This window comes from Numenius arquata, chromosome 2 (assembly GCF_964106895.1).
Source record: "Numenius arquata chromosome 2, bNumArq3.hap1.1, whole genome shotgun sequence".
NCBI lineage: Eukaryota > Metazoa > Chordata > Aves > Charadriiformes > Scolopacidae > Numenius > Numenius arquata.
Genome location: NC_133577.1, coordinates 15,833,468 through 15,956,317, shown reverse-complemented (window position 1 = coordinate 15,956,317; position 122,850 = coordinate 15,833,468). Strand labels below are relative to the sequence as shown.

General features: G+C 43.5%; 3 protein-coding genes across 3 annotated transcripts; 1 reads left to right on the top strand and 2 right to left on the bottom strand.

Annotated features, from left to right (window-relative positions):
• The first annotated feature begins 18,855 nt into the window (after positions 1 to 18,855).
• Positions 18,856 to 33,314, top strand: LOC141475887 (solute carrier family 22 member 2-like). The gene is made up of 11 exons (XM_074164441.1): positions 18,856 to 19,266; positions 20,792 to 20,895; positions 24,803 to 24,957; positions 25,776 to 25,944; positions 26,804 to 26,918; positions 27,455 to 27,561; positions 27,728 to 27,942; positions 29,877 to 29,985; positions 30,675 to 30,787; positions 31,750 to 31,849; positions 33,248 to 33,314. Exons 1-11 carry the CDS (start codon positions 18,856 to 18,858, stop codon positions 33,312 to 33,314), a joined length of 1,665 nt encoding a protein of 554 aa, XP_074020542.1.
• Positions 33,315 to 38,417: 5,103 nt separating this feature from the next.
• Positions 38,418 to 50,280, bottom strand: LOC141475317 (solute carrier family 22 member 2-like). The gene is made up of 11 exons (XM_074163631.1): positions 49,870 to 50,280; positions 47,660 to 47,763; positions 46,387 to 46,541; positions 44,036 to 44,204; positions 42,946 to 43,060; positions 42,734 to 42,840; positions 42,417 to 42,631; positions 41,881 to 41,989; positions 40,691 to 40,803; positions 38,992 to 39,091; positions 38,418 to 38,484 (listed from the first exon to the last, which is right to left on the bottom strand). Exons 1-11 carry the CDS (start codon positions 50,278 to 50,280, stop codon positions 38,418 to 38,420), a joined length of 1,665 nt encoding a protein of 554 aa, XP_074019732.1.
• Positions 50,281 to 52,842: 2,562 nt separating this feature from the next.
• IGF2R (insulin like growth factor 2 receptor) lies at positions 52,843 to 114,144 on the bottom strand. Its single transcript, XM_074167024.1, has 48 exons — positions 114,011 to 114,144; positions 105,886 to 106,019; positions 100,276 to 100,400; positions 98,504 to 98,602; positions 97,969 to 98,098; positions 96,770 to 96,890; positions 95,210 to 95,324; positions 93,516 to 93,678; positions 93,187 to 93,367; positions 91,821 to 91,924; positions 91,260 to 91,424; positions 90,816 to 90,956; positions 90,282 to 90,428; positions 89,255 to 89,386; positions 88,695 to 88,842; positions 87,331 to 87,508; positions 86,632 to 86,747; positions 86,048 to 86,210; positions 84,316 to 84,495; positions 83,190 to 83,291; positions 82,391 to 82,492; positions 81,564 to 81,738; positions 80,046 to 80,213; positions 78,855 to 78,998; positions 75,634 to 75,812; positions 75,186 to 75,273; positions 73,709 to 73,915; positions 73,194 to 73,324; positions 72,395 to 72,492; positions 71,409 to 71,545; positions 70,589 to 70,779; positions 69,824 to 69,950; positions 69,350 to 69,472; positions 68,654 to 68,916; positions 66,717 to 66,929; positions 65,648 to 65,797; positions 64,424 to 64,585; positions 63,705 to 63,912; positions 63,167 to 63,313; positions 62,580 to 62,814; positions 61,462 to 61,598; positions 60,335 to 60,449; positions 59,236 to 59,382; positions 57,569 to 57,753; positions 56,891 to 57,077; positions 55,630 to 55,794; positions 54,966 to 55,035; positions 52,843 to 54,531 (listed from the first exon to the last, which is right to left on the bottom strand). The coding sequence occupies exons 1-48, from the start codon at positions 114,142 to 114,144 to the stop codon at positions 54,130 to 54,132; spliced, it is 7,434 nt and encodes a 2,477-aa protein (XP_074023125.1). The 3' UTR covers positions 52,843 to 54,129.
• Positions 114,145 to 122,850: the final 8,706 nt, after the last annotated feature.

Genomic DNA, 122,850 nt, shown 5'->3' with positions numbered 1-122,850 from the left:
AGTCTTAGAAATATTTAAAAGATAAATGACCAGTTTTTCTTCCTCAGAAATGAATAGAAAACAAGTTATTTCACTTTTCTGTTCAGCTGTTTGTTTGAGTGGGGGGAGAAGTGAAGGGGGAGCCAGTATTGGGGTGCATTTTGTGTGCACATCTTGTGCAGAACTCCCTGAATCAGATCAGACATGCAATAGCAGGCGTTTTGCTCTTTATTCAGGCTCACAAGGTCCATGGCCACCTCCTCTTGCAAGGAGCACAGGGGCCACACCTATCTAAGATGTCTCCTGCAGCCCCTTGTCTCTAGTTACTTTCAGCTTTGACCATGGGTGTCTAATGGTTTCGAAGCAAAGTGCAATTACTAAAACACTTAGATACAGAACAATGAAGGCTTTGATTACTACACAGACTATCTGACATGGACTTTGTAACAAACATGAAGACTGGTGCTGTGGTGTGAGCTCAGCAAAGATGTACGTTGCTAAGTAGTTGTGCTGCTGTGCTTGCATCAGCAGATGCTTTTGAGGGAATTTTGTTTGACTCCTGGTTATGCTGTTTTGCAGTAATCAAGCTTAGAGGACATGAACACATCGCCTTTGGGTCCAGGTCTGTGCCTGAGAAGATGGGGCACTGTCTGATCGCTGGTTTAAAACAACAGGAGCTCTTTTATCCCAATAGACCTAACTGGGAGGGTCAATCATGCTAAGTTGTCAAAGGTGAGATGGTTTATCCTGACAGTTTCCAGTGACTGGGGAGGAGATTGTCTCTGTAGGGAGCACCACAAAGACAAATGAATGGGGACAGAGCCTGATATTCAGCCTGTGCGTTGTTCTCGCAGCTCTGCTAGAGGTTCTATTGAACCTCCACAGCTCCTCAAGCCTTACCCAATAAAAAATATTATTTTTATCCCTGTTGGATACTCGCTGTTTCAGAAACCCATTGGTGCAACTACCATGGCCACCTCTTAGCTAATCAGCGGAGCTAGACCAGATTAGGTTGAGTGGGAATTCAGTCCACTATTGCAACATTGCTTCTGGAGCTACTTTCATTCCCAAAAGAAAGCATGGTCTAGTAGCTGGTTGTCAAAATTTCACACATCTCATCCATTGTGCTCTTGTCATGCACAGCATGTGCATTGCAGTCTGCCAGACCTGAAGCCGGAAAACCGAGCAGCTGAGAGAGATCAGCGCTAATGTCTGGGAGTCTTCCTAACATTCCTTGCAGTTACGCTGCTGGTCATACAGAAGAAGATTCATTCAGTAAAATCAGTTAAACTGTCTGGCATAGATGATGTCAAAATGACCTTGGCTCCTCAGTGTTCACTCACATTTCTCTGTCCAAAAATGGCTTATCAGTATTTGCCACCATATCAGTATGCTGCAAGACTCCAGTTTGTCAAAGAAATCTAAAATATCCCAGAGATAGATGCATGAGAGTATGCATTTTTATGCATACTTTTATCCTGCAGCAAGCAATTCTCAGCTTCCCTGAGGTTTTCCTGGAATTTCAGCTCAACGTGCTGTGAGAGCTGAACACATCTAAGGATGGGAAGATGAACGGTTTGTATACAAAGCCTGCAACTGTAAGCTCTTTAAAGAATGCCTTTAAATCTTTGAGGACAGATCTCAGGGTCAAACAAACATTTTAAACATTTTTATCGTATACATACAGTAAAAAATTACGCTCTTTGATATTGGGAAAGAAGCAAGGGAAGAAAGACGCAGGGAAGATGTTGACTGATGAAGAAGACAGAAGCAGTAAAAATAGATGCAGAGAACGGAACAGAAAGAGCAGGGGGGAAGAGTGAGAAGGCAGCAAGCCAGGGAAAGAGCAGAGGCAGACGTGGTGATGAAAGGGGAGCAGAGAGAAAGGGATAGAAGTACAACTAATTTACAATCCTGAGCATCTTCAGCTGGAGCTCTGTTTAGAAGCCCAAATGTCACAGCTATTTCAGAAACAGAATGAAAACTATGTAGTCTAGAGGGGAATAGACTCCCTGTACGCTCATGGCACTAGACTACCATTTTATATGTCTGGGTGACAGCATGAGACATTTGGATCAATAGCTACAGTGGTTGAACCCTGCAAGTTACAACTTTACTGTAACACCCTGGATAACCTTTGCCAGTGCTTCAGACAAACACTTACAAACCTCCAAGTCCTTCTTTGGGACACTATAAGCAGTGGGGCAGTGACATGAGCCAGTTTGCAGACATCTGAGGGCACCACCCTGTGTAACAGCACCCTTTCCTTGATAAAGTTATGCAGAAAAGCATGACCTAGGTTTTGATCTCCTAAGACACATGCCTCTTGTTAAATAAAAGAGGGCCCGGGAACAAGCTTGGGCAGCGATCATCTACTCTGCCTGTTATCTCACTGCTTGATACAGATTCATATTGCACCAAATATTCATCCCCTAGACAAATCTGCTATAGACTAGACAGCCCTAAGCAGAAAGGGTGCAGATCAGTCAGCATCACATCATTCTAGGGCCAGGAGACTGCCTACACCAGTCTTTTCTTCAGCTCTCCGTGCCAGAAGAAGGAGCATGGACCTCCACAGCCCTGCATTTGGGGATTATCTGTACCCCTGCTAAGCAGTGACCCCATGGCAGAGACTGCCACAAAGAACCGGATAGGAGTAGCTCAAAGTACGTTGTGCAGACCTTAATGACAAAGCTCGGTTTGCAGCAGAAGATGGCAAGGTTCTAAGCCATTCCTCACCACTCAGTTCATCTTTCATGCACCTTCAGTGCTGCATCCCACGGGTTTGGCTCTCCCATGCAAAAATCATTTGCGTTCCACACTGGAGTGCAGAAGCCTGACTCCAGCCCCAGAAACACCGCGTGTTCATAGGGCTCACAGTGTTACAACATATCTCGTTAAGAAGCCAGGCTGGAAAGGATATATGGAAAGCTTGGTTTTGGAGATTAAATAAGTAGTGGATGTTTTGAGATCAGAGCAAGACCTCTTCATGGGGCAATTGGTGATGTTTACACTCCCCTCTCCCACATATGGTACAATCACATTCCAAGTCAGGACACTAAATTACATGCAGCTTTTTCTCTGACAGATCTTGTGTTTTGGTTTTTGTTCCTGTTGTTTTTTTCCCTTCACTTTATTAATCTTTCTTCCTCTCACCGCCCACTTCCATCTTATCTCCCCATTCTTTTCTTCCAGATTTCCTTTTTTTTCTTCCAAAAGGTGGCAACTCTACTCCATGGAGTATGTCCTTTCCCAGGCCTCCAGATCAACTTAGTGAGCTGTAGGCTAACTTTGAGACATGGGAAAAGTCAATTCCAATCAACAGGGTTTCCACCTTTTGGCAGTCCATGAAAGCAATGCACAATGCATTATACTCCCCTCCCTCACTATTTCCATGGCCTTTAGGCTATTTTTACTATCTTGGTTCCAAGAACAAATATAAACAAATGTAGTTCTAGGAACTGTAGAGTACAACAAGCAGGGGGATCTGTATTCATTGCTAGGACAATGTTCCCCCTGAAACAGCAGGGGAAAATGGGGACACAGGGAGAGAAGGGAAAATCCAAACGAGGGGAAAAAAAAAAAAGTTGAGAGTGAAAGGAAAAGCAAAACAGGATCAAAGAGGCTCCTGTCTTTCTCCTCTCTCTGAGAAGAAAAAGAAAAAACCCGAACCAGACCAGTAGCGACCACACCAGAGACAGCCCATATCTCTGTCATTTTGAGCATGTGTAGGTGAAAAACTTACGGCAGGGGAAGAAGCCATCCTCCACCCACAGCCTGTGCTCATTCTCACACACTCAGCCTTTCCTCCTGCTGCACTGGTGCAGAGGGTGGGAGGCACATGGGGTTTAGTCGCTGTCAGACCCTGGGGCTCCCACAGACTCATCTCCACCACAGCCAGCAACAAGGGCTCCGTCCTTGCTGCACTTGCACATTGTTCCTCTTTGCCTGTTGAAGAAGATCAGGTGCCACACATTTGGGTGCTCGCAGATAGCCTGTTCCTCACTGACTTTAATCCTACTCAGGGAAAACAGCAGAAGCCTGTGGCTCTTCAAGCACATCTGGGAACGCCTGCTCATCTGGTTTTCAGCTCAGTATCTGAGGCACACGGAGGAACCAAAAGGACTCATCAGCTGAAGCCTTCTCCAAGGTCAGCTGAAGGAAAGACAGCCAGAGGAAAAGAGGTTCCTGCACACACATTTTTATAGTCCGTATGGGACTTCCCTCATCCTTTTCCTCTTTACCCGGTCGCTCTGGAGGCATCAGAGAGTCTGCACCGGACTCTGCCTTCCTGTTCTGATAGATACGCCATAATCCCACGGCAAGTTTGTCAGGACCCTTGCTAATGACTTTGAATAACCGAGTAATTCAGCCATGAGATAAGACAAACTGAGTTCACCAAAGGCTATTTTACACAATGGAACAAACAGGAATATTTCCAGAGATGGGTGTAAAGGCCCCCCATGTTATCAGACAGCTGTGAATCACAAGCTTGCTTTCTCTCTCAGACGCACCTGCCTCAAATCCTGCCTGGAAAGATTAGGGAAATCACATTGGGTTTGTTTGTGATTTTTCATGGTTGCACATCCCTCCCCAGTGACCCTGTTTCCACCAAGTTTGGAAGCAAACATTTCTAAATACTAAGAAAAGGGCTTTGTGTGAAAGTTTCCAGCCCAGTTTCGTGAGAGTAAGTGTGAAACTTTTAAACCATATCAAGAAGCGTGTCAGTGCAATGAAGATTTCTGGGAGTGCCACTCACTAGCTGCCTGCTTCCCTCACTGTTTCCGAAGTGGGACTTTCATTAAAAAAAAAGAAATTTGAAAAACTGCAAAAACCCTTGCAGAGTTTTTAGTGCTAGCATTCATACACACGAGAAGAAGGTAATAGAGCAATTATTCTAGATCATCACTGTCCATCTTGTGGACATCTTTGGATAGAAGCAGCATGACTCCATATAGAAAACAATTCAGGTTCAAAATACCCCATGAGCCTGAATAATTAGCTGATCGCATTCCACATGGGAGAATTAATATATATCTCATAATTATGTGAAAAATTATTTAGTCTCAGCAAATTTCTGTTTCTGGGTTTCCAGGATAATAATTTGTGGGTTGTTTTTTTTTTACCACCACTGAAAAGTACCAAGATACGGCTCTGCAGAAAATAAAAAAGGGTGCAGGAGTTGGGTAAACTCAGAGCCACAGCAGAGATCCAGCGCACTTCAAGTGCACCAGCAAAAGTTCAAGTCATCCTGGAAGGATGGATGGGAACTAGCAATTCTTCAGTGCCTTTCTCTAATCTCTTTGTAGTTGTTTCTGGAAGCCCTTAGTGGTAGCTATTTATAGTTGACTCTGTTTTTGTAGTTTATCTGTCTCTGCTATAACATTGTGTCCTTTGTCCTAACTGCACAATACCAACCCAAAGGAATTCTTTACAGCTAGATTCTCACCTCTTGCTTGATTAACATGCTTTATTAATAGGAAAGAGGGACCAGGACACTTTCATCATGTCGCTTAGCTGGGCGTAAACCTTGCTGCTCATGATCCAGCACCTAGCACGCTACTTAAAATGGGCATTTCTGGATATGTGGACCTACCACAGGGTACTTCAATTGCTCAGTACTTTCAGTTGTTTTAGTGTTTATTTTCTTTTAAATGTCAGTGTACTTATTTAAAAGGATTTCCTATATTTTCCCTTCCTTGGTAAATGTTCCTGAATGTATTTAAGAAAAAAATACAAAGATGTAAATATCTGATGTGGAGATGCAAAGCAAGAATGATTCAACAAACACTTGAAAATCAAGGAATTGTTTATATTGGTCTGAGGTCCCAAAATCCTGAGCAACCAGAGGAACTGAAGCAAAGGCCAGTTAAAGATGAGTGTGTCTGAAAAGGTTGCATCATTTGTATACATTTTCCTGTGAAACAATCCTGCAGTGACTAGATGGAAAGTCTAACACCTGCCTCTTGGGAAGCTGGGTCGGGTAAAAGAGTGCAGATGGCAGAAGGAGTCCCTGAGATGGTTGCTGTGTTTCCAGGCTGAGCTTTCAGTTGTCAGGGTCTACAGACCAAACCCATACCTTAACAGAGGACCTTATTTAAGGGGAGTGCAGTGGTCAGGAAGATCAGACAGGTGGACCCTGGCAGTGTCACCATGATGCAAAGTGTGGCAGCAGGTGGAAAACCCTGGGCACTAGAAACTGGAAGGCATTGTCTGCAAATGCCTGTTCTTCCTACCATGAGGTTGCTTCCCTTGGCAGCAGCAGATGTGCAACCATTGACTCAGCAGTGCAGTAGCCAAGAGCTGGGGCTACTGAATAATGAAGGGATTTCACCAACCACAAACAGGGCATGGGACCACAGCTCCCTCCACCCCACACCCCATACCTCTCCAGCTCCATGCTGGACAGCTGCAGTGGAATAGGGAATTGGGGAGGTCTTGGAAAGTCTGGGAGAGTGACATCCACTGCCATGGTGGGTGGCCTTCCCTGAGGGCAGACCCACCATCAGTCCTCTCAAGCAGCCAGTAGTTCTAGTCCCATCTATCTGCTCCTCTGCGCTGAGATGAGGAGAGGGGGAATGGACCAGTTTCACAAGCACTTACCAGACTAACTGCCAGCTCCTTCAAACTTAGATTTAGGAGACCAATCCAAAGATGAGCTTTATGAAAAGGTTATTTGGAGGATTACTTCATATGGTATTTTTAGCTGAAGAAAAGCAAAAGGGATTTACTTTGGGTTTGTTTAATAAAAGAAAACAGCAACGTTACCATATCATTTCCATATAAGCATCAGCACAGCTGCTGGCACTGTCCTGGCCCCTCAGATGACTACCCCCCTCCAGCACTGTGTACAACAACAAACCACGCCTGGGCCAGCAGAGCCAAGGAGACATTTATGCTCCTGCACAGTGAGCAGCGAGGTGACGGTTTGTGCGCAGAGGCCTGATGCAAGACGAGGCCTGAGGCAAAGGTCCCTGGCTAGAAAAACTCCATCCTGAGGAGTGTTTGCAGAAGCAGCAGGAATACAAGGCACTGAGCTTGAATGGGGACAAAACACATGGGCAGCGTGACTCCAGGATCAAGGAGAAAAAAAAGGATATGCAGGGACAGCCAGAAAGCCCTGCGTGGGGTCCTGCACACATGGGCTTCAGCCCAGCTGGCACCAAGCTACATCTTTCTAGCACCAAACTCTTCACCACATCACACTGAACTCACAGGGAGCTGCGAGGGTGAGAGCAGGGGTTTGCATCACCGGGTGTCACCGCGGTGCCATGGGTACCCCCTGGGTGCAGGCTCCTGCTGGCTGCCATGCTGTGGGAGCAGGAAGGTCTTGTCCCCAGGAGAGGACCAAAAGTGGCCACAGGAGTGAGGGGAAGCACAGCTGCTGGTCCAGTAGCTGTCACTCTCAGGTACAGATTAGCAACGTAGCAATGCTGAAAAAGCATCCTTGACCGTTAATGAAGAACTAATACTGCCACCACCTCCATAGAGCACCCATGGGGACGCGGTGTTCCTGTACCCTCATACTCAGGCTGGGTCACCAATGACTCCCAGCACCTGCTTAGAAAACCCTGGCGCATTTCTTTGGACCTTCTAAAATTTTTCAGACATTTTTCAGCTTCTCACTTGCTATGCGGCAGTTGCATTTAGCAGATCTAGAGGGTATTTTTTTAAGATTATTTTTTCATAGAGTTCACTGTGTCTGGAAACCCCAAGATAACCACAGCGCAGACAGAAGTTTAAACAAAGTTCTTGCATGCTATCATCTGACTTACTTAAAAGCTTTTCTCTTAACAGTTGCCACCTGTAATTATCTAAGAGCACACAAAAGTGTTACAGGATGTTCTTGATAAGATCAGAGTTCAGGATTCTGCAGTGTACTTTTTCCCTGCTTGGTAACTATCAGATTTGTTTCACATTGGGTATGGCTTTGCAGTCTTGGCAGCACAGATCAGCCCAACAGAGCACCTCTGTGTGAACCACTGCAGAGTACCTCTGCTCCAGAACCAGCCTGGAAAGGAGTCTCTGCTGGGGTGTACATACCCAGTCGGACCTACCCTGCCCAAACTTATTGAAGGAGATGCTCTTTCCGGCTGGGTATGGTCCTCAACAGCTGTATTTCCGTCTGCTGTTCCCTTTGTGCCTGTAGAGTTCAAGAAAACAATGTTTCTCAAGTAGTGAAGCCACACATATCCCAGATACCAGATGTGCCCGATGCACAGGACCGTCCATGCACTACCAGGACACTCCGTCAGTGTGGCCGTGAGGCTCCTAGTGATGGGTAAAAAAGATGCAAAATACTGAGCTTGCATAAACGTGCTCAACTGATTATGGTTTGTCCAGAAATTATTGAAGAGACCTCCTAGCAGTATCTGTGTTGGCTGAGGTCCTTCACTGTCTGCTAGCTTGGATATCACCTGTCATCCTGGGGATGGCCTTGAAACTGGTGTAAAAGCATAAAGTTGGCATAGACCCTATGTCATGTGCACTAATTCAACAGAAACATGTGTTTGCCTCCAGGCGATTCAGGTCAGCTTTGTGTTCTGTGTGACCTGGGAACCAGCACTGGTATTACTGATGTGGGACAATTCTGCTGCAGGTCTCAGTGGAGACGTACCCTGAAATCAGGTGAAAAAGCTGAGATCACCACATCTTTTGCTGTAACTGAGGAGCAGATGCAGTTAAATATTAACATTGCTGTGATGCAGCTATGGCCTGGCCCAAAAATGTATGTAATAGCACATACTTTATTGCATGACTAAGCATGACTAAGAATAGTCACTCACCTGGATGCTGTCCACATGTATGACTACCCACTCTACCCACTCAATTCCAGTTTTAGGGACTCATAGAGATATATTTAATGATGATTTAGGCTGACAACTTCCTGGTACACCCATACTCCACTTACTCTTATGGACTCTTTACTTTATGGGAGCAGCCCAATAATTCAGAAGTTATTGCGAACCTCTTGTACTGAATGGACCGCTTGCTGCATAGGAGAGCGAGGGCATACGTTTTACAAGGTCACTCAGTCCAAAACACCTCCTTGGAGAACAGCCTGTGCGCTGTAAAACTGCCCATGCTGCTGGCTCTGCCGCCTCAGTCTCAGGAGACCAGAGTGGACCAGTGCTGTTTGCATGGCTGGCCATGAAGGTTGCGAGGCGGCTGTTTGTCCATCACCTGCTGAGTAACACAAGACCCTTCCTGCACCCACACCACCCCCCGCTACACGCACACAGAGGGACATGCTGTTGTTCCGTACTTGAGTGTGTGGCTCCTTCTGTGAATGCTTCCTGCTCTTTGTCCTTGTTTTTATCTTTATTTGACTTAGAGGCTGAGCTTCCGCAGTCACTTAATTAGCATGCATGACTCAGTGCCTTAGTTTCAGTCCACCGAGAAGGACTCTTCCACAGGGAGGTCCCCTGCCTTCACTAAGCCAATTCCTCCCAACTTGAGAGCTGAGCCGCTCCAGCCCAACAGTGCCCTTGCACTGGATTTATGGTTCAGCCATGCAAAGTGTCAAGTCCAAAAATCTCATTCCACCTACTCCCTTAGCTGCAAAGTGGCTAGGCTTTCCTACAGCTATTTCACTTCAAAAGCTACTTGTTCAAGAGGTGACCAACCCTACAGATGCTCAAAGGTAACAGCATGATCTCACTGAAGCATGTGGGCAACTTCTACTCACCTACCACTGCCCCAAACAGGATATATAATGGTGACCATCACTGTCATGTTGTTTCTTCCGCCACCAACATCCACATACTGCCTTATTTCTTACACTGGAGGCAGTTATTGAGGCACCTGCTGTGGTGGGGAGGGGATTACTGAAGCCTGCTGGGCAGCATAGCAGGACGATTAGCCACTGTGGAGGAAGACTCAACCAGAAAACATTGGTCTCTATTTCCTAAGTCCTATTCCACTTGCTGTATGTTTGGCTTCAACCTTGCTTGCTGTCTGGTTTCTTTGCCCTTGAACCTGACTCCCCTTACTTCTCTGACCAGCCTTTTTTAGACTAGTTAGTCTCACTGAAATTTCAGCAGTCCTGAGGATAAAGCGAGGCAGGGCTGTCTGCATTAATGATGGGTCTGTAGCATTCAGCCCCAGTTCTCTACTAAAGGCCTTCTGTTCATCCATGAATGTTGGGTCTGTATGTTTCCTTATGTTCCTGACTTAAACTACCGATGCCTTCTTGCTATTGCTCCTTGGCAGCTTTCTTTATCCTTGCAGACCCTGAGAGATTGTGTTTGCGTTATCTCATTTGTAGCTGCAATTGGATTTGTGCCATCAGTATGTTTCAGTATCTCCCAGAAGTGTAGATAGATGCCCAAATGTTCATAAAACCCAATTACAAGATATCAAAACTCAAAAATTTGCAACACAAGCTAAGATATGGAAATAAAACTTAGGAAGCTCTCAGCTTCTCCTGAGAGGAAGACTTAAGAGCACCTACCATGACAAGTAGTGTTGGATACCTCCTCCTTTACTGGATCAGCACCTCACTTGCACCTGTACAGTGTCAGAGGCAGCAGACTGAACACAGAAGCTCACAGAGAAATGTGCCGTTTCTCAGCTACAAAAGGGCTGGTTTTACAAGCAATTTGAACAGAAGCAATAGTTTCAACCCCTGCTTAGCAGAAAGCCCTTTGAGAAGCATAAATATCAGGGCTGATAGCAATTGTGTAAACAAACACTGACAAACTGCATCACAGCTGTGTGCATATGATACTTAACTCTCCAAAGATTTGAACTTGCAGAATATATTTGAACTCCTTTGGCATTCAGAAAAAATACACTCAAACTCAGAGGCAAAAAATCTTTCTCTAAATCTGTTGCACCAATTGATCCCCAATTGCCTTTTTTCTAGGTCAGTTTTAACTGCATCACTGCTCTTTTTAATAAGTGTTGTGCATCTGATTCCAGGCCTTCTGTCATGTGAAAAGCAATTTATAACCATGCTAAAAGAAATGGGTGTGTTTACCCATTTCACAGAAGTGCTAAAATGGTTCTTTAACTGACGATCATACAGAAAATTCAGGAATAATCTGCATAATGATACTGAAATCTTCTGGCATGGGGTGGGTGGGGGCTTCCGTAATTGCCTCTCAGATCACATTCACACCAGTGATCCTAAGAGCTGCATGGTGATACACAAGGAGCAGGGCTGTCAGAAATTCAGAAAGTCAAGTCTCATAATGTTATACTAGCTTTTATTTCGTTAGGGCTGGCTTGAGACAACTCAGTGCTCCTGGTAACAGTATTTTGCTGCCTCAAGGATTGAAAAGGATTTCATCAGGGTCAGGCCAAGGATAGGGGCTGCAGGAGGAGTTAGGGGGGGTCTGCACCAGGTTGAGGCAGGGCAGAGAGGTGAGTTTGGGGTCTTCAAAGAGAACTAATTGGTCTTGAAGGACAAGAGCAGTCTCTCCCCATGTCCTTCTGTTCCTCTCCATCTTCCTGGGGTCAGGAAACTTTGCCCCGGTACAGTCTTGTTTGATGAAACAGAGGGTCATCCTGTCCTCCATGCAGCCATCCATCCCTTAGAGAAGCACCCTCTTCTTCCTGTTCCAGTGGGACCCCATCAGGCAGGTACTGTCCCCCACTGTGTAGAGGTGGAGAAAGGCACAGGCCGGGGCAGAGCTCCAGAAAGCAGGGATCTGGAGCCCCCTGATGCTAGAAATAATGGTGGGATGTGCTGCTCCTTTGTCACCTTTGCTCTTCCTTCAGGCTGACCAAGGCAGAACATGGGCAGCAGAGACCCACAGAGCTGGGAAGGGGGCATGCCCTGCTCGGATCCCCCCAGGCAGGGCAGCCTCATCCCCTGCCACCACTTTGCCACCTTTGTACTCGGCCCTGGTGAGGCCTCACCTCGAGTGCTGTGTTCAGTTCTGGGCCCCTCACTACAGGAAGGACATTGAAGTGCTGGAGCGTGTCCAGAGGAGAGCCACCAAGCTGGTGAGGGGTCTAAAGAACAAGTCATATGAGGAGAGGCTGAGGGAACTGGGCATGTTTAGTTTGGAGAAGAGGAGGCTGAGGGGAGACCTCATTGCCCTCTACAACTACCTGAAAGGAGGTTGTAGAGAGGTGGGTGTTGGACTCTTCTCCCAAGGGAATAATGGCAGGACCAGAGGAAATGGTCTGAAGTTGCGGCAGAGGAGGTTTAGATTAGATATTAGGAAGAATTACTTTACTGAGAGAGTGGTCAGGGACTGGAACAGCCTGCCCAGGGAGGTGGTGGAGTCGCCATCCCTGGAGGTATTTAAGAAACGTGTAGACATGGCACTTCAGGGCATGCTCTAGTGCCCGAGATTGTTGGTTTGTGTCTGTTTGTGGGTGGGTGTGGTGTGGGGTTGTGGGCGTTTGTTTTGGTTTGGTTTTGGTGTTTGGTGTTCTGGGATTTTTTGGTGTTTTTTTTGTTTTGTTTTTGGTGGGGTTTTTTTTTGTTTATTTGGTTGGTTTTTTTGTTGGTTGGACTAGATGATCTCAAAGGTCCCATCCAACCAAAAATATTCTGTGATTCTGTGATTTTGCCCCTGCTCTGAGCTGGGGTGAGGTCCCATGGGGTGGCCCCATGCCTCACATCATGCTGTGCAGCTGTCATACCCTGTCTCAGCACAGCAGTAAGTACGTGGTTAATATGTGCTATCTATAAGCAACCACATCACCAAGACCTTACTGCAAAATTAAATGCTTGCAATTAACTACATATTAAAGTCTTGCTGAAAAGGGCCAGTTCTCAGCCTTGCAGAAACGTCTTGTGTCCTGACCTGCTTGCTGCTTGCCAGTTTGCTTTTTCATATGTAAAGGTAAGAAGAAAAATTCTTACCTTGCAAAATCACAGGCTTCCTTTAGCTGTGCTCTACCTGCAGCCTACTTAACTCACCTCTTCTTTCTTATTAAAGACACGGAGCTTCCCCCACTCTTGCAGGGCTGCCAGTTCAAAAGGAGCATCTATACATGGGAGAGAAAGAGTCAATACGTGTAAACCACCCCAGAAGCGACTATGCCCAGGCTGAGAACAGTGAAATAGATTACGGCAGGCTGGGTTGAGACACAAGGATAACGGTGGATGGCCTGTGTTGTACCACTCCAGAGCTGGGAAGGCTGGTCTGGCCAGGTCCAGGCTCAGCTCTGCTGCTGCTGGATGTAGTAACCCCCTCCAGGCAGCTCTGGGAGGAGTTTTGTGAACCAGATGAGTGAGTGGGCTCAGGAAAAAGCTCTGATCAACATTTAACAAAACCCACGTGTTTTTCCTGAAGAGCCTAGCAAAAGCTCCAGGCTCTGTGCCAGTAGTTCCAGGGCTGTCTGGACTCCGTTGCTCCCCTTGGTAACCTGTTATTGCTGCCACCTTTGATAAGAGCGGCTGTGCAAACCCCAGACTCATTGTGGGGTGACCTTGCCATCTCCTTGGGAAGTCAGAGCAGAGCAGCAGGACCCTGGGGACCATGGCACAGGTTCTCAACAAGCCAAGATGCCCCAGAGCAAATTCCCTTTCCCCAGGCATCTCGAGCATCCCTTGCCCCAGCCTAAGCAGCTCCTCACACAGCTCTCAGGCAGCTCATGGACCCAAATACTAGTGGAACAGAGGCTCAGCAACACACGCATCCTTGGCAAAAGCCATGCCACCTCACAACCGAAGAAATGAAATGATCAGATAACAAACTTCAGCAACATGTCATGCTCTATGCCACAGCAAAAGCTGAGGAGTGAGGACCATGCACCGAACTGTTGTTGTCATTGAGGGAGATATTCTTAGGTTGCACAATATTAAGTGGCAATTAGTGTTTAATGAGAAAATGAGATCAAGCTGTGACTTTTGGATCTAGATGCAAATAATCAAAAGCTAGAGGCTTTTTGCCAAACATAGTGTAATTATCATTTAAGAAAAATGTGTTGGTAGTATGTGAGCCAACCATAAAGCACACTTTGTGTCTCTCTGTTATAAAATATGTTCTCATGGTGCAAATAAATACCAAGTGCAAACACGTGTTGTTTGAAATAACTTGAGCAGCTTAAAAACAAGGTGTGTAGGCTCCCTCTATAGTCAGCTCTTAGATCTCCAACTCTCAGAGCTATCCCATGACAGAAAGCACTAGTGTATCACAGACTCTTTGACAGTCCAAATTTGCTTAAACACTTTTTAACAGGCACCTTTCTCCAAGCAGGATTCATGTGAGGTCAGACCACCCACAGTCAACCCCATCGTGTGCTCAGCACTTTATGCCTTGATTAATTTGTCAGAAATGTCCCCATGTGTCAACACCTCATCAAGATTAGCTGTGTACTGTGTGGTGCTCCAGCTGCTATTAACAGCTCTGGGTGCACAGATCTGCTATTAACCACCACTGTAGGCTCCTGCTATACATCTGGATATATATCTGGAGATACCTGTCCTTGTCTGCTGACTAGACGGGCCTGGACAACAGGCGTGGACAACTAGCTCAGTCTAGATGCTCAGCTTTTACAAGGCTGACATTAGTTCAGGTGAAGCCCTACCAAAAGCTGCAAGACAGCTGGTCTCCCTGTCACTACAAGGAGGGCATCCTGCTTCTTCCCTCTCCTTTCCAGCTTCCATCTCCCAGCAGCTCCCAGACATATGGTCTGTCCCTTCCCTTGTGCTGGTTCTTCCTCGTCCCTTCACTGAGCCCCTATGACTGACTACTGCAGGATAAATCTACCCAGACAATTGCTAAGACCAGCTTCTGCCTACTTAGTTGCCTTAATTCATGGAATAGAGGACCAACAAAAGCCAGAATGGACCATAGGAAAGGGGATGGGGAGTGGGACCTTCACACCAAGAAATCCAGCTGGCTCACCTTGTCTCATGTACCTGCACCCTAATGCACAGGCAGTGAGCCCCAGTGGGAGCATGACTCACCGTTTGGGTGCTTCCAGTGGTTCTCCACAACATTCCTCAGAACGTAGTATGTCCTGCTCAGATCCATGGTAGCATGTGGTTATGGTAGACAGCATCATACCCAAAGCTCCCTGTTAAACATCTGTGCCCTCGTTGTACTCACAGGAAACAGAGCTGTGATAAAGTCCATACACATAGGTAAGCACCTAACCAAAATCATTACTAAATCGTGTAGATGAAAAAATGTCTCACTAGAAGCAATTTAATGCAGAAATATTTACTCATGCAGGAAGGCTTGTAGGAGAACATCTCAGGAAGCACCTGAATAGAAAAGTCTGTCTGAGGCACCTCTAGTAAATCATTTTAGCCTCAAAGACCTGAAAACCAGTATCCCTGAAGAGCTAGCCTGTTAGGTCTCTCTGCCTCAGTTTCTCGGTCTTCAGGAGTGATTTCATTAGAAGACGCTTTGAGATCTTCAAATGAGGACTATTGTTTGACAGCAAAGACTTATATATACTATCATGATCAGTATGCATTGTTTTTATGGATGGATTATACCCGTCTTGTACCTGTAATTTTTTGTCAGCGGTGTTTTAGGCTTTGCTTTCTTCACAATCCACCCAACCCTCTGAGCATACATCTAAAGCTCAGGAAGGTCAGAGTACAGGAACGCCTACCCCAGCTTTTGGAAGGCTGACACGTTTTAAAGCAGGCATGGTAATGCTTCACTACTGTGAACTGAAGGGATTATTGATTATATGCAGTAAACTTGTCGCAGCTGACAGATACTGTTTCACGAACTTGCCACTGCAGGGCAATATGGGTCTTCTGTCTGAGGCACAGAGGCCCTCTGCTAACAGAGGCATTTCATAGATTCATAGATTCATAGATTGGTCCAGGCCGGAAGGGACCTCCAAAGGTCATCTAGTCCGACCTCCCCGCAGTCAGCAGGGACACCCCCAACTAGACCAGGTTGCCCAGGGCCTCGTCGAGCTTCACCTTGAATATCTCAAGGGAAGGGGCCTCAACCACTTCCCTGGGCAACCTGTTCCAGTGTTCCACCACCCTCATGGTAAAGAACTTTTTCCTAATATCCAATCTAAATCTCCCCTTCTCCAACTTAAAACCATTGCCCCTCGTCCTGTCATTGCCGGCCTTTGTAAACAGACCCTCCCCAGCCTTCCTGTAGGCCCCCTTCAGGTACTGGAAGGCCGCTATGAGGTCTCCCCGGAGCCTCCTTTTCTCCAAGCTGAACAACCCCAGCTCCCTCAGTCTGTCCTCATAGCAGAGGTGCTCCAACCCCCTGATCATTTTGGTGGCCCTCTTCTGGACCCGCTCCATCAGGTCCATGTCCTTTCTATATTGAGGGCTCCAGACCTGCACACAGTACTCCAGGTGAGGTCTCACCAGAGCAAAGTGGCAGAATCACCTCTCAGAATCACCTATCATTTCAGCTTTGTTTACTTTGCTCCTCTGGCTGCCTTACACGTTATGCCCTGATTGATACTGTGCCGCATCTGTGCTAATAAATAAAATGGGCAGGCCCATTTTTTATTGCTGGAGACACGGGGCGTGACATGGCTTACATCTGTACACACCATCCCCAGTCAGAGTGATCTTTTCCCTTCCACCTACCAGAGACAACCTGTCTGGGGTCACCACCCCAAACCTGCCTGGGCATTGTGAGGACTGTGCTAATCAGAATCAGGCACAACAGTACTAGGGAGGGTAGTAAAGATTAAGTAGGCTGGATATGGGACAGTGCTTGAGCCTGTACACAGTCCTGTTTAGTTTCTCAGTACAGATGTCACCCTGGCAAGCTGTCACACTGCCTCCATTCGCCTGTGCTAAGATCCACCAGCAGAACTGCACACGTGCTTACTCCCTGCTCTGTCCCCAGTGAAATGGAAAAAACCCTGCTGCAAAATGTCTTAAAGAGATCACATAAACACACTCAGGTGTGTCCAGGTGACAAGAGTCACATGCCCTTATGTTGGTGGGACTTCACAGGCCCTTATGTTGGTGGGATGGACTGCTCAGTTCCCCTAAGGCTGGTGTCACTGTACACATGAGGGAGTATTGTCAAGATATTTGAGGGCAGCCCAGATGTCAATAACAAAAACCTCTGGACATCATGCAATAGCTGAAGCTACTCAGGGGTCACTCCCACTGCAGGACAATACTTTGCTTACTGGCAATACATGAGAATACTCAAGTGACAGTGGAGGTTTTCCAAGAGAAAGAACATCAAATCTGCCTCAAAAGCAGAGATACAACCTTCTGCCAGAATAACAATACTTGCATCAGTCTTTCTTCTCACTCTCCCCAGCATGAAACTACACCAGGCAGAATCAGGAAAGGGAGTAAAGCAAATTTCCAATATGCTTTGTGCACTTCTTGTTGCATGTAATTCGTGTTTGGCTGACCCAGGCTCTAGCTGTTAACAAATGCATGAAATGTGGGCACCGCTGGGCAGTCTGTGTGCAGGTGGGTGCAGCCAGTGCAGTGAGCTCCGAGAGCATTAATGGGGGGAATAGCCCATTCCCTCCTCCTGATGTAAACCAGACCTGAACAGAGATAGGTAAACAGTTCATTTGTAAAACGGTCAAAGGTCTGGTCTTTTCTTGGCTGTGAAAGATGTTTACTGCAAAGTAGCAGTCCCATTTGTGATTCATGACACTTTCTAGGTATGCCGGTCGTTGTAACTCAACCGGGCTTGTTAATAATATCCTTTTAAAATATCATGTTACTTATCACCTCCGTTTTTCTCCAAGGTTCATTGTTTAGTTTTGTGCTTCATAAAACTCAGAGAGGTCATCCAGTGCTCCTCGGGGGGGAAATTAACTAGTGACAGCAGCCTGCTCAGGGATCCCCTTCAGAAGCACTAAACAAGCTACAAAGTCGTTAACAGTCTGGCTCGGGAAGAGGGGTAATAAAACCTATCTGCAGAAAATTTGCAGGCAGAAATCTTTGCCCATAGATGTTTTTTGTCCAAATCCACACTTTTGATGTTCAGCTGCACTGAACCTCTTCCAGTCCTCCATCATTGCTTGCATTATTTGACACAAGCTACTTGCTCACAGGGCAGGCAAACGGGGAACAACATGAAAGGACCTTCTGCAACCATGACTATGGGAACACGGCATAAATCGTCCCCCTCAGTAAAAGAGGCTGAGGATGTCTCTGTTGCTTAAGCACACATCTGCACATTAGCATTGTCTAATAAATTCACATGAAATAGCTGTAAAGTGTTCGTGAGATGGGGCTGTAGTTTACGGCAGCCTCTGCCTGTCGCCTCCCCAGGGTGCAGGGCAGGAGGCAGAGGGCAGGGTGGACACGGGAGGGCTGGTGACAGGTCTCGGGGCCACTCTCAGCTCCTCAGGTGCAGGGCAGCCACATGTGAACCCCTTCAAGTTCGGTCTGGGCACCTCAAGTGCCAACTTGTACTGCGGTGGCTGGTCTGCTTCCTCTTTGGGGCACAACATTATTCTTTAGCTGTTAGGTGCCTAAAAGAAATCTGCCCTGTTGTGTCTTCTCTGCATTGTCTTCTTCTACACCCCCAAAGCAGCACGCAAGTGGTCATCTATATCCAGTGTAATTTTGAGTATAAATTTCTTCAGTTGTACATACGTGAGGGAGAGGACAACATTGCTTTCATATTATTTATGGCCTCTGAAAATACTGTACCAAGGAATTATCACCTATCACCATACTGTGGACTGACAGACTCTCCGTGACAGACTGAAAGGACCATAATCTAAGACATCAGCTCTTGTATTTCAAATGTGTCATATACAGACCAAAATAACAACAGAGATGGAAATAAGAGAGCCAAAGTTTGTTTAGAAATGGCATTTAGGAAACAAAGTTTGCAATGCATGGCTTGACAATTGACAAAGTTAATTAATTATTTGTTTGTGAGTTTTGAGCAAACACTTTGGCTGTTATTTAAGCATGCAGTGAAGGGCAAAGCCCTGCAGAGCATCTAAGTTAGATATTTTAATGAGTTGCAACATACAAAGATGACAACCCTGGATGACATTTTGGAGCAGATCGGAGAATTTGACTTCTTTCAGAAACAAGCCCTCTTTGTCTTATGCCTGCTTTCTGCTGCCTTCGTTCCCATTTATGTGGGGATTTTTTTCCTGGGATTCACCCCTGAGCACCATTGCCTCAGCCCCGGGGTGGCTGAGCTGAGCCAGCAGTGTGGCTGGAGCCTGGAGGAGCAGCTGAATCACACGGTTCCCGAGTGGGATGGCCACGGGGCCAGTTTTGGCAGCCGCTGCAGGAGGTACCAGGTGGACTGGAACGTGACGGGCGTCAGCTGCACTGATCCCCTTGGCAGCCTCGTGGGCAACTGGAGCACTGTCCCCCTTGGTCCCTGCCAGGATGGCTGGGTCTACGACTTTCCAGGGACCTCTCTTGTGACTGAGGTAAGACACAGTTTGTCCAACAACATCACTCTTCCCTGCATACCTTGAAGCTAGAAGATGTTGAATTGGTAAAGTTTGCTTTTGGATCACAGTCTGAGCCTGACTGCTGATAAATAGTGATATCAGGACTTGCTAGGGACTTAGAGCAAAGATTTATATGGATAAATAATGGGAAATGATTGCTTTTCCTGGGAGGATAACACTGCAAGCTTGTCACAAATCAGACAACAGCTATTCTCATCATTCATCATTTCAGTCACCAAACTGCGGGTAGCACCCCAAAGCCCAAACTGAGGAATTGCACATTTGGGTGATAATCCAAACATACTCATGAACAATGAACAAGAAGCAAAAGATGGAGCTAAATTTGTCAGATAATGAACTAGCCATAGCAGTGGTCTTTTCTTCCAGCTACACTGTCTAAATCAGATAGTTTAGAAAGTGAAAAACTGTACAAACCAGTACTAAGAATCTAAAAGTCTGTAGTGACCTGAAGCATAGGAAGGACCTCAAGAGAGAGCTCTTCTACTTCTCCTCCAGTCCCAAATCTGTATTAACTATTCCTAAAACATGCCTAAGAGATGTTTCTGTAACCTGTTCTTAAAAAACTGCAATGCTCAGTACTTCACAGCTTCCTTGGACAGGGCGTTTGTATTCCCTTGCTTCACTATCGTCACCATTACAAAGCATCTCCACCTCACTTTCCCTTGAGACAGATGGGTTGGGACAGACCAGAGCACTTCCAGCTGTCCTCTGCATCAGTGAAGCCAGGGAAACCAGTCTGAGCTGTTTGGTACGGCCCCAGCAAGCTTGTCCAGGTTAGAAAGAGATTAAATAAGCAGCCAAAGACATTCATGCTTCTTTCTGGGCTGAAGTCTAGTTACACCTGAATGAATATTTCTAGCTGTAGAGAAGTTAACACCGGTTTGCCCTCCTTCCCACGCTGGGTGCATGTTGGTAACCTGTTAATTGTAAATCAAAAGCAAGTTACAGAGTACCAGTTCACTGCAGAGAAAAGTCAACCAAATCCTGGGTGTTTTGCCAGTGCCAATGACGAGCAGGACAGCCATCTCTTGGCTCCTCTCCGGCAGGGTTCATGGCAGGCCCGCCATCTCTCACGCCTGGCACTGGTCTCATGCAGTGAGATAAAACACGGTTAGAGACAGGCCATGGCATCTGGGAAGGAAGCAATGCTCTAAGCATCCTCCAAATTTCAAGTAGATGGCGGGGGGGAGGAGGTTGAGATTTTTCTGAACTTTCCAATTTGTTTGTTCAAAGATCCTCTCCCTTTCTCAGTCTCCTTGTTTGTCATTGTGCAATCATTTTCCAGGGTGTAACTTTTCTACAAAGTCTGGGATAATCTGGACAAGATGCATTGCAGATGTCAGTTTAAGAGATTAGGGGCTTTCTCTTCTGGAGCCTGTTTTCTAGTTGCATGTCATTGGTTTGCTTCCATTATCCCTCCTCAAAAAGCCATGGTTTGTGTTGAATGTTCCTGCTCTTCTTACTGTGGTTTCCCTTGCAGTTTAACCTGGTGTGTGAGGACTCCTGGAAGCTGGACCTCTTCCAGTCATGTGTGAACGCTGGGTTTTTTATTGGCTCCATGAGCATTGGCTACATAGCAGATAGGTAGGTAGTATGTAGACAGATGTGAGATTAATTGTTTCCTCTGCATATCTGCTTTCTGCACATCGCTGAACAACACTGACAATTCAAAGAGGAAATTAACGCATTTAAACCTTGATCCAAAAGGCCCATGTGTCACTTACAAAGTTGTAGATGGTGGTTCCTAAGCCTAGGCTTTCAAAGGCTGTTGTGATCCAGGAATCCACGGAAATGCCATGATGTTGCTCCACTGTTACAGCCTCTCAGTGGCTCTATGGGGAATCTGCACAAGTAAAGAGATTTTGTTTTCTTTCACAGAGGCAAACTGCAGTGCGAGCCCAGAGTTTGAGATGAAATTTTAACTCACGCACCAAGAGCTATTTGCCCATCTTCATGACAATTTTGTTTCACATTAATTTTAACAGCATCCAGATGGCCATAAAACAGTTTCAAAATAGAAGTGGTTTTCTCAGATACAGAAATAGAAGAACTTGCTCCTTCTTAAATTTTCTTTGGTCCTCCTTTTTGTCAGCTGGCTCCATATGCAATCAGATCTAGATCTTATTATCCATCACCTCCTCTTTTCCATCACAATGTCGTTGTGCCATAGATCTGTCCACTGAAGGTTTTTTAGGTTAGACTCTAAACAAATGTAATGCTTTGTAGGTGACTTTCCTGTGGGTGTTTACCAAATTTTTCAGTAAAATGGTAAGAGAGGCTAAGACTGGAATTTGGAGAGGTGAGAGCAACATAGGGTAAACAATCCTTCTGTACAGTCAGCTTGTCTTGGAGAAAGGGTTTTTTTTCCTTGTATTCTCAGAACGTACAAGAGTGCTGACGGGCAATACCCTTTTCCTCCCATGCTGATTAGGATCATCTCTGTTGGACAGATATTGTCCAACACTGTTCCCTTCTGTTCACTTTCTCGAGGGAAGGGGCACAGCCATCCCCCATTCTGCAGTGCCACAAAATAAGGATGGGACTGTGTTTGTCTCACTGGTACCTGCTCCCATGTTTCGTTGCAGGCAAACACATCACCGGTTAGGTTGTGTGCACCACCTTTGTGGGGAAAGTGGTACCACAGTCCCAGCTAAGCCCAGCCTATCCCTTCACATGGACAAACCTGCTTGTGAAGAAGCTCACCTATAGCTCCTCTGTCCTCTGGACAGATCACTTTCCAGTCCTCAATAAGCCATTATCTCACTGTCAGTGATCCAAACCATGTTGGAAGATTTCTGCTCAAAGGGATTTGTCACCAGAAGATAGTGATTTATCAAAGTAATTCTTTCTGGCCAGATCTTGTGTGTGGCTATACCTTTGGCAGAAAGCTCTCTCAGGTAAAAGGCATCAAATGACTACAGCAGTACTGCAAAGATCCTATGTCCAGTCTTCAGTCCTGGGCTGGAGTCCCATCTCTGATTTGAAGGACAAAGGTCGACACACTTATGCCAATTTTTGCCTTTCTTTACACGCATCTTGAAAGATCTTGGTTTCTTTTTTGCATCAGGAATGTATTTCAACCCCTCATCCTCTCTTTCCCTTAAATGCATATTTTGGTTTTCTGGCCAGTCTTCTAGTCCTTCCCAGAACTGACACTTGGATAATGATACACAGCTCATGGGAGCGAAGGAAGGGATATGTGTCAGCCGCTCACCCAGGCAGGACAGGACATGAAACAGCAGTGAGCAGATCCTGTGACCATCAGAGGCTCCACTCTTCAGATCACATTGTCAGAAGAGAGATGGATTAAACAATAATGTTCACTAGCAAAGACATTTTTTGGCAGCAAATGACTGTGCAAGCCAATAGAAACCGGAGCTCCCAAATCCATAGCCAATTATCTCTGAAATGCTCTCTCTCCATGACAAAATACTGAAGGATCTTTTTACCAAGGCTTATTATCAAGTGAAAGTATTAAAAGATGTGAGGGAGTAGGATTTCATTGCTGCTAAGATAATGTTCATACACATCACAGCATCAAGGGTTTTCCTACTGCTCTGCTCACTGCCATCCTGCCCCAGTTCACCATGGTCCTAAAGCACTGCAAGCACCCTACGGCAATACAAATCCCCTTGCCCATAGAGACCTGTGGTTAGGGGAAAAACAATCCCAGAAGCCTCAAAATTATTAGAGGAAATGCGAAAAAAGTCTATGAATTTTGTGTTTTCTGGATTTGCGATACCCATCCTCTTCCTGTCAGACAGCCTGAGTGCAGCTGGAGTGCTGTTTTTTCCTCTGCATGAGATTGCTGCAACATACTGTACTGGGAACAACCCCTGCAAATGTTTTAAGTGCTTCAGGGGAAGTTTCATAAGCTCTTGCCAGACGTGCTTCTCTCTGAGGGATTAGACCTACCCATTTACTTGATCGGTCCCTGGGCACCCACCCAGGTGCTGACTTTGAGATTTGAGAGACATCAGCATCTTGGAAATGGCACTTCTGCTGCCCTAGACAGCTCCTGAGGTCAGTGCTAATGTGCAGCACTTGTGCCTCTGCCATTCAGAGCTGGGGCACCGGGAAAGGGCCTTTGAAGGAGAGGGCTCCTTGTGGTCTGATGAGGCTCCCTTGGGCTGGACTCTAAGGCCAGTCAAAAACCTCTGTATGTCAGGCTTATGACAGGAGGAAAGTTTGAGTGATGGGATCTGCAGATGATATTGTGGAGAACAGAAGACATTTATTTTGGCTGGCATTTATTATCATGCTATTTTTGTTAGTGGATATTGACTAATTTAATGGCTTTTATAAATCATACTTCTAACAGAATATATATCTTTGTCAGCTAGAAAACAAATCCCTTTCCAGTGTTCCATTAAGCTTGTTTCTTTTGGAAAGAATTTATTTCTGACTATCAGTGAGTCACAATGATAGAGGGAATGACAAATAACAGGGATGTACAAACCCTCTTCCAGAAGAGCTCAATAGTCAGTCAAGGTTGATGAGAAAATAGGTGAAGATTACAGTTATCAAACAAGATTCCCCATTAAGATTCCCCATGAGCCAACAATGTGCCCTTCTTGCCAAGAGGGCCAATGGAATTCTGGGCTGTGTAGGGAAGAGTGTGGCTAGTAGGTCGAGGGAGGTCATACTCCCCCTCTACTCTGCACTGGAGAGGCCACAACTGGAATACTGTGTCCAGTTCTGGTCTCCCCAGTTCAAGAGAGACAGGAAACTACTGGAGAGAGTCCAACATAGGACAACTAAGATGATTAAGGGATTGGAGCATCTCCCTTATGAGGAAAGGCTCAAAGAGCTGGGGCTCTTTAGCCTGGAGAAGAGAAGGCTGAGGGGAAACCTTATTAATGCTTACAAGTACCTAAAGGGTGGGTTGAAGGATGATGAAGCTGGACTCTTTTCAGTGGTTTCCAGCGATAGCATGAGGGGCAACGGGCACAAGCTGGAACATAGGAAGCTCTATTTAAATATGAGGAGAAACTTCTTTATGGTGAGGGTGACAGAGCACTGGAACAGGCTGCCCAGGGAGGTCGTGGAGTCCCCTTCCCTGGAGATTTTCAAGACCCGCCTGGATGCAGTCCTGAGTAATGTGCTCTGGGCAGCCCTGCTTTAGCAGGGGAGTTGGACTAGATGATCTCTAGAGGTCCCTTCCAACTCTGACAATTCCGTGATTAAAAAGTTAATGCAGCTTTGAAAGACGGGCTGAAGAGCCATATCAGAGCATTTCTTGAACTGATGAGCTAAGTCATTAACCAGAAGTGAGAAACAACATGAAAACAGAGGAGGTCAGGGGAGCCCCCTGAGCTTCCATTGATATGAAAAATGTTGCAAAGGGAAGAGCAGATACAGACTCCTACTCAAAATGAACAGAGAAGAGGGGGACAGGGACCATCTCCAACCTTTTCAAACCCTTTGGTTTGCCACCCTACCCTGCCAGCAGCTGAGCCTGTTTCTGCTTGTTTCTTCTTTCCCTCTGCAGGTTTGGCCGCAAACTCTGCCTCCTGGTCACAATCTTCATCAATGCGGTCTCGGGGGTTCTCGTGGCCTTTGCTCCAAGCTACACCTGGACAGTGATCTTCCGCCTGATACAGGGGCTGGTCAGCAAGGGGGGCTGGCTGACAGGCTACGTCCTCAGTTACGGCATCTTGCAATTACACTTTCTGGGCAGGCCCCCCTGTTTAGCAGCAGGGCTGACCCCCGTTGGTGCCGTCTGACTTTTAAGGAACTGTGTGTAATGAGCAGACGGTCACACTGTGTTATTTACTGCCAAACTGCACCTCTTTGCTTAAATGCAGGTGTTTGTGACCCAAGCTTGCACCAAATCATAGACACAAATGGAATAATTAGGAGGCAGCTCTGAAAACTAGGGAGCATTCGTACATGGAGAGGCACGTGCCAAAATGAAGGACAAGGTCTAGAGACAAGAACTAATTGAAAACATTGCAAAGATGTGTGACTCTCTTCTGGGAAAGGCAGCAAGTGGTGCTGTGAGAGATAACACTTGTGTTTCACAGCCCCGGTGCCAAAAACAGTTTTTGCTGTGCTGTCTCACATACTTGGCGGGTGGGGAGGCTCTGTTCCCAAGCTGTATGGGAGGAGGGAGATGGAGGCAAGCAAGTGCCAGCTGTCTATTTTATTTTCCCATTTATTTCTTAGCTAGAAGGAGTGGGAGGAAGAAAGCAATCTTTGCCCCATGTTGCTGGGTGAGACACCACCGAAGGCAGGGACAAAGTCCACAGCTGACCAGCGGAGGAGGAAGGGTCAGGACTTGCCCTATGATTTACACCGGGGACCCAGACCTGCTCTGCTTTCCCATCCAAACCCACACCAGTGCACCATGACACAAGAGCACTGCTAAGCACAAGGGCTCCACATGGTTTTAGCTGGCAGGAGTTACACTCCTCCAGCTCTCCAAAACAATTTATTTTTGCTCACATAACTTCTCTTTGTAGTTGCAGAATTTGTTGGCTCAAAATACCGGAGGTCAGTGGGCATCATTTACCAGCTTGCCTTCACCCTGGGTCTCCTTGTCCTCACCACCCTGGCTTATGCGATTCCGCACTGGAGGTGGCTCCAGCTCGCGGTCACACTCCCCAATTTTTTCTTCCTGCTCTACTATTGGTAAGTGCCCGCTCTTACAGCTCCCAGCAACGCAGAGCCACACCGATAAAAACAGGGGGCTGCACCCAAAAGCTGAAGCATCTCTGTAGGGATCTGCCATAGCACTACACATAGGATTTCCAAGATGATACTGGACGAGATCTGGCATTTTTCTGTTCCCTCTGCCCAAGGGTTTAGTCTGAATCACCTAAGAGCAAGAGACTACCTGCAGCATGTTGTAATGCTTCTGCATTTGGAGTCCTTGCCACCCATCACAAAATAGTAAGCCATTATTTCTTGAACAGTACTTGAGCTACTGTGAGGAGTAAGTTTTTCTACTCATTCAATTTAAATTGCCTTTTTTTTTTTAATGCAATCAACAGACTTGTGTTGACTCTTTGTAAAAAAAATTGAGTGAAAATGCTCCTTAGAAAATTCCATAACCAAATCAGGCAGCAGATTTGGGATGGGTTTTTTTGTTTGGTCTTTTTTTGAAAGGTTATTTTTAACACGGAAGAGCTTACGCATCAGGTTTATGGTTGTTCTTTTTTATATCCACAGACTATTAGCCATTTCTAAAACATACCAGGAGAATTTAACTCAGGCTAATCTTTCCAAACAATAATAAACTGAGTTTAGCCTCTAAAAAAATTAAAAAACAAAAAATCAGGCTATGTTGTCATAATCAGGCTATGTTGTCATTCAAGCGGAGCACAAATCAGAGTGCAGTCACTGACAGCCACGGCTACCATTGAGTTCAATACTGCCTATGGATACTCGTAGGATCCGCGCCTGAGAAACTCAGTTCCATTTTCATCTTCTGTGTACCAGGAATGTGCATTTTCCTTCCCCATAGCTGTAATGCTTATATGTGTTGCAGGTGTCTGCCTGAGTCTCCCAGGTGGCTAATAGCTCAAAAGCAAAACGACAAAGCTGTAGAAGTTATTAAGCGCATTGCCAAGGGAAATAAGAAGCAGCTACCTCTCTCTTTCCAGGTGACTGCACTGCATTTGCTGAGTATATGCAAACCTCGGGACTAATACTGTTATGAATTGAGGATTGTTATGGGTTTAGAGTAGGCAACAGCCTGGTGATCAAAAGCACTGTGGTTCCCTAAAGTAAAGGCAAGTGACTTTTCTTCTCACTGACTGCCTAGGACGCTTGCAGAGCATTTTTGGCTTGCAAAAATAACCAGTAGACAAGAAAAATTCTTCCTTTCAGTAGTATCAATTAACAGTAAAGTCACCAAATCTCATGACTGAAAATCCCAGAACATCCTTACTTACTATTTTTTTTAAATGCTGCTTCATGTTATACAACTAGGGCTGTACAAACATGCAGACTGTCTACATAAATATTCATGTTTCCTTTCCCTAAAACACTGGAGAAGTTAATTTGCCCTCAGTTACTTAACTGGCAAATGAAAACCCTCATCCTCCCATTAATCCAGAAGAAAATATTCATTGCAGTACTCACCACTCTCTCCCCTGCCCTCTGTAATATCTTGTCTTTCTGTCACTTGTGCTCCCAGAATCTCAACTCCGAAGATGAATATGGACAAAAGCTGAAACCTTCATTTCTAGATCTGGTCAGGACACCTCAGATCAGAAAACACACGTTCATTTTGATGTACAGTTGGTAAGGGAATGCTCTTGCAGCCCAAATGGTGGTCCGTCATTCGGTGCCCTAAATTGTCATCATTAATTGAAGCCTGTTTTGCTCCTGACCAGTTGCAAATCTCAGCTTTTTGCATAAACTCTTTCTCAAAGGGTTTGGCTTCATTTGCACCCTGTTCTCTGCCCAGGTTCACGAGCTCCGTCCTCTACCAGGGGCTCATCATGCACATGGGAATAGCCGCTGGGAACATGTATCTGGATTTCCTCTATTCCGCTCTCTTCGAGTTCCCAGCCGCCTTCATCCTCATGCTAACGCTGGATCGCATTGGCCGTCGCTACCCCTGGGCTGCGGCAAACGTGCTGACAGGTGGTGCTTGCCTCGTTACGGCGTTAGTCCCAGACAGTGAGTCACACAAACACCCTCCATCAATGAATTCTCTCCCCGTCTCCTGGTTATTGCCCTGGAAAATGAAAAATGATCCTTGCTAACCTGGCCCATGTCAGTATTGTGATCCCATGAAGACCAACACCATAAAAGCTGATGTATGTCCCCCCATCAGCATTTATACCAGCAAACGAGAGACTGGATAAATGAGGTGAATTATATTTCCAAAATGGCATCAAATCAGATAGCAAGTCTGCAGGTGCTAGATCATGAAGCACGCCATGCTAAGTCCACTAATTTTTGTCTGGCCTAAAATTTGGATTTGAATCCACACTTCACGGTTTTCATCCAAAAAGACCCATGTTTTGTGTTTCTAAAAAGGAAAAATATATAGGCACGCACACACTTAAACATCACCTGGGTACAGTAAGTGCTTTCTGCCATCAACTGTGCTGCTGCCATGAATGTAGGATGTTGAGCAACAACAGTGAGAGGGACTTGGCTTTTATTTAGCTAAGAGTTTGCTCCAAGGCCATAGTCTCAAAGCAATGTGTCCCTTAGGGGCCACTGAATGAAAACATCTTTCCTTTTTCTTCATGGAATACAAGTAGACCGAAACCACACACATAACAGTGCCAAACAGCTATCAGTTCACAGGGGGACAAGGACAAAACCACAAAATGTTACGGAAAAATGTCGTAGGCAAAAACCCCAAAGTGTCCAGACAATGGAAACTCAATTTAACGAGTGCCTGGGGAGTGCAGGGATGATGCAAGGGGCTGCGGGCTTTGCTGGGGTGGCACAGGGCTGGGAGTCCCATGGCCTCACAGCTGCTACCTGTGCCTGGGAGAGTGCCTTGCACTGGGGACAGGCACAGCTGGCGAAGATGCTGCTGCTGCCAACCCAGCTCAGATGCATGGTTTAATGCCCCACCAGGTATGGTGGCAGCACCCACCAGCAGAGACCCCATCCCTCCCTGCTCACCTGTGTCAGTGCCGCCAGCCCCGAGCTGAGCCGCCTTCAGAGCCCATAGACCAAAGTCCAGCCTTCCAGAAAAGGGTTGTTTTGCACCCAGAACAGTTCTGACAGGATGGGCAAAGCCCCAGCAGGGATGGCCCTGGACTCCCACAGCTGCAATTGCTGCAAGCCACATGCCGCAGTGACTGGTGTCTCAGCTCTGGAAAGGCAGCTATGGGCCAGTAAAACATCTCTCAGGGCTTGATGCATCCCTCAGCTGGCTACATGAGGGAGAAACTCAATGCTCCAAGTGTGCTAACAGCTGAAACATCTGAAGCCACGACCAAAGGTCAGTTTGGGATCTAAAAGCCCATGTGCCACACAGAGGTGTCCTGGACTGACTCTGTGCAGGGCTGGGATATTCATTTATTTGCAGCAAACATCTGTAGCTCCAGGTGTGAAAGCAATCGTAGAGCACACACTGAGAGACAGGGAGGCAACACAAACTTTTCCCAGCCTGAAAGCCATCAGAAGTCTCTGTGCAAAAGTAGGGAGTTTCTTGCTGATAGCAGATTTCAACCACAAAACAACACAGCTGCTCTCCGATTAGCTTTACTGCAAGCAAGAAATGATGTCTTGCGTAAGCTTCTGGATTATGCACTGGATAACCCAAACTATTCTGTGCCATTGATATCTCCTCCCTGCGACAGCAATGTAGCAAAGTTATGGTTGGACTTGATGGTCCAGAGGTCCTTTCCAACCATGAAGATTCTGTGATTCTGTCTCAAGTCTTGATTATTTGCTTGAATCGCAAGACAATTGCATTATAAATTCTTGTTGAGTGAAACAGAACAACATCATGTGCTGTCTTCTTGACTTTTCCTGACAGCATGCTTGCCATTTCCTTAAATTAAATCTTTAATGCTGTTTTATGTCAAGAGCAGAAAAAACCATAGTTTTGTATTCCAACCTTAATGTGCATAATGTCTTTCCAGCTCTTTATTGGCTTAAAATGACTGCAGCTTGCTTGGGCAGGATGGGAATTACCATGTGCTACGAAATTATTTGCGTGGTAAATCCTGAGCTGTATCCAACGTTTCTCAGGTGAGTGCACTATCTTCTGTTGGTTGGTAACAACTCTGGATGTTTCTCTGGGAGAGACTGCGAAAGGACGACTCCAGGCTGCGGGTGCAGCTGGAGAGCCTGTGGCTCATGCGCTGCCCATGTATAAAATACACCTTGCAATGGTGGAGGAGAACTGCCAGCTGGTGCAGCAGAAATCCACTGCCTTCTCTGGCCAAAGCCTCTTCCCCAGCACTGAGGCAGCAGATTTATGAGGAGATGTGTAAGAAACCTTCCCAGACACCCTCCAGGCTCTCCTTCCAGTGCAGTTCCTTGAACCAGAAGTCAAATGCTTATTAACATCTCTCCTCCAATACAGGGCTAGCCTTAATGTCTTGCCTTGTCTAACTCCCTCCCTCCTCACTCATTTCATCTTGTGGTATTTCTCCAGAGGAGAATGTTGTGCTTGTGCCCTCTTTTGGTTACGTTGACCATGGGAGGGGCCAGGCCTTTCTAAGCCCCGGGGTGTTACCTGTCTTTTCCTCTCTGAGGCTCCTGGCCCATCCCTACTCCAATGAGCTGCAAAGCTCCTGGACAAGGTGCTGGCCTGCTTATCACAGCAACAGGGATGGGAGAACCCTTGTGTGTCCTGCCAGGATGCTGGGGTGCAGAGTTGGATGGGGCAGAGCTGGTGACATGCGTGTGCATATGTGTGCGCATGTGCTTTGCAGGAACCTGGGAGTCCTCGTCTGCTCGTCCATGTGTGACCTTGGTGGGATCATAACACCTTTCCTTGTGTACAGACTAGCAGAGCTCTGGCATGAGCTGCCCCTGGTTGTCTTTGGTAAGAGAGCTGTGGGATGCATCAGTTAGCTACAGCCTAGATGAATGAGTTTGGTGACCTATGATTTCCCACCTTTAAAAATGCAGAGAGATGTATATACACGTGTGTATACATGGAAGGTACAGCTTGGTAAGTCCGTTTCATCTGAGCGTTTGGAAGTTGTAGCAAAGTCACCCAGTCACCCCTTAGCCCTTTTGTGCAGCGGAGGGAACCCCATGTTTTTCGGACAGCTCTTTCAAACTCTGACTTCCTCCTGCCGAGTCCTTCCCAGGGGAAGAACATCTTTGGGTTCTACCCTTCTTATCTGCAGGGTGGTTACGGGATCTGAGGTCCAAGTAGGATAGTCTCTTGTCTCCCTACATAAAAGTCACACTCCATCTCTTGCTGAGACCTCAGGGGGCCCATTCTGTCAAGGATCCCAAGGCAAGTTAGGATGGCAAAGCAGCATGTCAGCCCTAATGTTAAGGCTGCTGCCCTAAAAAAAGGGCTGCCTTGAATGTCTGCCTGCATGCACCATCTGCCCTGACTATGGTCACAGCAGGATCTAAAACTAATCAGAAGGTGAAATTTGCCAGGTTGGCTGGTAGCAACCTTTCGTGCATGTCCTAATCTAACCAAAAAAGGGGATGACAGCTAACTAGTGTCACCCCAATCCCATGCCAGCCGGACAACCAAAGCCAAAACCTGTTTCCTTTGCATTGTGTGCACAAAGCAAGGGAGCCAGACCACCTCTGGGTCTATGACCCAGGTCAGCTTTCCAGGCCTCAGACGCACCTAAGAAACATCAGCAATTACTCTGAAAAATAAGAATCATGTAGAAAAAAAGCCAAGTGTTATGACTTTGAGGAGTCCTTATTCACTCATCGGGGCAGATGTATCTCAGTGAGAATTAATTAGGGATTTGGAATTAAATTTGGGCATGACCATTACGTTGCTTTGTGATCCTTGTTCCATGTTTGCAGCTGTGATTATTTTAATCGACGGTGTCTTGGTTTTGCTCCTACCTGAGATGAAGGGAAAGGCTCTGCCTGAGACCATTGAAGAGGCTGAAAATCTGCACAGGTATGGCATTAAGCATCCTCCCGCAGAGCAGACCACTCTCCTTTACACCTGCAAAACCTGTTAAAAAAAAAAAAAAAAAGAAAATCTCTGAGGATCTGTTGGGCTTTGTTGTAGACATATAAATACAGTGGATGGGTGGTGGATAACACACCCCTGGTTGCAATATCAGGCTCTGGGCTCTCCTGTATGGTCTGACCAGAATTCACTAACACCCTAGGCCAGAGCCAGGCAGTAAGGGAAGGCATGGAGGGCAGTTTCACAGCCCGGCTGAAAAGCATCAATCCGGGATTCAGTCGCTCCTTAGGCAGTGCATACAGCCACTCTGCCTTGAGAAGTGTCTGTCAGTACAGGGAAATGTGTCATCCCTGCCGTGGCTGGCCACTACCAGCAGCCAAAGGTAGCTTTTGAGCAGATGAGCATCTTGGCATGGCAGCCGGAGCTTTGAGCAGCTCGTTCGGCCATCTTACCTGCCCAGGAAAGGTGAAGCAGAGGGGTAAAGGCACAGCCTCTCAGGGAAAGGAAAGCCTGTTGATGGCATGGAAACCCTACTGGAACTGGGTATCATACCTGAGTGAAGAAAAGCTGGGAACCACAACCCTTAGTCACACCATCTTCCCCAAAAATTAGAAGTCCCATCTTAGCATCTATGGCTGCCAACTGCACCCCCCATGTGCCCAGGGGTGCTCACCACCGCAGTCTCACCTCCCATACGCAGCTGCGCCGCTGAGGGGACCACTGATGCCCCCAGAGACGCTCACATTCAATGGGGACAAAGCCCGCTGAGATGTGATTTTAAATTTGGGGAGCAACGCAGCGAGTGTCCTGTGGTTTCAGTGCTTTCTCCTCCTGGCATGACTCTCACCCGCTGGAGCAGTTCCCAGGCTGAAGGTAGAGCTCCACAGTCACTGAAGGAGCTGCTCAGATTTACTGAAGCTGATGCAGAGCCAAAAGACACTTAGGCCTGGTGAAAAAGGCACTTGGCCTGGAGGAAAAGGACCTAGCCAGAAAGGGATGGCAATATAGCACAGAGTGAAGCATGGGGAGGTTACCTCCAGGAAAAGTTATGAAGTCCATATGTGCAAGTACACCCCTAGACGTTACTTTAGAAACCACTTAAAATAACAGTTTTTGCAGTAGGAAATGTCATAGTGAAAGTTAATAATGCTACTGTGACAGGATTTCCAGAGAGCAGGGCAGCTGCAAAGAAGCCACAGAAAGTCTCCAATTTACTCCTTGTTCCACTGCTCTTCAAAACAACATAACCTCACTTGAAAAATTGCCAGTGATGAGACATTTGTTAAACCTAGTTTTCAATGAACGTAAGCATATGGATTATTTGGTGAATCATGCTGCTAGCCACCAGGAGCATCACCTGCCTTTTCCCCTTTCCTTCCACAGGCAAGAGAGAAGCAAAGAAAAAATGATTTATCTGCAAGTTCTGACTTCTGAAGCTGTCCCTAAGTAGGAATCACAGAATCATTTAGGTTGGAAAAGACCTTTAAGATCATCGAGTCAAATGGTTAACCTAGCACTGCCAAGTCCACCACTAAACCATGTCCCTAACTGCCACATCTACACATGTTTTAAACACATCCAGGGATGGTGACTAAACCACTTCCCTGGGCAGCCTGTTCCAATGCTTGGCAGCCCTTTCAGTAAAGAAATTTTTCCTAATATTCAATCTAAACCTTCTCTGGCTCAACATGAGGCCATCTCCTCTTGTCCTATCACCCATTATTTGAGCGAAGGGACCAATCCCCACCTCACTACAACCTCTCTAGTTGTGGAGAGTGATAAGGTCTCCCCTCAGCCTCCTTTTCTCCAGACTAAACAACCCCAGCTCCCTCAGCCGCTCCTCGTAAGACTTGTGTTCTAGACCCTTCGCCAGCTTCTTTGCCCTTCTTTGGATGCACTCCAGCACCTCAAGCATCCATTTTGCCCCACATCTGCCTTTGTTGGGGTGGGGAGGTAGAAGGGGGCTGGCAAAGCAGCTGTAGCAAGCCCAGCCCTTGACCTCACATGAAGGGGATGAGCCAGGCCAACACAGTGATCGTTTCCCCACTGCGTTCTCCCAGTTGACAGCATTCTGTAGCTTTTGGACTTCCCAAACTAGAGGTCATCTGCCCACATTTCTGCTTCAGTCCTTTGTGGAGCATCCTTCTATGAACTTTTCTATTTGCCTTCTGAACGCATTCATGCTTCTGGTGTCCCAGGGAGTCTGGTAGCGGGAACTCGTACGGCGTCAGTGCGAGCATCTCTTTGGGCTGCTCACTCACAGCTCATTTCTGTAGTGAGCAGGAGTGCATTCATGAGCCCAGCTCACCTCCTCCTGGTTACATCTCACTCTGCATGAAAGCAGGCATGCAGACAGTAACTGATTTACTGTTACAATCCCTCCTACACCTCTTAAAATCTCAGTATTGTCAGTCGGTCTATGGCTCCTGATGCTCAGCAGATCAGCTTCGTGAGACAGCTCCTGCTGCTCAGCAGCGAGCATGTCCACCGCAGAGCCCACTTTGGGAGCTTGGGGCATCCAGAAGCCCCTCTTCCAGAGAAATAAGTACAAAAAAATAAGTACTTTTAAGCTCAGACTGGCTTTTAAGCGTTGGCATCCCAGAATTTGACTGGATGTTAGGCAAGCTGGAAAACAAAAAAGGAAGGCAAAGAGGAGTTGGAGGCAGCGAAGCCTCATGACGTGGGGGGGCTGCATGCAACCACAAGATCACTAGGGATCAGTGACAGGGCTGGGAGAGAAAGCCCCATCACGGACATCCACGGGGAGCGGCATGAACAATAACAGGACACAGCGCCCTGCACGTTGAAAAAAATTGATGTTTGCGTTTATGCATGATTGTTTCCCTAATGCCACGAGTTTGGGCTTTTGCACGGCAAACTCCAAAACAGCTGTAAGGGATAAAGACTGAGGCGGGGGGGTAAAGGCAAGCCAAAAAAAGGATATGACTTTCTAAGTAGATTTTCCTCAATAACATGCAGGAAAATCACTGCTCTAGTGCTTTTGAAGGTTGAAGGGTCCTCTCCACACCCCTTGGGAAACACTTAAAATGTGATTCACATCACATTCATCAACTTGTGTGTATTCTCTGGATTTGGGTTTGTCTCCTGACCAGGCCCAGTTCTGGGAAAAAGCCCCATTTCTTCGTACTTTAAAACATTTACGGAATGTAGGGTGACACAGTGCCATACAGCAGGGATGGGATTGGGCAAGTTACAAATAAAATCTAGCACATGCATTGTTTTGATCACACAATAAACAGGGGAACTGGAAATCACGCAAGCTTTGCACTGCCCGTAGGATGCTATTTTCTGCCAATTCATGAATACAGGCACACAAGAGCACCTTGACAAAACAACCATGTTAAGATTATAGCTTACAGACAATAAGCCTTATTGAGTCTCTGATACGCCACAGAGCCCGTGGCTACATTTGGTGGGACAAAATTAGCACTGGAGGATCCAAATAGCAGCTGCACTGGAGTATCCAAATAGCAGCTATACTGGAGTGGCGGTGTTTGGATGTTGGCGCTGACAGCAACAGCAGAGGACAAGAACAATCCTTAGAAATTGCTGCCCTGGGCCACTTCTGCAACCAGGGCCATCAGATGGTACTAGGGAGAACACCAGAAATTTTGTAAAAATAAAGAATGATTGTTTCCAAAACCCACTTACTGAAGGTTGGTGAGCACCCTGAAACATGGAGTTTTTATGTTCTCTTTCGGCATAGTCCTCACACCATGGTTTTAAGCAGTTAGGCAGGGGACAGGGTCTTCTTAAAAGGCCAGTCTCACTTTCATTAGCCTGGACACAGACATGTCCAGGCACTCCCTGGTTTGCCTGAGCCAGCCAATGGTTGGGCCCTGAAGTGTTCCTTCCTAAGCTCCAGGGACAGCCCTGCCACTGAGCTGATAATGCTCCAGCAGCCCCAGGACCAGACAAGCTTCAGCTGCTATTAATGGGAAGGGAAGCTGGAAAACTGCTGCTTTACCTAATGCAGGATGTTAGACAGCTTGTCTCATACCCTGGAGGAGATCCACTGCTACCACGCGCCCAGGACACAAAAGCTCTCTGCCCTTTGAAAGCAGCCATGTGCAGCTGGACCAGATTTGACATGTTTCATTGATTTCCCAACTCCAGGAAGTAATACATGGATTAGCAAGGTCACCAGCAAGAAAATCCATGAAGCACATTTGCCCTTGTGTTCATTAAGGTGCCACCAGAAGTAAATCCCCACATAACTTGTGGGTGACTGCAAAGGCACACCAGAGCCGCCCCATCTGCAGTTTCTGCTGTGGCAGTTGCAGTGCTTATGGAAAAAAACTTCCAGTGTGATGGGTAAGGGTCTTGAGAGTCAGCTTTTGTAGTTACTCATTTATTCATCCCTGTATTTGCTTTGCTTGACTTCTTGCCTCCTCCCCTGTTTTCTTTCTGCACAGAGTTTTCAACAGGTTTTGAATCAATGAACTGTAATGAAGGTAGCTGTGCTGCCAGATTTCTTTTGTTGCAGAGCAGAGACATCTCTGCAATCACAGCAGGACACCAGCTCCACAGAACACATAATTCCATCCCCACCCTGCCTCTTGCCCATCTCAAGCCCAGATTGTTCCTCTCTGACCTTGAAGCAAATATTATTTTTGCAGCCGCCTGGGTCAAAGTCACACCACTCCAGATCCGTGCTTACCTCTTCAGAGCAACCTTATCATGGCCCTGCTTTGCTGAACAACTTGCTTCCCTGCCTTTGAGGTCCTCACAGCAACGCTGAGCATTAACTAGGGCTCAGGCCAGTTGAAAGCAAGGGCATGATCACCGTACTGCGGCACGGGGAAGCGATCCTGGGAGAATAGCACACTGCCTGTGAGAGTCCAGCAACTTCACTCAGCTGGAAGCTCTCTCCCTGCAGATGCTGTGTTAAATGGCAGCAGCATCTTGTGCCTCGCATGCAGCATCCTTATTGAAAAACCAGCGTTCCCCAACAGTGCTAGGGACCAAGAAGACAGAAACAGTGAAGGGGAGCCACAGCACCGTTGTGCCTGTTCTCCTTTGCAGCCGCAAGACTGTACCAGTCACTGAGTGGGAAGGACTAGGAAAATTGTGAAAGGTGCTGGGTATTTTTGGCAGACCCAATGCTCCCCGAGGCACAGGACCCCTGGCCAAATCCCAGCTCAGAGACCTGCAGGTCCCTAAGCCTGAGCCCAGCTCACTCCAAAGTGGTGCCTCTGCAGGGACGGCCCTCCAAACACATAGAGATACAGCTCTGCTCCAGCAGAGGGGGACTCTGGTGGGCTCTCAGTCCCCTGGCAGCTGTAATGCTTTTCACATCCCCAGAGTCGCAACATAATTTTTTTTTTTAAAAAATCTGCATGTCTGTGCATGCACACATTTATAATGCTACAGAGGCTTAGGAAAACAGTTTTGTACAAAAAAAGTATAGACACTGCTCGTGAGACCCCACCTGGAATACTGTGTCCAGCTTTGGAGCCCTCAACACAGGAAGGACATGGACCTGTTGGAATGGGTCCAGCGGAGGGCCACGAAGATGATCAGAAGGATGGAGCACCTCCCCTATGAAGACAGGCTGAGAGAGCTGGGGTTGTTCAGCCTGGAGAAGAGAAGGCTCCAGGGAGACCTCATAGCAGCCTTCCAATATCTGAAGGGAGCCTACAGGAGAGCCAGAGAGGGACTCTTTGTCAGGAAGTGTAGTGACAGGACAAGGGGTAATGGTTTTAAAGTGGAAGAGGGGAGATTTAGATTAGATATTAGGACGAAATTCTTTACTGTGGGCTTTGAAAAACCTGCTCTAGTGGAGGTGTCCCTGCCCATGGCAGGGGGGTTAGAACTCGATGATCTTTAAGGTCCCTTCCAACTCTAACCATTCTATGATTCTATTCTATGATTATTCTCTATGAAGATGATATTAAGACAAGAAAATTCAGTGCTTACACATTGAAAACTGAGCAAGTTGTGAAGAACTATGAGTTTTACTCCCATGCAACCCCTTTTCATGCTCTAGAGTTGCCACATACCCATCTTTGCGAGTTTGAGAACAGCCAATAAAATCCCCAATGAGGGTTACTGTACAGGTACATGGGCTCACATGAACACCATTAACACAAAGGCTAGAAAAATAAAAAAATCTGTGCAAATATGTTGTAAGTTGTACAAAGACTGTACAAAGTTTGTAGTCATCTTGGCTCCGTAACAGAAGTAAGCCTCTGTTTTATTATTCTTCCCCTTCAAAACAGCAAAGTCATACCTCATGGATGCTTATGAAGTTTTGTTGGGATGGACGCCACTACCCCCAAATTAATATCTGCCTCCATGTTGAGGTCCACTCAGCTGGTACAAAAAGTTCCCAGCTCTGAAACATATTTGTTTTATAGTATACAGAGAGGGAAGCAGCTATGCACTAACAGGGACAATCCAACATTGTAAATAAAAGATAGACAGACAAGAAAAAAAAAAGAAGAGGCAAGATAGGAGAGAGTATTTATTCGAATTTGCCTTTCTATGCTAGTGCCTTAAAGCAGGCTACCCAGAAAGAGTTATCCTTTCTTCAGTCATGTGCTGCTTCTGATGTTTGGACATGGAGATAGATCTTTTTGGCCTTTGGAGCGCTTTGCCTGCAAGAATAACAAGACATGAGCAGCAAACCAGGAATGAAGGTGTTCAGTGAGCATCTAACTTCAAGTTCTTCGCTTGCCCTGCCTCTTCACCAGAGAAGATGAGCAGCTAATCCTCAGATCCTCTAGATTTGCTCTGGCTCGTCAGTAGATACCGGTGCTTCACTCACCGCATGAACGGCTGCTATCAAGAATGTCCTTTTCTGTTCCACAAGATCAGTTAGTTTGTTTAAGCACAAATAACATTTATAATGGTGTTGCAGCAGGTTTGAGAGACCAATGTGGCTATTCACAGGCCAGTAAAGGCCTATGCTGGTTGTTTTCAGATGCCTAGGTAGACAGGTGGTAAAAAGAATATTTCTCCAGCTATAGTCTGGGAATTAACTAGCAACTTCTTGGAAGCGTAGGAGGCAGCTGAATAACCCCTGGGCTTCTCCAAGGAGCTCTGGGCAAGGATTTTACGCAATTTCAAGTGAAAGCTGCTAAGAGGTCATCACCCTGACTCACCCGTGAAAGTTCTCAACATCTTCAACAGTCTCAGGCAAAACTCTTCCTTTAGTTTCAGGTAGAAGTAACACCAGTCCACCCGCAATCAAACCAAGAACAGCTTCAAATTGAACAGATGCACAAAACGCTTGTTAGCATATACGAATTTTCAGCAGATACACCACTTTCTATTGCCTGGCACAGAAGGACTCACAAAAGGCATTTGATTTTGTTCTTCATACAAGATGTGCACATTGGAGCACAAGTCTTATGAAGAGAGGCTGAGGGAGCTGGGGTTGTTCAGTCTGGGGAAGAGGAGACTGAGGGGAGACCTTATCGCTCTCTACAACTACCTGAAAGGAGGCTGTAGAGAGGCGGGGGTCGGTCTCTTCTCCCAAGTTACAGATGATAGGACAAGAGGCAATGGCCTCAAGTTGCGCCAGGGGAAGTTCAGGTTAGATATTAGGAAATATTTCTTTACTGAAAGGGTTGTCAGGCATTGGAATGGGCTGCCCAGGGAGGTGGTTGAGGCACCATCCCTGGAGGTATTCAAGAGAGGAGTTGACATAGTGCTTGGGAATATGGATTAGTGTTGGGTGGTGTGGTGGTGTGTGTGTGGGTTGCGTGTGTGGTGGTTTTGTTTTTGGTTTTTTGTGTTGTTTTTTTTTTTTTTTTTTTTTTTTTTCATTGGTTGGACTAGATGATCTTAAAAGGTCCCTTCCAACCTCTGTGATTCTGTGATTCTGTGATTAAGGCTCTATATGCAAAACCTGCATGCCACCTTTGGAGGATGTGGCAGCCACGTGGAGACAGCAATGAGCCAATTTCAGTTGTGAGTTATGCGCTGAGCTACAGCATCTCAGGCTGCACAGACAACTGTAAAGAGGAAAAAACCCTCTCCCTTTCTAAGTCTGAGCATATGCCAGGAAACATTTGATTTTTCTGCTATTTACGTAACAAGATTTAGAAAATACAAACACAATGTGTTATCTCCTACACAATGTGATTAACTACTCCATTGATAATTTCTTTTACCCACTTTGTACACGTTTGGTGTCTCTATTTTAACTCTACCAAGTACCCTCCTAAACAAGATGTCTGTTAAGAACTACATATCGCCATTCAATAAATTTTTCTATAAATAGTGTGCTGATCAAAAGATTCAGAAAAGTTTTGCAGTCCATGACCCGAGAGTTCAGGTCACTAGTCTGCAAACACTCATCTTGCATTTATTTACCAAACTCTTTCCAAATAGCTGGAAAACAGCCATTTAACAGACTGTCAGAAAAGCTGAAGTGTAACAGCCACGCTTGAACTTGATTAAACAGGCAATTATGTAAAATTCTAGGTTTTGGCTGCTGGACTGAGACAATATGCCCCACAGAGGAGCAGTAATTGATCAGATTTGAATTCCTCAAAATATTACTCTCGTCAAAACACTAGAACATTTTTCATCTCTTTGCCATCTGTCAAACCTGTATTCACCTTTAGCTTCCTTTAAAATGCAGGGAACAATAATAAGGGCAAAGGAGACATGAATACATAAATAAGCTCCAAGTTGTTATAAACTGAAGACTATGGCTTTTGTAGACAGGAAGGGGCTTCTGCTGAATTTGAGGCAACTCAAATTGAGCCTCAGCTGTTTTTTCTCCTACTTTGAAACCTGGGCCCTGCTGCAGCAGCCCAGGAGCAGCCAGCAAGGAGGTAAGGTGGCACTTACTGAAGACTATCAGCGGCAGATCGTGCCAGACTTCCACCAGTCTGTAGACAATGAATGGGACGATGACTCCACCAACATCGCACAAGGAGGAGCAGACCATCACCCCGAGGTTCCTGGTTCAACAGGAAAGGGATCCCATTAGCATCACAGTACTGCAGACGGAAGAGCATGGACCACAGTTCTGACCCTTGCACAGGGCATGCCACTCAGCAGACCACAGAATGCCAAAGTAGTTTGCAAAGCCCTAGTTTTCCACTGGTGGGCACATCTAGGTGTTATTTAGACCTAAGTATTACAAGAATAAAAAGCTTAGCAAATAAGAACAGGAGGGTATATCTGTATTTTCACAGGTGTAACCGAATTCCCAAGGTTAAAGATAGAAGGGAATCAGGCCCAAAGTGTCCGAGGGGAGTCTCTGGATACAGTAAAAAGGTAAAACTATTAGCTTCAGTACGTCTTAGGTGACCTAGCGCAAAGGGTGGCAAACGATCCTTCTGTTTGCTAGACCCCATTAACAAAATTCAAAACTCCATGGTGTTCATTACAGACAGAGAAATAAGATTTATAGAGTCTTATAATTTCACATGTTGTGTAGCTTCATATAATCAGTGTGTCCCCAATGAAGAAAGGAGGAATAAGACTCATCTGGTCAGTGCAGGCATCTTCTCTGCAGGCAGTGGCCTACAGTCACAGGGTAGAAAGAAGAAATTTTGAAGAATTGACTCCCAAGCTTTAGATTTCTGCAGCGCACATATCTGCTTCTGAGCTATTCACCCTGCAGCCCACTTAAAAATAGGGAAAAAATCCTTTCCTCAGGTGAAGGGCTTGAGTTAACAGACATTCTGCACAGCAGACCCCACTCTGGACAGATCCATTTAAATGTTATTTTGATTCAAACAAGATACAAATCCAAGCACTATGTGGGACTTCAGAACCCTCATCCACTCTGGTTGTCTCCACTTTCCCCTTTATTTCTGTCACATGAGTTTTCATCTGCCTTAAAGCACATTTGTTGTCTTTGTGAATCTACTTTTTAAAGAATTTTACTTATGCTCCACCTACTTTACATTCAGCAGTACCTGTTTAGTTCTGAAGCATGCAAGGATAACTCAGCATAAAACATAACATACACATTGGCCTCCACTATTTGTTTCCAGGCCAAATGCCATTGGGGAGGAGGATGCACCTACCTGATGTACGTTGGATACAGTTCAGTGTTAACAAAGCAAACCATTTCAAAAGCCATTGTGATTCCCATTCTTCCAATGCAAGCAGCAATCACTTTTAGCCAATGCATGTCTGCAAAGAAAACGCATTCGACACATTTAAGATCATCCCAACGATTTAGGAGGAGACAGTTAACACACCAGTGTTATTTTAGGAGGTATCTCTGATCCCGTATCATTTGATGTTTTTAAAGAGCCTAGATTCACCTGTGTGAACGAGGGAATGGGAACAGCCAGCACCACCTGAGCTGTGGCATGAGGACCCTCCCAAAACACCACAGAGGACCCAAGTTCTTTGAGATTTATTATTAGCAGTGCTACAAATCAACCTCATTTCTCTTCTAGCACTACTAGAAGTCAGGGAGGCAGCACCTGATGGTGGGTGTGGGTTTGGGGACTTGGGGGCTGGACCTTAGGAAAAGGGAGGGAGAGGTGGGTGCTGTTCCCAGGGGGAAAACACTGGGGTCAAGCCAGAACATGGCCTCACACAGGTGACTCACCCTCTGGGATCAGGGCTGTGACAAGGCAGGCAGCCCCAGCCACCAGGTTTGACACTGCCCAGGGGTAGCGCCGCCCGATGCGGTCAATGGTGACGATGATGATGAAGGCAGCTGGGAACTCAACAAGCGCAGAATAGAGGAAATCCAGATACATGTTCCCAGCGGCTACTCCCATGTGCATGATGAGCCCCTGGTAGAGGACAGAGCTTGTGAACCTAGGCAGAGAAGAGCATCCCGGCTTCGTTAGTCAGTTGGAGTACTGAGGTCTGCGTCCTGCTGGAGCCTTTGTAGCCTGCTCTCCAACATTATCTTCTTACCAGTTGTACATCAAAATGAATGTGTTTTTTCTCATCTGTGGTGTCCTGACAAGGTCAATGAGTGAAGGACTCTGCTTTCCAACATCTTCCTCTTCAAATTTAATATCCTGCGGAAAAGCCAGTACAAAGTACAGTAAGTTTCTGGTGGGAGGAACTGATGGAAGGAACTATCATGACGCTTGCTTACATGCATAAGCAAACCCTGAGCTCACCTCAAAATGGGAAGGCATCTTTTTCCGATTTTTTTTAGCCATATCACTGACAATTTTCATAGCTTTGTCATTTTTGCCTTGAGAGATCAACCACCTGGGAGACTCTGGGAGGCACCTACAATGCAAGTGGATGCTATTATGTACCAAAACATAAAGCTCAGATATTGCTTCCAAATATGGAGACTGTGGAGAGAGGGCTTTGGTTGAATAGAGGCAGATGGGATTTTTCTTTGGGGTTTTTTTTGTGTGTACTCAGGAAAAGTAGTATATCCTGCTGCTGAAATGGGAAGAGAAGCAGTTGTGGAAGTGGCTTTAGTCAGAGGTGAGTTTCCTAAAGATAAATCAGGGAAGGGCTTTGGTGAGAGTAATGCCATCATTTTATTCAGCCTGTTCACCACCAACTGGCTCCACTTAGGCAGTCATTTTTCAGTTGTGCCATCAAAGGTTAAGAAATAGTAAGCAAGCTAGAACTGGCTTACCAATTCACAAGTATGGAAAAAGGGAGACAACAAATCTCTTTCACTATTCCTAACCTCTCAAACCATCCAGAAAATTTGTCAAATCAAAGCACTCAAACTGAAAAATATCAATGAAAAAGAGAAGAGAGAATCCAAAATAAAGGTGAACCCATGTGCCTTCTTCTATTTGGACCACAAAAAGCTGTGACTTTCTTTCCAAAAAAAAAAAAAAAAGCATGTAAACAACCTGTTACAGTTATGTTAGCATCCTACAATCTCTTAATAACCATCTTTGCACTGCAGCATCCACTAAATTATGTCAAGGCATTTATTTTCCTTTATGAAATGCTTAATGAAGATAATTATGATATTAAACAACTCTCCCCCGGTGTTTTTCAAAGTGGTCTTTCTTTCAAACAGAAGTCAGGTGCGGTGCACTGGCTGAGATGTAATGAAGTCTCAGCTGCTGAGGGGTCCTATTTCCCTCTCCTTTTTGCTGTGTGCCTCCTCTTTGTGCTAAGGGGCATACACAGCCGAAAAGCAGTGCTAGATCTCCCTCTGTATCAAGCCCTAGGAGGCAGAAGCAGCTGTTTTTTGGGTCATGGCCAGAGGTACAAAGAAAGCCCGTTTACCAGTAGTAGAGGAGAAAGAAGAAGCTCGGCAGGGTGACGGTGAGCTGCAGCCACCGCCAGTGAGGGATGGCGTAAGCAATGGCATCAAAGACCAGGAGCCCAACGGAGAAGGCCGTCTGGTAGAGGATGCCCACCGTCCTCCGGTACTTCGGACCGACAACTTCTGTCACTGCAAGCATGCACAGAGAGAGGTGAATGACAGCTCAGCCATGACTGCTCAGCACAATGGTAACTTGCTCTGTGGGGACGCTGGAAGACCAATTCTGTGTTAACAACCTGAAGAAACCATCTTGGTAATCCTGGGCTTCCTGGCATAAAGCCCCCAGACAAAAATCCCCTGGTGCTCACAGAGGAAGGTTTGCTTTTCTGTCACCCAAACTATTAGGAGAGGAGAAGACACCGCTCCTGCTCTTACACTGCCCTAAGGCATCCAGTAGCGTCCTCTGTCATGGAAATCTCCAAGTAAATCAAACATTCCTCAAAGTGCACAGACGGATTTTGTTGTAAAATCTCATGCCAACCTACATAATGTCTCCAATGCAATAATGAAACATCATATTTTGGTTTTGAAGTGCAGCCTTTCAGCCTGCATCTGGCTCAATGTATATAAGAAGTGCTGTTACCACAGGATGGCACACAGCTTCCTGCTCAGGATGGCTTCACAGTTCATCTGCACATCACAGGATAGATCCACAGGTTAACTCTTGTCAATACAGAGCTAAAAGTAACTATTCCAGCAGGTGCAGGCACAAGCACACTCAAAATTTTGCATCTGGTTGTGCGATTGCAAGAAAGCAAACTGATGAGAAAGAGTATAGAAAGCCAGTATTTAGCAACCAAAGGAAGTGCTGTGTTTTGGAGTCATGGATTAGCTAATACTGCTTGGCAAAACGATGCACACAGACAAAGACATCTCCCCAGGCTCAGCAGGACTGAGCCAAAAGCAGCTGAAGGGTAGAGAAGTATCCCAGGAGAGCACAACAGCAAGGTTGCTCTGTCCTTGTACCCTTCCCTGGGCATTCAGTGTTGGCCACCCTTAGGGAGAAGATACAAGTTTAAAGGGGCTTTGGGGCTGGTTCTGGGTGATTTTTCTCTCATGAGAGAGTTTGAAGGAGAATCCAGAAATAACAAAGTGTAACTGAGGGAAAATATCAGGATAGGACAAGTCATTTTCCTGATAGGGATTTTATGCTCTAAAATGACATGAAGTTCCCCAGCAGAGGTGATGAAGTTTTCATTTGTGCATGGAAAAGATTTAAGAGGCCAAGCAGGCATCTAGAATACGCACAGGAAGGAACAATCATGTCTTGGCAGAAGATGGCCTGGACTGTGGGCTAGATGTTTTTATTTTATTTATATCAGACATCTGGATAACTGCATTAGAAAGATGTCCCCACTAAAAGACTTAATAGAAGTTTAGGATGTTGACATTTACATTTTTTTCCACTATCACCGTGAACTGGACCACTCAGAGCTATTTGGTAGAGGCACCTGACATCCTAATCCAGATAAGGCTCTATTGGGCAGCATTTAAAATGTTTTATTTGCTGCTCTGGTGGCTGCTTGGTGTTCGGTATTTTTGGCAAGAGCCTGAACTCCACACCAGAGAAGTCAGGGAAGTCCCAGGTTGCTCTGCCATGCACCAGAAGGTGGCCCTGAGCTGGCCCCAACCCTGCTGCCCCATAACCGGGCTTCACCACCAGACCCGATGGGTGCAAAGCTCTGGGAGAGGCATCAGCCCAGCTCCTCACACAGCTCTGCAATCCCCCGGGTTGGCCACCACTCAGACAAGTGCACAGATACCCAAACAGCTTGTCTTTTCCTCAGCAAGTACATGCTGTTCTTCAGTTATTTTTAGGCTGTAAAGCCTCTGTTTGCCCTTTAGTGCTTTGTGTCATAAAAATGCCTCCAACGTTCCCCACCCTCTGCCTGCTTCTTTAATGGCCTCCTCTGTCATCACCCCATCTGCGACTGGGCTGGAGCGGCTGCAGTCTGCCCCAGGGCTGTCACCTTCCCCAGGCAGTACCCCAGGGGAGGGAGAGGAGCCCCGGGGGCCCAGATCCGCAAAGGCGAGCTGCACCATAGGGGAAAGCCTATCTTGAGGTAACAGCCCCAATATACCACCACTTGCTTGGGCTTTGAAGGCTACTGCTGCTTCTCTCTAATGACGGTACTTGAAAAAGTCCTGAAAAGTCAAAGAGCGAGAAAATTCCTTGATAAAACACTATGAGAGGCATTTTTTAAATAGCTTTTGTTCTACGGTTTTGGGGTTTTGTTGTGGGTTGGGTTCCCCCCCCCTCCCCTTCATCTTCTGCAGCCAGTCTTGCTCCTGGGAAAAGGTGTGAACTCACCCAGGATGTAGCCTGCCGTCCAGCAGCCCTTGCTGACCAGCCCTTGCAAGAACCGGAGGATGACTATCCACAGGTAGGTGGGCACGAAGACCAGAAGGATTCCACAGATAGCATTTGCAAGAATTGTACTTAAGAGGCAAAATTTACGACCAAACCTGGATTGGAAGATAACATGTGTAAAGCAAAACAGTAGTCATGAAAACACAGGTGTTTTAAACTAGTAAGAGGTTTGTGCACCTTTAAAAAGAGAAAATCCAGATTTGCTCCACAAGGGATAGATACAAAGTGACTTTTATTCTTAGCACAGTACTCGCTTATCTGCCTTTCTATTCCCTGAAAAATTACTGTGCCAGTTGCTCTGCAATACCACAAAGGCTTTCAGGAAAAAGAAGTTTCCCAAGTTAAAGAACAATAGTCCCGTATTTACATATACTTGGATTGTGACTGTTATGCCTGAATTTCAGAACAGACAGCTTCGTGATCTTTTCCTTTTTTTTTTTTTTAATGGGGGTGAAAAATAAGTATGGATTAATATTATGATTCTGATATGTCTGCATGCACCAGATTCATAACTGATTTATATACCACAACCTTTATCTCCAAAAATCTAGTATGTATGGATCTTGTTGCAAGTAGGCTGCATTTCACATCTGGAGCAACCCGGAGCCTGCTGTACGAACAGTCCTAGGCAGGAGGGCAACAAGGCGGGGAAAAGGGCCTTCAAATACTGGCATTTGTTTCTTTTTAACCCCAGCTGCCTGGGCTAGGGCAGCGTCTCTGCTGGCTCTGAACAGGGAGCTAAAGATGCCAAGACACAGGGGTTTCTGCTTTTTTGCAGTGACTGCTGCTGTACCTATCTGGCAATCTCTGCGTCTGCTATTTCAAAGCTTCTCCAAAGGAAGTAAGATGGTTCCAAGCTGCAGCCGCACAGAGCGTGACAGGTAAGTGGGGGCTCCAAACCAGCATTTCCCAGCTTCAGTTAATACCCCAGGGCTTCAGTGTGGCACGGCAAGGAGTTTGGGGTGTACAGTCCCAAAATAGTCCTCGTGGGCTCTGCAGGATTTGCCCAGCAGAAGATTTGTGCAAACCAGCAGGTATGACCTGCTGAGACAGAATACTTGCTCCTCGTGCCATGACTGAAAATCCAGGTCGTTGACTTTGAGAAGAGCAGAGACATGAGCAGTTGCACAACCTTCCTCCGCCTTTATCTAAGCTTAGCTGCCGAACACCGATAAGGGGGGGTCAGAGGGTTTTACTGTCAGCTCACACGTACCTGTCTGCTATGTAGCCAATGTTTATGGAGCCAATAAAAAACCCGGCATTCACAGAAGACTGAAAGAGGTCCAGCTTCCAGGAGTCCTCACACACCAGGTTAAACTAAAGGAGCAACCACAGTTAGAAGCAAGAGAGTGAAAAGAGAAGCTGGGCTCACATCCAACAAGTTTCCTTCACTTCAGTTAAAGATTTAAATTTGTTTCTGGGTCAATTACCATTTTATCAGCACCCATAAACTTCACTGACTTAATTAAGTGACCAACGTTAAAAACAGGATCAAGCCCTTGAGCAGTTTTCTGGTATTTCCCATTCATGTCTCCTCTCTCGCTACTGGAAAGAACATAACCAAGTTATTACCTGTCAAGATCAGGACCCTAATTTGTGTTAGGCCTTGTTGATCAAATCAGCATGGACCTGTTGATCACCCTTGGCTTTTCAAACAGCTTTTTTTTGTGGCTGATGGTGAACATTTCTGAGGAATTCTGATTGCCTCATACCTTTGCATGCCACAGTAGTCCCTGAAGACCCCTCAGGACTAAGGGTGGTGCCTTCACTAAACATACCCTAGATGCTTGCAGAAGCCTGACTCGTCCCACTTCCCATGGAGCACTGACTTCCTGAAAGAGGGTGGGAGGAGGTATCTGCATCTGCCCCCGAGGCCACAGCATTTTCTCTCTGTTCTGGCCTTTTGCTCAACTAAATTGTCCTACAGCCTAACGTGTATGGAGACCAGGTATTTTGTATCCGAGGCCAAGCTTTATACCATACATGTACTCACATATCTTAGGTATCTTATTTAAATAGATATACATAAGAGCTACTGGAGAATAAGCTACTTCAAAAAGCTTTCCTAACATGACTGAGAATCCCTTCCCACCCAACTGGTAGCTGGGTTTATTTAAAACTATACATCTTTAATCAACATAAAACCAGAATACTCCTCCTGATACTCTGTGGGGCTTCCCATGAGGATATTCTTCCATGTGTAAATTTTTTCCTTTGAGCAAAATAACATGCTTTACTCTGAGCTATTCCTTCCCTTGCTTAGCTGCCAGAGCAAGGGACAACATAACACAGCCCAAGAACCTTCACGGAAACAGTCACGTCCAGAAGCAAAACACACTGCCAAAATGCACACAGAGGCGCGTGACATTCCTGGTTATCCTGTGAAGGAAACCGCCCGCGGGCCTGGCCTGGCGCCCCCTTCAGAAGAAAGGGAAGACGACGGATGTGGGAGCGTGACTGCACAAATCCACACAGACTGCAAGTTTTCAGCTTCCCACAGTCTCAAGAGATCATGGTGGGGGCATCTGGAGCACAGCATCTGCTCAAGCCTTTTGCAGCGAGATGTGCTGGCTGTGCGGCTGCTTTGTAGAAGTCCTGGGTCACCCTCCATTTGAGGTGTCTCACTTCCTCACTTCAATATCACACAGTCCATCCTTTGCTGAAAGAAGTACAATTACAAATCCACCACCTAAAAATCTACCTCCAGTCTCTTAGAACATCTCTAAAACTTTGGTGGAACTTCCTATGACAAAATCAAATTCGTCATCCCAGATACCAATTTCTTTTTAAAGTTAAAGTACCTAAATCCCTAAAGTACCTTCAGTAGCTTAAATAGCATTTTCAGTTTACTCACAAATCTTCTAAGAACACAGACCAGCTGTCAGATTTTCTGCAATTTATTCCTGAATTAAGCTGTTTAATTGTAGGTGATTACCTCTCCCCCCCCCCAGTCATTCCACCACATTTGAAACAAACTACAAAGGATTTTTTTTTTTTTTTTTTTTTTTAATGAAGAAAGAGACAAAATGAAGACCTTCACATGTGGGCACGGGTCCCAGGAAGATGGGGAGGTCTGTGCTCAGGGCTCAGCGGGTTTTGTTTGCAGTGCTGCGAGGTGCTGCTCCCCCCGAGGCACTGTTTACACGCCTCCACCAATCCCACCTCTCATGCAATGGGAGTTGCATCCAGAACTGGACTTTATCTACCTGGGGATTTATTTGCCGAAATATGGTTTGCTCCCCGGCTGGAGATATAAGCCTCCCGAGCAGCCAAGGCAGCGCTTCACAGCAAGGACAGCTTGCAGCAAGAGGATCCCCTCGCCCAGGTAAGCGGGCATCGTTTTAACACAGCCCAGGCCCTCTCCCACGTCCCTCAGCTGGTCTGTAACTGAGGGGGCAAGGGAAGGGGGGTATTTGTTTTTACCTCCGTCACGAGAGAGGTCCCTGGGTAGTCGTAGACCCAGCCGTCCTGGCAGGGACCAAGGGGGACAGCACTCCAGTTGCCCACGAGGCTGCCAAGGGGATCAGTGCAGCTGATGCCCGTGGCATTCCAGTCCACCTGGTACCTCCTGCAGCGGCTGCTGAAACTGGCCCCGTGGCCATCCCACTCAGGAACCGTGTGATTCAGCTGCTCCTCCAGGCTCCAGCCACATCGCTGGCTCAGCTCAGCCACCCCGGGGCTGAAGCAGCGATGCTCAGGGATAAACCCAAAGAAGACAACACCCACGTACACCGGGGTGAAGGCAGCAGAAAGCAAACACAGGACAAAGAAGGTTTGCTTCTGGAACCTGTCAAATTCTCCAACGTTCTCCAAAATGTCATCTAGGGTTGGCATCTTGGCATCAAAACCACCCCAAAAACCTCATCTAGGTCTTCTCTGCAGCACTGATATATTTAGTTGGCAGCAAAGCTATTTAAGTAACAAAGACATTTGACCAAAAGTCAAGACTAACTCCATAAATTATTAAACTACATGTTGCAAGCTTTATTTTTTAGGTTTCATTTGAAACCAGACCTTAATTCACCCAGGGAGAACTTGCATTTAACCCCTAATCAGAACACACACGTTCCTTTTCTCCAGAAAAGCCGCTAATAGCCACAGCACTTTGGGGTGGTTTTTATTAGCCAAACCAGCTCCTCAAAGAAGAGGCATTTTAAGGAGCCAGTGTAGATGGAAAATTCCACCAACATGCAAGCGAATTAAAAGTTTAGTGTAGCAGTTGCTGGGCACCACATGTGAACAAGGCTTATCGACCAGCTTCTATAAAGAATAGTGCGAACAGGTAAGTACACTGTGAAATGTAATTGTCTCTACGTGGAGCCATGTAATGGTAAAGAAACAGCTTTCCCGCAAACTCCAGTATTGTGTATGTCTCATCCCTGCAGCCACCCTCACTCTCCACACTTCTCCATTTCCAAGGAAAACCTCTCCCACCTACATCAGGGAATTTGCTATTTTCACCTGACCATATTTTTGCAATGATACAAAAAGATAGCACTCAGTAAGGAATTACACACTGGGAATGGTGTGTAATAGTGTGTTTTGGAAGCCAATACATAAAATAGTTGTTCTGGCCATAAGTATTTCTTACTGCAGAAAACCTACAAGACTTTACGCAGAATTCACTGTTGGGCACCCTCAAAAAAATCCAGTGATATCAGGCTCCAATGATACTTCATGCCATCTATGGATAGACACTTGCTACTCCAACACCTTTTGCTGACAACAGCTGCTTCCATCAGAAAGAAAAGCATAAGCAAAGGTCACATTTTGAAGACAGAGAAAAGTGAAAAATGGTCTGGAAAGCAACTTGCACAGTTTAGGCAACCAGGAGAAAAAAAAATAAAGACCTCCTTTCAACACATTCCAAAAAATAAACCAGCTTAAGCCATTTTGGCCTGGGAACAGAAACAGAAACAGTTCTTCACCTGGTCTCACTGCCCATCAGCCACCAGAACAACAGTGGCCTAACCAGCTCTGACTGCTGCTTTGTAGAGCATCACTCCAAGATCATTCCCTGCATCACACAGACATACCCCCTCCTCTCCTACCTCCAACTCAGGCAGGAACAGCTGAAGCAAGGTAGCAAGAACTCCTCTCCTGCAGCCCCTTACCAGCTGTGTTTCCCCAAGCCCAGCACAGCACCACCCCACACCAGACTTTTGCCCTCCTGGCTGCAGGGGCTCCACATGGAGCTGGGGAGGGGGATGGGGACACACAAATGCACAGCAGCCACCACGCTCACAGCCTGTCCCCGCAGCCTCCCTCAGCAGGAGGCTGCGTGCAGCTGAGGTCAAGGAAACTGAAATCAAAGCCTGCCTGGCAAGTGGGTGAAGTTTTTAAAAACTGGCTGTATCTTAAAAAACACACCTAAAAAACCCTCACATTGCTTCATTCCTAGCAACTTTGTTTAACCAGTTGGTAATGGTGTGTGAAAGTTCTACCTGATATAAAAAGGTTAGATCCAGACTAGGCCTTTTTTCCTGGCTTCCCACCACCCTCTCTGCAGTCCAGGCAGGGGTTGGGCGGCACTGTGCCATGCGTATGGGTGTCTCAGAGGCTCACTTCCCGGCGAGTCGTGCTGTTGACTCGCAGGCTTTCTTCTCCTGGCCCAGCCATTTGTACATGCACCATCTGGTGCCCGCTGTTCTCCTAACAGTCCCCTCCCTATGGCTGAGCAGGGTATCCCTACTGGAAAAACAGTCAGGTGAAGCAAGTCACACATCCAGCTCTGAACAAGGTAAGGTTCAGTCAGCTTACCTACAAATGCCTGGGTAAAACGCGGGCAACAGTTCCAAGACTAGGCACTGAAGTCACACACCGCTGTCAGCTGCATATTAGAAATAAATCACTGATACTGCTCAGACAAGCACACCCAGGCAGAGTACCTCTGTTCTACCTAAGCCTCGTTATGCAGAGTCACAACGAAGAGACGGCGTTACAGCTTAATACGTGGGAAGTCATTTCATGCAACAGTTCATGGATCAAACAACTCCAAGATGCTAGCCTTGAAGGCTTGGGGATGGGAGGCAGCATTCTTCAATATCCACTGAGAGAACTGTTGCAGTGGTAACTGGAAGCATTAAACGTATGCTGTCAAGCTTCTCATTACCCCAAATTAACCTAATACTAAATAGGAAAAATGCTGCTTGTTTTAAATATGACAAGATACAGCTTTACCTGAACTAATTTACAATACAAGAGAAAGAAAACCCAAGTCTGATAAAAGAAATACACCACTGGGGCTTACCTATATTTTCTGATCTTTCTCATCAAACAACAGTTCTCATTTTGAGTGATGCAATTAAGATATTAGCTAGCACAGCAAAAAAGGGTATCACAAGGCTGATTAGCAGCATTGCCGACTACTGTAAGAAAGATTCCAGACATGGAGATGTGGGATTTGGAATATCCACTTCATATCTTTTATTGAAATTGCTGAATACTTTATATTACACTATTTTGATTCAAAATGGAGTTTTTATAAAAAAGAAACCATTGTTGAAACTGAGTAAGCCAGCCAAAAGGAACAATGAAAAGTTTCAAAAAATTCTGACCGATGCATGTACTTGTATGACCCTCTGAAACCCTATCATTGCCCATAAATTTAATTTAGGAAACACCTGGAGAAGAGCAAGACTGCTAGAGGAAATTTGACTTGCATTCATTGCCAGCAACATTTCAAATCAATGACCATGGCCAGGACCGTAGCATAAGAACTAGAACTTGAGCTATCAGAAAACACTGGCCCAAATTTTTTTTCTTGCAATTAATACCCAAGAGAAGGCTAGGGCTCCTCTAGTTGTTGGGCTTTTCTCGGTGATGACAAACTGGGCAGCGCAGATTGTATTACAGGAATTCTACCTCCACGCCCTTGAAAACACTGGTTCTCTGTGCAGTCAGCCTAGTCCAGCCATAATCTAGAAAAAAAAATAAAAATCTTTGGGTGCCTGTCAGCTGTTTAGGCAAATACTGATGAAGTCAGTCATATGACCAGTACCAAAAAAATATCATGCAAAGAACAGCAACCATTTCAGGCTAAAGCTATACAGTTGTACCTTTCAGTCAATACCTCTGAACCAATGATCTGTTTAAATTAGAATGGATATTCAAATTTACAGGATAAATTAGACCAGTTCCAAAATTTACATCAAATCATACCAACACACAAAAGTTATATTTTTTCCTTGTCTTACGATGGGTGAACCCATAGAATAATACCCTGCCGGCAGGAAGAACATGTTGCTATTAAGCAAACCTGAGTAGTGAGGATCAATAAATACAAGGAGATAAAATGTTAGTAGTCAGGTAACTTGAGTCTCAGAAGCCAGGGGCTTAATTGAGCCTTAATCCTTTCCTTTCAAAGGTTTCTCTTTTTTAAGCAGGCATTTAACACCTATTCTGAGGCCTAAAAAAAAAAAAAACCCACACACAAAATAAAAGGTGTCCTGGCTAGAGAGAGTCAACATAACTCAGCCAACTGGATGGTAGAAATCCAGCCGTTACTGAACAGATCATTGTAAACAACCAAGAAATCGTTCTCTTCTTCCCTTTTCAATGGTTTCTTGTTAAAGGCAAAATTCAGAAAAATCTTTCAGGCTGAAGTCCTCATATTTGGTTGGAAATGTTGTCCCGTTATATATAATCTCTCTATATATATTTGATTAGGCACAAGAGGGGTTATTAAACATTCAACAAGTCCTCATCACTATCATCATGAAACGATACTGTATTTGTAGAGTTCTGTGCCTGCTGCTGGCCTGGCTTGGCTTTTGCTTTCCTTTCCTTTCCCCCATTCAGTAAATAAGCTTTGTCATCACTTCTAAGACTGGGTGGCTTCTTTTGTGAGTGCTTGCTCTTGTCTAGTCCTCTTCCTGTCTGAATCTTTACATCTGGAATGGTTAACACTTCATCCTCGCTGTCCAGGTCATCCACGTGGAGAGAGGTAAAGGCTTCAGACGTAACAGACTTGGTAGTGATGTGACCGTTCTCCTGCCCTCCTTTTGCTGTCCTTTGATTTGGTGCTGCGACTTCCTCCATGAGCCACTCTGTTTCATTCTCATTAGCTTCTTCTTCACTGTTTATCTGCAAGGGAAAAAAAAAAATAAATGCAAGAGGAGACTGCATATACCACTCTAGACTCTGCCACATGCTGATCCTCCCCAGTAGTCAGACCCCACACGGCTTTGGCTTTAACTTAGTCTTAAGACAGTAATACTGCAATAGCATGCTGTTACTATAGCTTTTCACCATGCCTGAAACAGACTTTTCTCTTCCTGTACATTTATCTGTTATTTAGCTATTTATGGGCTGCTCTTCATTTCCTCAACTCTACCTTCCTTTCTCATTTCACAATATAAATATAAATCTCAGCTACATGGCTTTCCTGAAGCCAAACAGTATGGTTTCCATGTACTAGCAGAACCAGGAATTAAGGGGGTTTATTTATTTATTAGTAAAAGCTTGATATTAAAAAAACTGGACAAGAAACAAAACCTTTGGTTTCACCACTGTATTACCTTTGTGTATTTGTAGGAAACACCAGATGTTCTTCTGCAGCAGTTCGTTATCTTGTTTATCACTATTTCCCTGAAGAAGAGGAAGAATGTTGCATTGTAAAGACTCTATATCCCTTAATTAGCCCTCAATTTTTCTTCACTGGATGTTTGCCATCACCATAAAGCATTTCACCAAGTGAGCTGCAAGCTATCGCATGGTGACACTTGACCCTGAACCACCCTAACAAAATTCAGTCCATGATGATCTTCCCCTTTTACAGCTTCAGTGTGACTGTTCTGAAACAACTCTGGCCTTTACGTTTAAGGGGAAAAAACCCAACCTTGTCGGGAAAGCAGAGAATCAGCCAGATTTGCACTTGTTCCCTGCTGCTGTTGTATGGTTCCAGCTTGACAGCATAAAAGGGGAGGGATTTGTCACATTGTTTTATCCTCCTTAATTAGCAGTTGTCCACAATAGAGGCTAGTCCAATGCAATAGTGTACTCCAGCCCTCTTTACGTGGACCTTCAGACAGTAACAGGGAATTTGAAAAAACCCAGTGATTTGTCAGTTGATGCTGCCAACTGAAAAACAGAACTTAAATCTCTAAAGTTCACTACTTGCCTTTCACTGAGGAAACCAAGTTCTACCAAAGAAACTTCTAAAGCCTCCCAATCATTTCTTACCTCCTCTCTTTTTTGTAGAACAGCAAGATTATTAGGCATGCAGTGAGAACAACCAGAAGGACACTCAGCACAGCACCGACAGCCTGACTTCTCCTTGAAAGGCCTTTATGTACTCGGGCCTCCTGATCAGTCTGCTGCTCACTGCTTCCTGGATCGTTGGTTGATCTAATAATGTAAATTGGGAAGAAAAGGATGAGTAAGGTCTATTGACCAGTTGCATCAAACTGGATTAGAAACAGTAGATTCAAAGAAATTGAACACCATCCTGTCAGTCCTACCCAAAAGCTATAAGGAACTGAATTCAGGGGATTTCATTCGAAGTAAAAAATCACTGAAAAAAAAAAAATGTGTGTACTGTGCCTACATCCTGGTATGCTTTCCAAGAGTGCATAAAACTGATTAGTCAAGACTGAAGTGCATGATTAAGCACCCTAGAGCTTACACAGCAGCAGCTATCCACACAAGGTTGCTATTTTATAACCAAACCTGCACCTGAACAAGCTGCAAAAGCAATAGCAATTATTTACCCTCCAGCTGACTATGGTGCTACAGAGACCTCAATAGCTAATTGCCTGTTTAAACCAGAATAAGCAGTTTCCCTGTGTTTTCAAACTAGCAGCCAGAAAAGTGAACAGTCCTAGAAGTAGTCACTCTGTCCTTCACAGTGAGGCTGCCTGCACATCAAGAATGCCAGTAAGCACCTAGACACAGTCACTGCTTTTAACACTGTCACCTCATTACTCCTCTTCGGATCTGTAGATAAGCTGATCATAATTAATTGCAAAAATAGCTCATTATTGCTCTAAGACCTGTAATGATTTTCACTCCAGCCTAAAGAAGTGGGCAGATAGAGGGGCAGGTCAGTCTTTGCCATGGCTTAGAAGTTTTCCAGACGGTAAGGCAAGGAGGATAAAAAAAAACCACCTTACTCAAATACTGGTTACTCCTCTCAGTAACATGAAAGAGCATGATCTGTTACCTACAGTAGGTTTTACTTCATGAAAACAATAATATTAATTCCACCATGACTCTTCATTTCCCAGGGAAAAAAGCAGCTTTAGGTCCAGATCAACTTGGCAAGCTTTAATTTAGTGATCATGTACCAAACATTACATACATGAACACCAATTCCATCTACCTATGAGTACACTGCTTTTTTAGCGCTTCATTTTTTCCACAATCAGTGATGAACAAATACAAAAAAGCCTTTAGCTGAGAAGTGCTGACAAAAGCTGCTTTCAGAAAATGGTTAACTACTCACATTAATGGACACACAGCATCTGTGTACCAAGTAAATAAATACTGGCAGTCTGCTGTCTCGTGAATGAATTCAGGAATGCCTTCCTTTGCTTGTCGATTGCAGTGGAAGGAAATGGTTGAAGATACAAACTTTGATTTATCTTTACCGCATCTGGAGTCTGACGAAAATATGACATCCAAGTCATCATCTACAACAAGAAGAAAGCCTTTTAGTTTACTACTTCCTTGAGAACACTCTAGTAACACTAGACTCTACAAAGTTACGTATTTGTACTGCTTACGCTTTGCAGTATCTGCAGGTGAATTTATACTTTCAGGTAGCTGATCCCATCTACTGCTATGGAACAGTGGGCTAAAGCTCTTCACAAGAAAAAGTGGCTACATAAAGGAGATCATTGCTTATGCAGCACAAGCACAGAGGAGAACAGGAGACCAAGTCTTCTATCTTGCATTGGTTTCACCAGAGTCTTTCAACAAGTGTCAAGCCCAAACCCTGTTAAGGCCACACTTGCAACTGAACTTACACAATACAAAAAAAACCAACCTAAATTCTGCTAGACAGACTCTGGATACCTTCACAGAAAGGGATTAGTACAGATGTTGTGAAACAAGAATAATTTTCTGATGAAGCAATTCACACAGAGCATGAAGCAATTCTGGCTAGTGAGCAAGCACTTACCCTTAACATAATATTTAGCTTTTCTGGCAGAACCAACTCTCCGAAAGCGATGTTCGTTAGTTTTAACCTGGCAGATGTTTGCTCCAGAGCATTCAGGGAAACTTGAGTTTCTTATACCAGAAAGTTGAATTTCATATACGTATTTATCGCCGTTTGTCCGTATGTCACCAGAAGCCGTGTACAACCTGAGGAAGCAGAGGGCAGATCTATTCTTAAGTCTAAACTCCCAGATTTAGGTTATTCCCAAGACATAAGACTGGCAACAGTGGCAGCTGCTACCACTGGTTGATACTACAGCAAGTTGGAGTGACCGATTCAGAAAATGGTAAAATGCAGGACTGAGGCTTCCTCCCTGAACATTACAAATGAGGATTATATTTAGCATAAATGTAATCTAAGAAAGCACAAAAAGCAAACATATAATATTTAAGTTATAGTACATGTTATTATATAAGTATACGTTATATTGACCTCAATGGGTGTATGAACATGCAAATACCTCCAAAGGATTAAGATAAACTGAAGACAAAAGCACAACTCAGCAGCTCATACACAAGCTAGCCTACTTACCATAAGAACCACATTCTTTGCTCTATAGCTACGACAAACAGCATAGCTTACTCGTCTTCTCCAGAAGGGTAACTAGTCCTACCATGAGTGTTATCTAAGTACTATTTACAATTGCATCCTTTCACACTGCTGGTTGGAATGAGAACGCTCTGAGACTCATAGCTATTTGTTCTAGATACCTGCTCGAAGGCTGAGCTTGCTTAAACATGACTTACCTTTAATCTCAACATTACACCGAGTTTAATTTTTGTCCTGTCTTCCTCTCCTCTTTCATCCAGGCCTGTTTGATTTTTGGTTATTTCTTCTATACTTGTAATGCTATCACCATGTTTGCACAGCAGGTTTATTCACAACATAAGTTGTGAATAAACCTGCTCTGCAGGTACAGCTGTGCTCAGTTACTCCAATCCTGCACGCTAATGATTTGTGCCTCAAAAGCAGAATTTATTCCTCCCATAACACTAGTATGGGCAGACTTCCTCCCATAACACTAGCACTGACATTTCAGAAGAGATTTTGGACCAGAGTTATGTACAATGTGTGGTACAGTCAGTGTAACTGCTGGTCTTCCCCTCTCCTGAGTTCAGTCATGCTTGACCGTTCCTCCAGAGCTGTTTTTCCTCACTTTTAAGGCTTCTGAAGCATGGTTTCCTACTTCCGTATGGATCATCTGAGCAGGAAAAAAGGTGCTACGTAAAAAGCCAGAGAGCAGTCTAGGTGAAAAACACCAAGTTGTCTGGCACTGAACTAATGTCTACACACTACGGAAGAGAGCAATAACCCACAGTAACTAACATCAAGGTGAGTATGTGCAAGCCTTAGACTAGTTTTGAGTACACCTGGAAATGTTCAAAGCTCTAAGCCCTGCCGTGAGCTGCGCTATCACTCAGGCCTTTAAGTCAGGCACTGGTACAAGGTGAATTCCGTGCTATTTCCACTGGACAGCTAAGATCTGTTAAGGCAACATGGAATATTCACACCAAGCTCTCTTTTCTTGCAGTACAATTCCACAGGACTACGGTGGTGTGGGTTTGGCGGGGAGGAGGGGTTGTTTGGTTGTTGGTTTGTGTTTGTTTGTGGGTTTTTTTTTTACTTACTTGTAATAAATATCCCCTAAAGAGAAGTTTTTCCCAGTTGCAGGATTAATAACTGTTCCGTTCACCACCTCCACCTCCTGCTGCTTCACAGCACAGGCTGCACGTGTGTCCCAAGTGATGTAGTAAGCACAGTTTTCTTCATCAATCCTACCAAGTAACAAACACGACTCATGATTCCAGGAAAACAGCAACAAGTGCTTAGTATCTTGAGAAAGAGAAGACATACAGCTGCTAACCCACATGTGGGAACGTCCTGACGTCCTGCCTAAGCATCATGCCAAGAGTAAGCCAAAACAGTCAAGAATCACTGGGGGGCGGGTGGGGGAGCTACTTGAAGAGTTGCATTGTATTTTTCTGCAGCTCCAAGACCTAAGAAGACCTGTCTGCACTTGAACTTTCTACTTCAAAACTTCCAGAAGTCACACACTGTATCGGAGGGTTTTATCAAAATATTTTGGCTAACAAACATGTCAGGCAGCTTTTGGCAGGTTTAACGTGCTGCACAACATTTAACTAGGACAAGGAGCATAAGCTAGTCAGATTTTGCTGCTTAGTTCTTTGACTCATACAGAGCATCTTGCCGAGTTTTCCAATTCTACAAATACACAATCAACCAAAACAAGACTGAGCAAAAGGCCATCAACCTTTCTTAGTATTTGTCATCATGCATCTATACCTCACTTTGGACAGCTTCTAGTTAAATAATCTGTATTGAGGCAACAATAAACCAAGTTTTATTAGCTCAGTCTCTTATCTACAGTAAGAGTTCTCTACTAAATGGATTTTGAGCAAAGTTAAGAGTGGTTGTACTACAACTGACATTGAAAATCACAGCATCCCAGCCATTGTCAGATCTAATTTGCAAGTAGAATGCTTACTTTTTTTGCCCAGAAATTTTAAGATAAATGCAGAATACAATAATTTATGGAATTGAACAGGTGCAGAAACTGCAGACGATCCACTACTTACAAGTACAGACCACGAATTATTTTAGGGACTGTCCAACAGAACAGACAGCCAGTCTCCTGAGACTTACAGTTGTACAGAGGTACAAAGGAATAAACCATGAAGACCGATGGTATGTTAATTTGTTACTCACCTCTGCAGCATGGGCATGCCAACTGTTTTTGCACACTTCAGTTCTATAATTGTCGTTACTTTCTTGTTTTTCCTACATTCCTGCCCACTGGAATAACTAATATACACTGTATCACCTAGAAGAGAAAAATGGTGACACTCAGGGTTCTTGTAAGCAGCTGTCAGAAATCCCCTTTGCTCATTCTCCAGACTTCACTACTTTAGACTAACTTCTGGGATTTTTTTCCCCTGCGTAGACCATGTATCAATTACAGCACTTCATTAATTTGAGGCCTTCACATTGATGATCATTTAAAATCACTCTTCAAACACCTTTGTATTTACATCGGTACTGTGTATTCAGGTCACCAGTATGGTCATAACAAATGTTTACATTTAAGGCATCATTTTTTAAACATAAGAGTAAATGAAGATACCCATTTGTAAACAAACTCAGGCAATAAACAGATACAATACACCCCATTGGTTTTGTAGCGGGATGGAAAATTCCCCTCAATTTTGCAAACTCAGCAGCAATTTCAAAAATATTCTTTAAACTAAAAGCTTGAGTAAGGTAGAGATATTTTTTTATTCTTTTTCTTAAGCATGAAGCCAATTAGTCATCTTTCACATGCTGCTTTAATTGAAGAAGTTAATGGACACAGAATAAGTTTTCCAAAACAGGATGAACAAAAATAATTCCCCCTCTGACAATTACAGAATCACAGACTAATTGAAGTTGGAAGGGACCTCTGGAGGTCATCTGGTCCAAACCTCAAGCAGGGCCACCAGGAGCCAGCTGGCCAGGACCAGGCTTTTGAATATCTCCAAGGATAGACTCCACAACCTCTTTGAGCAACCTATGGCAGTGCTCAGTCACCCCCACTGTAAAAAAAGTGTTTCTTGATGTTCAGACGGACAATTCACTTCTTACAGCTTTAATGACAACACTGTTTATTTGCTTCGATGTTTTCTCATGACTTGAACACCACTTTTGAGTAGTACCATCTCCTGGTTTTGCTTTTAAACAGAGGATTCACTGGTAAAGATATTTCAATATAAAGGCTTCACCATAATTTAAGAACCACTACAGCTAGCTTGCAAGATTTAACCACCTCTAGCTCTCTACAGGAACAAAAGTAACTTTACCTGTCACATTCAGCTTCTGTGTATGAACAAGTCCAAGAACTTGAACGTCTCCATTGTTGCTTTTCCTGCAAATACTGGCTCTTTCAGGGCAGCCTGTGGGTCCCTCATGTACCCTCTGACAGAGATTCACATAGTACCTATAGAGAATGTGGTAGACAAAACTTCTTTAAAATTCATGTAAGCTAAACTGAAAAAGTGAGAGAGAAACTTTAGAATCCTCATAGGAAACTAGAGCTAGGTTGAAAGAAATTAGGTAACAGAACAGAGCAGGTACTAAGGTTTAGCAGATTACTTCTAACTATCGTTGTCAAGTAAATGACACTGTGCAAAAAAAATTGATCATTTACCAGATTAGTTCACTAATTAATTTGGACCTAGGCCAAAACTAGAAATTGGAACTGAATCAAGAAACACCCAAGAGTTTTTTCAGCTATACAAGTTACAGTCTACAACAGTACCATTGTAAATTCGGCATCTCTTTGGAGCTGTATCAGTTAAGTTTTATTAGAACAAATGAACAAGGCAGTGAATGAAACAGTTCTGTTACTCCAGAGTTTATCATAAGTTTAGAGTTAGATGCTCTCATCCTCGCCAATTCATTTCTATTTGCTAACTGAAGGGGGGAGGCTGGAGAAGTTGATGACTTCCTGCCATTCATATTTTCCTCTAAGTTGATACTTAGAGGAATTGGGGGGAAAAAAGCCCTACTTAGACTTTAGACAAAAAGTTACACACTTGAGTCAAAAGATGGTAACTAAGTCAAAAAGATTTTTGTTCAACGTGATTAAGAATCAAAAAAAAAATTGCACTGAAACTACAAAATTACTTTAATATAACAGTTTAAATACAAAGGCTTTAAAAAGCTTTTAGTTTAGACTTATCCTTTAAAAAGTGTTATCAATACAGGGAAAGGGTAATGGAGACAATTATTCATCCTCTTCAGATAAAATGGGTTCTTTCTGGTTTTTGTCTTTTTTTGCAGTGTTAAGCATCAACAGTTTTAAGATGCTGTCTGCAACTTAGACTCTGAACAGGGACTAAACAGAAGTACTATGCCACATTACAACTTAAACTCTATCAATTAGCAGGCTGCTCCCTGGGAGTTGCTCATTACTCACGAGTTCCCATTGTGAAAGAAGATCCATGACCCTGTCAGGGAAGAGAGTACTCTCAAGTCATACGTTCTGTGTTTTTGGACAAACTTGCACTCCATCTTCTTGGGAGGACAAACAGCCTGAGTCTTCCATTCAAATGTCACAGCACAGCCAAGTGTCTCACTCAGAAGTTGTGGTCTCCCAACACCAGCATTTTCATCACATGTGAAAATAATGGTAGATTCCCTTCTTGCAGTTGCTATAAGGGGGGAGGTTGGGGAAAAAAAGGAAAAACACACTTTGCAAGAGGCTTTCAGGCATGTATGGATTTTATTTAGTTGCTACACTAAAAATTTTAATCAGGTAGTGGTTCAGATAGCAGAGGCACAAATGCTTTACTTAGCAATTGTATTCCCTACGTTAGGTTTCATGTTTTTTAGAAAGTGACATTCCTTCCAAAACGATTGATCTCCCGAGTCATCACTTATGACTTGAATACTCATGATCTAAAGGCATGAACTTTTTATTTCAAAAGTATTTTGCTCACTCACTTCAGCAAAGTTCACTGTGTTAGCTCAGGTCCTTGCACATGAATTATAGGAAGTTCTTACCGTTACCACAAAATCCCCACTTTCCATCTCCCTGGTAGTTTCCAGTTGTAGCACACCATGGCCTGTTCTTTCCTTCTGTAATACATTCCTCATAGCTCTTCCCTTTGTACTTGAAGGGGAACACACAAAGCTCTCCCTTTTCAGTCACTGAGAAGGAAAGGTACATCATCCTCTTAATAACATGCAGCAGAAGAGCAGGCATATCCACATTCAGGACCATACCCAAAGCCTGTACTTCAATACTAAAGAAAAGTTATAGGCAGAGACAGACAACAGAAATACTGAAACACTGAGTCTAAATCCAATTAGAAAACCAGATGTAGTATGCAATTAGCTACGATAATCCCTACAGAAAAGTTGCACACTCACTTTTAGAAGATGCATGTTGATATTGCATGTGTTCTAAGGAAACTACAGGTTTCTATTAGCGCTTGCAAAAACCATGTTGCTTCCCTCCTATCGCAACAAACCCTCACATTTTAGGGGCAAAAAAAGCTGACGAGTATTTATATAAGGAATGGGTCTGCTTCAATCTTACCTGGAGGGCACCGATCACCTCCTGTATACTGTAAGATCACCGTTTCATCCTGGTGTCTATAGTCCATTTTCATTTCCTTTATGTTTCCAAAAGACGACGCACCACTTTCAGATGTCAGACACACTGCCCCATCTTTGCATTTTCCCTGGGGCAAGTCCACTGCCTTACTGCATACACCAACATGGTAACTGTTGGATCCAGAAAATACCTGCGCAGACACCCAGAAGCATCACAAACAAGGCTGTCTCAAGGCCTCCAGTCAATACTTACAAAGAACCAGCCAACTGCTTTAAAAACCCAGTCTCATGCAGTACTTGCGTAATGCAGGAGGAAAATATGATAACTAATTTTGCAAGTCTGGCCTTCCTTAATATGGCAGAACTACAGATAAAGTACACCCACAGGACCAAGGGTAAAGTCTGTTCAGCAGACTTGTTCAGGATTCTGCCACAGGTGAAGACTTCTTTCTTTCTCCATCAGTATATCCATTAATTTCCCTCTCCAAAAGATTAAAAACTTGATGTTCTTCCCCTCTAATGTTATTTCCTCTGTCAGAGGCCAAACAAATATCAACACTGACCACAGCTGCAGCACGTGATTCTACCCACTCTCACACCCCAGAATGCTTTAGAGAAAGCCCTGCTTAAGTCTTAAAATATTCATAGCAATGAGCAATTAAAAAATAATAAAAAAAATATCACACCACCAGAAGGCATTACCTCAAATGATCTTCCAGAAAGGCCGGTCAGGTTAAAAGTATAGTGTAGCTGTTCATCAGTCACAGAGCAGCCTAAAGTTTTCACCTTATCAGGACACACAACTGGAGTTTCCCACTCAAACACGTAACTGCAGCCAAGTTTCCTTATCATCTTCGGCTTGCCCTGTTACCAAAGAACGCAGCAAGATACATTAGGTTCAGTTTTTGGAGAGTTTGTTGCTCATTCTGCATTCTTCCCCCGTTCCAACAGTTACCTTCAGTTATTACTGAGGCTAGACTTTACTATCTATAGGACAAACACCATGCCTTCATATTACAACCAGTACCAAAAAAAGCTACAAGTGAAGTACGTTCTACCTAGCCCCAGAAAAAGAATCAAACCAGTAACTGAAGCACACAAGCTCTTATTAATTAGGATCAAGATTTTGACGTTCAACTTAGTTGCAAGCAGCAACAAAAGTGTTGAGCGCACTGTGTTTCTCCATGGTAGAGAACATTAAGAAAGCTCACAGAGCTAAGGCTTAGAAAGAATGCTGTTTCCTTTGTCATAATTTAAATAAAAATATGAGTATGGCCTGTGTAATATTCAGAGCTGCCTAGTTTCAGCTCATGCCCCACATAGATGGAGAATGGTTCCACTGAGTATCTTCAACAAGCTCTGGTTTGTCAAACATCATACCTACGTGCTTCTCTACAGTTTGTTACAGCATTCAAAAAAGGCAAGTCTTCATTCACACCAGCATTCAACCTCAATTTAATGTTCAGGTGTCAACACAAAACAAAACCATAAGTATCTAAATGTATATTTTTAAAGCTATGTACGGTTATTGAAAGGGTTACAACAAAGGGGAAACATTTCACAGTAATGGCTTTACAAACAGTTACACCAGTTCTTGTGTTAGCTTGTGGTACAAGTACAAGCTTTTGGACCTAGACAAGGTGCAATACAACATGGAGTTTAATGCCAGCAATAAGTTATCGCTACATTACTTCGGTGGAATCTGATCCTTGAAATCATCAGAACCTGCTACTCTCAAGTCTAAAGTTCATGCACTCTATGAAGTTTTGCCTTTACTTAAATACTTAGTATATTCCTTGTTGAAACAGGTCCATCCTTACATGCTCGAAAAAAATCTTTGATTTAGTTTTAAACAAAGCAAACACTGATTACTATCCCACTTTCCATTGCACCCCAATATCTACATAAGTTTAATAGATGTCTTACCAGACTAGTTCCTTGGCTGCAGTGAAATACAATAAGAGAAGTATAGTTCAATCTGTTGTTTGTCTGACAACGAGTAGTGCTGTTGTAAGTGATGTAAACTTCATTTACTGCCTCATTTAGCTTGGGAGGTTCAGTAACACGACCAATATCCTACACAAGCAGAAATATGTATTAAGAGACATATGGGACACATCTAGATGTCAGATCAGCCCAGAGATTTGGATCAATTCAGATTCATCTGCTTGGTTTATATGGAAGCACAACTATAGCTCTTTTGATAACTGCATTCTATACTCAAAAGAACAGTTGTTATATTTCAATCCTAACACAGTACAAAGTTGAGCAGCTCAAAACACTCTTTGATTATTCTTGACAAAAGCCAGAGAGGTTCTGCATCTTACAGGTAGATTCTTCTTTAAGTCATTGTGCCAAAATACCAACACATCACTTCAAAATAGTATAGTATTAACAATGGAGTAAGGTCCCTAGATCAATGTGGAAGTTCATGGAAAACAAACTCAACTTCTTATGTGCATCTTCTACAGCTCACAAACAAGACCTCAAAAGGTAAGAGCCTCCATCTCTCAAGGTAACAACAGAGAAGTTAACCAATACTGTGTCACAGGCTTGCTATTCATGCAGCTGTCAAGTTTTTACATGAAAGTACTACATGCACTTTGGAGCATGCTAGGACATATCCTGCTTCATATTACAACAGGCTATCAAGGGATCAAGTATGCCATTTATGTGCCACAGAATGGCAGACTAAGAGGCATTCTGCTTCCCAGTCTCTGTATTTGGCACACAGCACTGTAAAAAAATTCTCTGTAGTAATTTTTTGTATTTGTCACAGTATGGAATCTTCTGACATTCAAAAAAATCACTGGGATTCAGGATAGGAAAATACTTCTTCGTAGGGAAAAGTGATGAAAGAATTTTGCAGGGTAAGTTTTTATTTTGTATTACATTTCTTTAACCTATTGTTCAAAAATGAGGTCTCTAGGCAGCAATACTCTTTTAAACTAGGCAGGGAAATGCATGTTTCAGTGATTCCAGGCATAGAACTTACTATTGGCGATTCATTAACAGGCACCATGCAAACAGCTGCTCCAGGTGGGCAATTGACATCTTTGATAGGATTAAGAGGCTCACAAATGTTGATATAGAAGTCTGGAGAAACCTCCGTTATATCTTCATCCACAAATGCCTCATAATACCCAGTGCGATGGATCAGAGGAGACAGGTCAATAATGGAACTGCCATTCAGTACTGAGCATTTCACCTACAACAAAGTGCATTTTATTGCTCTTATTCTTTTATTACTTGCTTTGATTTATCCACAAACATCCTGTCCTTCATAGGGTCAGAAGTGTGGCTCCATTTAAAAATTTCAAATTTGATTTAAGTAAAGGAGCATTTGTTGCAATTTTTTTTTTTTTGTCTATAGATACTAAGCACCTATAAGCTGCATATGAACACCCTCAATCATTTAAACATTCTTACGGAATGGAGTCCATATCAGAACAACACCAAGACACAAAGCTCTGGCATGGATACTCCAGCATACGAAGTCACTACATCTTCATAAGATCAGTAGATACTACAGTTCCTTCCTCTCCCCATCTCTTACACATCATTGGGACATCTCCAATAAATGAGCTTGGTTATAACACTATAAAGTTATTGTATATTTTAAGCTGATGGCTTAAGCACTGTGTTTCCTCAGAACTCATTTCATGTATTCTTAAAGTACATAAGCTTACTGACAGCCTACCTGGAATTTGAGAAGTCTAGTCTTGTCTAGGTATTAAATAAGGAGCAGTAAAACTACCGTTTAATTTCAGGACAAATAATAATCATTGCTACCTAGCTATCACCACACTGGAATAGCTAGGGTCACTGTGGATACACTGTAAAAAGTGATGAGAAATGCACAAGTGATCACTGAACAGAGTTAACAGGCAAGAAAACACAATCTTTTTAGGCACTGTTGATCTGTTGCAGCATGGCACATACTACTGAAGAGGAAAGCAGAGCTATGTGTAGCAGAACTCTTACAAAAGAAAGAGGGGACACATGACAGTTCCTGTTGGAGAAAGGAAAACTGGAAAACATTTTTCCTAAATGGAAGCAACAGCTACAGCAGTATTGATAGAGTGATGAGGAGGAAAACCAACTTGTCACAGAGAACGATGGTCACATCATGAGTAATCAAGGCAGCAAAAAGAACGATTAGACAGATTCAAAAAAAGTAATGTTCAGGTGTTAAAAAAAGATCTGAATTCACCCTATAGCTCATTTAGCTTTCTATTCTTATTGCTGGCTTTTACTCTGTGCACCCACTACTGGTAACAATTTAACTGGCTAAAATTAACTAAAGTAAGACTAGTTCAAAGTATTGTCTGGAATACCAGTTCATCTAGAGTTGACCCACATCACATTATTACAGCATGTGTTATACAGCCGAGGCAGATCTTAAATTCATGCTATCAAAGCTTAACAGTTTTTCCACTGAGCAAACTGATTATACACTTGCCTGGCCTCTAGTCACTTGCTCGGAAATGAAGACTACCCCCATGTACAGAGATGCTCTCCATCCTCAACTCAACCTAAGCTTTCTTGGCCTGTTGCATTGGAGGATCTTAATCATCAATTTCCCAGAATCATAGAATAGTTTGAGTTGGAAGGGAGATGCCCTATGGCTTCCATTTGAGCTGTACAGAAAATTAGCTAAGTAGGTTCCACAGAAGGGTTATTCTGAAGTCTTAAAGTTTTAACTTGGCTCACCACATGAACCAGAAGTTCACCAAGTATTGTTCATCCCTGCTGAAAAAGTCAGTAAAAAAAGTATTTGAAAAATTCTACATGAACTTGGGTTCTGTACTACAGGAAGAGAGCTTTCCCTCAAGGAAAACATACATTGCTATTATGCCAACCCCCCTCACGCCCCACCCCACCCCTGACATTTAGTCCCACAAGTTTTTTTTCCGTAGGAGTAATTCTTACCTCTTCCTCACAAGCCAAGGACGTATGCCAAGAGAAGTAACTAGTGCATGTCTGCTCATCAAAAGACAGAAGAACAGGCTGGCTGTCATCTCCAACATCAGACTTGCATACAAAGCTAAAATAGCTTTTATGCTTTAGTTGAGGGTCTGCAGGGCAAGGGTCTCCATCTTCATAGACAAGCTTTAACACTTGATCTTCATAAGTTAAAGTTTTATTCAGTTTTCCAGCATTAATTGGTTTTGGACCACCAGTGATGCAGACAGCTGAAGTAAAAAAGAAAAATTAATAAACCAGAACAAGTCTGATGTAACTGCTCTTCAGAATCGCACCTTACAACATGAACAGCAGGCAACCCAAGAACAGAAAGCTAGAAAGAGGGTTGGCAAGGGTTTGAAGTCCAGACACAAGGCTCAATGCAAATGCATGACAGCAATACATCATAAAGCAATTTTTGTGCTCAATCACTCTAGCTGGAACCTTTTGACTTCTTCCTTTTGACAAGAGCGAAGAGGTGCAGTAGAAGCATCTACGCTCCTGCCCTCATGTCCAAAAGGATACCCACCCATTCGGACCTAAAGGGCTTGGACTGGAAATGAGCCCATGTAAGTTTAGGAATGGAGTTTGATAGGAATACATTGCTTCATTTGGGTACTCTATAGTCAGTGATTACAGCGTGAGAGAGGGTAAGATGCTTACCAGCTCCATTAGCACATGAACTTTTAGCTTCAGCACAAACATTCAACTCAATTTTTCTGTTGTGTGAATCGCTGATGGTATAGCCAGACTCCCGCTTTAGCGATGTCAAATCAAAGAGGTGGCCTGTAGGCAGATCAGGGAATAATTTAATCTTCTTTCCAGATTCAAAATCAAGACAATTCTTTGTATTAAAAGCTTTCAGTAATTTAACTAAGTAGGAACTTAGAGAGGCAAACAGTTACTAATTCATATTAATAGAGGAAAAACTAGTTTCAGAACTAGAAACTATTTATGTTCCAAGGGACGCTGCAGTACCCTACAAGATAATTCCTACCCTCTGACAAGCTTGTTAGTCACTATCCAGAGGATGCATTGCCCTGCCCTTTTCTAATGGAGTACCTCGAGAACACAAACACAGTAGTGCTGCTTCCAGCAGCCTCTTCCACATACAAAATCCTGAGGCCTCCTCCCTACCTGTTGCAGGATTGGTTACTCGGCAGTCATTCTGCACATTGCTTTTAAGAGGACACGCAGCAGCAGTGAACCATAAGAAGGTATATTCACAATCCTCAATGGCCGTTATAAGTTCTGGCTTCGATTCCTAAACATGAGACAGTGGTGAGTGACATCTCTACAGAGTGACACTGTAAGATTTCATGCCACAGAATTATTCCTGAAGCCTGTAGCTGAGCTCAATTCAAATGCCAGTCCTAGGACTTAACAGACCATCACAGTCCAATGAATTAACCCAAAGAGAGAGTATTTAGCTGTGACTATTTCAAATATGCGACAGTGCAGAATCATTATCAAGAGCAATAAATTTGATGAGAGGAGAACTAAAGGCTGGGCGACAGAAAATCCAGAAGGTGAGGGCAACACATCTCACCAAATAGAAGAGTACTTAATGGCAAGGTATACAGATGTGCAAGAGTTAAGAACTACACAGCCAATAGCATTATTTACTACTTGAAACACTTCCCAACCTGCAATACATTCAAGACACAAACACACAATTTGAAGCTATTAAAGATGACAAAAATCTGTGCTAGCAGATCGTACAAAAAGATGTGTTAAAAACGGCTCCGCATCTAAAGTTCAAGTACTTGTAAACAGACCAGCTTATAAGACTGGCTCCCATCCAACTACAGATGCTTAGGAAACTGCCCACTACTCTCCATACATATACAGTGGTATGAACAACTCAAAAACATAAAACCCCACCAGAAGGGGTCCACTTACAATTCTGCTTTCATCACACTTGAGGCGCAGTATTGTTGTTTTCTTGCGAATTTTATCTGGACACTGCTCCCCATTAATGTATTTCAGAATAGAAATACCATTTTCCCACCGGGGACCATCAGCCACTTCCCCAAGACTTGTACATTTTGTACCCTCCATGAGGGAGGCAGCAGCATCAGAAGGACAGGAACCTATACAGATGAATAAAAAAACATATTACTCAAAATGTTATCAAGGCTTACTTGCCTGGAATAAAACTTCACTACTCTACTTTCAGTTATGTCATGGCTGATCTATCTCCAAGCCACTGTCCAAACTATACTCATTGGGGCAGGTTTTATTCCCCCAAAAATTACAAGCAGCAGCAACTGCCTCACTTCACTCAAGGTCATGCAGAAAGTAGTGGCAGCCACTGCCGGGGAAACTGACTACTACACAGTGAAAGGCTAGACTCTGTTACCTGGTCTTCCACTACAGGAAAAGTGGAGTCAGTCAGAACATGCCACAGAGAAAATCCTGAAGTTAACATCTTGCACCAAAAGATTTTTTTTAATCTGTAAGAGCTATAGGAGACTTTGGATGAGGATGGAAGTGCTAGAGTGCTGAAGTTAAAGAGAAGATAAGAGCTGCTAGTGAATCTCGTCTGCCAAGCAGATGGAAATCAGGCCCACAATCTGACCTTCCCTCCCGTGCTGAAATTACAGCACGGTCTCCACATACTTTGCTTTGAGATTTTTTTTTACTCTGAAAAACCAGCAGTGTTATCCTATCACTTGCCTCCCCTAGCTACAGCAAGAATCTATTCTTATTTTGCTCTTACGTGCAGCACCATATGGTACTAAGGGCTTGCAGACATTAATATAGTATTTCTGTGCAGAAGCAGATAGAGCAATTGCCTCCCAGTTCTCTCTATGCCGTGTCAGAGATGAAAAGTCATAGAAGTTTCCTTCGTTATCCCTGTAAGAAAAAGGATTCAAGCTAAGAAGCATTAAAAAAAAAATCAAGTAATTTTAAGTTACAATTCTTAAGTTACTACAATAACCTTGAACCTAATAACTCTATAATCAGAGTATCACACTGGAAAAGAACTCTGCATGAGCCTCACTGCTACCTACAAACCTCAAATTCAGTACAGCTATGTATCACTGCACCATTCGTCCCCACAGTAACTGTCTGGGCACACACAGCCCTCAGCCAATGCAAGAATAATTCTGACTTAATTGAAGCATATAGGCTTTCAGTGCATGGCAAGCACAAACACCCAGTTACTTAGAGTGGGTTGTTTTGCCTTAGGGTAGAAGCCTATCATGATATCAGATATTAAAACTCTGGGCCAATTATTAGCCACATTTGACCTCACTTATCAAGTCTTAATGAGCTAATACTTGGTTGTGACAGAAATAGATGACATTTTTCCAAAAGCTTTGTTGCCTGAGAGTTCCAAACAGACAGCAGTTGCATTCTGGTTTAAATTAGCTATAGTTAAATAATAACTAGACACTTGTAACAACCTAACATACTCTGAGTTCAATCATCAATAACTGCATACCCAACAGTTTACTTTGATACTAAGGTTATTCTCCAGAAGAGGTCAAAGAAAGTCTTTTTCTTCAGTGAAGTTAGTTTTAGGAAATATAATCTGCAAGAGTCTCTTAAAATACATTGCACTGGCACAGAATGCCACATTAGCTGGTTACCGAGTCAAAACACTATAGCTAAAGTGGCAGCATTGCAGTGGGTTGCAGTAAGGCTGTATTTGTTTCTGTCATCATACAGCTCGATTTTAAGTTTGTGGAAACAACTTACTTGTAGGAGCACTCAGTGGATTTAACAGGTGGGCAAGCATACTGAGTGTGCCATTCGAACATGTAGGTGCAATCTGGAGTTTCCTTCAAAAATACAGGCTGAAAGAACAAAACAAAGAAGGAAGTTACTTTCTCATTTAGACACACTGAAGCTACCAAAGTGTTTCGGTCTTGCTTCAAGAAGATCCAGAAACTTGTATTTACATATTATCTTAGAGCCACACTATGTCTCTGACCAGCTGAAAGCATGGCTTCTTCCAAACCCGAGTTTATCCACATGAACACTTCTGATAAAAGGGCAGCCATTAGGAGCTTCCGCCTCTTCCATGAAATAAGGGGAAGAGCAAAACTAACTCTAGGCACCATTGTTTAAGAACAGGAAGGAAAGCACAAGTACAGAGAGAAATACTAAAAGCAAGTAACCAGATTATTTTTGTCTGGTCAGGTAATACCTGCTTTCCTGCAGATTCATCCTCCTACCTTTTATTTCTTACAAAGAAACGGCTGTTATTTCTGGAAGAACATCTCCAAGAGCTTTGCTAGGGGCAGGCATTCCTTAAAAGAACAACGAGCCCTGCCTTTCCTGGGGCATGACAAAGGTACCTTCTATAAATAGGAAATTCAAAATATTCCTCATTTTTTATTACCTCACAGAACCTTTCAATCTCCTGCCTAACCTATAAGTGATTAAGCAGTCTTTGAGGGAAGTTAGTTCATGTTCTTCACCTTACCCTACCACACACTAAGAGGATGGCAACTCTGGAAGACAGTACACACAGTAAGCACACTTTGAAACTAACCTCAGATGTAGTCTTGTCACAATAGAATAATATGGCAGTCGATCGTTCATATATTTTATGACATTTTTCTCCACTGGTGTAATTAATCATTATTAAACCATTTTTGAAAGTCAGTTTCTCTGTAAGCAAGCCTAGAAGCAAAGAGTTGAGAAAAGTAAACACCTAATCCAGTAAATACATGACTGCAGTAATGCCTCTGGCTACAGGGTTTCACAGACAGCAGTAACATGCAAAATAAAGTACTGATAGAGAGACCTCAACCTTCCTCTAGAACTTGTCACCTAGGTATTGAGTGAGTACTGCTCCAGTACAGTCAGGTTCAGCTCATTCCTAATTGGGTGTCAAGATAACTATATACATGACATTTTATTTGCACATGAAGCAAGAGTGGTAGGGCACTTTATCTCATAAGATGTACAAGATCAGCAAGAACCTCTCTTGTATCACATAATAACTTCAATTACACCCTGGTTAATCTTCCCATTCTTTAAGTTCCTTCCAATCAAGTGCTATACCTGCTACTTTTCTGAAAGTATTGTCCATCTTCTTTACTTGACACGATGACACAGTGCGAGCCTCCGGTTTGCAAGGTTCTGTTATTTCTCCACAAACTCTGAAGTAGTAGTCATACTCATCTGTACTCACTTTTATGTCTTTATTGGAAAGTGGCTTCAGGTTATAAACATGACCATACCTTGGATCTTTCACCTGGCAATTCTCTCCTTTAAAGAAAAATTAAGAATTTAAAATACAATTTAGTATCTATGAGTCATGCCAAGTATGTTTAGGACAAATAAGACTTACTAGAACAAATATGGCCACAAAAAAGAGTTCTGCCTTCAGCCATGCTGAAGGTTAAGTACAGAATCAGAGACACTAAGTCCACCACTTGCTTAATTATCTGGAAAGAACAGCGAGGTCACAAGGCCAAAGCAAAAGTTATCCTAGATGTCGGTCTCACATCTTCTTTTAACAGCTATGGAGTTTGCTGAGTTAAAAAGTAATTGATCATAGGAAGCGTTACCTACAGCTTACAAGTCTACCAAGATGGATACAGAAATGGTTTGGGAAAATTCTAGTTTCATGAGTCTAATCAGCCGACATACATCAGTAACTTTGCTTCTGGATCAAGTCCTCAGTTTTAAAGTGACCCTTTACTCAACATTCTGAAGCTTTTAAGAAAACATCAGACTGTATCACATGATTATTTTACTCCCCTCAATCATCCAACAAGTTAGTCCCAAGACATCAGTTTCCCTCCCTTCAAAACTGCAACTCTTGACACCAGTGTCCTGCACAGTAATTATGCGCTACAGAGCAGGAGCTTGTAAATGTTCCTCCTATGCCACATGAGATCACTGGCAGTTTCAACAACGTCCAGGACTGTTGCAACAGATCCTTTACAGGAAGTCGGGATGTTTTATAAGGCATCGTCTACAAGTTACGAAACAAAGCCTGCAAGGGCAGAGAAGATACCTTACATTCAACTTCCCATCTAAGAGGCAACCACGTACCAGACCTAGAACCTGTGATTCCTTCCTGCACATCCCGGAGCCAACTGTAAACTCTGATAACTCCCTCACCGGTCTCTTTGCCGTTGTCTAACAAGAACAAGCTTACAGGATAGCTTCCAGTCTTCAGTGCAGGGACAGAGAATGACTCGCCAGGCATAGGATCAACTGCACTCTCGTGAAACCTGATGCTTTAAGATGCCTGTTATTTAGCAATGTAGCACTGTGATTTGTCAGAGACAGCATTATTACTTTACCTTCTTTCCCTAAACAGGCAAGTACATATGCCTGTCATTCTAAATTGTACGTCTAATGTTATATGTGACTCCTAGTTGGCTTAAAGCTCAAAAGAGACACCCCTCCACAAGCCAGCACCTTTTACAGAAAGATTCACAGGGCAAGAAACAAACATAGCTTCACTTAGTATTTACTACTTGTAAAGGTTGGTTTGATATTTTAAAGCTCAAATAACTACACTTACCTTCTGCTTTGTGAACAGGACATGCTGCCAACGTTTTCCAAACAAATACAAACTCACAGTCATCCTCTTGCTCAAACACTGGTGATCCCTACAGAAAAGAGCCATATGAAGGAGGCTTACTAAGAATCACATTGCAAGTCTCAAAACACGCACAGAATCCTTTTTTGTTGCAGTTGTACAGTATAAGACATCCATTATCAAATTTCAGTACTCATTTTCAGCAAAGAGCTGGTTTTTGTGGCTCTCAGAATTCCATGATAGAGCTCACTGTTGTGCTCTACAGGCTCAGGAAAGCAGTTTTAAGAACAGACAAGGGAAAAGCCTGTATACAAGACACTACTTTTTCGAACCAGCCTCTCCACTCCAAGAGGGATAAACACTGTCTATTTTATTATAGTAATTCCAAGCTCTAAAATCCTCATTAATAGCAATAGGCATAGAAAATTACCATTGTTTGATCACACTGGAAGATTATACGTGTAGAATAACGTTGCTTATCTTTGCATGTGTCACCATTCAAGTAAATAATGCTTAATGACCCATCAGTAGCAGCCTGTGGGTTTATCTGAATGACTCCGAGGTTCTTGCTGCTGTCACTGTATTTCACACAAGATCCTATGGCACCACCTACAGGAAAAAAAGCAGCCTGTATTTTACTTTACTGTAAAATAACATAACAGAGTAGCTTTAAAAGAGCTTTGAGCATTAAATCAGACTGTCTCAAACTCCTGAAGCAGAACACAACAGAAGTGTTTTCTTAACTAGAGTTAGAGATATTGTGTGCCTAAAGCCTTTGAGGAATAGAACAAGTTACTGTCCTGCATTCACTGAAACCTTTAAAACTCCACTAACTTATCTGCTCCCACAGACTAACAGAAGACTACAGCAACAGGTTAAATAAATCAAACTGGCTAGAAGTGCAATAACACACAGTATAAGCTTCTCGTTCTGCCCTAATTCAGTTTGGAGGCTTCAATAACATTTAACTTTCCTTTCTTCTTTAAAAATAAAATAAAATCAAGGCTAGTGGCAAATACTACTGTCAATGCATTTTTCCTAAATGCATTCCCACACATCTTAATGCATGAGTTCTTGTGAGCATTAAGACTGCTCTCAGTTTCAGAATCAGAATCGTAGTGGTTGGAAGGGACCTCAGAGATCATCGAGTCCAACCAACAGTAAAAAAAAAAAAAAAAAAATAACAAAAAACCACCACAAACAAAACCACCACCCACCACCTGAACACACAACAACAACAACCAAACCAAAAACCATCACCCACCCACACAGCACCCCACCACAAACCAGTAATCTTGGACACTAGAGCATGCCCTGAAGAACCATGTCTACACGTTTCTTAAATACCTCCAGGGATGGTGACTCCACCACCTCCCTGGGCAGCCCATTCCAATGCCTGATAACCCTTTCAGTAAAGAAATGTTTCCTAATATCCAACCTGAACTTCCCCTGGTGCAACTTGAAGCCATTACCCCTTGTCCTATCATCTGTGACTTGGGAGAAGAGACCGACCCCCGTCTCTCTACAGCCTCCCTTCAGGTACTTGTACAGAACAATAAGGTCTCCCCTCAGTCTCCTCTTCCCCAGACTGAACAACCCCAGCTCCCTCAGCCTCTCCTCGTAAGACTTGTGCTCCAGACCCCTCACCAGCTTCGTTGCCCTTCTCTGGACCCGCTCCAGCACCTCAATGTCCCTCTTGTGGTAGGGGGCCCAAAACTGGACACAGTACTCGAGGTGGGGTCTCACCAGTGCCGAGTACAGGGGGACGATCACCTCTCGGTCCCTACTTGCCACACTGTTCTTGATACAGGCCAGGATGCTGTTGGCCTTCTTAGCCACCTGGGCACACTGCCGGCTCATGTTCAGCCGACAGTCGACCAACACCCCCAGGTCCTTTTCTGCCAGGCAGCTCTCCAGCCACTCTGCCCCCAGCCTATAGCACTGCCTGGGGTTGTTGTGACCGAAGTGCAGGACCTGGCACTTGGCCTTGTTAAACCTCATCCCGTTGGTCTCGGCCCATCGATCCAGCCTGTCAAGATCTCTCTGCAGAGCCTCTCTACCCTCCAGCAGATCAACACTGCCACCCAGCTTGGTGTCGTCTGCGAACTTACTGAGGGTGCACTCGATCCCCTCGTCCAGATCATTGATAAAGATGTTGAAGAGAATTGGCCCCAGTACCGAGCCCTGTGGGACACCACTCGTGACTGGACGCCAGCTGGATTTAACTCCATTCACCACCACTCTCTGGGTCCAGCCCTCCAGCCAGTTTTTAACCCAGCAGAGGGTATTCCCATCCAAGCCATGGGCAGCCAGTTTCTCCAGGAGGATACTGTGGGAGACTGTATCAAAGGCTTTGCTGAAGTCCAGATAAACAACGTCCACTGCCTTTCCTTCATCCAGCAAGCGGGTCACTTTGTCATAGAAGGAGATCAGGTTTGTCAAGCAGGACCTGCCCCTCGTGAACCCGTGCTGGCTGGGCCAGATCGCATGGGTGTCCCTCATGCGTTGCATGATGGCACCCAGGATGATCTGCTCCATGATCTTCCCAGGCACCGAGGTCAGACTGACAGGCCTGTAGTTCTCTGGATCATCCTTCCGGCCCTTCTTGTGGATGGGCATCACATTTGCCAGACGCCAGTCGGCCGGGACCTCCCCAGTTTGCCAGGACTGCTGGTAAATGATGGAGAGTGGCTCCGCAAGCACTTCTGCCAGTTCCCTCAGTACCCTCGGGTGGATCTCATCTGGTCCCATAGACTTGTTTGCATCTAGGTGTTGGAGCAGGTCCCTCACCACCTCCCTTTGAATTGCAGGGGCTTCACTCTGCTCCCCGCCCCTGCCTGCTAGTTCAGGGGTCTGGATATTTAGGGAACCCCCTATCCTACTACTAAAGACAGAGGAAAAGAAGGCATTTAGGACTTCAGCCTTCTCCTCATCTTTGGTTACTATGTTACCTCCCTTATCCAGTAGAGGATGGAGGTTCTCCCGAGATCTCTTCTTGCTATTGATATATTTATAGAAATTCTTTTTATTGTTTTTAACATCCAAAGCCAGGTTGAGTTCTAGTTGGGCTTTGACCTTCCTAATCTTTTCCCTACATAACTTTGCTATACCTTTGTAATCTTCCTGCGTGGCCTGCCCCTTTTTCCAAACGTCATAAATTCTCCTTTTTTCTGTAAGCTGTGACCCTATCTCTTTGCTCAGCCAGGCCGGCCTTTTCCCCCGACGGCTCGCTTTACAGCGCGTAGGGATGGCCCACGCCTGGGCTTTTAAGACTTCCTCCTTGAAGGAGGAAGGTTTGAGAAGGAGGAGGAGGTTTGAGAAAGTCTGCTTATTATACCCTTGACATACTTCACCCAGGTCAATGCAAGTTCAGTGACCAAATGGGCAGAATTCAAGAAATCATAGAATGGTTTGGCTTGGATGGGACTTTAAAGATCATCTAGTTCCACATCCCCGGCCATGATGGGCAGGGACACCTCTCGCTAGACTAGGTTGCTGAGAGCCCCATCCAGCCTGGTCTTGAACACTCCCAGGGATGGGGCATCCACAACTCCCCTGGGCACTCCTACTAAAATAACTAGGGATGTCATTCTGCATATATGATCTTGCATGAGAAATCACAAATTAAGAAATGCTTCTCATGTGGCTTACCAGGGCATCCAGGCACATAGGGCAAAGGCTTGCAGACATTCAAGAAAAAGGTTCGCTTCTTTGCTTCCTTTGAAGTGTCTATAGCAACCCATGGTTCACCCTCTTTGCTCAAGTCACTTAAGTCATACTCGTTGCCAGCAGCATCTGAAAGAGATGTGATACATACAGTAAGCCAAAAGATGATTTATTAGATACTTGCAGCAATACTGGGTTTGAAATGATGAATGTTTCACTGATGAATACACATAAAGGAATTTTCAGAATCACATTAGATACCCATTGAGAGAAGGTACTCTTTCCATGAAAAACATCACTGCACCAAGCATAGAACGGAGTTCTTGTCCTAGTTTCAGCTGACAAAGAGTTAATTTTCTTTCCAGTGGTTGTTGTGAAAGGAATGTCAATAATGCATATTGTTTTAATTGTTGCAATGTTTATACTTTTCAAGGACTCTCTTCAGCTTCCCATAGAAGCTGAGGAGGAGTATAGCAAGAACAATGGAATATTCCATACTATAGACATCATGCTCAGCATATAAATGGGGGCCGGGGGGGTCAGAATCCACAATCACTGCTCAAGAAGATAACAGTTCACTGGGTGGTTAGAGTGACTTGTGTCATTATGATTGTTATTTTCCTCTTCTGTTGTTCTATTAAACTGTCTTTATCTCAACCCATGAGGGTTTTTTTCATTTCCCTTTCCCCTCCTTCTCTCCCTCTTCTCCCTGCCCTTCTCGGGGGAAGAGGGAGAACTGCATAAGTGGCTGTGAGGTCCTAGCTGGCAGCTGGGGTTAAACCACAACAGTTCCCTCAGCAGTTACTTCCCACAAGTAACTACTCCACTATTCCCAGGTGCATTTTTCCATAGGCCAATACCAAATTAACCCATTTTCTTCAAAGTTTGGCTGAAGTAGCACCCAGCCATGATAACGATTAAAGGTTTTCAAAGTAGTTATCAGCTCTCTTGTGTATGTTCTCTATGTTTCACATTCACTTCTTGCCTGTCTTCGTAAGTTAAGGCTGCTTCAAACAACCTACCTCTTCTTCCTTTCTACAACTTTTACGAAGACTTCAATTCTTACAAATGCCTTCACAACAGGTATTCTTAAAGCGCTCCTCTGCAGAAGTTTGTTGTTCAGTTAATCCTGCCAAGATTTGTTGGACAGAGCCCACCCAAATTCCAGGTACTTACCTGTAACCTGGCAGTCTACAGGAGCAGGAGCACAGGCCAGAGCCGTGTGAAACTCAAAAAAAGTATCATGGACGTTCAGCACACTATTTATCTCTTCACGCACAAACTTAAGCTCTCCAGGATATGAATCATTACAAATGAAAGTCACCGTGAATGTGTCTGATGTTCCTGTAAAACAAACACTTAATCTGCTGCTGGTTCACTTGGGAATATTTGAATTTAAGTTTAAGGTAACACTTGACTTCAAAATTTTCTAACAGTTTCTTATTGCTGCTTCAAGGAACACACTACCTTATTGTTTATGGGATTTTCAACTGTAAATATACAAGCCTTCTTTAGAGACCTGTGCTAAATTGCTTAGCAGCCACAACTGTCTCTCCAAGTGGGAGACCAGAATGCCTTGACACATTTCAAGAGCATAATTACACTTTCATTGAGCTGTGCTTCCTAGGTCTTTGACATGATATATTTGAAGAAACAGAAAACCTATAAAACATCAAGTCAGCTGTACCAGTAACCTCTAAATTACATCACACAACAAAATTTTGGTTTCAGGGGTTTTGTTTGTTTGTAAAAAGTTCAGCATAACGACTGCAGAACAAGTAATACTGATACTATTTAAGCAGCATATGTTAAGTTCTGTTGAGTCCTCCCTTCCACAGCCTACAAGAAGTGGCAGTGCTACGTGGGGGGAGTAGTATTTGTCATCAATGTATCCTAGTATTATCCTAGCTCTCAAAGCAAAACACACAAGAGCTCAATCACTTGTTACCCATTGCATATTAGGTACAAAAACATCACAACTGGGAAAATGAGAGATATCAACATAGTAATTTGTACGGAGGACAAACATTCAGGAGCTTCTGAGGCTCCTGAATCCAAAATCCTGTTTTCTTACAAACCGTTTGTTGTTAAGGTGTCGTATACCTTTCTATGAAACCCTCCAACAGTACTGAAACTGAGCTATGTAAAATCCAAAGGCTAGATATACGTTTCTCATTAGTTTCATCTGTGAAACAGACTTAAATTAATGAAGTAAGTGTACATGAGGTACTAGAACACTTATTCAAGAAATTCCATTTAAGAGAGTATAAGCTTACTGAAAAATGACCTTTCAGATATGAAACAACTTTAGAGAGTATTATTCATGAAACTGAAGCTTAAAGCAATGGCTCCACTTAGGAAAAGAGCCAGAGTTCATTTTCCTCGTTTTCCCAATTTGACTATCCATTTCTCCATGCAAGAAGCAATATTTTTCCTCTACTCTGCAAGGAAAAAAAATCCTGTACTGTATTTGGTCCGTTTCCAGGAGTTTTGAAATGCACATGTACTACTGGGAACTGAGCCATTACCATTCTGCATGATTTGATTTCTTCCTAAAATTTTCATACAACCTAGTTTAAGGGACAACCAAACCCAGCAAGTTTCAGTGCATGAACAAAGGGAGGAATGAAGATCATTCACATAAAATTTGTACAATATCAGCATCCATCTCTGCTGCGTATTTCCTGAACTCACCTGATTGCAGATGAAAAGGACCTCTGTAGGTAAGAGTTAGAAACCCTTCACCAGATAGATACAGGGTTTTGTCCAATTCCACCAGCCTCACCGATGTCAGACTTTCTGCTTCACATCCAGCAGCCGGTTTGCCATTGATTTTACCACAATCTGGCATGGGTCCACAAATGTTTAGCTAGAAGTTTTGAAAACATATGGGTGTCCACCATATTAACCACATCAGAAGAATTAGGTCCACATAGTCATTTCTACATCAGTAAAATTCACTTGCCCAGAACTATTTCAAACAGCATGAAATGTCTGTCATTTTTAGACTGTAAGACAACCAACTATAATACAGGAACAACATCCTCAACGTTCAGCTTGCAGGGTCCACAAATTAAACCACATTCTGAACTTCTAGTGGGGATATCAAGTTTATTCTTAGATTAAAAAACACTATGGTAGTACCTGTGGACAGCCTAGGAGTACCAATACACACAGATTGCATTAAGAACACTGACACGGACAGATTAAACCCCTTTCTGGTTTTCCACTGTCCATTTCTTCAGCACCAGCCGATAAACTGGTATTATGCAACAGAGTCCATAACTGGCAAACCATGCATAGCTTCCGAAGTGCAGCTACCGTATGTTTGCTAAGCACCAAAAGTTCAATGCTTTTAAGACCATCTGAGATGTAATCAAGTTATACTCCATTCCTCCCCTCAAGCACAATACATTCCTGCCAAGTCAGATTTCATAAAAGGACCGAGTCAAAGCTCCACTTGCTCACTACACAAAACTGGAAAATGCAACAACAGCATCCATAAGTAACAGAAACCTTACCAAGAACTTCTTCCCAATGCCAGTAGCCATATAGCCTTTTTCAGAAGCTAGTGGCTGCAGATTGAACAGAAAGCCAGTGTTTGGATCTCGCACAGAGCAGGACTGAAAAAAAATAAAATTACAACACTATTATTTTCTCCTTCTGCATTTCTTCTGTTTATGTTTTATGTCTAACTTGTTTAAAGAGCCAAAGAAGTGATTTACACATAGCCTGTGTACCAATCAGCAACTTAATTTGGACAACCAGAATACAGCTCTGGCAGTAACAACACTTCACTCTATTTTGCACAGTTGTCCACTGACATCAGCCACATACCAACATATCAAAGTGCAATTTAACAGGTGACATCTATCAGGTTAGCTAAGAGCAACAAAGTTTAAACTGAGGATTGTTTTCACACTAATGTGTTCATGTTGAAACCTGTAAAGCAGAAGCAACTGAGTAGCTCAGTATAAAAAAAAAGCCTCATTTGATAATCTGTACATAAACAAGGACAACATATATCCTTACACATAAGCTCAGTTTTACTAGCAACCTTGTAAGAGAATGAAACATTCAGTGCCACAGCAAGTAAGTTGTTCCCAAGAGAGTGCACTTGAACACTGTCATCAGAAGTTACACATTTCAGGAACACTTCAAGAAGAAAGCAATAAAATATCCCAAGACTCCCTCACGATCAACTTCAGACTTCACTGTAGTTAGTTTTCTCCAAGAGTCATTTAAACACAGCAACCAGGAGTGTTAGGAAAAAAAACAGTATGTTGAGACTCTGAACACAGTAACATCCCCCTTGCTCACCTGAGAATCATCTTTTGTTTCCCTGATTGGACAAGCAGCCTCAGTTTCCCATAAGAACGTGGCCACACATTCCTGAATAGCTATAAACCGTGGACTGCTACTCTGGAAACAGATTGCAGAGAGAAGACCAGAATAAATGTAACAGCCAACACCTTCTCGTGTTTGAGATTCCACTTTTTGAGAAACTGTCAGGTTTTTCTAAAAGACTTCACTACAAATGCACACAATTTCCACCCCACTTCCCTCTCCCCTATTTATTTTGAAGGTCACCACTGAAAATTTTGTCTAGCTAAACACTTAGCATGTCATTACACTTTAGCAAAGAACTGAATCTGACATCCAAATATTCGGATTAAATTCAATACCGAATCTAGATATGCATAACCAGACCTTGACTCAGTCTTAAGCTTTGAAGAGTTTTGGGGTACAATGCATAGTCCACTATAAAAAGGAAAAAAAAAAAAAAATCAAGCAAGTCCAAAGGCTGTTACCTGAGCTAACAAGGTATCAGGAATATTAATTATACACACTTCATTTCAGTGTTTTCAGGCAAAAGCAAAGCAGTTCATAACTGCTCCAAGTCACAGATTTTCACCATACCTCTTGGGCTGATGATCATGGGAGTGAGGGGAGTAAGACCAGCAGATTCTCAAACCAGCAAGAACAAGTCTAACGATCCCCTCAGTCTAAACTTCAGTACGTGGAGTTGTATCAGCAAAATTTTATAGATTTAAGGACTCCTCTAGAATCAACAAGCTACAGAGGACACAGAATCCAAGTCTAAAGATGCACTTTACAATATTCTTCCTCTTAAGAGCATCTGCAATGTTTGCATAAACAACTCCTCATTCTTAAGTCCCCATGTATTTTTCATGCTAATTAGACTAGTCTGAAATACCACTGTTCACTGAGGCTGTTTTTAACTAGTTCTTGCTTATGATAAAATACTTAGTCTGAGACACATGCTTCTCTAGCATCTAATTCAGCTTTGGTTTTACATCTCTAAGTGCTCAGGAAGTCTCTCATCATGAATCTACTATACACGATACATCTCCACGTAGCTTCACATTACACGATAGAAAACCTACAGCGATGAAGCAACAACTGAAAGATCATTTGTCCTTACAAGAGTGCCCTTGGAACACATGAAGTGGATGGTGGTGGTATAAGTAGTTTTCTTTCCATCAGCATCAATGCACACAGAGCCATTTGCATAGGTTAGAAAAATGTGTCCAGGTCTTTCAACTACCAGTTCTTTGCTGGCAACACCAAGATTGCTAATAGAGGTGACTTCAGAGTAAGAAACCTAGAAATAAAGAAAAGCATGTCAGCAATTCTTAACTCAAGTGACGAGCTACAGATACAGTCAAAAAGAAGAAAATAACCTTTTGTATACAAGATTACTGTGGTAGGTATCTTAAGAGTTTTTAAGATTACAAAGGTGTAGAGATCCCCCTGCATTTCTCTCCCATTCTGTACTTGTTTCACATATTTAACTGACAAGCTCCACAAAAGCAAGTGTGGTTTGGTTTTTTTTGTTTTTTTTATTTTTAGTACAATAAGGTGCCTATAGTGCCTCACAATAGCCATCCTCATCTTGCCAGTTACACAGCTTAGGAATTTAGGGAGGCCTATGCCTCATGCACATTAAGTAGGGCTAAATTTTTACAGGTCTTTAAAACACAGTATGTGGAAGCCTCCAGGCATTCTTAGAATTGACCTTAGGGATTGGCTATGCTTAGCAAGGCCCAAAAACCACTTGCAGAAACTGGGCATTAAAACAACAGTAGGTGCTACTACCAAGGTCCAAATTAATCTTCACTTCTGGTGTTTTCTATTGTTAAGAAACTATTTTAAGTTAGTGACAGCAACAAAAAGAACAATACACCTCCAAAGCAGCTCTGTCCACAAAGACTTCTGGGGTTTTTTTGCCCTCTTTTTTTTTTTAAAAAAAAAAAAAAACTAACATCCTCATTGAGGGTGATCAAATGTGCTCACTTTTTACTCCAGTGTCTTCAGCAATGAAGTAACGAAGCCCTAATGTGTCTCCACATGTAAAGTAAATAGCCTTTCACAACAAGGACTAATGCAGGCACAGGGAGCTAAGTATTACTAGTTCAAGTGCCATGACAGCAATGTACACATTCAGTCACTCAGTCATCCTCTCCAATATGGAGAGAAGGTGTTCTCTCTGTTTTACAGAGGGAATTAGGACAGGTTGGTGAGCCTCTAGCTCAACTTTCCCTACAGCTTTGAGTAGCACTGAAGTCAGGCCTTGGGCAAAGTGTCCATCCAGTCTGTCAGCACAAACAGTCCCATGATAAATTGTTGCACTTCAGGGAAATACAGAAGTAGAAGCCCATAACCACCATCATGTGGTTTTTTTTTCCTTCCTTGCTTGGCAACTTCTGCCTTATCTACTCCTTAAAGCCAAAGGGAGCTCAGAGGAGGGTGGCAAAGAATCTTTAAACACATTTCTTCCACAGTTCAATCTAAAACAAGCTAGAAGCAAGAAAGAATATCCAGCAGAGGAGATTATTCCTAAGGCAATGCTAGCAGTCTCTGCGACCGCAGCAGCTTACACAGAAGAGATGCAGTTTGTCTGCCTATGCAACACAGGGCAAAGAATCATGCATGTCAAAGGCAACACTGGTACACTCGTAAAAATTAAAGCCTTAGTCTTTGAAAAGATGGACAGGAGGCCTACCATTCTGCAGTGATTATGCTAACATTACAGATACACAGAATACCACTGGATTTTGCACCAAGAAGCCAGAATTCATGTGCTTGTCTCGCATATCCCTTAATCTCGCTCACTTGGTAAACCAGCTCTGAGCTGGGATGGAAGGGCTACTCACATGATCATGCCGATATTCCATCTGACAGACAGATGCTCGCCGGTCACATCCTGGGACAGCAATCAGTGGTCGACAGACATTTATGTAGTACTTCTTGCGTTCACCTGGTCTTGAATTATCCATGGCATACCAGTTTTCACCTCTCTTCTCAGATTTTGCTAAGCTGAGCAGGAAAAGAAAGTTCTACACTAAGAACACACATTCTTCATAGATTTTCTCTGGCTTTCTCTGTCAGTCTCAAGAAACATAACAACCATAAGGCATTTCAGAATAACTTTTCTCCCTCATATTTTTAAGTGTTACAATTAAAAATAATACTTCTAGGAAGCAGAGCACAGCTGACAAAGTAGTAAGATTTTATTAAGCAACACCACCCCAAAAAGTCAACTTACATCTTAGGAGGCAAGTCAATATACTAGAGGGAAATACTGTCTTCATTTCTAGACACATGCAGTAACGATTGTCACAACAGATGTAGTTTCTAGTGCTGCCTGCACAGGAAACCAGCTTCATCCAGTACTAAGCTATCAGCCAGAACACTAAACTAGAATAGCTAAATTATAATATATATGTTACTTTCCTACCTTGACAAGTCATATTGGTCCATGGTGTTGGGATCAGTCACAACACATTCCAGTGGTATTTCAGGACAAGCATATTCAGTGTACCACCTGAAGTTGTAGGTATAGCTATCTTCTATCTAAAAAACAGTGGAATAGGTCAGTGAGGCTTTCCACACAGAATGCTTTGTGACTCACAGCTACTCCTTTACATGTTAAGCCTGTTATCTCCCCTTGATTTCGGGATATACCTTCTCAGACTGATTTGTATATGTCTGTTTCATTGTAGACCTTGTCATTTGCTATGTCACCAAAAATAGTCTTTCCAAAAATAACAGAACCAGAAGAACTAGAGCAATGTAACTGCTGTCTGCTGTGTTACAGGACACACAGTCCTACCCCTTGCTACTTCTCAGTCAGTTTGTTTTATTCAGCTAGAAATAGAAGATGATCAAAAGCACTAGTAATTACACAGCCCAGAGACTAGAGAAGACTGAAATAAGAACCTGGATCCAGGTGAAAAGCTTACTGTTCAGTGGTGAAGACAAGCTTTGTGGCTGCAACAAGAGGCAGATATACCAAGAGAAATAACTATTTCCCTTAGTCTGCTTTATAGATACTGGATATTTCCATCCATGAATCTGTGCCTGCGTTGCCCTAGAAGCAATTATTGTCAGGATTTTGGGATGGAGATCCTTCCCTTCTTCTTACAGAACTTCTTACCTGATATTCAGGCTGGCCTATTCCAGCCTGACGGTCACACAGGAAAGTTATAAGGGTAGATCGCTGTGTCTTCTTCTCATCATTGTATGCTGTACCATTTTTGTAGGTCAACTGAATCAGGCCATCATAATACGAAAGTTTGGAACTGGGCAGTCCAAGACTCCAAGACTGATCCTTACTAGAAAAGAAAAAGTGGGCTTTGATACTGAACAGAATGCAAAATTAATTCTCTCTTTAAGAGAAGTCTTACAATTAGTAAGCAAACAGGTAAGTTTATAGAAGACACCATAATAAGACAAAAGAATTAAGTAAGGTTGACTAGATATAAGTGAGCTAGGATGAACAGAATGCTGCCAAAAGGAAACTTAAAGCATGCACAGGTATCCTGCTTTGGAAAGAAAGTTGTACCTTGCTTAGATATCTGGAAAACTTTAACATTCCCTTCTCCAGAGGAGTGAAAGAAATATCAAGGTCCCATTCTCCAGAGAAGAATTCAAACTGAAGACACCCTAATGCTGGGCTTAAACTGGTTCCATGCAAGTACACGTGGACAGAGAAGACTTAGCAACGCACAACAAGTCTTCTCACTCAGGGAAGAAAACTGCCTTTACATGCTCTTGGCTTGGGACCAGCTTTGGTTCAGGGGAGTTTCTTTGCTCTGACTTAACACTGGCTCTCTATCAGACCTATCCTGACCACCCTCCCCTGAAGAATGTTTTTAGTGTCTGCAGTGAACTGTCTTTGGCTGGAGAGTAACTCAAATATAGCCAATTCAATTGTAGCTGTATGCATTTGCACTGTACCACATCTCCGGCCACAGGCTGACCTGGAACTGTACAGAGACGGTCTCAGACATAGCTTCTAGAAGATACCAGTTAGAGTTGTAGCACACACTGGGACTGTGCCTGCTTGGCACTTAGCAATAGAAACAGTGCAACACCCAAGCTCTGGGCTCCACCTCTGCATAAGGCATCCACTAATCCCAGCACATCAGTGCTTCTTTAGGCCAGCTCTTGGAATCCAGCTCACCCTGAACCCAAATTGTGGGTTGGCTTAACACAGATACAGCAGTTAACTGACGGCTTACAGTCCCTATGGGAAACATAAGGGGGAGCAACGGACACGCTTATTCACTCTCAAAAGTTAGCTCAAGCAAGATTACATGTGTGTGTGCACTTTGCTTGAAAGAGCTGGCAGCATAATTACTGCACTACCACATAATATTTTTACATGCAAATTACCTGAATCTATTATAGGCAATCTATTACAGCAATTATTTTACATGCAAATTGTTCACTGTCACACATAGACAACACTGTGCAACAAGAAATCATCTATTACAGACAACAGAACTAGTTACTCACCTTTGTGTGACTTGGCACGCTGCTGATTGTGTGTGACACAACTCATCCGGCACACTGCCACAGATGTTTATGTAAAACAAGTATTCAGTAGTATTAACTACATAGTACCCATTTTTCTTGGCCAGAGGTGATAAATCAAAAGAGAAGCCTAATTGGGAAGGAATATGCTTTATCAGTTTCATTTTCTCCTGCCATCTCTCACAGGTTTGATTCTACCAGTCACACGGCTAGTTCATTTCCCCCTGAATAAGTCTCCTTCCATGTAATTACTGTTCCACAAACAAATATGGACATACTAAAAGCATGTTTTCTTATACGGAGATATTTACCACAGTAAAATGCACTTTACACCTATTTTCCTCCACACACACTAGGGAAATATTAAGGTCGTGCTATTCTGATCTTCCATACGCACGTGCTTAAAATTGCTGTGCTCAAACGTTGTGGGTGCTTAGACTTAGGTTCAACTTGCTTTGTTCTTGTGCATCAGAAAGACTCAGTGTTGTGACACAAGTTCTGTCCCTCACAACCTTTTGAATTTGCTGAACATAAATACATACCTGCTTGAGGATCAGAGACTTGACAGTGATCTCCTTCTGTTTTAGACATGACACAGGCAGCAGCAGTATACCAATCAAATGCATATGAACATACACCCTCAGACATCAAGATTGGAGCACTTTCTAGATCACCTGGTAGCACAAGAGCAAGCTGTTACACATAAACAGTCAGGCTGCCAAAAGGAACTATGAATTTAAGTCTAGGAACACACACTCCTCTCCAACAGCAGACCAAGATTAACTGTTAAAGTACTCTCATTTGAAAATGAGGACTAAATAGAACCAAAAATTCCTTGCACAAATTCTTTGCATCCTCCTCAGAATAAAAGTTTAGCCCAGAGGTGAAGATGCACTGCTCAGTCTGTTTCTGAGTACTATCAACCCTCATAAAAAACTGTTTGCTTTGATACACAAACCTGGTGTTTTGCTAGAGAGTTTTAATAGGAAGTAGTGCATAACCCGATCCTAACAGCCAGCACACTTGGAGGATTTAGCTTCCTCAGGCTGAGGCAGAGGAATACAGGTTTTGTATTTCCCTGGGAGATGGTTAAACTAGTGGGTTATTATATGGAGATGAACACCAACTGCAAATGCTTCTGCTTTTCGTAAACTGCAAGCGGTTTAGACACAAAACATACTCATTGGAAAAGAAGGTTAAAGTATTTGATCTCTGTTCAGAACCAGCCTTTCCCATCAAGAAAATCTAGGGATAGAAAGTGCTTTGTATAGCTTACAGGTATTTGTGGAGCTTTAAACACTTAAACATACTTCCACCACATTTGAGAGAATCTTAGTTCAAGAGGCTTACTCAAGGGCCTTTAAAGAGTACTTGTATAAAAAGCAAGAAGAAATAAATACCTGCAATTACATTGCTATCATCCTAGTAAATAAATCACAACGTTTCAGCTTTTGCATAGGAGGAAATAAAAGACAAAGGCACATGCTAATATTTAGCACTCATGCCTGGGCATATTAAATGACCTCCAGTTTTTAACTGGATCAGAGAACAGGGTGTGGATAGTCTCACCTGGTCTGCATATTAGAGTGATGACAGTTTTGATTTTCTTGTTAACACCACAGCTGTCTCCATTGGAATAGGTAAGTTGAATATTTTCTCCAACCTTTTTAGGAGAAGATACAAATGTTCCAAGATTCTTACTATTGTTTTGTTTATCTGTAAAGACAATAAATACATCACTTTTTTTTCCCTGGAAAAAATTGAAGTTTACCCTATTAAGAAAATATTAATTAGTTAAATGGGAAGTCTTAAGAAAGCACATGATTAGGAGTTTGGTTTTAATCTCATCAAAACCATGCTATAAAGCCTGGAGGAGAGTAATACCATTCTTTAGTTAGAAAAGGCTACTTGCATCATTTCTTCTAGGGTCTTTGGGAACACAAGAGAAATGTGCTCTTAACTTTTTTTTCCCCCAATAACTGAAGGCACTCAGGGCAGCCAACTCCATTTGCAGAGGAAATACCAACCTTCAGAGCTTTTTCTAAAAAAAAAAAAAAAAAAAAAACACAAAAACAAAAAAAACCACCAACTGAAAAGACTCACCTACAGAGCAAATAGCAGCATCATCTGGGCAGCTGGAAGCTCCTCCTCTCTTCAGCACTTTATGGCAGACATTGATGTAATAATGCTTCCTCCCTACCTCCAAAAAGCCGCTGTCCACAGCTTCCCAGTTCTGGGCTAACTCTGAAATACAGAGGGTCGTTAAGGTCGTTAAGTCACCTTGCTTAATTGTCCTAGCTTCTCCATGCCAAAATGCCTTCTATCACAAAAATGGACCCATATCTAAAACTACTTAGGATGACAGCAACCAAGGCGGTCATGGATATGGCTACTTTCATAAAGCACTCACTCCTTTTGGGGTGAGGGAAGTGAACACCAGTACCCAAGAAATTCACTAAGAAAAATAAAAGCCAATTAATGGTCAGCTAAAGAACTGCAAGTGAACTCGGGACAGAAGTAATTGAAAGCTAGTTTTCATTGCCATACCTGAACTGCGGATCAGAGGTGACAAGTCATAGTGCCTTTTCTTATCAGCAACTCTGCAAAGGAGATCTTCCTTCTCTTTAACACATGCATATTTTGTATCCCAAGTAAAAAAGTATGTGCAGTCCACTTCACCAGTAAACACTGGAGTTCCTCTGCCATCATTGCCTTAACATTGAAGATGGATAAACAGATGTTAGGTTTCCAGTGGAGGAAGGGGAGAAAAGCAAGGAAACTTGAGGACTAGCAACAAGCAAGGAAGATAAAAATCCTTTTGCTGCACAGGACTCGCGTTTGTGGTTTGGGTTGGTTTTTTTGGTTGTTGGCTAAGAAACAAGGCTCTTTTACACTCAATATTCTTGATCATCAGTGCAAATTTAGAACAGCAGTGCTACAACACCACACAAAACAATCCTGCCAGCCATAGAAATTAGCGCTTACTCTACCAATATTTATTCATTGTGTTAGCTGTGGCTCAAAGCATGCACTCCTTCGAACATAAGGTCTGCTAGCAAGCACAGAAGTCAAACCCTGAGCAGAGTCATCACAGCTTGTTAAACTCACCTGCTGTTTCATTGCACTCAAAGTTTATGACAGTCATTCTCTGAAAGCCGGAACTACACGCATCCCCATTCGGATAAATTAAAGTGAGATCCCCATCAGAATATCTGAGTAAAAAAAGTCAGTTTTAGATAGAAACATGGGATCAGACAGTCACACAGTGTTCTTCACATAACAAAAGCTGCACTATTCTTTATTTAGTAATTGACTCAAAGGGAAACCAAATGCTTTTTCAACATTAATACTGACATTTCTACTGCAACAAAGGCTTGCATCTGCTGATTTCTCTGGTTACTTTTCATTAATTTGTATAAAGTTTAAAGAATGCTCTGAAGCTATTCCAGCCTTGAATAGAATAGTCTATTCTAACTGAAAGCACAGATAATCTATTTCAATCGGAAGGGACTACACCATCTAGTCCAACTGCCTGACCAATTCAGGGCTGATCAAAAGTTAAAGCATGTTATTAAGGGCATGGTCCAAATGCCTCTTAAACACTGACAGGCTTGGGGCATCAACCACTTCTCTAGGAAGCCTGTTCCAGTGCTTGACCACCCTCTTGGTAAAGAAATGCTTCCTAATGTCCAGTCTAAACCTCCCCCAGAGCAGCTTTGCGCCATTCCCACACACCCTAACACTGGATACCAAGGAGAAGAGCTCAGCACCTCCCTCTCCACTTCTCCTCCTCAGGAAGCTGTAGAGAGCCACGAGGTTGCCCCTCACCCTCCTTTACACCAAAGGTGGAATATCTGTTCCCATTAGTTTATTGCACGGCTATTTTTGCCAGTCAAAGAAATCATACTTCCTGAAAGATCACTCCAACAAGTCCATCACATGCTTACAGACAGAGTGGAAGACCATATCTAGGTGAATAATATCTGTTTTGCAATCTCATGCAAACTATTGTCTCAGTATTCCGCTTGGGTACCCTGAAGGTCTTAAAAAAAACACTTTAAAAAATAATCACAAAATCCTGGACTTCACTAGTCTTGGATATGATTAATGCATGCTGTTGCAAAGGAAGCAGAGATGCCCTCTTGTTGAAGTCAGCTTCTAAAACATCCAATCCTGATGCCACTTTACGTGCAAAACTCAAGGAGGGCAAGAGGTGACACAGCACAATCTGCAACACTGGCAACAAAGCTGATGAAAGTTTCTTCCCTATCTAGGCAATAGTCTCTACCAACCCCATCTGCTCCTTTGTTTGCTAATGCTATCCTGCTATACCGTTAATGTTTTTCTATACAAAACTGAGCAAAACCACTTGCATTTTGTATCAAATATTGCTTCCATGACAAATAAGAGCATCAAATTGGGAAATATATCAGTCATTCAAACAAGTTAACAGGCCTAAAGAGCCTTTACACACCTTAGAGTTTGGTTCTCAAATCTTCCTGCCACTTTTTGCTGGTTACTTGAAGGTTTTACTTGGCAAGATGAAGTGTATCCTGTGCTGTCCTTGCAGTTACCTGCAGCGGTTTTCCCACATACGTTTAAGTAATAGTAATACTCCTCTTTGTCATCTTTGGCAAAATATGGTGTGACATAATCTGAATGAATAAGAAAAAGAAAAGTGATCTAACACACAAAAGAACAGATGCAAAACCCCAAATATCCAAAGAGGACGTTTTTCCTGTCTCCAAACATGGAACTGGAAAACTGGCTAGTCACACCACAAGAGAAAAATAGTGAGTTTACCTGCATGTTGAGTAAGTGGTCTTAAATCAATGGAGATGTCATGTTGCTCATTAGTCAGAAGACAGTCCTTACTCTCCAGGTAATCCCTGTGACAGGCATACTCAGTAACCCACTCAATTTCATACCGGCAATTTGTTTTTGCCGTGAGTTTGGGACCTGCACTCTAATATAGAAGTGAACAGAATTTAAATTACAACTACAGAGACTTATTTGAAATACAATCTTTAAAGCAACAGTATCACATTTAAGGTCTAAAGTCTAAGGACTAACTTCACCTGTTAATTGCTTAACAGCTGCAAACATTGTCTCTGGCCTCTCAGAAATAGGTGTTGAGAAGAAAGTAAAACAGCTCTTATTAATGATGTGTCAAACTAGAACTCTAAACAGAGGTAAAGTATCAGGCATTAGCAGAACATCACCATCAGTAACAGTACATGAAAAAGCACTTTTCGTTAGATCCTGGCAAAAAGAGAGATACATGAGCCCAAATTGCTAAGCACAGCTTGGACTATGTTTGCCTCAGAGGAGTCCTCCAAGAAGGGAGCAGAGATCAAGTGTTCTCCAAAGGCAAAGCAGCCTCTTAGACACTGGTGTTTTAGCAACTTTGATTCCCTCAGTCCAAATCAAGACTGAAAGACGTTTGAGAATTCTTTAGCCAACACTTCCATCAGGTGCATTTTCTGCAGTGAAATATTTTTGCTCCTCTGGGAGGAGGAATAGTGTTGCTTTTCCTCACTTTAAAATGAACTTTAGAAGCTCACCATGTTTCATAAATCTGTATTTCTGCCACCTACTAAAACAGGCAGATACACAGGCAAAGTATCAGGTAAGCTACAGGCACAAGTAACATTAGCAATACTATTCATACTACACGTGTGCATAGCTGTAGTGAGATATTACAAAGTGACAGTAGAGAAAGGCCTATGGTTTGCTTCATCCTCATCGTTGCAGAAGCATGATACCTATCTAGGTCAGATGAGACAAAACATTAAATCAAGCGTTAGCCAGATGAGAGTTCCTCCTTCACTAACCTGCAACAAAAAGCATCATGATATGGAATGGCAGAGGATTAGCAATAGCCACTCTGGCCCATTTTAAGGAGTATGGGTGGCTGGCATCACACCAAAGTGATCATCATACTGCACTGAAGCTACACTAAAACTGTCCTGCGAAAACTGAGCTGCTGCTTAACACTACAGGTTTTACTTTAAGGTAATAGGAGTTCATAAGCCTGCTTAGTAAATGATAGACTTTTGCCATACAGTGACACTTGCTAGCTTTTTTTTTTTCCCCTGAGGAAGGCCAGGTTAATAAAAAAACAAGTTACAGACAACAGTTGTAAGCATGCCAAGCCTAACTGATGACGGAAGAGTGCTCATCGTCAAGCAGAGCTCTGAGCCAAGAATTAACACTGTACTAACTCCGTCCTATTCTCAGAGGAAAGTTTTGAGCCCAGGAAAGGACAAAAAGTCACAAAACCAAGAAAGAACACACGCCAGGAAAATTTTATTTAAGTTCTTGTTTATCTTTTATACTCTTCAAAAGTCTTCTAGAATTTATTTAGATTCCTATGCTCCTCACAAGCTGCAAGCCAGGAGGATTTCTATTCCCTTCAGTCTTCAATAAAAATGAAAGACAATGCACACAAAAGTTAAAGACTAACTGTTTAACATAAACTAAAACAGCAAAGTTACCTCTTCTCCCCTCTTTGATGGGCACACAAAAGTGATCGTCACTGCTGGGTTATGGCCTAGGCAGAAGTCTGGCTTTTCTTCATCACTGTATATTCTCTCATAACTCAATACCAGCCTAGAAACAGAAAATGGCAAACCAAAAATGTAGTTAAGATACTATACACTGTACAGAAGAAGGATATTTTTGAAAGAACATCCACCCTTTGCTAGATACCCAGACAGGCTATACCAAAGTAGCCCTGCTCCTGAAAGACTGTTATGGAGGTCTCTAATCTCACAGTTAACCAAAATAAAGATTAAGACAGTCCCAGCAAAACTACTTAATACAGCATCCGCTTGCACTTCAGTTAAAACTCTGCTCAATGCCTTGTAAGCCATATTGTAGCAGGAACTTGGCCGACAGTCACAAGAACACTCTAGTTTGCTCTCAAACTGCTGGAGAGCAGATGTAACAGACACGCTTGCAACTTTTGGAAGTAATAACCACTCACGTTTTACCACATTCCTATGCTTTACTATCTCCGTGCATATAATCTCTTTCCATTCCGCCCCCAGAACTAAAAGCAAGACGAACTCATGAGCAGACTGAGAGAAGCAATGCAAGTGTGGCAGATCAGACAAGGCAGGAGTAGGAGACTGAAGCACAGTAACTATCTGACAGGAAGAGACAAATGGAAAGATGACTTGGATGACAAAACAAGGAGACCACCACAACTTCCCAACTAAGCATTACTGTTCTATACAATCTAACAGGCAGAAGACAACAGCTCACGAAGGGTGACAGCCTGGCTTCAGGTCAGCCACACCTCTAACTGGCCTGGACAGAAATACAATCACCTTACTCTCTTCCCAGGCCACCCTAGTCTGATTGAGCACACACAATGAAATTTTCCTCAAGCAATGAAGAGCTCTTCAATCCTAGCAAGAGTAAGATAAAGCTTTATCACTAGGCACTTTTATAGAGTGCTAGCTGCACTTTAATATGAGAACAAGCTTGTACTTCCTCAGATGCAAGCTTCTGCCTTGGTACAGAACACCTCAGGCATTTGTTTCATGCTGGGGAAGGATCCTGCAACAACCAACTTCATTTGTAAACCAAAAGAAAACCCACAACCCTGTCACTGAAATAACCCTGTTATTAACCTGGTTTATTGCGCTTGCTTTCTTCAGCTTGCATCTGAGTTAAAGGAGTACTGCAGGAGTCAACAGGGTACTACTGACCCTACAGACAAGGTAAATAGGCTCAGATGACCTGAAGCTCAGAAAGATTAGCACGTTAAGTTAGTCCTCTGAGCCACACTGGGTTGTTTGGGTGGGTTTTTTTGGTATGTTTTGTTGTTGTTGCTGTTGAGAAGAAAATTTGTACTGCCGTGGCAGTACAACAGGATGCCTGAAAGACTCTGCCCTGACAGTATTTAAAGAAAATTTTTCTGCCAGTGCTTCAAAATTGAAGTGGTATCAATGTGAAGTTTTAGAGGATTCATCTGTTACCAAGACTGCTTTTTCCAGCCCAAATGACCGAGAAGTGTTCACAGAAGTATCACCACAAAAATGACACACCTGTCTTTGTCATGAAGTTTCAGCTGTTGCTGCGGATGGCCAACATCATACGCCCGACCTTCATGTAACAAGCAAGCAGCACTGCCAGCTGGGCAGTTCATGGTCTCTCCACTTGAGCTTCCTGTTATAGAACACAGAAGATAGAACATAGGACTCAGTTTGTGAACCCTGCTCTACCTGAAGTACCTTGCTATTTTATCTGTGGGCTCACTTACCATTCATTGCTTTACCCTTGTCTAAAAATACCTTTAAAACACATTACATTAAGATGTCAAACTGGCAAGACAAAACCTGAAGTGCCTGTGATAGAGGTGGAAGTTCATGCTGCCCTGTTTTTGGACAGCAAATTCACCCTTCCTGCCAACGTAGCTGCATCTAGTTTCCAGTTGCTAGTAGAGCTGCTGAATGCACAGGGCTTTGAGAACTTCTAGAAGCATGCCAAGGATTATTTTTTTTTCCACAACACCAACATGATACCAAGTAACGGGTAACCTCTCCTCACAGGGGAAGGCTTTTTCCCCTCCTTTGTTTCGTACAAACCAACTTATTCAAAGCTGTCAGCAAAATGTTTCAAACTAATTGGATTTTTAAAAGAACAGACCTGCCACTAAAACTACAAGTATTAAACCCTTAACAGGGGCACAAAATACACATTTAACTGTAGAGTAAAAAACACAGCGGGAGTATACAGCTCAACTAGCCTTTTCAGCAAGTTTCAAATGAGTGATTTTGCTGGTTTAACTCCTTACGTATATAGCTCCCAACTGAGATGAAAGCTCTAGCTATGCATCATTACCTACCCAAGCAGATAAACACTATTTTAGATGCATCTCAGGACATTCACTCAGAAATAAGCAACAGTGTGGAGTGGAGCCCAAAGTAATAAATCTAGAGCACATGAAGTGCTATGAACCATGTCAGTCCTATTCGGCAGCAAACAAGAAGGCAAGCTGAGCTCTTCCACTCAGTCCATTTCAAGTCAACTTTTCTAACAGCACTTGCCCATCCAGAAAGGGCTTATCTCTAAACACCTCAAGAGTTGGCTTCACAGAAAGCAGACTTCAAGTCATCAAAAGCAGCGTAGAACAATACTTCTAAAATACTGATCTTTGGTCATAGCACAACCTCAACTGAGTCACTGGAAAAGAAACAGACTACTAGAAATTTATACACCACAGATGACAAGCAAGAGTTCACACCTAAATCCCTGCAGATGTTTATGAACAAGGAATCATCATCAGAATCATCCACCAAGTAGTGTCCTGAAACTTGGATGAGAGGATTCAAGTCATGTTTCTTCAAGTCTTCATCAAACACATAGCAAGGGACCTAGAACAACAATAAAAAAATTACACGCAATCCATGCTACACAAGTAGGGGGAAGTTAAGAACAACAGGCACATATAAAGCCAAGTTAACATGAGGAAGAGGTTTTTACTTCTGGAAGCTCAAATACTTAAAGCTAGACATGCTACCTAAAATGAGGCATCCAAAGTTAGACTGTTCTGCTCTAGCTTTTAGAAGAGTTTTACTATGAACAACCATCCAGATGACAAAGAAATTTTGAAGAGTTATTTTAAATTCTCACCTCTGCCCACTTCCACAGATGCTTTATATACCTATGTAAGTGTTAGGTCTATGGAGGTTGCTGGGATTCATTTAGCATGGGGGCAGATAGAGTAAAATTGCCAAATGTATGAAGAGTAACTTCTGCCTGGAGAGTAGATAGATTACCTCTTTCACAGGTTTAAACAAGTTTTTCTTGCAAGCCACAAAGGTCCTCCATTCGAAATAGTGCACACATTCTGTTGCTGTTACAAATTCAGGGGTACCCTATTTAAAGAAGAAAAAAATAATTCTTTGAAAAACAGACTTCATTTTTATTTCACATCTTTAGACAGCAAGAAGTTCATTCAAGAGATTGAGAAAAACAGAATGCAGCATGTCACAGAGCAAGGACACAGTTTCTTAATAGCACTTATTAACAGCAAGTTTGTTATTTAACAGCTTTGTTGGTAAACTCAGGAAGATACAGGGTGACAAATCCTTCTTAGTCTGCATATGCACCAATTCTCAAATTAACATGTGCCAGTCCTCATATTCACTAATTGTACTATATCTTTTAGAAGCGCTCACTGTGCCAGTAGATATTGGCAGAAGCATCAGTCACATCTAGTTACTAGAAAGGAGAACACCAATAGAAACGTGTATAAATAGATGAACAGCAAGGCAACACATGGTTTACTAGTTCCCTGTCTTTTATCCTAAAAAGAAGACTGATTAGCAATCTCTTCTGCTACACAAAGTATACCTCTGATCTTAGCTACCTATTTTTATAGGCTCATGTTAACACATATTTGTATCTATTTCAAGATGGGGTATCTACCACAGTTCAGGGTTGGATGCTCAACTGAATGTCTCTACTTTGAGAAAGACATCAGATTTTTACGTTGTCCCTCCGTCATCTCAGCCATCAGCACTTCAGCTTATTTGAACTGATTCCCTCCCCGTTTAACTCTGCCATAAAAGTGTTGGAAACAAGTTGTTCCAGACGCTGTTACAAAATCCTTTTACTGGGTCACATGAAGAACAGGTGTTAGAACTACATTAACTATAAGAAGTGTGAAGCTCATTATCATCTGGTGTTGCAGCTGCAGTTGAGCAATAATTTTTAATTTAGTTTAAACAGTCATCTGCTGAAACAGAACAGGAAGCATTCTCATCTCTGCTTCACTGGCACTTTGTTTGAATTGGCTAGGTTTCCAGGAGGGGGTGTGCAACAGTATCATCAGCACCAACAGAGGCACTAATAAGTACTTATCCCCGATACACAAACATGTAAACTGATCACAGTCTGTAGAAATACTAAGCTGTGGTATCAGTTAAGTGTGGGGAAGGTCTAACTGCAAAAGCATGTGGAGATGAACTCCATACACACAGGCCCCCTAGGAACTTTTTGGGTTTTCCACTCACACTTTAAGCAGATTCTCACGAACAACTACTCCCCCAGAATCCCAGCTGGACACATAAGCACTGTTAGTTCAAGTATGGGCAGACAAAACCTAATGCTTACTGTTGTCAGCTACGCCGACCCATAACAGAGGTCAGTCATTTTCTTCAATGCTGTTCTATTAAACAGCCATGCTAGGTCCACAGCTTGGGCACAGCCAGCATTTAAACAATAGCTCTCATTGTTACAGCACCCTGTACAGTGTTGACTCATTCTTCCATATTACATTATTAAAATACTACAGTGCAATCCCTGTAAAAACATTAAAGGCCCAGAAGAGCTAAGCTGCAGATCTGCAATTATTTTCTACTGGGACTGAATTTTGAAAGCCACAGTAGATAAGGACCTTAATTTGGTACTAAAACATAACTGGCTCTTCCTTAAGCTATGAAGCTCAGTAATTAGTACATCCATGAGAACAGCAAGTCTCCTTAAAAAGCAAGTTAGAAGTACTTGCCGCTTCCATTGAAGATAAGAACATGTGATTTAGACTTACCAGTGTTTTCCCACACAGGAAATTAATGTTGCTTTGAACTTGGTGCTGGCTACCTTGCTGCAAGCAGTGACGTGTAGTGTTGAGTTCCAGAAGAGTTTTAGAAACTTTTTGCAAGTCTATGTCACCTAGGATTTAAAAAAAAAAAAAACCAACAGGGGTTATCACAATACAGCACCTTCACAGAAGCTCAACAGACAGGTTCTAATTTCAAGCACTGAAAAGCACAAGACACCATTCCACTGGAAGACAGTCTTTGAACAGTCAGCTGAAGACCCTCCTTGCAGTTCTTGCAATTTGGAAGACTAGATCCAAGTTAAGAAAGCATTTGATGTCTCTAATCACACTTCTATTTTCTCAAAGGTTTTTAGCAAAAACTTGGAATGTTAAGAAGCCCAACAGCAGGTGCCACTATAAACTAGTCACTGCCTTAGGAACAAGTGGCTCTGGTAACAGAAAACTGTTACCAACTAGTTCCAAATACCACAATTCAGTCCTTCCTCCCACCAGCTTCTATTTATCAGCTTTTTAGCCTTTAAGCCATTTATACAAATAGCATCAGCAGAGTCTATCATAGAATGGTTTGAATTGGAAGACACCTGTAAAGGTCACCTATTCCAACCCCCTGACATGGGCCAGGACACCTTCCACTAGACCAGGTTGCTCAGAGCCCCATCCAATCTGACCTCGAATGTTTCCACAAATAGGGCATCTACCACCTCTCCGGGCAACCTGGGCCAGTGTTTCACCACCCTCACTGTAAAAAAAAAAATTCTTCTTCATATCTAGTCTAAATCTTTCCTCCTTTAGTTTAAAACCATTACCTCTTGTCCTATTTACAACAGGCCCTGCTAAAACATTTGTATGATTCTATGATCTTTCTTATAAGCCCCCTTTAAGTACTGGAAGGCCTCAACAAGGTCTCCCCAGAGCCTTCTCTTCTCCAGGCTGAACAATCCCAACTCTCTCAGCCTGTCCTCACAGGAGAGGTGCTTCATCCCTCTGACCACTTTTGTGGCCCTCCTCTGGATTCCCTCCCACAGGTTCATATCTTTCTTGTATTGGGGACCCCAGAGCTGGATGCAGTACTCTGGGTGGGGTAGATCAGAGTAGGGGGACAGATTCACCTCCCTCGACCTGCTGGCCATGCTTCTTTTCATGCAGCCCAGGATGTGGTTGGCCTTCTGGGCTGCGTGCACACATTGGCGGCTCTACTTACATTAAGTCTACTTAATGAAGAACCCATTGGTGCGTGGAAGCAACCACTGTACGGGCACTGCCTGCAGACAAACCCAAGACAGATCCCCTGCCACGGTGCATGTCCCCCTGCAGCTGCCACCCCCTTGAGCACAGCTCGCACCCTGCATGAAGGCTGGGGCCAGGACTGTGTCACTGCGCGTCCCTCTCCTCCACAGCACCTGACATGCAGGGGAGAGGTGGAGCACATTTCAAGTCATGATGAGCACCAGCTCAGGCCGCTGAAGTGTTCCTGCTCAAACCTATTTTGGTTCACATTAAGCACCAAACCTTTTTAGATCTAACATGCCAGCTCCACCCTGTCCATTTTTGATCAGTAGATTTTAATTCTGCAAAGAGTTTGGGTTGAACTATAGAGAACACTGTAAAATGCCAGTATTCACCGACTTCCCCCTTTTCATTTTTGTTGATGTCTACACCAGGGAGAAGGCAAGTCAAGTCTTTGTAATAATTTTAGACAGCAGCTTTGCACCTAGGCCAGATGTTGTTTCATCCTAAAAACACACTCGCTGGAACTTTGCCCAGCCTGTTATCTCCTCACTCAAGGCAAGCAAAACTACACCACACCCAAGTAATATAGTCTTGAGAGCAAAAGGAGCAGAACTAAATGAACTGGGCAGGAAGAGGGTACTAGAACCTTAAAAATACAGCCAAGGCAACATTCTGCAGAAGCACCATTCCAGGCACCCATACTCCAGGCTGTTACCAGCTGCCAGCGCTTCTCCTAGTGATGGGCTCCATTTGGCATCTTTCCAAAAAGTTCCCCAGCACTATTTTTCAATCCAGTCCTGCAAAGGAACTGGGAAGAGATCCATTTGTGACCACTTCATTTGTGACTATCAGTTGCATTGAACTGTAGCAGAGAGAAAGCAACCATAGCCACCAAACTTGCAGGTAAAGCTGAAACGGTGGCAGTCAGGAGAGAAGCCCAATGCTAACCCACACTGGCATCCCCTCAATGCTCTATAAGCATTAGTTTTCTCCCAACTCTGAGAACACGCTAAATTGCTCTAAAGGCTGTGTGAGCTGACTCCAACTTCCTCAGTTAAAGTGATATTCAAGAAAAATCAAGTTAAGCCAGTACATCTTGTTTACTACAGGCCAACATGCATGCTCTCCTCCCTACCCCACCCCCCCGCACACTTAAAACTAGTTTGAGAACTTGCTAAAAGTTTTAGCAAGAATGTCTTTCAGTGGCACAAGACTCCTCCTATCCATGCTTACAGAGCAAGCAGTCTCATGAACCATCCCCTCATACCATCAGCTTCCCATGACCTTCCTTCCAGAGCACCAGTTCTGCAACCACCTTTTCCGTAACACCAAGCTCTCTCTCCAGTGATCCCTCACGTTTCTTCATGACTTTAGAGATGCATTCCTTCCACAGAGTAACACCCTAAAATCAGCTAGTACAGCTCACAAAAATTAGTACCAGATACAACCATGTAATATGAAGTGCTAAATCACTACCAAAGACACCATCCACAACACCTTTTACTCATTGGCTCCTTAATCTCTTCAGCTGTTTGGAAGGAGAAAGGCAATCATGGAAGACATCCAATCAGTTGTCCAGCAGAAGGGGGCATTTAGGTAGCAGCTATCATTTCATGTTGTCCTTCTATTGCAGCTGGACAATACACGTTTCACCACTCAGGCTAACAAACAGTTAACGGTAATATTTCCACTTGTGATTTTAGTAGTAGTTCAGCTACATGGCTCATGAGTCACTAGGTGTCACACTAAGTTAACTAAGTACCACGCCATTTCAATCCTCACTGACATTCATAAGCATTTGCCTACACCGTGAAAACTTCTAAGGTCAATCAATGAAGCTGAAGACCTTTTTCTAGGAGAGGCCTTTAGGGTCTCTACACCAACACTGGCACATCACGCTGACACACAGTTAACGTTAGCCACAAGGTTTCCCTTGAATACAGACTGATCAGAGTCATAGAGCATATGGCTTCAGCCCCTGTCAAAGCTGGGATCAACAAACAGAACCAGCTCTATAGCTGGTACCTCTTGTATAGCTGATATATAAAAGCAAAACTATTGTTTGCAGTGAAAGCTTCTTTCTGAAAGAATGAGTGATCTGATTAAGCCCATATTTGAAGAAATCTTACAGCTTAGCAAAATTTTATCAGCTGGCAAACTGTCCTTCTTCCCCCAAATCAAAGCCCTTCAGCTGCACTCAGCTTTGGCACACCTGTAATCTCCTGTCAGCTGGATTGCTTGAAGACAGGTATACGGTTTAGCTTCCAAGTAACTGGAATCTACACTAGGAGTCTACACCTGCCTAGACATAGACTAAGGAAATCCCTCTTTTCTCAGTGAGAGTGATTATTCTTTTTTCTTTTTTTGACAAACAAGAGGCTTGATAATCCATTAGCATGATCTCAACTCAGTGCGATGGTGCTGAAGCTCCAATGCAACTAAAGGCCATACGATGAAGCACGGTAGGTGTCACTAATCAGCCTCAGACTTACCAAGAACAAGACTTAGACAATTTGACCAATAAAACAAAGCAAAATTCAATGTCAACCTTAACGACACTTCCTTGATTTCTTCATTTATTGCATGGTAGTTAAAAACGTATCTTACTTGAAAAGAGTTTCTGGCTTAACCCTCGAGAGTCAGTTCAAACAGCCTCTGCAAAATCAAGTTATGATTGTTGCCAAATCCTCTTCCACGCAGCAGCAGTCAGGCAGCAAGACACTCAAGGTTTGTGTACAGCGGAATATTTGATACTGCTCATGGTCATCACCCAGCTCTGCTCTCCCTTCCTCCTTCCACAAGAAGTGTGGAACAAAACCTACACAAACCTCTAGGTCTCACATTTCCCTGGGGAGAACAGGCTTCCTCAACCTGCTACATTCCAGTCTCACTGAAAAAAGCATTTTAAAACAGATGTCCAGATGCTATTCCATTTTGTAATACAGATAATTGAAGCCTCAACCTGATGTGGATCTCAACATACGAGTTGAGATCCACATCAGCAAGAAACAAAATTCTTGCTGTAGATTTTAGGAATGAAACACATTAACAGTGTCAAGTGGTCTACTGAGATGTCATGCTTTTCAGAGTAGAAGATGCTACTATACGCAACTACACTTTGAACTCAGGTGCATCTAACCAGTCATCCCAGAAAATTGCACTGCATAAAAACCATGCAGCCATGAACTGAGATATACTTTCATTCATGTACCAAATGATTTTATAAGCCTGGGTCATAACACTAGTAATTTGTTTGAAAAGCACTGATTGACCACAGCCTGAAACCAAAGTATCTCTACAGTTAATGGAGACGGGTGGGGAGAATAGAAATTAACTAGCTGCTGTGCATCTGCATACAGGCAAGGATCATCTTCTTCCTCACCATCTTCCAGCAGTTCAAGCTCAAATACGAGAAGCTGTAAGTCTTCAGTAAAAGTAAGAGCTGTCTGCTAATGGAAAGCAAGATTGGCAAGGACATTAGATTCAGACTTCAAATCTGCGGGACTAAGAGGTGGCCTGAAGAGATACTACTCTTCAGAAAGCTATTGCTTTATTCTATTAGAAGTAACAGTCAAGTATCAGAAAACCTCTTCATCAATATTCATATATTATTGTTTCATTAGCTGAAGCACAGAAGCAACCTTGAAAGTGACAAGCATCCATGAAAATAACCACACAAATACTGCTCAGAGCACAATCTGCTACTGATTGATGAAGCCATGTGCAAGCACGCGTATAGGAATATGCCAGTTTCATATTTAGATCAGCATGCAGAAGTCCACCACTACTCAGAATACCAAGGACATCTGTGAACTACTGAAGCAGCCACCAGATTTGACAAGCGTAACTGAAAACAGAGGACTGCAGGTAATTGACTTCCTTTCTGTGTGTAACAACTTAAAGACAACAGCCCAGAAGCTCAGCAATACTGCAAGATTGCATTACAGAGAGTAACCCAACTCTGAACAAAGAGCTGATGTAACATGAGGCTTGGTTGTAGTGTAGTTTAGACCTATAACTCAAGCTTTATCCTGTGTTCAGTATCAAGCTTCAAATAAGGCTGTGTACAGTGCATATCCTGCCACAGGTAGATGCACTTATTTCTACTTGAGATAGCCTTGCACAGTTCCATACTAGAGTACAGTTAACTAGACCGTAAGATGTTTCACTGTCCTGTGAAGTGATTATCTGCAATCAGATCATATTTTCCTGAGTCTCCACAGTAAATCTACCACAGAATAAGGTTTTACACTGTTCTGAGAAGAAAAAAAATCTTTGTTAACATGTCAAAGTTTGCAATAGTTAAAAGACCATCCATTAACATGACTGTGAACTATTTATGAGGAAGGACAATTGTATACTTACCTACAGACAGATAGGTCTTCTTATTGATGTCATATGCACAGACTGCACTTGATTTTCCACACTCTTGAACACCAAAACATAAGTTTATTTTATAAAGCACATGTTTGTCTGTATCAATTGCTTCCCATGTGTAACTGAAAAGAAAAAAAAATAAAAAGCCTGTCAGTCAGTATTCATACTGTCTGCATTGCAATCCTTTAGGCACCAGTCCCTGAAATAACCAAGTTATAAAGCCAAGAGCACCCCTAACTCAAGTTCCATATTCATGGTCTATATCTGTAAATACCAGAAATAATTGTTACTGTGTCAGGGACAAGAACAAAACAGATTTAACCATTTGAAGAACATATATAAGGTCCATTTTCCCCTTTCTTGAACAGCCAACTGCTTGTTCTTCCCCCTCAAACCTCTGTGAAGGTCACTCTGACCAGGTATATCACAGGTGGTGAACCTTTTGCCTTGACAGCCTGATAAATTTCTCAAACTTCTTTGGCAGGCTGCACAGTACTGCATTTTATCAATACCCAATAAGAGTGGCAGAACCGCTAAGTCTAAGTGGAACAGAACAGCCAGCCACATCCTGCCTGCCAGCAGCCAAGCGGAGCCACCTACCTCCAGGGTCAAAACTGGGGTTGAGATTCTCGCAGCATTCAGACTGAAAGATGCTAATAATGCTTATTAGTGCCTAGCTGCACCTTTATGCATTTACATATATATATATAAAAATGCATAAATAAATATATATTGAAAGGACAGTTTCTGAAAGGTGCTGTCAGAAGCTGGAAAGCAAGCAGAGCTATCCACAAGAGACTCAGTGAAAGCTCACACTAGGTAGCTACAGCCATATCAGAAAGTCATCTGCCTGAAAACTGATACAGGAACATGAATCTCTGGCTAAATACAACAGGGAATAAATCAGAGTAACAGAAAAAAATAATTAAATGCAGTGTAGTTCAAAGGCAGAGCAAGGATTTGTTTGCCTCGCAGCAGGCACTAAGCCTGCAGCGAGATGTGATCAGCCGCATGACACAGCACCAACCAGTTTCGAGGCAGGCCCAGGTCAGCTAGTTTGGAGTCAGGAGCTCTTTAGACAGCCTGGTGTACTGGCACAGTGCTCTGGCCAAGCTCTGTTCAAAAGGCACAGCTCAGTAAACATTTGCCGTCAGCTCGGCTCAGCTACACCTCTCCTGGCACTGGCAGCAGCCTGCATCCTCTGGACCATATTGATTTTTGCAGCATAAGAGATTCACCAGCTTCCCTTCTATCCCAAGTGGAAACTTCAGTAGGATTGAATACAGAGTCATCACATCAGAAAACTGAGGACAGCACAGTGACTTATTAGGTATTCCCTTTACTTACAACTCACACAGGGTTTAATGCATTTATTGGAACCAATGAAGTATTTGTCTTAATCTGCAGATGAGTACCAACTCCTGCGAAGGAGCTCAACCCCCCTCCCTCAGCTAGCAAGAAATTAGAAGTTCACCAGAAGCTTCACCCATAAAGTTTGTTTGCCTTAATCTCTAGGTGTTGCCCCACTTGACACTATCACACTACTGATCACCCATTCTTTTTCTACCTCTGAAGCCCGATCCCTAGGTCAGGAAGGGGCAACAGCAGCTCAAGTACTTTCCTCTAGATTTTGAATCCTCCTAGAATTCCTCTCAAATCCAGTGCATCCCATCTCTAATCAAAAAGCCAGCAATAAGATCCCACATACTTTTCCATTTAATTACTGACTACCAGGTTCTTGGCTTCTCTGTGCTACAACAGCCTTATTAATTTCAGTCTGCTAATGGCTGGAACAGGTTAGGGACAACTACAAGAGAGTTCTCTCTGCAAACTGAGAAAAAAATCTTTATATCCTAATTATATTGGGATATAAAGGCTCAAATATAATAATATAAGGCTCAAAAAATAACTTACCAGGTACTGAGTCATACCTAAAATACCAATAAAATTACTTTTTAATCAGATTCAAGGACCGTGTCTCAATCCTAGACAAACACTTGCCATTATTCTTTCCTCATAAGCAGGCAAAGCTGACATTTTACAATCACACTGATTCGTGCTCTGAGACAGTTTCTTGCATTTCTACAGTGGATAAACACAAACCCAATGAGGGATGATGGTGAGAATTAAGCTACAGTACAGAATAACCAAAGTTAAGGAATGGAAGAAAGCTTGACAACACAGAATCACACACACACAAAAACTTAGAATAACCTGACTCTACCTTCAAGGGCTCTGAAAACAGCAAGAGATTTAGACTAAAGCCGTTCTGACCTCCAGGAGAAAATGCATTTCAATCAAAATACAATTTCTTCATAATGAAGTCCCAGAAAGTTAGCATTTCACTGAAAAATTCCCAAGGGTTCCAGTACTATTTTTTTGACTAGTTTTGGAAGATGACAAAAAAGGTAACATATAAAACTTAAGCATGAAGTTTTTGACTAAGCTAGAGTGCTTTTTGTGAGGGGGGTTTAGTTTGGGTTGGTGGTGTGGTTTTTTTTTAGAGAACTTGCAAATTAAAATCTGTTTGTGAACTGAAGGAGAATGCAAGTCCTTCACACAACAAAATTATCACTCTATTAGAGATTAAGGGGTTTGCTTTCCCAGTTCCATGTTATGAAACAGAGGAAATCAACATCTCCAAGTCAGCTCATCCATATGCCAGAAGCAAAAGAGAAACAAGATGAGCAGCTTACAAAACAGAAGCAAAGCAGTCCCTGCAGCCAGCCCTTCCCTCCACCCCTTCACCAGCCCCTCAACAGGGAAGGCTGAGGAATCCTTCAAAAGAGTCCACAGAAAGGAAATAAGAAATCCCACTTTTAATCATGTTCCAAACCACAACTTCAGCGGCACACAAAAATTAAAATCTAATGCAGTTTCAGAGTAGTATTACTTTAAAGGAAGTTCAAGGGACTTTTTTTTTTTTAAATGGGTGGGAGGAGCAGGGCAGGATTTATTCATGGGGAGTAACAGCAGACTGGATGTAGCCTCAGCAGCTGTTCTCATCAGAGAGATGCAAAATGCACTTTCACAGTAAAAGAACTATTTCTCTCACAAGTAAGACTCCTGGCATTAAATCAGTGCCTGGGAATAGTTTCAAGTTGCATATGCTCCAGTTTTCCAATAAGATACAAGCTGACCTCTCCACTGCATCTTGTTATGGAAACAATCTGTTGGCAATCACGTTGTTCATCCTGACTATGGTTGAGCCACATGGACTGGCTTCCTCCAGAACCCACCTCCACCAGCGGTGATGCCTCATGTAATTACTCCTTTCGCTGGGGCCAGCTGAAGTTATCTTGTTTGAAAGGCTTAAGCTATCCCACATCCAATGCAGTTGAGCTAGTTTTGGAAGCTGTTATACCAACAGCTTTAAAAAGCAACAGCCTCAGTCACAGAGTGGGGTGTGATGCACCTCCACCCAGGGGGCTCAATACAGCTGCTACCTCATCGATGACACCATTCAAGCAGCCATTTCTGGTGCAGTTCAAGATCCAGGCTCAAACACGGTGTCTGCCTTGATTAAAACTGTCCAACAGTTATTTTTGCTGAAAACACAACATGACTCCTGTTCGCAGGAGAACCCAGCCGTGGACCACGCCACAGTTAGAAGCCTGAAACACACACTCACATCAACCCCCCCCCCCAGGGCAGGTTCTCCTCCACTTCTCTCCCCTCTGTGTTGCTTGCCCGAGCACCCAACACATGCCGGACCCAGGGACTGCCCTCTCCCAAAATTAAAGCAGCAAAAACAACGACATGTGTGGAGAGTGGACTGAGCCCAGACAGTTCTCCGTCTGGCTGGCAGTGGTTTCTGGCAAGGCAGGCAGGATCCCCTGCTGGAGGCAGCGCCAGCCCAGGCCACTGTCGAAAGCAGTTGTGCAAGCAAGGTCCAAACGAGTTACTGGGAATAACCTTGCCTGCAGGTCAGCCATTCCAGCTGCCTAGCTGTGTTTTTAAGACACTGAAGCAACAGCATGAAGAAGAAAAACTACTTCCCAGCAAGCTGTAAGATCAAAAGAGAGCTCTGCATTTTTTTCACAAAGCAAAGAAGCAACTCATGGAAAAAAATAACATGAGAAAGGGAAAAGCAAGCATAGTTTATCTTGCTAAGCAGTAGCTCAGGTGCTGAAGTCGGACAAGGTGCAGATGGCTGCCACAGCAGGTGCATCCCCACACCAGAGCCACTTTCAGGTCCGAGTACCACCAAACCACTTCAAACGCAACACAGCACCAGGGAGACTACTGCTACCGTTCTCACAACCACGCTCAAGTTTATGGTTTCCAAACTCTGACCTAAGGGATAACCGCTAGGAAGAAGAGTACACCCTGCTCCTAACAGTTATAAAACATAGTTACAAGGAAACACGCGTTTTTTCTCTGGTGAATGCACTGAAGTGGCCCATTTTGCTGAAGGGGTGTTGCACAGACAACCTGGCAAGGAAAGACACGGCGACCTACAACCACAGAGCTGGAAAGCTGATCCACACGTGATGATGCATCCACGCAATTTTGTCCCCAGCAGCTCCTCAGCTACGAAAACGCAGCAGAGATTAAACTAATACCTGGAGCTCTTTACAAGCAGGTTCAACCAGCACGATCACAGGTAGACAAGCTCAGGAACAATTTCTAAGAATGACCACTTCAAATTTGAAGCTAGCAGCTGAGATCCACTACTTGCCACAGAAATCACTATTAGATGAGGCTAACATTTTAGTGCAAATATGTACGGTAAAGAAACTTCCATGTCAAAGCAAGTTCTCCTTACAGAAAATGAAAGCTTGAATGGCACAAGGTACAGAGCTATCGCTATGCTTCAAGAGCTTTTTAACACGTCCTTATTCACGCTTAGCTCTGCTCTAGTGTACCTGTCACCTTTTCCAACCATCACGCGCAGTGCATGTCTTCAGGCAAGTTTTCTTGCATATGCGTCATACGCAATAGCCTTACAGTTACACCACAAGCTGTTCAGCTTTCTCCATCCAAGAGACATTTGGTCTTTCACGCTATACTCTAAACCCCCATCTACTACATCATGTTACAGAACGTGTAAGAAAAGGGATAGCAATTTGAAGTTCAAGTACACAAGAGCTATAGGAAGCTCATGTGCTGAGAAATCATGTTTAAGCCCTTATAATGTCAGCTTCCCAGGCACGTGAAGCAACCGTGAATGCACATATGCAAATAAGTCCAGTAATGACTTATTTAAGTGGGAGATGTCATAAATATGTCAAAGCACTTAATAGAGCTGAGCAAGTTCACTTAAAGGTCACCTCTCACGCTTCTTCACCGAGCCTATGCCGAGTGCTACACCCAGGGTTTTCAGCAACACACAAGAGCACAGTTGTGGTTTTATGACAAAGGCTGAAAAGACAGTGTTTGAATGAAAAAAATTGTACATACAGCCAACTGTAGGAGTTGTGTTATTTAAAACTACAACATTGAAGTAGATTTGGCTTACAACCCCAAAATTGTAATTCTGTGTAATAGCAATCCTGTGATCTACAACAGTTTAAGGAGTTTTCCTTCCACTCAGGAGTCTAAAAGTTACCGAAGTCGCACACCAATTGCCATCCTTGCACAGTAAACAAAAACATTACCTGTCATGGAATCATCTCTCATCCAGGGTAGATTATCAAGCAAAACAGCAAGCAGAGCAGAGAGTTTGTATTTACTGCTCTGCCATCACACTCAAAATATTTCCTGCAACTTTTTTTAGAGGGGAAGGAAAAGTCTTACAGTAACTTCCCCAGTGTTACATGGAAGGTGAACCCAAACTGTCAAGCTTTCTTTTGTTTTTAAAGTAGATGGATTTAAAGAACAGTTCACAAGATTAATTCCAGCTCCAGAATTTGTTTCTTCTGTGTTGTTAGATGAAAAACATAAGAAGGAAAAACAGGGAAAGAGATCAAACTGGCTACTAACTTTCTACACCCAGCCAGCTCCCTGTATTCTGTCCCAGGTGCTCATATTGCAGCAATCCTGGAGACACTTCTACACAGAAGATAAAAAGAGAATTCCAACTGCAAGTCCCACGACACCACAGTCAGCTGTCAGAATACACCAGACCGAAGGAGAAAGCATGACGAAACCAGTCACTACAAGCCATGACATTTGACAAAGTTTCAGAGAAGCAAAGCCCTTCTTTCCCCCAGACTGCCCAAGCACACTAGCAGTAAGGCTACACAAAACAAGCCATGAAAACCACTAACTCAGGCTCACCTCATGCCTCAGTTCTTGCACAAACCAATTTTGACACTTTACCTCCTCTCTGCAAGACAGCTGTCCTAGCCTGGGTATCACTCTACTCTTATTTAAAAGACACTCAGTGCCTCTTCTAATCCTCAATATTTTCCTTCCTTGCCCACCTTTTGACATTCACACACCAGACGCAGAGGCTGCTGCAGCTTCACCAACCCTATTAGGCCACACAAAAGTCAGGACACTGTTTTCCTAACATTTGTAAAACAAATCAAAACCTTGTCTCAAGGCAGTGCAAAAATAGTTTGGTCTGGGACATGTCCTGCACACCCAGGTTGTATCTTTTGGCTGTGACATCAGCGAGCAGTGTAAGTGTCTGTGTTACCTAACTGCATCATCCCCCACTTGGTGGCTTTTCTGCAACTATGCCGGAGAGGACATTTCACCACTGATCTCCATGGGGTCTTCCCACCTGTCAGAGTTCTTGGTTTTTTCCTTTACTCATTCTAGATTACTAGGCATAAGTCCTTCAAAGCAGTTTTTCCCACTATGGCACAACAGCAAGCACATGTTTTTGAAGCAGTCTATCTTAAAAAGAAAATTGCCCATTATGCTATCTGTTCACAATTTATTTTTCACTTGCTAGTAACAAAAGGGAACTAGCTTAAGTAATTTGCATCCAAAAAGACCGCATGTCTCAACGGCACTCCCAAGCATTCCTCTAGTCACAGACATGCAACAAAATCAAGACAGACACTGATAGGACTTGAAGCGATTCTAAAACTAGGAGCTGCTTGAAAATCAAGTCATTTGGGGTAGGGTTGGTTTTTTTTTTTAAATCATTAGAATCAGAAGAGTTAAATTCCCTCCAGAAGCCATATAGTAGTTTCTCATTTCTGCTTGAATTCTACAATTAGGATGGTCATCTGACAAAAACATTTTCTGCTATGCTTATAGGCTAATCTTGCAAGCAAACCTACTTTTCCCCTTTTTCATCCACTAAGCATCCTCATACCCCACATTCAGTGCTCACACCCCACTCACAGTGCCACATTCTCTGTGTTACACTGGTGCCTGCCCAATGCCATTGATCAAGACGAAGTATTCCTACAAGTACCACAGCATATTCTGGCTAAATACTAGAGAAATGAAAATATTGTCTGGCAAGATATTGTTGCCAGACTAAATTCATGGCTGACTTCAGAGTGGGAACATGCCAAAACATGAAGAATAGCGTCATTTCCACATTGCAGTTCTCTCTTCTCAAAGCTTTCTTAACTCCCCTGTAAGTAACTTAATGGAATCTGGCAACATCCTTCGTAAAATGGTGACTATTGAGTGATGTCCCTTCCAAACCACATTGGGATTTTTCACACTGGAATGCGTGCAGTGACATAGACTAGCAGTCCTGCCCACAGGAGACCTGAAGAGAGCAAGTCTCCCCATCTTCTCACCGGCAGACTTCCCGTATCCATAGAGAATCACACGCGAGGAGGTCCCACGGGGGACTGCCCCACGCCGCCATCCCCCAGCCCACCCTCCCAGAAAACGCACGTAGCTTCACCCACCTCCCACAGCACTGCGGCACGCTCGCCACAGACCCAGCTTGCCCTGCTGCCTGGGAACACCTGCGCGCCCACCGGCCCCCAGCCTGATCCTCACTGGAACGGGCCACCAAAAGCCCTGCTCAGGCCGCCCCGGGTAGGGTGCCGGCCCCGCCGAGCCCCCAGGCTGCGCTCCTTGCTGCTCCCGCCCGCTCGCAGGCGGGCCCGCGGAGGGCATGAGCGAGCAGGGGCACCGGGAGACACCACCACCCCCTTCCGCACGCACTCCGCCGGCTACAGCCCTTCCCCGCGGGGGAAAGGGCCTCTCCGGCAGCCGCGCGTACCGCCGGCCACCCCCCGCTGCCCACCTGCACAGGTCCCCGTAGGCGTCATTCAGGGCCGAGGCGGCTGCCCCACCGCCTCCCCCCGGCCGCAGGGGCAGCGACAGGAGGAGGAGGAGCGGGGCGAGCGCGGCGGCGGTGCGGTGGGCGGTGGGTGCCATGGGCGCGGACCGGGCCAGGCCGGGCGGCGGCTGCCCCGGGACGTCAGGCGGCGCCGGCGACCAGCGGGCACGTCATGTGACCCCCGCCCGCCCACTCACCACCCGGTCATGTGACCGCCGTCATGTGCGGGCGCGACGCTCACATGACGCGCCCCTTCCCCCGCCGCCGAGTGGGTGGAGCCTCCCGCTGCTTCTCCCCCCCCGCGTCCGGCCCTGCACGTGCTGGGCGCGCGCACTAACCGCGTGCCGCCGCCCTGCGAGGGGGAGCGCGCGTGAGGGTCTGGGCGGGGGCGGCCGTTAGGCGGCCGCAGCGCTGTGGTGCGGGTCGGCCTGTCAGTGTGAGTCAGTCAGTCAGTCTGTGCCAGCCAGTCAGTGCCAGTCAGTCGGTGTCAGTCAGTGTCAGTCAAAGTCAGTGTCGGTCAGTCAGTCGATGTCAGTCCGAATCGGTGTCTGTCAGTGTCAGTCAGTCTGTGTCAGTGAGTCCTTGCTGCTCGGTGTCAGTTGGTGTCAGTCAGTTTCAGTCAGTCAGTAATAGTGTCAGTGTCAGTTGGTGTCAGTGTCAGTCAGGGCTGGGTTGGGGGTGTCACAGCCGCCAGTGCCCACTGTGAGCCCCACCGCCCAAGGCTGTGTGGCCTACCTGCCACCTGCTCACAGAAGCAGCCGTCCCGGGGTGTGGTGTGAGGGTGCGCGGGGCAGAGCTGCTCCCTGTCACAGCTGCTCTCCTCCCGCTTCCGGAGCTGCTCGCCCCGCTGCGTGCTGTCCGGAGGGAGACTTGAGGCCTGGTGCCCTGCTAGCTGCTGGCTGGATTTTAGGTGGGGTCGGGTGTGTGGGAGCTCACCCTGTGAAATGCACTGTGGGTGGCATGGTGGCTGACTCGGAGACACACCATTTTGAAAAATTTCAGTGGAGCTCTAAATAACTTAAATCAAAACGTGCTGTGAAGTCTTGGGAGAGACCAGAGAACCAAACCCATTAGGGATGAAGACTGAGGAGGCCATGACAGCGATGTGGTTGGTTATACTGCTGCAAGAATTATTACTACAGCAGGGAAGCTGGAGTGGTGTGGAAATGATCCCCCATTTCAAACGGTGAGCAGGAGGGGAGGCTTGCACAAGGCAGCAGCCCCGTCAGAGGGAAGTGGGAAAGATACTGTCCTACCACCTCTGCCTCCTAGACTACTGAGAAGACGTAGCCGGCCTAGAGCTTGTACAACAGATTATTTACAGGATTTAGAAAATTTTAACTGGGGTACTTAAGATTCAAAAGAGGGACTTAGTTTTTAATTTTTATGAAACCGCAGTTAAGAAGAAAAGCACCTTTGAGAGTGGGAAGAGGCATAAAGTGGGGAGAGTGAAATAAAAATAAAAATTACACTCATTAGACAACTGTCTTATTTGTGTGAAGAAATTCTGTTCACTAATAATGAATGCTTTCCATAAATCATTTGCACAAAGAGATGCAAAAGGCCTACAGCTGGAATGATTTCTATTTTTCTTGCCCCGTTCCCTGGCACCCAAAGGAATAAGACAGCACTGAAGATCTGCCTCTATGGCAGTTTAACCTGATCCCAGGCTGCTGTGATCTACGCCTTTCCTCCTCCTTTCTCTTGGTTACATGTTCTGCTTCCCTCCTTTCCAGTAACATTAGTTCTTCTGCAACAGGGCAGTCAGCTGGTTAAAGATGCTGATCTGGCTGGAAACTAACATACTATTGTGATTGTTCTGTCTGCTTTTTCAGCGCTATCAGTTGCCTGACTTATGTGGCTCACTGCATATCTGCACAAACGCCAACACCAGCTGAAGAAGGGGGAGAGGAAGGCTTAGCTGGTGCTGCAGAGGGAGGAGGCCCCAAGTAACATCAGCTTTAGCTGCTGTGAAATGTCACCCGAGCAGAGAAGCCAGAAGTGACAGCTCAAGTCTACAAGGGCAGAGGAGGAGGAGGAAGGTAAAGCAGAAAGGGGACCACATTGGTTCATCTGTTCAGCTGTAGTGGCAACTTAGCTTTTAGAGTTATCACAGCATAACCTAATAGCAATGTCGTCAGCTGAGGAAGACCTTCAATCTCTGTGCTGGAAAGAGAGTTGTGACATGAAACAATAATCCATCTACCTTTGCTCAGAACCTGAGAAAAAAAAATAATGAGAAGTACTGGATAAATGCCGTTGTCCTTGGCAGTTTTCTATTACTCTATGATGGATTATTGCCAACTCTTGCTCTTTTAGCCTTCAGTGGATTCCTTAAAGCTCCAAGTCTGATTACCCAAGAATCCCAGTTGCCTGCTTTTAAGGCTCTAACCTGTATAGTTTAAAGACAAGCCTGATGGCACAGACTCACAGGCTCTAAAGAAGACAAAAGCAGTAGACAAAAGAAATACTAAGTCTCTTATTTCTGTGGTTATGTTTCTTAAACTTTGCTGCTCTGCTGGCAGTACCGGCATCACTCACTCTAGACAAAGCAGTGCAAATACATAAGACTGCTGTCTCTGCTTACCAAGTTGAATTAAAAATGTATTGACCAGGAAATGCACTGCAGACAGCAGTGCAGGCAGATGTACTGTAGCTTCTGGTCTGATTAGCTGGTCTGAGTTTCTGCAAATAGAGCTTTATCCCTGAAATGATCTTTGTGTACATTCAAGCATGTGAGTGACTCCACTGAAGACAATATGACTGCTCGCCTGGCTAGTGTTGAGAATGCCTATAAAAGTCTGCAGTGTCAGGGCCTGGTAGCATATAAACAGCTAATGTCAGTTATCTCGTAAGGGCTAATTCAAAGTTATTTATTGACAAAAGAATGAAGAAGTTTATATGAGTTACATTCTCCATTCTGCATACTGCTTTGTATGCATAGGTCCCTATATTTGCACAAGGCTCAGGGACTTCAGAGCAATTTCTTTGCATGCAGAAAAAAGTATGTGAACATTTACCTAACAAGAAGGAAAGAAATTGTAACATCAGGAAAACAATCCCAGCTAGAAAGGAAAAAAACAGAAATTCTCTACTTTCATCTGCAGTACAAATACATATGCATCAACCTAACAATGAATCAAAGTTGCATCACAGCAAGGATAGCTATGGAGCTGCATAAATACTGAAATATACATTGTAAATACAAATACCTTTAAAATAAAATTATAAAGTAGAAGTTTGCAGATTCCAATCCTGTGCCAAGCATGCAGATTCCAATCCTGTGACTGTTTCCATTTCCTGTGTATTTCCCTTAACTTTTATAATCCGAGGGATCCAGTGATTCTTTCAAGATTGGTGGAATTTCTCCCATGTTTAAAGCTAAGTACATGCATAGCAATTGGCAGGAGCTATGTGTCAGTCATTTTTGTATCCTAAACTATGTTTTGCGAACAGGCAGGAACGTTTCATTCTGAGCATCATTTATAAATAATAATTTAAATATTTACCACCCATGTTTAATGATACCGGCATCTCAGCTAACTGGATACCACGGGACAGTGTTAAAATATTTCAAAACGTAATCTCATAATCGTACCTTTTCCTTTTCCTCAGGAGAGGCTCAGCACGATGACTGCTGGTTATATCACAGTAAATCCCAGAATATCTGAAACTCACGCTGAAACTTCCGAGTTATGGATGGTTTTCAGTATGCAGGGTATCATGAGTAAGTGATGAATACATAGATCCTCTAGGATTCTTCCTTGCAGCTTTCCAGGTGTCAAATGTCACATCATTTCATGTTCTTCTGATTCATGCTCTTGCTTCATGTGGCCAGTGTCAGCTGTGCAGTACTGGCTGGCCGAGAGGCAGCTCGCTTCTATGGTTATTGTCTCGGTTCCCTTTAACACTCATATCTGATCTCTGTCTTCTCAATAATTAGGAACAAAAACTCTTTCAGAATCCAGAGCTGTTTCCACTTTTTACTGGGGGAAATTCTCTCTCCAGTGAGGTTTGGACAGTCTGTAAGCTACACTATAATAAAATAATTATTTTTATACTTCTTGAGAAGTTCATAAGGCTCTTCCATGGGGCTGTGCTGTTCTTGAGAAAGCACAGGGGCACCGTTCACTGGGTGGTTCTCTCCTCTTTCTGTTTTTCTTGCTCACTACACCTAAACTTTAGTCTTCCTAATCTTATACCCATTGCTAATATTTCTGAATACTTCTTGTTCTTTTTGCTGTTCATTCAGTCTTTCACTGTTTCTCTAATTCTTTCTACTCCTTTTTCTTCCTTTTCCGTTCCGCTTCTATGATTCTATGATTCTACTTTTCCCTGTTGCTTTCTCTCTAGCATTTTTCAAAGGCAAGCACTTGATAGGAGTTACCTCCTGATTTGTTATGGTGAGTTATCCTGCTTATAGCAATTTAAAATAAGACTGTTGAGGAAAACAGAGCCCCATGACCTTGTTTCGCAGACTTAGATTTAGGCTTCCCAATGCAGTTAGAGACATAATTAATGACATTTCCTAATCTAGCTGATATTGTTCAATGAAACTGTAAGAGAATATCAACTTTGTCTAAACACATTGACTTCACTTGAAATCTTTGTCTTGTCAGGAAGGTCCTTACATGCTGTACTCACATGTATGCACTGAAAAGGGCACTGTTTTGTACTGTGGCTTAGAAGATTAGAAGACAGCTCTAGTCAAGGCCGTTCTTGAGTCATTGCCTGAGCAAGTCTGCAGCAGCTTTTCTGTAGTCCTCTGTCTCCTTTCACATCTTTGGTCTAGCTTTCAAGGAATATGACTCTTGGCTATTTATGCTTGGGTCAGAACTCAGTATTTTATAATGAAGGAGGCTCTGATTCACCGGCTAGGGCCTAGGTTACTTGGTGGACTTGCTCCAGAGTAAACCAATGGTACTTTCATTAGTACCCTATGAAATTTCACTAGCACAAGTTTTTAATGTCAGAGAAATATGACTTGATTTCTCTGCAAATCCTGTTTCATTTGAAGCACCTACTAGAAATTTATCATTCACAAACATTTCAACCTCAAAGCACCTTACCAAGGCAGAAAATGTAGAGTGAAAAACTCTTCGGTGTTTTAAACCTTATTACCCAGTCCTGGGCACTTTTACTTCAGTGTCACTCTTCACACTTGGGTCTGTTCTTCTCCCAGGAGCTTTTGTCTCTGTGGTCTCTTGTTGACAGCCATCTTTGAGCTAGCCACCATCCTTTGGATCTGTGACCTGTGCTGATACCGGAGGGGCATGCAGTGCCAACCTGCTCTTGCTGACCTCGCTGTGTTCCCAGAGAGCTTTCTGTCAGATGAGCGGGTGTAAGAGTGATGGTAGCAAACACAGCCCTCACTTGCGAGGTAGGCTTTGGAAATGAAAGTGTCCCCAAATATATTTGTTATTTCAGAATTATTTTCTGACAGTTCCCTCTATCCCCCTCCTGACTTACATTTGTCAGCAATCTCCCAGGCTGTTACCTGTTGTCATTAACCACGTACTCAAAAAATATAACCTTCTCTTTTCAAATATGATTATCTTACCATGTTTTACTCTCCAGTAACTTATTTTTCCAATCACTTTTTAACTTCTGGAGGTGAAGTGTTTCTCTTTCCTGCATCTGGGACATCATGTGTAATATGATTATCTCAGTGTAAGTTGCAGCTCAGCACAGAAGGATGTGATGATGGGGAAAGGTCCTGCTCACTCACCTACAGTGTCTGAAAACAGTTGTGATTCTTTTAATGTGAGAAGTGCAAGTGAGCACAAGATGTGTAAAGACCACTTGCCATAGCAAAAGCCTGCAGGTGTGCAGGTGTCTCTTGTGGAGCTGAAGTGAATTAATGAAACTTCTTACACCTGGAAGACGTAATGCTCCATTATGTTGTATTTTTATTCTGAGACAATAAGCAACTTTTTTTTTTTCTAATTCAGGAGTTACTTCACCTAATTCATTAGTAATATGTATGCCAATAGGTTGTCATCTGTTCCATCCTGATTGTCACAAGGTAGCTGATAAATATCTGGTTTGCTTCATTTTTCCTGGCTCTGTGTAGTGTGACTTCTTTCCCTTGTAACTGAAGGACACTAAAATGAAAATGCCATCTTCAGCATCATACTTAAAAGTTAGCAAACTTCATACACAACAAAGAAATGACCAAATCGGTTTTGTTTAAAGCATCAAGGCTCAACCTACATTTTCTTTCTTCACATTCCTCTCAGGGGAAAGAAGCTGTGCAAGACATTTCTTGCATAACGTGCTATTTGTGGAGGACTAAAATATGTGGTATAATTTATTCAGCTGATTCTTCTATCACCCTGTCTTGCTAGAATATATTTATATATTCTGTCCATGTATACACATTTTTTTTCATAGCCACATTCGTAAATATGTTTAGGTCTATATTAAATGTCTGCTAGACATGCATTTTATTTCCATTACATTTGTCTGTAAAACATTTTAAGATCTGAAGTAGAAGAATAACAAATAAGGTTACATAAAAACTCAGTTAGAAGAAAAGTAACGATCTGTTTCTTTAATAATAGATACCACATTTCACTGAATGTTTTATATCCACATATTGCGGAAGGAGATAAGTTAGAGAAAAAAAAAATTATCAATAGCAATGTATATATGAAGGCCCAGTAAAGCCATTACAGGATTAATGCCAAATAACAAGACTATATAAATGGTTCAATTAAAGATTCACATTAGATTATAATAATAGGTTGCATGTGTAGATCACAAGAAAAGAAAGAGATCTCCAAACTGCACTGTTTTGAATCTGTAATATCCCCACCTGAGCCAATGGAAGTAATTCAGATTTTCCTTACCTTTCTTCAGTCAGAACCTGAGTTAAATGAACAGAATTCATGTAAATATGATCGTGAATGTGCTAAGAAATATGCATCAGATCGACAGGGAGTGACAACTGTCTTGAAGTTTTCTGGCACTTTCTCAAGTACTGACATGAAATTTAAAAATATGATAAATGTTATCATGGGGAAGGAAATCTTACAGTTACTGAAGTGAATAAACACCGTGATGGAAAATTTACTAAATAATGATAAATAATGGTATTTCCAGACATTTATTTCCTTAATAGTTGAAATAAAGTAATTTTAGGAAATACTGTATATGTTCTCTCCCAAAACAGGATGGAAGGTTTGTGCCACACAAGAAAGAAAATAGTTTTCTCTGTGTATTATTTGCCTTAACTTTCATCTTCACAGTGTTCTAATGTGCACTCAAGCTTCAGAGCATGTGCTCTGAAAAAGGTATCGAAGGACCTGCTGCTTTCTGACGTGCGAGCACTAATTTGCCTTTGAAGCCTTCAGTAAAACTACTTGGAGGGATTTTCTGCATCTTTTCTTCTTGCCGCTCCACATGAAGCAATTATGAGGAGACTGACGCTGTGTTTGGTGATGGGCAGCGGTACTGAAAGCTTGTTCAGTCCATCTGGACGTGTTTTATTACCCTAATGCTACAGGAGGCACATGGTCTCATGAGCATGGCAAGAGGGGAAGGTAATGGCTGCAGTCACGGAGGAGACAGGGTAGGATGCATCTGATCCCTGCAGAATTTTACAAGTCTTATGCTAAAGATCAAACTGGAGGGAAGTATGAGTGGAATATACGGTAGGAAACTCAGGATGGATAGAAATAGGAGAGATGTGTGGCATAGATGTCGCTGCGACTGCCCAAGGGCTTCAAATAGCTGTGCTATAGGCTTAAGATGTTCTGCTATAAGGATTAAACAAGGGGGGAACCACAGGATGGCACACATAGTGGCTGAATGATGCTTTGGGAGGTGACATCAAATCTGGACAGGGAAAAGTACAGATAAAAGTTTTTCAATGCTGAAGGCTGCTAAGAAACAGAGGCCAGTGTTGTACTCAAAAGATATATGCTAACAGATAAGTGAACCAAAAGAGAGCTGATAATAAAGAATAGTTAGTGAATAGAGCTATATTTACAGAAGACCTCAGCCATGCCAAGGTTAGCAATAGAGACATAGCTCATTGCTCCAACACAGGTCTGACTGGTCCAGCCTGTCCCCTGGCTAGGGACAGGTCCCTTCCAGGCCAAGCCCAGGGGAAAAAAAATCAATATTAGCCAAAACAAAAGTTCCTGGTTGTATATATTTATTGTCACCAAAATAATTACACTTTGCTGTAGTAGGTAATTGAGTATCTTGAGTGAGCTTAGAGCATGTGTTCATCTGAAAATCTTCACTTGTAATAAAGAGAACTTTTTTCCTATAAATAATATAAAAAAGTTATATCTGAAACACATATGTCACATTGAGTCAAAAAATAAACCCAGATGGACCAATGACAACATAGAACACGAAATACCCTCCTCCAGCGCATTTAAGCAAATGGTTTTTTTCTTCTGAAATAGAACAGCAAGACCAGGGTGTTCACTCCATCTTCTGCACATAGCTGTTAAAAGTTTTACATCTTTCTGTAGACTCTTTATGCATAAAAATATTGGCTTCTATAAATATTTTAATTTATTCTTTACCTCAACAATCATTAAAATAATGTCCAATTGTCAAGACCTGTATTTGTCATAAAGTAAATTCTTAATGGATAAGTAAATACTTAATTTAAAGTCACTCCTATTCCAGAGACACTTTGTGTCCAGCTCTAAAAAAAAAACACCCAACAAAATTATTTGTTTAATGTCACTTCTTGCTCAGTGGTGTTAGAATGATAGAAAACAAGTAAGAATTTAGTTCTCCTACCCTTGAGGACAATCCTTCAGGCTGACCATGAAATCCTA

Excerpts from the sequence above, each read along its gene's own strand:
- LOC141475317 (XM_074163631.1), bottom strand. The coding sequence starts at position 50,280 with ATGCCAACCCTAGATGACATTTTGGAGAACGTTGGAGAATTTGACAGG. Across the intron at positions 44,205-46,386 it reads GACGGCAGGCTACATCCTGG|TGACAGAAGTTGTCGGTCCG; the intron begins GTGAGTTCACAC and ends GCATGCTTGCAG. Across the intron at positions 43,061-44,035 it reads TTCTTTCTCCTCTACTACTG|GTGCCTCCCAGAGTCTCCCA; the intron begins GTAAACGGGCTT and ends CTTGCATTGTAG.
- LOC141475887 (XM_074164441.1), top strand. The coding sequence starts at position 18,856 with ATGACAACCCTGGATGACATTTTGGAGCAGATCGGAGAATTTGACTTC. Across the intron at positions 19,267-20,791 it reads GGACCTCTCTTGTGACTGAG|TTTAACCTGGTGTGTGAGGA; the intron begins GTAAGACACAGT and ends TTTCCCTTGCAG. Across the intron at positions 20,896-24,802 it reads ATTGGCTACATAGCAGATAG|GTTTGGCCGCAAACTCTGCC; the intron begins GTAGGTAGTATG and ends TTCCCTCTGCAG.
- IGF2R (XM_074167024.1), bottom strand. The coding sequence starts at position 114,144 with ATGGCACCCACCGCCCACCGCACCGCCGCCGCGCTCGCCCCGCTCCTC. Across the intron at positions 93,679-95,209 it reads CATCAAAGAGGGGAGAAGAG|AGTGCAGGTCCCAAACTCAC; the intron begins GTAACTTTGCTG and ends CTTCTATATTAG. Across the intron at positions 82,493-83,189 it reads AAACAAAAGATGATTCTCAG|TCCTGCTCTGTGCGAGATCC; the intron begins GTGAGCAAGGGG and ends ATTTTTTTTCAG.